Raw genomic sequence first — 139,538 nt, forward strand, 5'->3', positions numbered from 1 at the left:
TGCTCTCATCTTATCTACGAACATAGACAGGGCTCTAACTCCTCTAGCTCCACAATGAAATAGGGTGCAGGCCAGGCAGCAGGCTGTTAGCCAGCCTGCCAGCTTAGTGGAGTCTGCCACTAGCACAGTCAGTGTAGTCAGCTCAGCTTTCCCCATTGAGACCGTGTCTGTGCCTCAATCTAGGTTGGACAAAATTAAAGATGGCGGTGTTCGCTTTAGCAATCTCACTAGTATAAAGACCTCCTCCATTCCTGCCATTATTGAAAGAGATTGTGATACCTCACATCTCAAAATTGGGTTACTTAATGTTAGATCCCTCACTTCCAAGGCAGTTATAGTCAATGAACTAATCACTGATCATAATCTTGATGTGATTGGCCTGACTGAAACATGGCTTAAGCCTGATGAATTTACTGTGTTAAATGAGGCCTCACCCCCTGGTTACACTAGTGACCATACCCCCCGTGCATCCGGCAAAGGCGGAGGTGTTGCTAACATTTATGATAGCAAATTTCAATTTACAAAAAAAAAACAATGACGTTTTCGTCTTTTGAGCTTCTGGTCATGAAATCTATGCAGCCTACTCAATCACTTTTTATAGTTACTGTGTTCACTGAATTCCTATCGGATCTTGTAGTCATAGCAGATAATATTCTAATTTTTGGTGACTTTAACATTCACATGGAAAAGTCCACAGACCCACTCCAAAAGGCTTTCGGAGCCATCATCGACTCAGTGGGTTTTGTCCAACATGTCTCTGGACCTACTCACTGCCACAGTCATACTCTGGACCTAGTTTTGTCCCATGGAATAAATGTTGTGAATCTGCTCAGACCCCAACCAAGGAGCATTAAAAGTCGTGCTATAAATTCTCAGACAACCCAAAGATTCCTTGATGCCCTTCCAGACTCCCTCTGCCTACCCAAGGACGTCGGAGGACAAAAATCAGTTAACCACCTAACCGAGGAACTCAATTTAACCTTGCGCAATACCTTAGATGCAGTTGCACCCCTAAAAACTAAAAACATCTGTCATAAGAAACTAGCTCCCTGGTATACAGAAAATACACGAGCTCTGAAGCAAGCTTCCAGAAAATTGGAACGGAAATGGAGCCACACCAAACTGGAAGTCTTCCGACTAGCTTGGAAAGACAGTACCGTGCAGTATCGAAGAGCCCTCACTGCTGCTCGATCATCCTATTTTTCCAAGTTAATTGAGGAAAATAAGAACAATCCGAAATTTCTTTTTGATACTGTCGCAAAGCTAACTAAAAAGCAGCATTCGCAAATGGAGGATGGCTTTCACTTCAGCAGTAATAAATTTATGAACTTCTTTGAGGAAAAGATCATGATCATTATTACTCCAGTGCTAGCCTCCCTACACTGGCTTCCTGTTAAGGCAAGGGCTGATTTCAAGGTTTTACTGCTAACCTACAAAGCATTACATGGGCTTGCTCCTACCTATCTTTCCGATTAGGTCCTGCCGTTCATACCTACACGTACGCTACGGTCACAAGACGCAGGCCTCCTAATTGTCCCTAGAATTTCTAAGCAAACGGCTGGAGGTAGGGCTTTCTCCTATAGAGCTCCATTTTTATGGAATGGTCTGCCTACCCATGTGAGAGACACAGACTCAGTCTCAACCTTTAACCTCTACGGGCTAGGGGGCAGCATTGAAAATTTTGGAAAAAATATGTGCCCATTTTTAACTGCCTCCTACACCAACTCAGAAGCTAGAATATGCATATTATTGTTCAGGTTTGGATAGAAAATACTGAAACTGTTTGAATGGTGTCTGTGAGTATAACAGAACTTCTATGGCAGGCAAAAACCTGAGAAGGTTTCATGCAGGAAGTGGCCTGTCTGACAAGGAGTCGTTCTTCTTGTCTCTGTTTATTGAAGAGTGGGGATCTTAGCTGTAACGTGACAATTCCTAGGGCTCCAATAGGCTCTCAGAACCCGGGAAAAACCTGAACGATGACGAGGCAGCCTCAGGCTGAAACACAGAATCCCCTTTTCCAAGTGTCGCATCAGAGGACAATAGAATTAGGCGCGTACGCGATTCGACCCCGTGTAGTATTTTCCTTCGGCTGTTTAGCTCATTGCAGATTCCCGGTCAGAATATTATCGCTTTTCTACGAGATAAATTGCATAAAAATTGATTTTAAACAGCGGTTGACATGCTTCGAAGTACGGTAATGGAATATTTAGAATTTTTTTGTCACGTTCTGCGCCATGCGCACGACCATGATTTAGCATTCTGATAGTGTCTAGAACGCACGAACAAAACGCCGCTGTTTGGATATAACGATGGATTATTTGGGACCAAACCTACATTTGTTATTGAAGTAGAAGTCCTGGGAGTGCATTCTGACGAAGAACAGGAAAGGTAAGACCATTTTTCTTATAGGAAATGTGATTTTGGTGAAGGCTAAACTGGGTGGGTGTCTAAATAGCTAGCCCGTGATGGCTGGGCTATGTACTTAGAATAATGAAAAATGTGCTTCATCCGAAAAGCTATTTTAAAATCGGACATATCGAGTGCATATAGGAGTAATGTATCTATAATTCTTAAAATAATTGTTATGCTTTTTGTGAACGTTTATCGTGAGTAATTTAGCAAATTGTTAGTAAATTCCCCGGAAGTTTGCGGGGGGTATGCTTTTTCTGAACGTCACATGCTAATGTAAAAAGCTGGATTTTGATATAAATATGAACTTGATTGAACAGACATGCATGTATTGTATAACATAATGTCCTAGGTGTGTCATCTGATGAAGATCATAAAAGGTTAGTGCTGCATTTAGCTGTGGTTTGGGTTTTTGTGACATTATATGCTAGCTTGAAAAATGGGTGTCTGATTATTTCTGGCTGGGCACTCTCCTGACAATCTAATGTTTTGCTTTCGTTGTAAAGCCTTTTTGAAATCGGACAGTGTGGTTAGATTAACGAGAGTCTTGTCTTTAAATAGCTGTAAAATAGTCATATGTTTGAGAAATTGAAGTAATAGTATTTCAAACGTTTTAAAAATCGCGCCACTGGATTCAACTGGCTGTTACGTAGGTGGGACGAATTCGTCCCGCCGGTCCCATAGAGGTTAAGTCTTTACTGAAGACTTATCTCTTCAGTAGGTCCTATGATTAAGTATAGTCTGGCCCAGGAGTGTGAAGGTGAACGGAAAGGCTGGAGCAACGAACCACCCTTGCTGTCTCTGCCTTGCCGGTTCCCCTCTCTCCACTGGGATTCTCTGCCTCTAACCCTATTACAGGGGCTGAGTCACTGGCTTACTGGTGTTCTTCCATGCCGTCCACGGGAAGGGTGCGTCACTTGAGTGGGTTGAGTCACTGACGTGGTCTTCCTGTCTGGGTTGGCGCCCCCCCCCCTTTGGGTTGTGCCGTGGCGGAGATCTTTGTGGGCTATACTCGGCCTTGTCTTAGGACGGTAAGTTGGTGGTTGGAGACATCCCTCTAGTGGTGTGGGGGCTGTGCTTTGGCAAAGTGGGTGGAGTTATATCCTGCCTGTTTGGCCCTGTCCGGGGATATCATCGGATGGGGCCACAGTGTCTTCTGATCCCTCCTGTCTCAGCCTCCAGTATTTATGCTGCAGTAGTTTATGTGTCGGGGGGCTAGGGTCAGTCTGTTACATCTGGAGTATTTCTCTTGTCTTATCCGGTGTCCTGTGTGAATTTAAATATGCTCTCTCTAATTCTCTCTTTCTCTCTTTCTTTCTTTCTTTCTCTCGGAGGACCTGAGCCCTAGGACCATGCCTCAGGACTACCTGGCATGATGACTCCTTGCTGTCCCCAGTCCACCTGGCCATGCTGCTGCTCCAGTTTCAACTGTTCTGCCTGCGGCTATGGAACCCTGACCTGTTCACCGTACGTGCTTGTTGCACCCTCGACAACTACTATGATTATTATTATTTGATCATGCTGGTCATTTATGAACATTTTAAGATCTTGACCATGTCCTGTTATAATATCAACCCGGCACAGCCAGAAGAGGACTGGCCACCCCTCATAGCCTGGTTCCTCTCTAGGTTTCTTCCTAGGTTTTTGGCCTTTCTAGGGAGTTTTTCCTAGGGAGTTTTTCCTAGCCACCATGCTTCTTTCACATGCATTGCTTGCTGTTTGGGGTTTTAGGCTGGGTTTCTGTACAGCACTTTGAGATATCAGCTGATGTACGAAGGGCTATATAAATAAATTTGATTTGATAACAATTAGTGAAAAAATATCAGATTTGGGCTGCCTGTGTAAACGCAGCCATAGTCATTTATCTGGCTTCGATACCTGGCTTTGATACCTCAATGAGGCCTTCAGTAAGAGGCAATCCCCCACCTCCCTCCTCATCGTCGATACAACTGCACCATAGAACTCCTACCCGGCTCCACCCTTCCCCTGGGCCGTCTGTACTCCCTCTCGACCCCTGAAGCAGCAGTCATGGACAATTACATCTGTTCGTCTTTGTTTACCTCGACGACATCCTGATCTTCTCTAAGACCCTTCCGGAACACATTCTGCACGTCCACCAAGTCCTGAGACGCCTCCTGCATTGTCACCTATACATCAAGATAGAGTAGTGTGAGTTCCATGTGTCTCAAGTTTCTTTCCTTGGCCACATTATCTCTACCGCCGGCATCCAAATGGACCCTGTAAAGGCGGGGGCGGTCACCAACTGGCCCCGTCCCACCTCACTCAAGTCCAGCGAAGCCTAGGGTTTGCTAATTTTTACAGGAGTTTTATATGCAACTTTAGTGCGATGGCAGTGCCTCTCACAGCCCTAACCGGTAAGTCCCAGAACAATTTTTGCTGGACCCCAAGGCAGACAGGGAATTCAGGGAGCTCAAGGGACATTTCACCTCCGGACCCATCCTCATCCATCCTGATCCTACCCGTGCCTTCGTGGTAGAGGTGGTTGCCTCGGACACCAGAGCAGGGGCGGTCCTTTCACAGCGGAACGAGGGGGACAAGAAACTGCACCCATGTGCCTTTCTCTCCAAGCGGTTGGACAGACCATAAGAACTTGGTCTCCATTCAAGATGCCAAGAGATTGAATGCTCGCCAGGCTAGGTGGGCTCTGTTCTTTAACAGGTTCAACTTCACACTAGCCTATTGCCCAGGATCCAGGATCCAAGAATCAGAAAGCAGACGCCCTGTCTCGCCAACACGATGTCTCTAACGAGGAGAGGGACTCCGAGCCCATCATCCCCAGCTCCTGCATTGTGGGTCCCGTGATTGGGGAGTATTGAGACCACGGTCCAATAAGCCCAGACCCGAGAACCTGACCCCGGTGGGGTCCCACTAACAGACTTTATGGTCCGCAATCAGCCCATTCCTGAGTACTACAATTTGGGACACTCCTCTAAATTAACTGGGCATCCAGGGGTTAATTGGACACTGGAGTTCCTGATGTGGAAATGTTTGTGGCCCAACATGATTGAGGATGTGAGATCCTTCATTATGGCCTGCTCCACCTGTGCCCAAAGCAAGTCCTCACGACAGTGACCGGCTGGGTTGCTCCAACCTCTGCCAATCCCCAGCCGGCCCTGGTACCACCTGTCCATAGACTTTGTCACAGGGTTACCCCCATCCCAAGGGCTTACCACTATCCTGGTGGTCATCGATCGGTTTTCCAAGGCAGCCCATTTCATCGCCTTAGCCAAGTTGCGTGATTACCATGTCTTTCGACTGCACAGACTTCCCCAGGACATTGTCTCGGGTCGTGGGCCCCAGTTTGTCGCACGGTATTGGAAAGCCTTCTGCTCCCAGTTGGGGGCGTCGGTGAGTCTCTCCTCGGGGTTCCACCCACAGTCGATTGGGAAAATGGAGCGGGCCAACCAGGAGCTGGAGAAGTTCCTTGTCTGGGCAGAGTATGCTCACAACACACTGTCGAACTCTTCCACTGGACTGACGCCGTTCAAGTGTCAGTTCGAGTTCCCCCCCCACTTCCTGAACAAGAGGCCGTAGCGGGGGTGCCATCAGCCGAGGCGTTCATTCGACAATGTCGCCGATCTTGGATCAGAGTGCGATCCTCCTTGCTCCACTCCTTTGCCCGACACCAACACCATGCAAACCGGCACCGAAGGCCTCTTCAGTTCCTCCGACTGTGTCAATGGGTGTGGCTGTCCACCCGTGATCTACATAGGACCATTCAAGATTCTGAGTCGCATCAACCCGGTCACCTATCGTCTCCAGCTTCCCAGGTCTATGAGGGTCTGTTCATCATTCCATGTCTCCCGTCTCAAGCTGGTAAGGACCAGTCCCTTCTCTCCCCCCACACCTGCCCCCCACCCCCTTGACTTGTTGATGGTCACCTGGCCTACACTGTCCGGCGTCTGTTGGAGGCTCGTTGGGTGTGAGGCACCCAGCAGTACCTGGTGGACTGGGAGGGCTACGGCCCCAAGGAGTGGGCATGGGTGCCAACTACGTGGTGGTCGCCCTAGCTCCGCAGCTTGAACCGCTCCTAGAAGGGGGGGTACTGTCATGGTTCTACCTGTCACCAGATGGCGGCAGAGACCGTCCTAGAGACACTAACGACACTCAGGTGTGTCCTATTTACTTGTTAGATTTCCCTGTTAAAAGAGGTGTGTTTTCAGTTCTCTTTTGCAGATGCTTGAATAGTTTACCGTGTGCATTCGTTTCCTGAGTGAGTTTTCGAGACTTAGTGTTTGTTGTTTTTGAAGTGTACTGTGATCCTGCGACTACCGTTTCTCAGTAAAGTATTATGTTTATCCTTAACCACTGATTCCTTGTCTGGTCTTTTCTCTGCACCTGGGTCCAACCTCACTACATCACAATACTCAGCTGGCCCCTCCCCGGATTTTGTGTTAAACGCTCTACAACAAGCTTTCTCTGCCCTTAACCTCATCTGAACACCTCCAAAACAAAGGTCAAGTGGTTCGGTAAGAAGAATGCCCCTCTCCCCACCGGTGTGATTACTACCTCTGAGGATTTAGACCTTGAGGTAGTCACCACATACAAGTACTTGGGAGTATGGCTTGACGGTACACTGTCCTTCACTCAGCACATATCCAAGGTGCAGGCTAAGGTTAAATCTAGACTTGGTTTCCTCTATCGTAATCGCTCCTCTTTCACCCCGGCTACCAAACTAACCCTGATTCAGATGACCATTCTACCCATGCTACATTACGGAGACGTAATAGATCAGCAGGTAAGGGTGCTCTCGAACAGCTAGATGTTCTTTACCATTCGGCCATCAGATTTACCACCAGTGGTCCTTGTAAGACACATCACTGCACTCTATACTCCTCTGTAAACTGGTCATCTCTGTACGCCCACTGGTTGATGCTTATTTATAAAACCCTCTTAGGCCTCACTCCCCCCTATCTGAGATACCTACTGCAGGACTCATCTTCCACATACAACACCCGTTCTGATAGTCACATTCTGTTAAAGTTCCCCAAAACACACACATCCCTGGGCCGCTACTCTTTTCAGTTCTCTGCAGCCAGCGACTGGAACGAGCTGCAAAAAAACACTCAAACTGGACAGTTTTATTGCCATATCTTCATTCAATGACTCAATCATGGACACTCTTACTGACACTTGTGGCTGCTTCATGTGATGTATTGTTGTCTCTACCTTGCCCTTTGTGCTGTTGTCTGTGCACAATAATGTTTGTACCATGTTTTGTGTTGCTATCATTTTGTGCTGCTGCCATGTTGTGTTGCTACCGTGTTGTTGTCATGTGTTGCTGCCATGTGTTTGTCTTAGGTCTCTCTTTATGTAGTGTTGTGGTGTCTCTCTTGTCATGATGTGTGTTTTGTCCCATATTTTGTTTTTCAATCCCAGCCCAGTCCCCTCAGGAGACCTTTTTCCTTTTGGTAGGCCATCATTGTAAATAAGAATTTGTTCTTAACTGACTTGCCTAGTTAAGGAAAATAAATAAAACAATGTGGTGGCCTTGAGATAGAAGCTGTTTTTAAGTCTCTCGGTCTCAGCTTTGGTGCACCTGTACTAACCTTGCCTTCTGGATGGTAGCAGAGTGAACAGGTCGTGGCTCGGGTGGTTGATGTCCTTGATGATCTTTTTGGCCTTGCTTTGACATTGGGTGCTGTAAGTGTCCTGGAAGGCAGGCAGTGTGCCCCCGTTGATGCGTTGGGCAGACCACACCACCCTCTGGAGAACCCTGTGGTTGTAGACGGTGCAGTTGCTGTCTGCAACCACAGGCTCTCAATGGTGCATCTGTAAAAGTTTGTGAGGGTCTTAGGGGCCAAGCCGGATTTTGACACCGGGGTCTTGGCACCGGGTACAGGTCTTGGCACCGGGTACTATAATGGACGGGCCACTCATCGTTGGTAAAAGATCGGAACTCCCAAAGTTGCTACTGATTTGGCTGACAACCATGAATATCTAAGATGTAAACAATGTTAAATTTCAACAGTCAGGAGACTACTGATATCACTCACTCAGCAGTGCGATTCCTTATTAAAATCACCAAGGACATGAAAATTATATTGCAATAGCGTCTAATTTCGTCAATATCGTCATCTCTCTCATGATTATGGTGGACACATTTAATTCCCAGGTTGTACAGTATTTTCTCTCAATGGTCTTCCACGGCTGCGTTTAGACAGGCAACCCAATTCTTTTTTTTGTTACTAATTGGTCTTTTGACCAGTTAGATCAGGCCTGAAAAACATCTGGTGTCAAAAAATCTGATGTGATTGGTCAAAAGACCAATTAGTGGACAAAAAATATCTGAATTGGGCTGCTTGTGTAAACAAGGCCCACGGGCAAGGATTACACAAGAAAGTAGGCCTATAGTTTGAGTGTGTCAAGCCCCCGCCCATAAACTACACTACTCCTGCCCCCTCCAGTTACAACAGCCTATGGATACAGTGGCATATGAATACAGTACCAAATGTGGTGTAGAGACTCTATAGGACGAGTTCAGTTCAGTTCTACTCCAGGTGGTAATTGTAAGGTTGCCCCAACAGTAAGTTTAAAGAACATTTGTGGCAAAACCTAAATGGGATTCTCACGGGAAACCTGAGGTTACTGGTCAACCTCTAACCTCAAGGCTGCCCTCCGCCATAAAATGTCATCTTATTGCCTTGTTCATTGACTGATGCATAGCTAATGAAAACAACAGGTAGGCCTATTGTGTTTGTGTAATGAAATGTAATGTAAAATTGCAAAGTAAGGGATCATTTTGTTTCAATATTTTGTTTCCTGGTTATAGACCTATTGTCATACAGAGTAACAACATTGCAAATATGGTCAGATTCACTGTCTGACAAGACTGGATAAAGGGAACATAGTACACATACAGTATTTTTATTCTAAAATGGATTTTAAAAAATCCTCAGCAATCTACAGACAATACCCCATAATGACAAAGCAAAAACAGGTTTAGAGATTTGACCAAATTTATTACAAATAGAAAACAGAAATACCTTATTTACATAAGTATTCAGACCCTTTGCTATGAGACTCGAAATTGATCGTCCTTGAGATGTTTCTACAACTTGATTGTAGAACAAACACTCAATCAATTAAATTGATTGTACATGATTTGGATGGGCACACAACTGTCTATAAAAGGTCCCACAGTTGACAGTGCATGTCACAGAAAAACCATGAGGTCAAAGGAATTGTCTGTAGAGCTCCGAGACAGGATTGTGTCGAGGCACAGATCTGGAGAAGGGTACCAAAAAAATTATGCAGCATTGAAGGTCCCCAAGAACACAGTGGCCTCCATAATTCTTAAATGGAAGAAGTTAGGAACCACCAAGACTCTTTCTAGAGCTGGCCACCCGGCCAAACTGAACAAGGAGAAGGGCCTTGGTCAAGGAGGTGAACAAGAACCCAAAGGTCACTCTTACAGAGCTCTAGAGTTCCTCTGTGGAGATGGGAGAACTTTCCAGAAGGACATCCTGCTCTGCAGCACTCCATCTAATCAGGCCTTTATGGTAGAGTGGCCAGACAGAAGCCACTCCTCAGTAAAAGGCACGACAGCCCGCCTTGAGTTTGCCAAAAGCATCCTAAAGACTCTCAGACCATGAGAAACAACATTCTCTGGTCTGATGAAACCAAGATTGAACCTTTTGGCCTGAATGCCAAGCGTGACATCTGGAGGAAACCTGGCACCATCCCTAGGGTGAAGCTTGGTGGTGGCAGCATCATGCTGTGGGGATGTTTTTAGCGGCAGGGACTGGGAGACTCGTCAGGATCGAGGCAAAAATGAACAGAGCAAAGTACAGAGCGATCCTTGATGAAAACCTGCTCCAGAGTGCTCAGGACCTAAGACTGGAGGGAAGGTTCACCTTCCAACAGGACAACGACACTAAGCACACAGCGAAGACAACCCAGGCTGTGTACTAAGCCTGTAACGTAACAAAATGTGGAAAAGGTCAAGGGGTCTGAATACTTTCCGAAAGCACTGTAAAATCCCTATAGATTACAAAGACAGCAAAAACAAATTTCATTCATGCATGGAAAAGGTTTTGGGCTATAATATGCATATATAACAAAAAAAAAATCACAATTTTCAAATTAGCCTACTAACCCAAGTTTTCTTATCAAAATATTAGGCTAACGATGACACAAAGAAAATACAGCCAAAATTGACAAATGTAGGCTGTGCCACAAATATTCAATAGAAATAGTTATGCTGTATAGTAGTCTTATTGAAAAGACATAATATCCTCACTCAATTAAACAGCTTCTCAAACTGTCAATGAATGTAATTCTGCAGGAATTGGTTTTTGAATAATGTGGGTAACCTATGATGGGCCAACAACATTAAAGTATAGGCCTATTTTACAGAACATTTTGTAAAAAAGTACAATAGAATGCCTGACAAATATTACACAGTAAGAAATTCTTTACATTGACCTCTTATCTTTCTATGACCGGGATCCGATCGTGTTTTATCGATAATGCTCCATTTAAAGGTAATTTCCGATTGAGCTGACATACTGTATATGCAGTGTTTACTGTGAACGCAGAAATATAGCCATTAATTGGTGCATTTCCGCAAAGCATGATGGGATTGAATCCCGGCCTAAGCTGTAAAAGTTGCAAACACACTTTTTGTGTTTTCGGCTGGAACTGAACATTTAGTTGCTTTCTTGAGTGGGTTGGTAGCATAAGGGCGCCTTCAAACCAGACAAACGGATGCATAAAAAATGTATTAGCAATCCAGAACATTATCATCAAGTATCCTCCCTGGTCAGAAAAAAGGCATGGTTCCGTTCCAGTCGATGGCAGCTCCCTCCCATTTGGTCCTAACGGCCATCTCTAAAGAGGGAAACCTCTTCTCTGGGTCTCCCTGGGTGTCCTTGATCCCTACCTCCCAGTGGTGGGAGTGAGTGTCTGTAACAAGAGAGGTGTTAATTAACAGTAAAACATGAGTGCTGAATCCCAAACCAACCCCTAGCCCCTAACCTCTAGGCACTTGTGTAGATCTGAGAGGATTGAATAAGTGTAAGCAGGGAATAATTCTGGGCCCTATGCCCATTGTTATTTGTGAGATGACACTCAAGCCATCATTTAGCTTTGATAAGCAAAAGTGTAATCACTTAGACCTATAGATTATTAAGATGCAATAAAATTCACATTATACATTATATTATACTCAATATTGAGACTGAGGGGTTAATGTATGTGAATATATCAAATGATAGTCAGAGATACAGGTACATGTAGTCCATCCTACCGATGGTCAGCAGGGCTGTGCTTTGTTGCGATGGCTGGCCATTGTAGAAGTACATGTGGAACAGGTGCTCCATCTTCCAGTCAGAGAGCAGGGAGCGGTTGGGACTGAAGAGGACGCTGTAGGTGCCATTGATACTGCACACCCAAATTGGCAACTTTGGTGTTTTCAGCATGCTTCCAACCTAGAGGGCGCCATAGGGCACAGATGAGAGATCTACACCTGGACCCATATTTACAAAGCGTCTCAGAGTAGGAGTGCTAATCTAGGATCAGGTCCCCCATGTTCATGTAGTCTTAAGCTTTGTGTAAATTGGGGAGACTTGGTCTAAAAGGCAAACTTGATCCTTGATCAGCACTCCTACTTTGAGAAGCTTTATGGATATCGGCCTAGAGCAGTGCATCTCATCCTTTTTTGGTACAAGGGACCAGCAAGCTATGATCCTGCCTCTTTGGAGGACTGCAGATCAAAATGAACACTGTAGAACTGACAAAATCAGTGTCAACTAAGCATCTGGGGTTCCGATTAGCAACATCCTAAGGACCGGTGCCGGGCCACGGACCAGGGATAGAGAAACACTGATCTAGGAGATCTATTGAGTAATTTCTAGTAGCTCAGCCTCAGCCCTTAAACGACTAATGAAAGATCAAAGGACGGGCTAAGAAAGTATGGACAGTTTAGTGCCTGTGGGACCACCATGTTAACTTTGGAAGAGTGATGCTGATCAACAGATCAAAGATTGACAGGCAGGCAGACAGACGAACAGATAGACTGTAGAGCTGTAGATGCAGTGTCAGCAGCAGGTTAGTGTCTCATGACAAAATTAATAATTAGCTGGCGAGTGCGCACGAGATTCGGTTCTGGGTGCTGAGATTAGCAGCAGTTATAAAAAGACAGGAAGGCACTGTTACTGTACCATGGGCAGCTTTGTACGTTCCAGCAGCTCGCGGCTCCAGTGCAGGTAGCCTACGGCGCTGCGAGCCAGGACCCCGTGTAGAGGCTTCTCCAGAGGGCTGCCGTCGTCACCACACTGCAGAGTTCCATTGAATACATTGGGACTGGCTCGGCCAGTTAGCAGGAGATTCATCAGTGCCTGGTGAATACATAGGGACACAGCAGACGCATGATGCTTGTGTGATGGCTAAGCCATATTCCAATACAAAGCAAAAGCAATTTACTGTATATAAAGATATAATGGAATCCGTTTTTGCACAATAACACATTTATGCCAGGAGGTCTATCTTGAGGGAGGGCATAAAGTAGGCTCTTTTAAACTGCTGTGCTGTCTGCTGCTATCAACTGTTGATAAAGCAAGGTGTTGCTGCTATAGCAACTGTTGATAAAGCAAGGTGTTGTTTGTACATGAAGCCCACAAGCAAGAGTATGGCCCACAAAGAAACACTCTTCACACTTACCTGACGACAGACAAAGTTGCCAAGGCTCAAATGGAGCAAGTGAGAGGTGGTACAGTCAAGATCCTCCCTCAACCTTTCAAACAAGATGCCTTGATTTAGTTAGTCTTTTCTCTCCAAAAATGAGATTAATTGAAAATGTCAAGATTATTCAATTATATTGTTGTCAGGGTGGTGTGTAACACTATAAAGTCTTTCTTACATGGAACATACTGTATTAACTAACTGTCTTTACATTTCCTGAATTATTCACAAGCCACGATGCACCTATCATTAAATGGTTGGTGCATTGTGGCTGTCGCTAAGGAGTCGCAAGTGTCAAACGCACGTTAGTTTGCAATTTCGTCATGTAAAAACTGCCACTCTAGCATTTTTCACCCCTTACACCAGGCTCGGCAATTTACCTGTAACATCAGGGCCCAGATTCACAACACCTTCTTAAGAATACTTTTTTTTTTTTAACTCTATACTTAAGAAGAAACTTGGAAATATTTGAGGTGTGACCTTAAAAATGTGCGCCAATCTGCCAATTTCAGTCAGCACAACTAGGGATATTTAAGGTCGACCAAAAGCTGGTCTTAGTGGTAACGCAATAAGGATAAAGGCATTGATTTTGCCAGAGGAGGCGCACACAGTAGCCTTATGTACCTCACCAATATTTGATAAAAATATCACAAGCAGCAAAACAGTTTGCATTTACCTTTTTTTATTTATATTGGACATTCATTTTTGTCCAGCTTCTGTGAAAAGTTTGGAGTCATTATGTGTGATACCCATTGCATGAAAGGTGTCAGTGACCCTCCATAGACTAAGTTGTCTTAATATTATATGCCCACGGGGAGACAATATGGTGCCTGTAACTGCATTTAGACATAGCCTATTTAAAAAGTTGTTTCATTTTATTAGTGAATGATTCTGTGTTTTTAGGTCTTATTAATAGTGAATTTAATCTTGCTTATTGAAGTTGGGCATGTCCATGGCTCAGACATAATGCATTTTACAGTAGGCCTATATCAGTGCAAACAGAGGCAACACGCCTAAAGGGGGCAAAGGAGCACGTGCCCCCTCAGGTTTGTCCTGTTAAAATATATATACACACACACACACACACACACACACACACACACACACACACACACACACACACACACACACACACACACACACACACACACACACACACACACACACACACAACTGGTCAAAAGCTTTAGAACAGCTACTCATTCAAGAGTTTCTTTATTTTTACTATTTTCAACATTGTAGAATAATAGTGAAGACATCAAAATAATGAAATAACACATATGGAATAATGTAGTAACCCAAAAAAGTGTTAAACAAATCAAAATATATTTTATATTTGAGATTCTTCAAATAGTTAACCTTTGCCTTGATAACAGCTTTGCACACTCTTGGCATTTTCTCAACCAGCTTCATCTGGAATGCTTTTCCAACAGTCTTGAAGGAGTTCCCACATATGCCCATATGCACTTGCTTTTCCTTAACTCTGTGGTCCGACTCATCCCAAACTATCTCCCAAACAAATCCCACTAAGCCCAAACCAGATGGGATGGCGTATCGCTGCAGAATGCTGTGGTGGCCATGCTGGTTAAGTGTGCCTTGTAACGGTTTTGACTTGAGGTTATTGTTTGCAGAGGTGCCAGGTAGGTTGTGCCAACCAGAGAAAATATTGATTTCTCATTTTGGTTTGGGAGGGAATGAGTCCCATCTGGTCCGTCAAGTCTACACCAATACAAAGGACTCATGTAAAAGTCAGGATGGACATACACTTTTCATAAACCCTTAAAACATTGGAAATAACTTCAAAACAACTGTATTCTTTTGCATGGGTTGTATTAGCAACATAAATGATCACACACACACATAATAATATAACAAATAATGAGCTCTAGTTCCTCCAGAAAAGTCCTGTACCTTGGGCCTAAAAGAGTCCAGCCCGGAACTCAAGTGACCTTAGTCACGCAATGTTTGTCCGTTCATAAAAGTATAGCGTAAACCCAGTCTCAATCATACAATCAAAATATCAAAATCTTTTACCACACAACCATAAAGAGTATCAAATCTCAATACGCCTTCAACTACAACTGACCACATAAATCATCATGGTATACATCACACTAAAACAAATGAAATACCGTATGCAAAAAGGTTGTAGTCAGTCGGTCAGCCAGACAATCCAATTCGCCAACAGAGGAGAAAGGCCATGAAGAACCAGCGGAGACCAACTGAGATGTGTAGTCCAAAGGAAGCAATGAGTGGATCCAATCCTGGTTAAACTTGAGACAAGGCTACAAAGCACACTTAAATACAACAAACCAAACGGAGTGAAGACGCTTCGGAAGTGAGGGTTGAACACATCCTCATTCTCACCACCATCACAAAACCCACTTTTGCGCAGCTGATGCTGGCTATTTAATTGGGAATAAAAGGGGAAGCGCCCTATTGGAAGGAGAAGCACTGAGACGGTTCAGACAAATTCAGGGCCGTCACAGCATTGAATTCTAAATAAATCATAGTGTCACCAGAAAAGCACCCCCACACCATAACACCTCCTCCTCCATGCTTTACAGTGCCAAATACACATGCAGAGATGAACCGTTCACCCAAACGGCGTCTCACGAAGATCTGGCCATTGGAACCAAAAATCTTCAATTTGGATCCAGACCAAAGGACAAATTTCCACCAGTCTAATGTCCATTGCTCGTGTTTCTTGGCCCAGCAAGACTCTTCTTCTTATTGATGTCCTTTAGTAGTGGTTTCTTTTCAGCAATTCGATCATGAAGGCCTGATTCACACAGTCTCCTCTGAACAGTTGATGTTGATATGTGTCTGTTACTTGAACTCTGTGAAGCATTTATTTGGGCTGCAATTTCTGAGGCTGGTAACTCTAATGAACTTATCCTCTGCAGCAGAGGTAACTCTGGGTCTTCCATTCCTGTGGCGGTCCTCATGAGAGCCAGTTTCATCATAGCACTTGATGGTTTTTGCTACTGCACTTGAAGAAACTTTCAAAGTTCTTGAGATGTTCCGCATTGATTGACCTTCATGTCCTAAAGAAATGGACTGTCATTTCTCTTTGCTTATTTGATCTGTTCTTGCCATAATATAGACTTGGTCTGTTACCAAATAGGGATATCTTCTGTATACACCCCTACCTTGTCACAACACAACTGATTGGCTCAAACACATTAAGAAAGAAAGAAATTCCACAAATTAACTTTTAAGAAGGCCCACCTGTTAATTAAAATGAATTCCACGTAACTACCTCATGAAGCTGTTTGATAGAATGCCAAGAGTGTGCAAAGCTGTCATGAAGGCAAAGGGTGGCTATTTGAAGAATCTCAAATATAAAATATTTGATTTGTTAAAATAAAATGGCTTACTACATGATTCTATATGTGTTATTTCATAGTTTTGATGTCTTTACTATTATTCTACAATGTAGAAAATAGTAAAAATAAAGAAAAACCCTTGAATGAGTAGCTGTTCTAAAACGTTTGATCGGTAGTGTGTATATACACACACACACACACACACACACACACACACACACACACACACACACACACACACACACACACACACACACACACACACACACACTACATTTGTTGTTGTTGTTTCTCTCTAATACTTCTAGCCACCTAGCAATTTTATGAAGTTGGCTTTAGTTAGCCCAGATAGGTTCCTATTCTCCCAACCTCCTCCAAGAAGCTATTTCAGGCTATCAATCAAGTAAGTTAGACAGACTAGCTACTCTATCTTATATCAAATAACATGTTATTGGTCAATGCTAGTGTAGCGAAATGCTTGTGCTTCTAGTTCCGACAATGCAGTAATATCTAACAAGTAATCCAACAAATTCACAACAACTACCTTATACACACACAAATGTAAGGGATGACTAAGAATATGTACATATAAATATATGGATGAGTGATGGCCGTGCGGCATAGGCAAGATGCAGTAGATGGTATAGAACAGTATATACATATGAGATGAGTATTGTAGGATATGTAAACATTATTAAAGTGACGTTATTTAAGGTGGCTTGTGATACCTTTATTAAGTCAGTTTATTAAAGTGGCCAGAGATTTGAGTCTATATGTTGACAGCAGCCTCTCTGTGTTAGTGATGGCTGTTTTAACAGTCTGATGGCCTTGAGATAGAAGCTGTTTTTCAGTCTCTTGGTCCCAGCATTGATGCAACTGTACTGACTTCGCCTTCTGGATGGTAGCAGGGTGAACAGGCCGTGGCTCGGGTGGTTGTTGTCCTTGATGATCTTTTTGTCCTTCCTGTGACATCAAGTGCTGTAGTTGTCCTGGAGGGCAGGTAGTTTTCCCCCGGTGATGCGTTGTGCAGACCGCAATACCCTCTGGAAAGCCTTGTGGTTGAGGGCGGTGCAGTTGCCGTACCAGGCGGTGATACAGCCCAACAGGATGCTCTCAATTGTGCATCTGTGAAAGTTTGTGATTGTTTTATGTGACAAGCCAAATTGGTGTTGCGCCTTCTTCACCATGCTGTCTGTGTGGGTGGACCATTTCAGTTTGTCCGTGATGTGTATGCCGAGGAACTTTAAACTTTCCACCTTCTCCACTACTGTCCCATCAATGTGGATGGGGGGGTGCTCCCTCTGCTGTTTCCTGAAGTCCACGATCATCTCCTTTGTTTGGTTGACGTTGAGTGAGAGGTTATTTTCCTGACACTACACCTCGAGGGCCCTCACCTCCTCCCTGTAGGTTTTCTCGTTGTTGTTGGTAATCAAGCCTACCACTGTAGTGTTGTCTACAAACTTGATGATTGAGTTTGAAGAGTGCATGGCCACGCAGTTATGGGTGAACAGGGAGTACAGGAGAGGGCTGAGAACCCACCCTTGTGGGGCCCTAGTGTTGAGGATCAGCGGGGTGGAGATTTGGTTTCCTACCTTCACCACCTGGGGGCGGCTCGTTAGAAAGTCCAGGACTCAATTGCACAGGGCGGGGTGGAGACCCAGGGTCTCGAGGTTAATGACGAGTTTGGAGGGTACTATAGTATTAAATGCTGAGCTGTAGTCAATGAACAGTATTCTTACATAGGTTTTCCTCTTGTCCAGATGGGATAAGGCAGTGTGCTGTGTGATGGCGATTGCATCATCAGTGGACCTATTGGGGCGGTAAGAAAATTGGAGTGGGTCTAGAGTATCAGGTAGGGTGGAGGTGATATGCTCCTTGACTAGTCTCTCAAAGCACTTCATGATGACAGAAGTGAGTGCAACGGGATAGTCATTTAGTTCAGTTACCTTAGCTTTCTTGGGAACAGAAACAATGGTGGCCATCTTGAAGCATGTGTGGACAGCAGACTGGGATAGGGATTGATTGAATATGTCCGTAAACACACCAGCCAGCTGGTCTGCGCATGCTCTGAGGACACGGCTAGGGATACCGTCTGGGCCGGCAGCCCTGCGAGGGTTAACACGTTTAAATGTTTTACTCACGTTGGCCACGGAGAAGGAGAGCCCACAGGCTTTGGTAGCGGGCCGTGTCAGTGGCACTGAATTGTCCTCAAAGCGAGCAAAGAAGTTGTTTAATCGATGTCCGCGACGGGGCTGGTTTTCTTTTTGTAATCCGTGATTAACTGTAGACCCTGCCACATACGTCTCATGTTTGAGGCATTGAATTGCGACTCTACTTTGTCTCTATACTGATGCTTTGCTTGTTTGATTGCCTTGTAGAGGGAATAGCTGCACTGTTTGTATTCAGTCAGGTTTCCAGTCGCCTTGCCATGATTAAAAGCGATGGTTCGCGCTTTCAGTTTTGCGCATATGCTGCCATCAATCCATGGTTTCTGGTTAGGAAACGTTTTAATAGTCGCAGTGGGTACGACATCTCCGATGCACTTGCTAATAAACTCGCTCACCGAGTCAGCATATACATCAATGTTGTTGTCTGAGGCTATCCGGAACATATCCCAGTCCACGTGATCGAAGAAATCCTGAAGCATGGAATCGGTTGGTCAGACCAGCGTTGGACAGACCTGAGCACGGGCGTTCCCTATTTTAGTTTCTGTCTATAGGCTGGGAGCAATAAAATGGAGTCATGGTCCGATTTGCCGAAGGCAGGGTGGGGGAGAGCTTTGTATGCATCGAGGAAGTTAGAATAGCAATGATCCAGAATGCTAGCAGCCTGTGTTGCGCATTCCATATGCTGATATAATTTAGGAAGTCTCGTTCTCAGGTTAGCTTTGTTAAAATTCCCGGCTACAATAAATGCAGCCTCAGGATGTATGGTTTCCAGTTTACATAGAGTCCAGTGAAGTTATTTCAGGGCCGACGAGGTATCTGCCTTGGGGGGATATACACGGCTGTGACTATAATCGAAGAGAATTCTCTTGGAAGATAATGCGGTCAGCATTTGATTGTAAGGAATTCTAGGTCAGGTGAACAAAAGGACTTAGGTTCCTGTATGTTGTTGTGATTACACCATGAGTCGTTAATCATAAGGCATACACCCCCGCCCTTCTTCTTACCAGAGAGATGTTTGTTTCTGTCTGCGCGATGCATGAAGAACCCGGGTGGCTGTACTGACTGACAACATATCCCGAGTGAACCATGTTTCACAGAGAATGTTGCAATCTCTGATGTCTCTCTGGGAGGCAACTCGTGCCCTAATGTCGTCCACCTTGTTATCTAGAGATTGGACATTGGCGAGTAATATGCTCGGGAGCGGTGGATGGTGTGCTCGCCTTCTGAGTCTGACCAGTAGGCATCTCCGTCTGCCTCTCCTGCGGCGACCGCGTTGTTTTGGGTCGGCCTCTGGGATACGATCCCATGTCCAGGGTGGAGGTCTGAACAAAGGATCCGCTTCGGGAAAGACGTACTCATGGTTGTAATGTTGGTAAGTTGTCATCGCTTTTATATCCAATAGTTCTTCCCGGCTGTATGTAATAACACTTGAGATTTCCTGGGCTAACAATGTAAGAAATAATACATAAAAAACAAATAACTGCATTGTTTCCTAAGGACCTGAAGCTGGGCGACCATCTCTGTCGGCGCCAAGCGCGTAACGTCTTTGTTTCCTCTGTGCGAAACAAAAAAGCTGGCAAGGTTAGTACGCTTTAGAAAAGCAAGAAATTACTAAATGTACTAAATGTCCTTTCAATCTTTTACCCAGACTTTAGCAGAGATGCGGAGAACCATATTTATTTCATTTAGAAAAACAAGCCAGCTCAAGAGGTATGCTTAGATATGCAGAGAAATATACAGATTGTTTTACATAGAATTAAGCATAATTATTATAGCTCTAGATTGCAGGAAAAGTGGTTTCAGGTGTTTGAAAAATGCTAAATTCTCTAATTTCCACCTGCCCAGCCATCATCACGTACTTTTTCCCCCCTCAGATTTTTGCCCATGAGTGGGAATGCTATGTTTAACAGTATATTTCCATCATGAAGCCATGCAATTATTTAGAATAATGTGGACCACAAACATGTTCAACATATTTAGCAAATATGGGACAGGCCTACATTTTGTTATTTCGAATTGGAGTTGATGACACCGCAATACTTGCCTAGTTAAATAAAGGTTAAATGAAATAAAAAATAAAAAAATACATAAAAGACCATAAATACACAACTTGAAGCAACCACATATTTAGCCATGGAGCATGTTCTGATTAGTCAGTGAGGGATCAAGCCTCGACACACCTACAACTTTTTCCTCCATCAAAACCGAGCACTTTCTTGTTACTGCCAGCTACTGCACCCATAATTCAGGTTGTGAAAAGAGCAACAAAAAAATCTGATACACCCCCAAACCTATAACGCTACTGCCAGCACTAAGATTTACCATTGCGTTAGGTTTCTTAAAATAGAGCCAAGAGTGTAATACACTCTTTGGGTTTGAAATGTTAAACTTGCCAATATTGGGTACATTCCAATGGGTTTTGGTTATAAAATGCTATAGTTAGTGGTTGGCAGTGCTTGCCCCGGACAGGAGCTCACCGGTACTGAATATCGGCACCTCAAATGTTTTACTGCTTGAGCTCCTGCACATCTTATAAAATATTAGCACAACATTATTGTGGAGCTCCTGCACCTAAATATAAACAGTACCGGCAACCAAAATGGCTACCAGCACCTATTTCAGCCCTTGTCAAGCACTGGTGGCTAGGTAAACAAATCCAAAGCGTGGATTGCGGTCTCTCCTAGTCCATTAATTGCTTTCAGGGTGAAGAAACAAATGAGTCATTTTGTAATGTGGGTGAACTATCCTTTTAAGGAGCTCCGGTGTATTGGACTGGTGGTTGTATACCTGGTGATGGTCCTTGAAAAGATTAAGCTGTAGAGAAACAAGATGACTCCATGACTCCCCTCATCTTCAAACTGCAGGCAGGAGAGGGGAAAAAGAAACATGACACTACACAGTCACCATCCAAAACAGGTTATTTTTGGATTTTGTACCTGGGCAGCCAGTACTAGGAAGTGTTACCCACATATTAGCTAAAAATACTTGTTTACTCACACACTGGATGTGCTCATAGACAAATTTCTTGACATCCTCTTTCTTGTTGAAACTAAAAAGCTGTAGCTGGAAATAAAGAATGAAAAACAAATTCTCAGTACACAGGATGGATGTCACTACACACTAGAGACATTTGCCAACTATTGTCCAGCAGAAGGTTAAGTGATGGTAAAAACTAGAACAGTCATGATATATGAATAAAGGCGTTCCTATGTTCCTAGATGACCACAGGCTATTTCAGGTCTGGACCCCTAATCACAAAGAGTCTCAGAGTAGAATCGATTTAGGATCGGTTTTGCCATTTAAATCATGATGAATAAGAGGGAGGACCTGATCTTATAATCAGCACTTCTACTCTGAGACGCTTTGGCATGCAACTTATGACAATGGAGGCCATACTCTCTCAGTGAAGTTGTCCAGTTTGTAGTCCAGGTGGGGGGTGAAACAGTAGTCTGATGTCACTAAGGAGATGGTGGCACTCCTTTCCTCACCAGCTGCCCACAGAATGTCAGTCAGAGCGACGGCCAGAGCCCTCTCCTGCTCCTTTTCACCCACCTCACTCAGACTGGGAAGGAGCAGAGACGGAGGGAGAGAGCACAGTCAATGCCATGTCTCTTCACTTTTTCCCCCTTTGTCCTAATAATCTGTCCTTTCTCCCCAAGTGTACACTCCTTCACTCCTCCTTACACATTTACAGTTGAAGTCGGAAGTTGACATACACTTAGGTTGGAGTCATTAAAACACATTTTTCAACCACTTCACAAGTTTCTTGTTAACAAAATATAGTTTTGGAAAGTCGGTTAGGACATCTACTTTGTGCATGACACAAGTAATTTTTCCAACAATTGTTTACAGACAGATTATTTCACTTATTCACTGTATCCCAATTCAAGTGGGTCAGAAGTTTACATACACTGAGTTGACAGTGCCTTTAAACAGCTTGGAACATTCCAGAAAATTATGTCATGGCTTTAGAAGCTTCTGATAGGCTAATTGACATCATTTGAGTCAATTGGAGGTGTACCTGTGGATGTAGTTCAAGGCCTACCTTCAAACTCAGTGCCTCTTTGCTTCACATCATGGGAAGATCAAAAGAAATCAGCCAAGACCTCAGAAAAGAAATTATAGACCTCCACAAGTCTGGTTCATTCTTGGGAGCCAAATGCCTGAAGGTACCACGTTCATCTGTACAAACAATAGTACGCAAGTATAAACACCAGTCGTTATACGGCTCAGGAAGGAGACGCGTTTTGTCTCCTAGAGATGAAGGTACATTGCTGCGAAACATGCAAATCAATGCCAGAACAACAGCAAAGGACCTTGTGAAGATGCTCAAGGAAACAGGTACAGAAGTATCTATATCCACAGTAAAACGAGTCCTATAATCAACATAACCTGAAAGGCCACTCAGCCAGGAAGAAGCCTGCTCCAAAACCGCCATAAAAAAATCCAGACTACGGTTTGCAACTGCACATGGGGACAAAGATTGTACTTTTTGCAGAAATGTCCTCTGGTCTGATGAAACAAAAATAGAACTGTTTGGCCATAATGACCATCGTTATGTTTGGAGGAAAAAGGGGGAGGCTTGCAAGCCGAAGAATACCATCCCAACTGTGAAGCACGGGGGTGGCAGCATCATGTTGTGGGGGTGCTTTGCTGCAGGAGGGACTGGTGCACTTCACAAAATAGATGGCATTATGTGGAAGGAAAATTGTGGATATATTGAAGCAACATCTCAAGACATCAGTCAGGAAGTTAAAGCTTGGTCACAAATGGGTCTTCCAAATGGACAATGACCCCAAGCATACTTCCAAAGTTGTGGCAAAATGGCTTTAGGACAACAAAGCCAAGGTATTGGAGTGGCCATCGCAAAGCCCTAACCTCAATCCTATAGAAAATTTGTGGGCAGAACTGAAAAGGCGTGTGTGAGCAAGGAGGCCTAGAAACCTGACTTAGTTACACCAGCTCTGTCAGGAGGAATGGGCCAAAATTCACCCAACTTATTGTGGGAAGCTTGTGGAAGGCTACCCGAAACGTTTGACCGAAGTTAAACAATTTAAAGGCAATGCTACCAAATACTAATTGAGTGTATGTAAACTTCAGACCCACTGGGAATGTGATGAAAGAAATAAAAGCTGAAATAAATCATTCTCTCTACTATTATTCTGACATTTCATATTCTTAAAATAAAGTGGTGATCCTAACTAACCTAAAACAGGGAATTTTTACTTGGATAAAATTTCAGGAATTGTGAAAAACTGAGTTTAAGTGTATTTGGCCAAGGTGTATGTAAACTTCCGACTTCAACTGTAAATGCATTGTATTGGTGCAAGACAAGTTTCATCCATATTTCTTATATCAGTCCTTTCCTTTTAAGGGAAGAAGGGAAGAGAACAAGTGCACGCTACGGTAAAAATGACTATTGAGACGCAGGGCTAAGACTATGGCCTCCGACCCATCCGTGTCCAAGGAGCAGGCATAGTGTGAAAATTAATTTTACTATTTCTAGTCGGGTGACGTTCGATTGGGTTTAATTTGACTTAATTTAGTCAAATTTGAGCCCTTTTCTCACCTTTGCAGTCTGCAACAGTCTGAGTTGGTCTGGCGGGTGAAGAGCAAGTATTTGATAATGTTCGCTTGGACCACCATTTGAATGGCACGGGATCCTCCCTAAAGAAAAAATATGCTGTTTCATTAAAGCTACTGTTGAACAAAATGTCTTGAGTTTGGCCTTAAGGAAAAATAAATGAATCATGACTTTAGGAACTTTCCCTACAACGAGTTCCCTGTGTGAGGAAGATCCGTTACAGTATCGCTAATTGACCTTCCGAGTCATGGTTTATTTCTCGTTCCTAACCTTGTACAGGCAGCCATTTAACGTTAAGTCACCTTTAACACTAAACATTAAACCACCTTATTATGTGAGACCAGACACCTTGACACATCCTGAGATAATGGTGACACTGATCTATAATTAAGTCTAACAACAACAGGCTAATGGTGTAACCGTGATGATTTCACACCCAGAAAACAGCTTAGCAGTCTATCTCAGTTAATTGGTTTGGGCTAGACTCTAGTCTAGAGGGTCTCGACATCCGACTCACTGAAATTGGACAAAGACGTTACATACCACATTACCCAATGAGTCTGTTTTAAAAGGTGGAACCTAATCCTACTACAGTTAAGCAAGAGATAGGGGTAGGGGTACATTTGATTAATGAAGACATGTACGTGTAGCAGCATGGGTCTTAGGACCGAGGAGTCACAAGGAGGGGGACGGCATTATTTCAGAACTACAGATAAGACCCTGGTCTCCGATTGCAACTGTTATATAACGGTCTGATCCTTTAAGCTTGTAGGAATATCACCTGTCGATCCTCTATCTGAGATAACAACTGTGTCATCATCGCATTTATTTGACAGGTATAACTATCTCTTAAATTAGACTCAGATCGGGCAAAAATACAGGGCGTGCCATTGCAGTTAGTTAATCACCTTAATGAGGCCCTTATGAAACCATCTACAATGCTGCCTACGGCTCTGTAATTCTTTAAATAACCGCATTTGATTCTTCTGGGTATATGTAAAAATAGGTAACAATTCTACATTGTTAGAATGATAGTAAACAACATACAGTGCTGCCATTTCATTCATACCTTTTCTAAGTTTGTTAGCTGGTTATTTAGCAGCCTCCAGAATCTCCTGGCTAGCATTATTACTGGCATTAAATGCCAGTATTTACACTATGATGACTATAAAAATATATATAATTAGCATATTGTGTTTTTAAAAAACCACTTGGTTCTGTAGGGGCTAGTTTTACTAGTCTATTCAAGTCAATTATCCTTCAATGATCAAAAGTCCACACTGCTACTCTTGACCAAAGTCTCTCCACCCTGTTTCAAAGTTCCCATCCTCAACACTGATTGTAGCCCAATAAATCGGTCCTTTCTTCTGAAGTGTGCACTTCTTCGCTTCATAGTGAATGAGTGCACACTTCAGGAAGAAGGGGAGATTATTGAGACACACACACTGTTTGTTTACTCACTCTTTCTGCCTCCAGGGCATAGGACAGGTTGGAGTAGGGCTCCCTGAATTTGAAGAAGGACTTCTTCCACTCATAGTTGAAGACGTAAAAAGTATTGCCGAACAAAATCTTCCTTAGGTTCTGAAAGACAAAAAAACATATCCTCTACCAGAGCTCGACATCTATTTTATATCTGAATATTTCTAATCAAAACTCTACCTTTGTAATTCAACTCTAGGTAAATGTCTACTTATTTAGAGAGGCAACAGTCAAAGGACAGTTTGGCAAATGTCAGATGGGCTGGCCCATCTTTCGCCCAGTGGGCCTGTCTCAACTGGGGGTTTTGTGCAAAATGATCATTATTTGGCAAATAATGGGTTAGGGTCAAGGAAGAAAATAGGCCAATGTGGTGGCTTTGAGGACAAAAAAATGGGCCCATTAGAAATGCCAGGCCTTTTTCTAGTCCCTGTCCATCCATGCAAGATTCACATTGGTTTTGACTAGAGCTGTTATGGTGACCGTATTACCACCACACTGGCGGTCACGAGTCATGACCACAGTCAAATTCCATATGACCGTTTAGTCATGGTAACAAGGCTTCTCCAAGCTCTGATGCTGCTGATGGTCATTAGTAGCCTAAAAAAAGTTGATTGACACTCTGATAGAGCTCCATAGTTCCTCTGTGGAGAGGGGAGAACCTTCCAGAAGGACAACCATCTCTGCAGCACTCTGCCAATCAGGCCTTTATGGTAGAGGGGCCAGACGGAAGCCACTCCTCAGTAAAAGGCACATGAATGCCACGCGTCCGGCCTAGAGGAAACCTGGCACCATCCCTACAGTGAAACATGGTGGTGGCAGCATCATGCTGTGGGGATGTTTTTCAGCGGCAGGGACTGGGAGACTCGTCAGGATCGAGGGAAAGATGAACGGAGCAAAGTACAGAGAGATCCTTGATGAAAACCTGCTCCAGAGTGCTCAGGACCTTAGACTGAGGCAAAGGTTCACCATATGCACACAGCCAAGACAATGCAGGAGTGGCTTCGGGACAAGTCTCTGAATGTCCTTGAGTGGCCCAGCCGGACTTGAACACGATCTAATGTCTCTTGACAGACCTGAAAATAGCTGTGCAGCTACGCTCCCCATCCAACCTGACGGAGCTTGAGAGTATCTGCAGAAGAATGGGAGAAACTCCCCAAATACAGGTGTGTCACGCTTCATATCCAAGAAGGCTGTAATTGCTGCCAATAGTGCTTCAATAAAGTACTGAATAAAGGGTCTGAATACTTAAAAAAAGATATACATTTGCTAAAATTTCTAAAAACCTGTTTTTGCTTTGTAATTATGGGGTATTGATGACGGGAAAAAAATGTAATATATTTTTTAATAAGGCTGTAACTTAACAAAATGTGGAAAAAGTCAAGGGGTCTGAATACTTTTTTCCCCTTGCCCCTGTTCCGAGACTCATGCATGATAATGGTCCATTGAAAACTAATATCACACATACAGCATATTATTTAGTAGGCTATAGTCTGATCGGTGACAATATTAGCCTATGACTTGTGAGTTATGTGTTATCACTTGCGAATGAGTCCCAGCTTGTGCAGTAAAGCAAGAAACAGTGTATGCCTTTTCTTACGACTTTTCCAATCATAGTCACACACCTCATGTTGCCTAGCTCATAGGCCTATGTGTTTTGATAAGGTTTGTATCACAACTAATGTGGCCAAATAACAGCTGAACTGGCATATGTAGGCGGCGTGTGAGTTTCAAGTTTGGGGAAGAAAATGTCACTATAAAAATGCACCTTTATAATAAAGCATTTGCAGTCTCTTTTGAGAACAGAATTTTCCCACTAATTGATTGCATTTTGGGACGTTTACACTTATAGCCTACTGCCATGTGTGCATTGCTGTGCTTATAATATGAAGAAATAGACTAACAGTTTATCAGCATTTTAAGCTAAACGTTCTGATCTGTTGCATCAGCCTCATTGCTTTTTGATGCGAGTGGTTGTATTCATTTGGGATCTATCGCATCCCACAACTGTCCCAGAGTATGTTTGGAATATTTATTTATCGCACAGAGGGACAAGTTAAGCAATAGAATAGGTCAACCTTTGTATTATAAGGTATAGTAGTCTAGTGCTTTTGCTGTTTGTTAGGTCTACTCATCTTGTTGGCTGACAAAATGTAAATGTGGACAGTGCTTCTAACATCTTCAATATGTGCCTTGGAATTTGATAAGAGGGACGCTCACAGTTGCGTCCCTGATTGTCTTCACTTGTAGCCTACTTTGGAGGTGAGATGGCTGTGGGAAGGACCCGATCACGTGACCGGTATTGGCTAATAAGAATTGAAATATCTGAGAGCGCCATGTGAGTGAGAGATGCTTCAGAGCAGGCTGCTGGGAGAAGGGAATTCAAATGATTATATTCAGCCCAAGGGCACAATGGCCACTTTGGCTGTAAAAGGCATGGGCATTTGTTTTGACACACAAGGGGGATGCCGCTGGTAAATTTGAGGCCTGGTGAGAATATTATCAAGTGCTTGTCAGATTGTGAATGAGAAACTGATGAAGTGTGTGCAGCCTGCACAAGAAACAAAGCAGAGCTTTTGCCTTTCATGCTACTTTTTTCAAATCATCATTAGAATTGCATCATGCAGACATGAATGCATTAGAATGTATTAAAAATCAAAACATATAAGCCCAACGTTTGAATCACAACTAAAGTTGCATAAATAACTCTAAATTAAGCATATAGGAGGACGTGTTTCTTTGTTAACTACTCAACATCGAATATAGCCCAACGGAAATCATTTGGAGAAAGTATCCTTTCTTTTTTATTCAGCTATGTTCAATTGTATTATTCATACTATAAAATAATGCCACAAAATTGCTAAATTAACTAGTGTAGCTCACAGCCACATGGCATAGCCAGATCAGGCCCTAACATAAGGACAACTCAGAGTATGCTATTCTGATCTTCTGAAATAGACAACATTTTCTTCATATCATAATGTTTCTTTAGCCCTGTCTAAAATAAATAATGGGTTTATTGTGATGGTGTAGTCTATATTACATGGATTTATTAGACTTTCTAAAATGTAGATGTTTCAAAGGTCTACATCAGTGGCTTGTAGGATATGCGTGGAAACCAGGAGATGCTAAACGCGTTTATGTTAATTAATGGTTAATTACCGTGAGACCGGAAGTTATTTGCTTGACAATTACCAGCTGACAAAATGTAATGACCTCCACAGTCCTAGTTTTGACAGATGTCAACAGAGACTGTACAGAAAACAACTACTCAAAAACAGTTTCCAGATCATTTGGCTGTAGTAAAAGACCTTGTTAACTTGTTTTCAGATGACCACACTTGCTAACTCAATCCATTGCTTAAGAGGACCATGAATAAATAAGGTCTCTGTGTTGCTGCTCTTTTGTCACTGGCACACACACACACACACACACACACACACACACACACACACACACACACACACACACACACACACACACACACACACACACACACACACTGAAACACACAAACACAGCAATTGGAAGCAGCAGGTGTCAAGTGACCAGCTCATGTTGCTAGTGCAGACTCACCCCAGCTAACTCGGGTGTGATAGGGAGCCCTCCTAGGCTTGGAGAGACAGTCAGTGCCCGGGGGATAGAGTAGGGCACTGTCAATAGGTTGGCGTTTCCATGAGGCGGCTGTGCCATGGACGGTGGCCTGCCTGTGCCATCCTCGCTTTCCTCCTCAAGCTTAGTCCTCTCCAGAGGCTTCTGCAGAGAGACGTGACAGAGACCATCAGAAAGATCCCACCTTATCGTTCACAATGTCCCACATATTCCAACAACACACAATTCCTCTTCTTTGAGAAAGCCCCACATTCTTTAAAAGAGGTTCAGGCTAGGTTTCAATCCGCAGCACCCTATAACAGACTTTTAAAGGTAAATAACGATTGAGCTGACATGCACAGCCTTTACCGTGACTGCGATCTCTGGGAAAATCTGGGAAAATACCTTTCAAAAGGTACATTATCAGCAGTCTAGTTTGCTGCTCTATAACACGAATTGAATCTTGACATTAATCCAATCAACAAGAACCTGCAATATGATAAGGTTACATGAATGAGATGATGGTAAACATATGGTTGAACTCTCTGCCGCTATGTGTCTCTCTGTCTCCATCTCTCAGCCCTCATGGCTGTTTTGTTTTCCATTCAGTTTGGACACGGTGGCACATATACAGTGCCTTCAGTAAGTATTCACAACCCTTTACTTTTCCCACATTTTTCCACACTGAATTTAAAAGAGATTAAATTTAGATTTTTCACTGGCCTACATACAAAACCCCATAGTGTGAAAGTGGAATTATGTTTTTTGAAATATTTACAAATACAAAATGCCTTTAGTCAATAGGTATTCAACCCCTTTGTTATGGCAAGCCTAAATAAATTGAAGAATAAAAATGTGCTTAACAAGTCACATAATAAGTTGCATGGACTCATTCTGTGTGCAAAAATAGTGTTTAACATGATTTTTGAATGACTACCGCATCTCTGTACCCCACACATACAATTATCTGTAAGGTTCCTCAGTCAAGCAGTGAATTTCAAACACAGATTCAACCACAAAGACCAGAGAGGTTTTCCAATGCCTCACAAAGAAGGGCACCTATTGTAGATGGGTAAAATAAATAAAAAAACAGACATTGAATATCCCTATGAGCATGGTGAAGTTATGAATTACATTTTGGATGGTGTATCAATACACCCAGTCACTACAAAGATACAGGCGTCTTTCCCCCCTTAGTTGCCAGAGAGGAAGGAAACCACTCAGGGATTTCACAATGATGCCAAAGGTGTCTTTAAAACAGTTAGAGTTTAATGGCTGTGATGGAAAACTGAGGCTGGATCAACAACATTGTAGTTTTACTCCACAACACTAACCTAATTGACAGAGTGAATAGAAGGAAGCCTGTACAGCATTCCAAAACATGCATTATTTTTGCTATAAGGCACTAAAGTAATACTGCAAAGAATTTGGCATGGCAATCAACTTTTCATCCTGAATACAACGTGTTATATTTGGGGCAAATACATACCATTACTGAGTACCACTCTCCATATGTTATGGGTATGCTTGTAATCGTTAAGGACTGCTTAGTTTTTCAGGATAAAAAAGAAACAGAATGGAACTCAACACAGGAAAAATCCTAGAAGAAAACCTGACTCAGTCTGCTTTCCACCAGACACTGGAAGATGAATTCACCTTTCAGCAGGACAATAACCTAAAACACAAGGCCAAATCTACATCGGAGTTGCTTACCAAGAAGACAGTGAATGTTCCTGAGTGGCCGAGTTACAGTTTTGACTTAAATCTACTTGAAAATCTATGGCAAAACCTGTAAATGATTGTCTAGCAATGATCAACAACCAATTTGACAGAGCTAGTGTCTCGTAAACTCCCTCTCCGGCCTCTAGGTCATCAGGCTGCTGATTATCCCGCACACCTGTCACCATCGTCTCATGCACCTGCGCCTCATGACACTCACCTAGACTCCATCCACTCCTTGATTATCTTCCCTATATCTGTCACTCCCCTTGGTTCTTTCCTCAGGTGTCATTGACTCTGTTTTCATGTCGTTGCGTTGTTTGTGTTACTTGTTTATTGTTTCGTTTATTGAAACACTCACTCCCTGAACTTGCTTCCTGACTCCCAGCGCACTCGTTACAGCTAAATAATAATGGCCAAATGTTGGTGTGAAAAGCTTTTAGACTTACTAAAAAAGACTCACAGCTGTAATTGCTGCCAAAGGTGCTTCTACAAAGTATTGACTCAGGGGTGTGAATTAGATTTTTCTGTATTTCTTTTTCAGTACATTTACACAAATGTCTAAACATGTTTTCACTTTGTCGTTATGGGTTATTGTGTGTAGATGGGTGAGATTTAAAAAAATAATACATTTGAATTCAGGCTGTAACACAAAAAAATATGGAATAAGTTAAGGGGTGGGAATACTTTCTGAAGGCACTGAACGACCCAGTCCTATAGCCTATTGTTGTTTTGCCATGTGACTGGATGGGGCCATACACATACTCTCTAGGAGTCTATACACACTCTCTACATGTAGTCGTCAAAAGGTATGCTGAGAGAGGAATGGAAGCAGAGAAAGAGAAGGACAGACATAGAGACAAATATGTTGTGGAAAGGTTATGCTGGCTCCGGAGGGGACCAGCACAGCGATAGTGGAGGACAGGATTAGGGTCAATTTAATTTAAATTCTGTCAATTCACATCCTGAATTGACTTTATTGGCAATTTGCGTTCTGAACTGAAACTAATTGGCCCCAACACTGCCGGAGGTATCTGTCATCACTCACATCCTGGTTCCTCTTTACCTCCTCTTGAAGGATCTCGATGTAGCCAAGTCTGGAGGGTTGCAGATCCCGGATGGTCTGTAGGAGCTCCTGGTAGTCTGTCATCACGCCACGGGGCCTCGACACCCTTAACCCTAACTACAGCACGACGATACCTATACTATACACACTCTCCACATGAAGTCGCCAAGAGGTGTGGTAGACAGGGAGATATATAGGGGATATTCAAAGAGGGAAAGAGAGAGGCAGAGAGCGAAGGATACAGAGAGAGATAGAGTAAGCCTTGCTGGGTGAGCAGTAAACTTATATGCCCCACCCAGTTCTCTCTCTTTCTCTTCTCTCTCTCCTCTCTCCGCCCCTGGTCTTTCCGAGGCAGATCAGGTTCAGTGACGAAAAGCCCCCCCCCACCCCACCCCTCCACACACACTGCACCACGTTGTCTGATTGGATAGGAGTGACATGCGGTTATCTGAGAAGAGCATCTGCATAGGATCAGCTATCACACTGAAAATGTAAGCTTTAGCCTAACTGACTTATGCAAGAAGTGCAGGTGAGATGGGAGATGCAGGTGTGGAAGTGCTTATGGTCACAATACATGGTTATGGATTCACAAAGAGAATGTCATAAAAATAAGAACCTCTTATAAATAGATTTATATTTATATCTACTGAGTGGACAAAACATTAAGAACACCTTCCTACTATTGAGTTGCACACTCCCCCCCCCCTTTTGCCCTAAGATCAGCCTCAATTCGTTGGGTCATGAACTCTACAAGGTGTTGAAAGCACTCCACAGGGATGCTGGCCAACGTTGACTCCAGTGCTTCCCACAGTTGTGTCAAGTTGGCTGTATGTCCTTTGGGTGGTGGACCACTCTTGATACACACGAGAAACTGCCTTGAGCATGAAAAACACAGCAGTGTTAACCTGTCTGGGCTAGGGGGCAGTATTTTCACGGCCGGATAAAAAACGTACCCGATTTAAACTGGTTACTACTCTTGCCCAGAAACGAGAATATGCATATTATTAGTAGATTTGGATAGAAAACACTCTGAAGATTCTAAAACTGTTTGAATGGTGTCTGTGAGTATAACAAAACTCATATGGCAGGCACAAACCTGAGAAAATTCCAAGCAGGAAGTGGCCTGTCTGAGAATTTGTAGTTCTTCTTTTGATTCTCTATCGAAACTACAGTATCTCCGGGGTTACGTAGCACTTTCTAAGGCTTCCATTGGCTCTCTAAAGCCTTCAGAAAGCATATTGAGGCATCTCCTGTCTCTGGGCAGAGTATAGTAGCTCAGTTTCTCAGTGGTCTGCTTGGTGACAAAGAGATTGGATATGCGCGTCCACGAGACCACGCTGTTTTTTCTTTTCCTCTTTGAATGAAAACACTATTGTCCGGTTGGAATATTATCGCTATTTTACGAGAAAAATACCATAAAAATGTATTTTAAACAGTGTTTGACATGCTTCTAAGTACGGTAATGGAACATTTTGAATTTTTTTGTCTCAAAATGCACTCGCACGTTACCCTTTGGATAGTGACCTGAACGCACAAACAAAACGGAGGTATTTGGACATAACTATGGATTATTTGGAACAAAAACAACATTTCTTGTGGAAGTAGCAGTCCTGGGAGTGCATTCTGACGAAGATCAGCAAAGGTAATACAATTTTTCTAATACTAATTCTGAGTTTAGTGTGCCCCGAAGTTGGCGGGTGTCAAAATAGCTAGCCGTGATGGCTGAGCTATGTACTCAGAATATTGCAAAATGTGCTTTCGCCGAAAAGCTACTTTAAAATCTGACATAGCGATTGCATAAAGGAGTTCTGTATCTATAATTCTTAAAATAATTGTATGTATTTTGTCAACGTTTATGATGAGTAATTTAGTAAATTCACCGGAAGTGTTCGGTGGGGATACATTTTCTGAACATCACACGCCAATGTAAAAATCTGTTTTTATATAAATATGAACTTGATTGAACAAAACATGCATGTATTGTATAACATAATGTTCTAGGAGTGTCATCTGATGAAGATCATCAAAGGTTAGTGCTTCATTTAGCTGTGTTTTGGGTTTCTGTGACATATATGCTTGCTTGGAAAATGGCTGTGTGATTATTTTGGGCTATGTACTCTCATTCTCCTAACATAATCTAATGTTTTGCTTTCGCTGTAAAGCCTTTTTGAAATCGGACAATGTGGTTAGATTAATGAGAGTCTTATCTTTAAAATGGTGTAAAATAGTCGTATGTTTGAAAAATTGAAATTATTGCATTTTTGAGGTATTTCTATTTTGCGCCACGCTGTTCCACTGGTTGTTGAATAGAGTGGGACGGTGACGTCCCACCTAGCCCATAGAGGTTAAAGTTCTTGACGCAAACCAATGCGCCTGGCACCTACTACCATACCCTGTTCAAAGGCACTTAAATATTTTGTCTTGCCCATACAACCTCTGAAGGGCACACATACACAATTCATGTCTCAACTGTCTCAAGGCTTAAAAACCCCTGTTTAACCTGCTCTTCCCCTTCATCTACACTGACATCAATAAGGGGTCATAGCTTTCACCTGTACCTGGTCAGTCTGTCATGGAAAGAGCAGGTGTTCTTAATGTTTTGTACACTCAGTGTATATCTAAAACATTTTAAAAAAAATGTATGTATTTCAATGTATTCAACAAAATCACATTTCTATTCATTGCATTGGTGAGCAATGAATCCATGCAGAGGCATTTTATGGGAATGAAATCCAGATTCAAGAATGACCCAAAGTTTATTTTGGCATTTTCAAGTTATTAAATGTAAAAGAAAACATACAACTTACTTTAATGATACAATCTTGTAATTCCAACCTGTAAATAAATATGATCTGATAAGTTTAAAGTAATGTGCATGGTCTTGCTTGAATATATCTTTATGCACTAGAAGTGTTAAGGCTATAAAACAGCATAGACTTCTCATAATTACTGCACAGGCCTATGGAATGACCCAAAGAAAACAATAATTTGAAAGCTGAAATTGACTTCTCCAACTTACCCACGGGAGTTGAAGATGTTTCTCCATTTGTCCAGCTCTGATATTTGTCTGAGGATGTCATCTAGCTCGGCGTTGCGGTTCACAATGTCGGGATCCTCTTCCATCTGCAGTGAGGGCCATAATAAAGCAACCAGCTGTGAACCCTGACGACTAGAACTACTGCCCTTGACATCTAGCCCCATGATGTCTTGGAGGGAAATATTTAGGAGAATGCTGGCTCTGTTCCAGGGCATTAGTGTGCGTTCCTCTATACTGACGGGACCAGAATGCCAGCAGCGAGAAAGGTGTGCAAAGGCCAATTGACCGTGCTCCATCTTGACCCCCCATGGCTTCTGTTATCCTGTCAGTAGCAGTGACGTCATTAGGCCTGAGCTTCTAGGACTTCAGCCTCTGTTCGTACCCCAAAAAATTATGATTTTTATTTCCGTCTGATGAGTTTCCATCACTTGCGCTATGCAGTATTACACATTAATGACAAAAATAAATAATACAACATACTGCGCTAGGCAGTAGCAGACATTGCAAGAAGCCCCTGGAGTGACGTGGTGCCTGCTGTGATTGGTCGAGCATATAGCACAGAGCAAATATGGATATTTTATTTTACTAAGCAAGTCAGTTAAGAACAAATTCTTATTTTCAATGACAGCCTAGGAACAGTGGGTTAACTGCCTTGTTCAGGGGCAGAACAACATATTTGTACCCTGTCAGCTCAGGGAATTGATCTTGCAACCTTTCAGTTACTAGTCCAATGCTCTAACCACTAGGCTACACTGCCGCCCCATATTTGGAACATCTTCCGAAAGCAGTGGCAAAAAAAGGCGAGCAAGTTGAGGCAGCAGTGAATGAGGTGGAGAGGGCGTAACAGCCAGAAAGTCAAAGTGCAGCAGAAGCAGTAGAGTTAGCCAGAGGCTTGTGCAGGGTTGGTGGGAGCTAACTAGTAGTCTACCTCAACATAAAGGTTGGCTAATAAGCTAGCATTAGCGCTCAGCATCCTTAAGCTTTTGGGTGTCACTCAGAGTTATTTAACAGTATATTCAGTGAATGGGCAAGCTAAGGATGTTGATATAAGTCATGATATTAGGAAAGTGTTTATTTCCAGCCACTGTATTTGATTGGTTTCATTTCTGTAGCTAGCTTGACTGGCTAGCCACATCGGTAGCTACTGGCTGGCTAGCTAGCTGAGACCGAAGAGATGATAGAACTTTTTTCTGACTGAAGCACATATCTTCTGACAGTGACACAGAGGCCCCCTGTTGACTCAAGCTGAACTTCAACATAATATTTAAAGGGTAGGTAGCATAAACGTAACCCCATGTAACATATGGATTTGCATTAGTATACGCTTCAAAAGTCCCAATGCAAAGTTACACATCACTTTTCTATTTTTTTAGTTATTACATCAAACCGATTAGAATTCTGAAGAATGCCGAAGTCACGTCGGAAAATGTTTTTCCGGGGTGTGATGTAAAATGGTGGACCCTGCAATCCAGATTATTGCCTATAACATAAACTCCAACATAAATAACTTAAAATGTAACATTTCAAATTAAAACAAATAATTTGCACTCAGGACAACTGGTTTCAATTACATTTTCAGCAGATTTACAAGCAAATACTTTATGAATTTGTTACAAATCAACTTGCAAGGTTGCTAGCCAACTAGCCTGCTAACGTTGGCCCTACTAGCCTACTAACGTTAGCCTTACCAGCCTGCTAACATTACATTAACACTGAATAAGTCATCCAGTTGCAATCAACACATACAGTTCAAGTCGGAGGTTTACATACACCTAAGCCAAATACATTTAAATTCAGTTTTTCACAATTCCTGACATTTAATCCCAGTACATGTGAAATGTCGGAATAATAGTAGAGAGAATGATTTATTACAGCTTTTATGTCTTTCATCACATTCCCAGTGGGTCAGAAGTTTCCATACACTCAATTAGTATTTGGTAGCATTGCCTTTAAATTGTTTAACTTCGGTCAAACATTTCAGGAAGCCTTCTACAAGCTTCCCACAATAAGTTGGGTGAATTTTGGCCCATTACTCCTGACAGCGCTGGTGTAACTGAGTCAGGTTTGTAGGCCTCCTTGCTCGCACAAGCTTTTTCAGTTCTGCCCACAAATTTACTATGGGATTGAGGTCAGGGCTTTGTGATGGCCAATACATTGACTTTGTTGTCCTTAAACCATTTTGCCACAACTATGGAAGTATGCTTGGGGTCATTGTCCATTTGGAAGACCCATTGGCGACCAAGCTTTAACTTCCTGACTGATGTCTTGAGTTGCTGCTTCAATATATCCACATAATTTTCCTCCTCATGATGCCATCTATTTTATGAAATGCACCAGTCCCTCCTGCAGCAAAGCACCCCCACAACATGATGCTGCCACCCCCGTGTTTCACTGTTAAGATGGTGTTCTTCGGCTTGCAAGCATCCCCCTTTTTCCTCCAAACATATTGGTGGTCATTAAGGCCAAACAGTTCTATTTTTGTTTCATCAGACCAGAGGACATTTTCCCAAAAAGTCAGATCTTTGTCCCCATGTACAGTTGCAAATCGCAGTCTGGCTTTTTTATGGCGGTTTTGGAGCAGTGGCTTCTTCCTGGCTGAGTGGCCTTTCAGGCCTTTCAGGTTACGTCGATATAGGACTCTTTTGTACCTGTTTCCTCCAGCATCTTCACCAGTTTTGCTGTTGTTCCGGGATTGATTTGCACTTTTCGCACCAAAGAACGTTCATTTCCAGGAGACAGAACGTGTCTCCTTCCTGAGCAGTATTACGGCTGTGTGGTCCCATGGTGTTTATACTTGCGTACTATTGTTTATACAGATGAACGTGGTAGCTTCAGGCATTTGGAAATTGCTCCCAAGGATGAACCAGACTTATGGAGGTCTACAATTTTTTGGCTGATTTCTTTTGATTTTCCCATGATGTCAAGCAAAGAGACACTGACTTTGAAGGTAGGCCTTGAACTACATCCACAGGTACACCTCCAATTGACTCAAATTATGTAAATTAGCCTATCAGAAGATTCTAAAGCCATGACATCATTTTATGGAATTTTCCAAGCTTTTTAAAGGCACAGTCAACTTAGTGTATGTAAACTTCTGACCCACTGGAATTGTGATACAGTGAATTATAAGTGAAATAATCTGTCTGTAAAAAATTGTTGGAAAAATGACTTGTGTCATGCACAAAGTAGATGTCCTAACCGACTTGCCAAAGCTACAGTTTGTTAACAAGAAATTTGTGGAGTGGTTGAAAAACAAGTTTTAATGACTCCAACCTAACTGTTTGTAAACTTCCGACTTCAACTGTAGCTTACAGCTACATTAAGGTAAACAACATTTTGGAAATAGATAACAGAACGACTTCTAACCAAATATCAGAAATGTTAGCTATAGTGACTTCGGAAAGTGTTCAGACCCCTTGACTTTTTTGGAATGAGAGAAACTCCCCAAATAGAGGTGTGCCAAGCTTGTAGCGTCATACCCAAGAAGACTTGAGGCTGTAATAGCTTGCAAAGGTGCTTCAACAAAGTACTGTGTAAAGGGTCTGAATATTTATGACAATATGATATATCTTTAATAAATGTGCAATAATTTCAAAAAAATAGTTTTTGCTTTGTCATTATGAGGTATTGTGTGCAGATTGATGAGGGGGAAAAAGCAATTTTAGAGGCTGTAATGTAACAAAATGTGACCCGATTCTTGAACTAGGCGTATGTCGCAAGACCCGACTTCACAGGAGAGCCATTTGAACGTAAAAAATATTTTTTTTTACAAAATGTGTTTTTTTGGCAGAAATGCCTTCTCGAACATGTGAACTTTCATGTGCCTTAATAACAAACATGTATGCCATCTGTAAATACGAATAAAATTGTAAAATTACAAGCCTTGTTGGTTAAGCCACAGAAAAAGTAGCAACCTTCCCAGTAGCCATGATTGACTGAGATAATGAGTGGGCTGGACATGCCGAGAGAGGAGTTCGGATATGTCTGCCATATTGAACGTTTCTGTCTATTTGAGCTCGTCAGTCTGTGTCGGTAATCATGTCTAATGCAGCTTTTTAAATATGTATTGTGTAGTGGAGCTGCATAAGTGTTGCTCTCCACTTTCTGGAGGATCATGTTTTGAAATCAGTGGAATTAGAGTATGATAGCTAAAGCGACGGAGAAAACACCTGTCCCTTACATCTTCAAACTAAGGGCAACCGTGGTATGGCATTCCTGACAGGTTAGATGCATGATGATGCATGCATGATGATGTATACAGGTAAGATAGTCTAGCGTCATCTAGCTACATTTTCAGATATTACACATTTCTAATTTTGACAGAAAGTGGTTTAATTTCAAGCTAAAGTGTAATGTTAGCTAGCCAGCTAATGTTAGCTGGCTGGCTCCCTAGCGGACGTTATTATTTGTTTCCCTGAGCCGTTTGCTTTTCTAGTTAGAGCCTAATGTTAGCTAGCTAACATTGAACTTGGTTGGTTAGCTCCCAGCACTGTGGCATTGTTGGCACTTTGTTAATTGTTGCTTAACTAGCTAACGTTAACTGGATGGGTCGTTAGCTAATGTTACGTGAGGTGTGTACAACACCCGTTGAATATGGCCGGTGTCAGTAAACGTCTGCAAAAAAGTGTACTAATTGTTGCCAGCAGAGCTGGTTAGGCTGTTTTCGTGTTATCCAGAGGTAAACAAATCATCGGCCAGAGCGCCAAGTGTGCTCTCCGAGAGCGAAACCAGATTGGTGGGACTAAAGTTTAAGAGGGTGTGAATTACGCTGAATGGGTGTAGACAAAGAAGAGGCCTTCACTAGATACCAAAACATTCAAAGGCGATTTACTTTCCCATTGTTCCTCAAATGCAGTGTATGATATACCATGATATACCATTTTGTAGCTCTGAGTCTCTACTTCTTGCTACATAAGACCGAATCCAGGTGGTGAGTCACAAATGTGGAAAAAGTCAAGGGGTCTGAATACACTGTATATGCAGTAGAGGTCTTTAACGGGTCCACCCGAACCCGATTACCGAAATTCTGTAGTTGACCCTCGGATCTGGGTCAGGTCTGATTTGATTGTCACGGGTATGTGTAATAACATTGTAAACCCGACTGCAGCAGGAGAGAGGGAGAGGGAGAGAGAACATTGTCTATTTTTTTTTATTTAACCTTTATTTAACCAGGAATTATTAAACCATGCTTTTGTCACTTCTAGATTAGCCTACTGCAATGCTCTACTTTCCGGCTACCCGGATAAAGCACTAAATAAACTTCAGTTAGTGCTAAACACGGCTGCTAGAATCTTGACTAGAACCAAAACATTTGATCATATTACTGTTAAGGCTAGGGCTGATTTCAAGGTTGCTAACCTACAAAGCATTAAATGGGCTTGCACCTATCTATCTATTGGTCCTGCCGTACATACCTACACATATGCTATGGTCACAAGATGCAGGCCTCCTTATTGTCCCTAGAATTTCTAAGCAAACAGCTGGAGGCAGGGCTTTCTCCTATAGAGCTCCATTTTTATGTAATAGCCTGCCTATCCATGTCAGAGACGCAGACTCGGTCTTGACCTTTAAGTCTTTATTGAAGACCCATCTCTTTAGTAGGTCCTATGATTGAGTGTAGTCTTGCCCATGGGTGTGAAGGTGAACGGAAAGGCACTGGAGCGACGAACCACCCTTGCTGTCTCTCCCTGGCCGGTTCCCCTCTTTCCACTGGGATTCTCTACCTCTAACCCTATTACGGGGGCTGAGTCACTGGCTTACTGGTGCGCTTCTATGCCGTCCCTAGGAGGGGTGCGTGACTTGAGTGGGTTGAGTCTCTGACGTGATCTTCCTGTCCGGGTAGGCACCCCCTCGGATTCGTACCGTTGGGGAAATCTTTGTGGGCTATACTCGGCCTTGTCTCAGGGTAGTAAATTAGTGGTTGAAGATATCTCTCCAGTGGTGTGGGGGCTGTGCTTTGGCAAAGTGGGTGGGGTTGTATCCTGCCTGGTTGGCCCTGTCCGGGGGTATAGTTGGATGGGGCCACAGTGTCTCCCGACCCCTCCTGTCTCAACCTCCAGTAATTATACTGCAATAGTTTATGTGTTGGGGGGCTAGGGTCAGTGTGTGATATCTGGAGTATTTCTCCTGTCTTATCCACTGTCCTGTGTGAATTTAAGTAGGCTCCCTCTAATTCTCTATCTCTTTCTCTCATTCTCTTTCTCTTCTCTCGGAGGACCTGAGCCCTAGGACCATGCCTCAGGACTACCTGGCCTGATGACTTCTTGCTGTCTGAGTCTATGGAACCCTGACCTGTTCACCGGACGTGCTACCTTGTTCCGGACCTGCTGTTTTCGACTCTCTCGCTGTACTGCACCTGCTGTCTCGAACTCTGAATGATAGAGAAAAAAAGCCAACTGACATTTACTCCTGAGGTGCTGAGCTGTTGCAACGTTTGAACATCTTGACCATGTACTGTTATAATCTCCCCCCGGCACAGCCAGAAGAGGACTGGCCACCCCTCAGAGCCTGGTTCCTCTCTAGGTTTCTTCCTAAATCAAATCAAATCAAATTTAATTTGTCACATACACATGGTTAGCACATGTTAATGCGAGTGTAGTGAAATGCTTGTGCTTCTAGTTCCGACCATGCAGTAATATCTAAGAAATAATCTAACCTAACAATTTCACAACAACTACCTTATACACACAAGTGTAAAGGAATGAATAAGAATATGTACATAAAAATATATGAATGAGTGATGGCCGAACGGCATAGGCAAGATGCAGTAGATGGTATAGAATACCGTATATACATATGAGATGAGTAATGTAGGGTATGTAAACATTATATAAAGTGGCATTGTTTAAAGTGGCTAGTGATACATTTATTACATCAATTTTTCCGTTATTAAAGTGGCTAGAGTTGAGTCAGTATGTTGGCAGCAGCCACTCAATGTTAGTGATGGCTGTTTAACAGTCTGATGGCCTTGAGATAGAAGCTGTTTTTCAGTCTCTCGGTCCCCACTTTGATCCACCTGTACTGACCTCGCCTTCTGGATGATAGCGGGGTGAACAGGCAGTGGCTCGGGTGGTTGTTGTCCTTGATGATCTTTTTGGCCTTCCTGTGACATCGGGTGGTGTAGGCGTCCTGGAGGGCATGTAGTTTGCCCCCGGTGATGCGTTGTGAAGACCTCACTACCCTCTGGAGAGCCTTACGGTTGCTGCTGCGCCTTCTTCCCCACGCTGTCTGTGTCGGTGGACCATTTCAGTTTGTCCGTGATGTGTACGCCGAGGAACTTAAAACTTTCCACGCTCTCCACTACTGTCCCGTCGATGCGGATAGGGGGCTGCTCCCTCTGCTGTTTCCTGAAGTCCACGATCATCTCCTTTGTTTTGTTGACATTGAGTGTGAGGTTATTTTCCTGACACCACACTCCGAGGGCCCTCACCTCCTCCCTGTAGGCCGTCTCGTTGTTGTTGGTAATCAAGCCTACCACTGTAGTGTTGTTTGCAAACTTGATGATTGAGTTGGAGGTGTGCATGGCCACGCAGTCATGGGTGAACAGGGAGTACAGGAGAGGGTTGAGAACGCACCCTTGTGGGGCCCCAGTGTTGAGGATCAGCGGGGTGGAGATGTTGTTACCTACCCTCACCACCTGGGGGCGGCCCGTCAGGAAGTCCAGGACCCAGTTGCACAGGGCGGGGTCGAGACCCAGGGTCTCGAGCTTAATGACGAGTTTGGAGGGTACTATTGTGTTAAATGCTGAGCTGTAGTCGATGAACAGCATTCTTACATAGGTATTCCTCTTGTCCAGATGGGTTAGGGCAGTGTGCAGTGTGATTGTGATTGCGTAGTCTGTGGACCTATTGGGGCGGTAAGCAAATTGGAGTGGGTCTAGGGTAGGGTGGAGGTGATATGGTCCTTGACTAGTCTCTCAATGCACTTCATGATGACGGAAGTGAGTGCTAAGGGGGGTAGTCCCTAGGTTCCTGCCTTTCTAGGGAATTGTTCCTAGCCACCGTGGTTCTACATCTTCATTGCTTGCTGTTTGGTGTTTTAGGCTAGGTTTCTGTATAGCACTTTGTGACATCAGCTGATGTAAAAAGGGCTTTATAAATACATTTCATTGATTGATTGATAAATTGAAATGAGAAGTATAGGCTACAAAGACCAAGAGCCAACAGGTAGGCTGCTACTTAATACTTTGAAGGGAGTTGTTGTTGTAATTGTGTAGGATGGGGGAAAGCTCACCCTAGCCTCAATTAGCCAACCCAACTAGCTATGTACTATGTAATCAGATTGGGTCATAAATAACCTAGCTTTGTTAGCTAGAAGTTAGTAACTAGTGCAAGTTGGCTTGGTTGATCTCCCTCCTTCTTGCGCCGCTCAGCCGCATACACATGTCCCGTGTGGCTCAGTTGGTAGAGCATGGTGTTTGCAACGCCAGGGTTGTGGGTTCGATTCCCACGGGGGGAAAACATTTATGAAATGTAGGCATTCACTCATGTATGTAAGTTGCTCTGGATAAGAGCGTCTGCTAAAAAATAATTTATATATTTTTTTAAATACACACAAGGCATGGTGCCTACTGCTAGCTCCTTTGTTCCTCTCTCCCTCGGTGCATGCATTAACAGCTTCAGTTAATAACGTAGCTAAAATATTTCTTTTCTGCTGCTTCCCTCACTTGGATCGGATCAGACTGTGTCTGAACCTGACCGGGTCTATACAGGGCCAGGTCTGATTGTCCTCAGGTCTACATATTCTAAAAATGTATTTATTTGGGTAGGGTCCTGGGAGGAAATCGGAACGGACCTGAGAAGACCTCTAATATGCAGCTATATTAGCCAGCCAGCTAATTTGAGCTATATAGCCAACTAACGTTGGGAGCTATTAGCCTAGCCAACCTTGCCAACCAGCACGGCGATGGTTGGCATGCTAGAGCCCTAATACTGGAGACCAGTTTGAACACAACATAACTAAAAGATAACCACAGATCAAAAGAGCAGAAACTTACAGATTAATGGCTCGGTTACCATCAGTGTAAGTGTCAGGGAAAATTGAATAGCTATAGTGAGAAAACTCCATAATAGATAGATTCCAGATGTCAGTCAGCTAGCGTGCTAGCATTAAGCTAAGGTGTAAAAGTAACAAAACTCCCGTAGCCTACATCACAGAGAACATGCAGAGAAATTGACAAAACAAAAAAGAAAACAGACGAGGTACCACCCTTTTGTTTTGAGCCCACGGCAAGAAGGCAACAGAGCCTGCAGTGCTAATGGGTTCCAATTAGATAACACAGCCATGAAGTCCATGAAGAGCATGACGTGTGGCTAACGTTAGGCAGTTTGAGCTAGCTACCGAGCTAGCATACAAACTCGATAGCACAGAGCAGGTCCGGCATATGACCTTGAAAAATAGTGCATTAGGGGTAGTTCCGAAGACATCCAGAAATAAGTGAATAAATATGTTAAAAAAACAAAACAAACAGTAACTATGTTTGTAGTTATAGGTAACCAGATCGTGATATTTCTAAATCTTTGCCAACACATTGTGTTGTTTTTTTGTTGAGTAAAAACTCATGCTTCCTACCCTTTAACCCTTTTTTAAAATGAGCAATGTAGAACTGACAAAACAAAATGAATCATAGAGGTCTTATAACCTATTCCATTCTAAAGGTAAAAATGCGTGGCTAATGTCTGTTATTTCCATATCGGTTATGTAACTATTCGTTAAAAAAACAACCCATTATTGAATTGGTGAAATTACTTCATTGAGATTTTACTTTATTACTCTTTTTATTCACATAGCTACTTACTTTTCTCTTGTTCTTGCATTGTCGAGAGGTTAACCTGCAAGTAAGCATTTCATTGCACTGTGTACTCCATGAATATCATGTATACATTGGGATGGAAATGTTATACATGTGCTTTTCTTATAACTGATTTCAGTGTTCTATTCATGTGCTGTTCTAATAACCAAGTTCTGTGTTTTTGCAAGGGACTGATTGAACAAATCCTTGGCAGTACACCCAGACCTTGTTTTGAGAACGAAAGACATCTCAGTTTCAAGGTCTCAGCTTAGAGAGAAGAAGCCTTGTGAGTTATTGGTCTGTCACATGTTATGAACCAGTATTGGTTGGTTACATGAATAAAACAAAATGGTAATGAAGAATGAATTATACTAAATCATGCAAAAACAACTTGTCTGTGTATAGCCTTATATAAGACAACTGCTGGGACTGCCCCAGTAGAGCTTCTGATTGACATCTGTACTATGGTGTATTGCGTTGGTTGGAACCTCTCCAGTGCGCTGATAATAAAGGATGATTAATTTAAGATTGACTTAGAGCGTCCATGTGTAAGAATTTCCACAACAATTTGGCGTCAATGAACAGGATCAGTGAATCCACCTGTGGAGCATCCTAGTGAAGGTCTGCATGGGAGACACCGGTGCTGCATTCCTTAGTGGGAAAGCGTAAGGGAAATCTGACCAAAGACTACTTGAACCCGCCCAGACTTTTACTGAGAGCTGCCTGGGGGAAGATATCTGATCTGCGAACTTCTCAGGGACATGTCTTCTGAATTTCAGTAAGTCAATTTAAATGACAAAAAAAAATGAAAGCGAGTAACACATAAAAAGGTACCCATAGTCTTATAGAGAGAAGACTATTCACTAGTTTTAAGAGAAGACTAGAGCGAGGGCATAATGATACCATGGAAAGCCCCACTGACAGCTGTCTGTAGGCATTTAGAAGAAATGTCTATGTGGTCTGCAGTATTTTTTCATACGGGGTGTTATGTATATGTATAGCAAGTAGCGACAAGAGAATCGTTGAGGATGCACATAGGGTAATAAGGAGATAACCGAGAGTGTTTGGGAATAGTACTAAGTGAATGTGGTTGTGAAAGTTGTGTGAATATGGAGAGGATATGAACTGAGTGTCACGATTGCTAGGAGTGGTGGTAGGAGTCAGGCGCAGAGAGCAGAGGTAAGAAAAATGAGTTTTATATTTCTCTGGTTTGACAACGGTCGACACCAACACAACAGGCGTGAGAACTAAGTGCCCAACCCATACACAACGGGTCCACAGTTCGGAAAGAAAATAACTCAAGCAGATCGCCAGCACATCCAAAAAAAGCACACTGATGAAAATAATCCTGCACAAACCTGGGCGGGCTAAACAGGCTTAAATAACCACAAATCAAGATACACAAATAAGGAACAGGTGCAAACAATAAGACATACCAACCAAAAAGGAAAAAGGGATCAGCGGCGGCTAGTAGGCCGGCGACGACGACCGCCGAGCGCCGCCCGAGCAGGCAGGGGAGCCACCGTTTTTTGTCTGTTCTGTGTGAGCTGATTTTTCCAGTTCTATGTGAGCTGATCTATAACGTTATCTACCTTATCTACAGTAGAGGATAACATGTCTCAAAAATCTCATTTCAGATAACATGTCTCAGAGGATGTCCCGATTAGTAACAAGATAACATGTCTCTGAGGGTAACATTACTCATTTTTTTGTGATTACATGAGGATAACATGTTTCATCGGTGGAGTTTGATGTATAACGTTATTATGTATGTGGAGTTATGAAAGAAGTGAGTACTATTCAAAAAATATGGTGTTAAATAGATCAACTAGTCTAGATATCTAAATACCAGTATGAATAGAACACTAGTGTATGAGAGAACTTTGTTAAGGTCATGTAGGAGTATTGTGTGCTTGACTAATTTACTGAACAGGAGATTAGCTCCAGCGTGAAAGCTGTGTTTCGATTTTCTTTTCTCCAAATGCTTTAAATATTGGTAATGGAAATAATAAGAGTAGGAGGGACGATCCAAACTGGGAACCAAGGGGGCTGCATAAAATAATGGCCAATACATTTAGTAAGGGGGTACTGAACCAAACAGAAGATTGGACAAAATGGACAGATGGAGATTTCCCAGCTGACGTGACACTGAGCACTACTAAACTGGAGTCTGTGAGAAGCCAACTTGAGAGAAAAGAGAGACATAACAATAAAGTGAAAGTGAAGTGGGACAATTTCAGAAAATGGGAGAGAAGCAGAAAATGCAAAACATAAAGCTGTAAGAGGACTGAAGGTAAAACAAGTGGAACAACCAGAGAAGAAAGAGGAGGATGAAGAGAAGAAGAAGCCGGCCCTTCTCCTAAGGAAACCCTTTCAAGGGGCCCCCCTGGTATCCACCACTGCCGAATCCTCCACCAGCGGACTGAGTTTGTGGTCTCCCACACCTTCAGAACCCATTTGTGGGTGGCCAGGTGCCCAGTGGAGGAGCAGGAGGTTTAGCAGCTGTCGGAAGAGCTGGAGAGGGTGCTGGAATGTAAGATAGAAGGCTACCAGCAAAAACAACAGGAATGGAAGAGAGAGAGAGTGAAGAAGTAAGCACTAGAGGACCTCAGAAGAGAATTGTAGAAATGTAAGAGACAAAAAGAGAAGAGGGAATGTAGAAATACAAAATGCAAATTAAGAAGCGCAAGCAGCAGGAAGAATGTCAGTAAAGAAGAAAGTAGCCAATCCGAAAAAGATGAAACGAGCAGCAGTGAGGACAGCAACGAGGGAAAAAAACAGAAAAGTTACGAGAAAGAAGAAAAAGCCTCCCCCGGGAATATATGCGATAATATGCTACCCCAACCCCAATGATGGTGGTGGCATGTTGGAACTGGAGAGACTGTGGGATGTTGATGAAATTAAAGCGATAGTGGGTGATGTCACTGACCCAGCTGATGCTGTAAAGTTTGAAGAAGAGGTAAAAACAATCATCTCCATGTACAATCCAACCACCATAGAAATTGAAGAAATACTCTGCTGCTGTTAAAATGTAAATGAGGGGACTATAAACGTATGTGGGATTGCGATGTATTAGTGGCTGATCTTGGTGACTAGCTGGATGCAGTGTTTACAGCTATAAAGGCTGCTTTCCCTAAACACACAGACTGGCAGAAAATCCATTCTACCAAACAGGTAACTGATGAAAAATTGAGTGACTGCATGGAAAGAGTAGAGACAGTCTTCCTCCAACACTCAGGCCTGACGCCTGACCAAGACAAATACAGCAACCTATTGTGCCAGGCTGTGGTGACAGCATGGAGACAAGATTTGAAGACCGCTGTAACGACAACTTGTATCACATGGGAAACAAAACCACTGTCTGATGTAAAGCCATACATACTATTTAATAAAAATAAAAATTCACCGTTATTTAACCAGATAGGCTAGTTGAGAACAAGTTCTCATTTGCAACTGCGACCTGGCCAAGATAAAGCAAAGCAGTTCGACACATACAACAACACAGAGGTACACATGGAATAAACAAACATACAATCAATAATACAGTACAAAAATCTATATACAGTGTGTGCAAATGAGGTAGGATAAGAGAGGTAAGGCAATAAATAGGCCATGGTGGTAAAGTAATTACAATATAGTAATTAAACACGGGAATGGTAGGATGTGCAGAAGATGAATGTGCAAGTTGAGATACTGGGGTGCAAAGGAGCAAGATAAATAAATAAATAAATAAATAAATACAGTATGGGGATGAGGTAGATTGGATGGGCTATTTACAGATGAGCTATGTACAGGTGCAGTGATCTGTGAGCTGCTCTGGCAGCTGGTGCTTAAAGCTAGTGAGGGAGGTAAGAGTCTCCAGGTTCAGTGATTTTGGCAGTTCGTTCCAGTCATTGGCAGCAGAGAACTGGAAGGAGAGGCGGCCAAAGGAAGAATTGGCTTTGGGGGTGACCAGTGATATAAACCTGCTGGAGCGCGTGCTACGGGTGGTGCTGCTATGGTGACCAGTGAGCTGAGATAAGGCGGGGCTTTACCTAGCAGAGACTTGTAGATGACCTGAAGCCAGTGGGTTTGGCGACGAGTATGAAGCGAGGGCCAGCCAACGAGATCATACAGGTCGCAGTGGTGGGTAGTATATGGGGCTTTGGTGACAAAACGGATGGCACTGTGATAGACTACATCCAGTTTGTTGAGTAGAGTGTTGGAGGCTATTTTGTAAATGACATCGCCAAAGTCGAGGATCGGTAGGATGGTCAGTTTTACGAGGGTATGTTTGGCAGCATGAGTGAAGGATGCTTTGTTTGCGAAATAGGATGCCAATTCTAGATTTAATTTTGGATTGGAGATGTTTAATGTGAGTCTGGAAGGAGAGTTTACAGTCTAACCAGACACCTAGGTATTTGTAGTTGTCCACATATTCTAAGTCAGAACCGTCCCGAGTAGTGATGCTGGACGGGCGGGCAGGTGCGGGCAGCGATCGGTTGAAGAGCATGCATTTAGTTTTACTTGCATTTAAGAGCAGTTGGAGGCCACGGAAGGAGAGTTGTATGGCATTAAAGCTCATCTGGAGGTTAGTTAACACAGTGTCCAACGAAGGGCCAGAGGTATACAGAATGGTGTCGTCTGCATAGAGGTGGATCAAAGAATCACTAGCAGCGAGAGCGACATCATTGATGTATACAGAGAAGAGAGTTGGCTCGTGAATTGAACCCTGTGGCACCCCCATAGAGACTGCCAGATGTCCGGACAACAGGCCCTCCGATTTGACATACTAAACTCTATCGGAGAAGTAGTTGGTGAACCAAGCGAGGCAATCATTTGAGAAACCAAGGCTGTTGAGTCTGCCAGTAAGAATGTTGTGATTGACAGAGTCGAAAGCCGTAGCCAGGTCGATGAATACGGCTGCACAGTAATGTCTCTTATCGATGGCAGTTATGATATCGTATAGGACCTTGAGCATGGCTGAGGTGCACCCATGACCAGCTCTGAAACCAGATTTCATAGCGGAGAAGGTACGGTGAGATTCTAAATGCTCGGTAATCTGTTTGTTAACTTGGCTTTCAAAGACCTTAGAAAGGCAGGACAGAATAGATATAGGTCTGTAGCAGTAAGGGTCTAGAGTGTCTCCCCCTTTGAAAAGGGGGATGACCGCGGCAGCTTTCCAATCTATGGGAATCTCAGACGATACGAAAGAGAGGTTGAACAGGCTAGTAATAGGGGTTGCAATAATTTCGGCAGACAATTTTAGAAAGAGAGGGTCCAGATTGTCTAGCCCGGCAGATTTGTAGGGGTCCAGATTTTGCAGCTCTTTCAGAACAACTAAAGGACGGAAAGACACTGAAGAAGGCACAGCTGATGTACTACTCTGGAAGAGGAAGAGAACATCAATGAAATTGTGGTAACTGTGGATACTGAAGAGGCAGAGGCAGAGGAAGAGGTAGAGGCCGAGGGGCCCCTGCTGGAGCTGACGCAAAGACAGACTGGAGCTGTGGGAAGTTAGGGCATTTCTCAAGCGATTGTCCTGAAGGAGGAGAAAAACAAAACGATTGGCCTTCCCCATCTGTTGGCGTACAGGTAGACAACCCATTTGGAAGAGGAGGAGGGCGAGGGTGCTACCAAACATAGGATGAGGTGGAAACAGAAGAAACTAATGAAGAAAACAATGAAGAAGAAGCAGAAGAAACCTGTCAAATGTTAAAATTGACCACCTTGTCAACCCAAAACTCCCTCATTGACATTTTAGGTAATAACCATATAATTGAATTTTTGGTGGACACTGGGGCTACGGTTTCAGTGTTGAAAATGTCTGCCCTATCTGTTCTCCCCTCAAAGAAAACAATGCGCACAGTTGGAGCATCTGGAATTCCCTCTGAAGAATGTTTGACCTTTCCCTTAGATGTGGTGGAAATGGAAACACTAATTCCTATATTCATCTGCCTGACCGGTAAATGTATAAGTAAGAGATTTGATGTGTAAAATGAATTTATCTGTTGCATGTACTGAAGAAAGATTGTCATTTGGATCGAGAGAAAATGGAATCTCCCTCTGCCTAATGAACTGTTACTATGCTTGGCATTTGAATGATCAACATGTCGAGGGACAGCTGAGAGAGCAATCCCTCTATTCCCCATTGCATGCTAACTGGGAAGTTTCTGAACATTGTACTGCTGCTGTTCCCTCATTTGAAAGAGACCCTGAATACCAACAGAGATGGTTAAACCAAAAAGTTGAGATAACCATGCATTTGATATACAGAGGAGAAGACTTTGTAGCAGCTGGAGTGTTGTTGACAGATACTAAGAGAAGTCTGTATGAAGTCCCTGGCTCTGTACACCATTGTAGCTTATCAAAAGCTCCTGGAAAGCAATGGAAAGATGTGGGTGTTAACGAAACTGCACCAGTTGTGGTCGTTCCAAAAAGCACCCACAGACCTTACAAAGCTCAGTACCCTCTTAGCAAAGAAGCTGAAAAGGGTATTATTCCAATTGAGTTAGTTGAAAGAGGCGCTTTGATTCCCTGTCTGAATTCACCCTGTAACACACCAATTTTACCTATTGGGAAACCAGCTGGTGATTATCGTGTTGTGCAAAACCTTAGAATAGTAAACGATGCTGTACATGCTAGAGCACCCCTGGTGCCTAACACTGTTACCATTTTATCCCAGGTGACTCCAGGTAGTTGTTGTTTTTCACTGATTGATTTGGCAAATTATTTTTTCAGTATCCCTGTGGCTGAAGAGTCACAGGAGTGATTCTTGTTTGCGTTTCTTGCGTTGACTTGGACAGTAATGCCCCAGGGTTATGTTGAATCACCGTTGATCTTTGCCCAAGAAATGGCTTGGAAGCTAGAGGGTTTTGTTGCCCCTGTTGGAAGCATTTTGGTTCAATATGTTGATGATTTGTTGGTTTGCTCACAGTCAGAGGAGAGATGTCACAAGGACACTCGAGCATTGCTGATTGTCTTAGCAGAAAATGGTCATAAAGTTTCCCAAAGTAAAATGCAGTTATGCTGGACCTTATTTAGGTCATGACATTACTTCTGAAGGTCGCACCCTCTGCAAAGATAGATTAGAGACAATTAAAGTTTTGCCTAAACCTGTTACTAAGCAGCACATGATGTCTTTGTTGGGTGTGGCTCGTTACTGCCGTCCTTGGTTGAAAGACTATGCAGAGATAAATACAATCCTGTTATGTTTGAACTATGGGAGAAAGATGGAGGCGAGTGAAATTGTGGTCTGGACGGATGAGACTGAGACGGCATTGGTAAAATTGAAACACACTCTGATGTCCACCCCTTGCCTGGGCCTGCCAGACCATACAAAACCTTTTCATCTGTTTGTTTCTGAGACGGGTGGGTTTATGTCAGCAGTTTTGACACAGTATGATGGTGTGGGATATAGACCTTTTGGTTATTATTCTAGACGATTCAAGGGAAGGGTTTCCTGTTTGAGATCGGTAGCGGCTGCTACTGAGTCTGTTTTGGCATGTTCTGATATTGTGGCTATGACTCCCCTAACCATCCATGTGCCTCATGCTGTGCACGCAATTATTACACAGGCAAGAATGGCTCATTTGACACCTGCGAGACTGCTAGACTATCAGAACATTCTGTTGACAATGTCCCATGTTACTCTGAAGCAATGCACAATTCTTAACCCTGCAAATCTTCTCCCCACTGCAGAGGCCAGTGAAGACCATGATTGTGACTTAAAAGCAGTTTGCTTGGCTAAAGCCTCCACTACTCCCCTCAGGTAAGACACCTTACCAGCCTGTCCAATATGAAAGTAAATACAGAATGTCTTGTGGGGCTAAAAAAGGAAACAGAAACGGTAGACTTCTCTGTCACTACCCCCCTCTTACTGAATTAACGAACCAGTCACAGGAGTTTTGCACCTGCAGAACTTAATGAAATATTATTGTTAAACATGATCTATGGGAGTACCCCTGTATGATGAAGTGTCATTGCATTCAAAGCATTTGTGAATGCAACAAGAAAAATAACAAGATGTGCCTCGTCCCTTACCACATATGGAATATTTTGTAACCCAATAAAACAAGTAAATACTATTGTGCTAAATTATATAACTAAAAATATTTATTTTGAAAACCATCAAGTCAGATAGTGTGAAATCTTTGAAAGATGACCAGGACATGTACAGTGTTATATTTCCACTTGAAAGGTTGAAGTGTTTAAGTTCAACAATTTTCTTGAGGAGTTGCAACCAGTTTTATTTGTCATACCTAGTTGAATTACCATAATAAAAATATCACTAGGCTACACTCCAAAATCTAAGTTTGTCTGATGTTTTCAGACCTCAAAAGTGGTCTTCTGTTGAGATAAGTTGACGTCCCAGGTAATCTGTTTTGTAACTCCAGTCACGTCCCACAATCCAAAGTTAATGGATTAGATAAGCACCACATACTTTTTAATGCGCATCTTTCCATTCATTTCGTGTTCAGGGGAAATGGGAATATAGCTGGTATGTGGATTCATCTTGACATTAGACTACTTTAATTATTGAATCTGTTGTTTAATGCAGAATATCTCAAAATCTGAGTAAGTAAAAATCAACCATGAAAACCTGACACCCATTTTTCATTAGATACCAAGTCAGAAAAATAATATTCACTTTATGCAGCTCAATTTTAAAGTGCAATGAAGTCAATGCAATGATTAGGCTCTATTAAGATGCAATTTAGCGTTCATGAATTAAACATGAAAAACTTGCACCCAATTGAATACAGAATAAGAAAAACTTACCTCGAGTCTCAGTGCTACTATGTAGACTTAAAACAGCTAGGTGAGGAAGGCTCTAGGACAGACTATTTGGGCTGCTTTTGTAGAAGCTTGTTGCTGGGGAAGAGTCAAGTTGAATGAAGCCTTTGAAGGTTTTCTGTCAGAAGGCCAATGTAACCTGGCAGTTTTTATAGGCACCTGTTGCATATTCATGACCACGTAACCACAGCCCCCATAGAAGACAACTTTGAATGGTGTTTGAATCTTGTTTGGACACTATTGCACTGTTTGGCACTGATGGGAGTGGCTTCTCTTTGAATGTGCTCATGTATGTCAATGATGTTTAATGTGCTTCAATGCAACATTTTTGTGCTGTATTGTATTACGCACAGAAAACAACCCTTTGCTTTCACTGTAGCTGTTGTCGTACAAATTTACTGTCCTATTTGTTAAATTCCATTTTCAGTTTTAACTTAAGATTTGGTCTGTCTACTGATGTACTTTATAGTGTATGTAGATATTGCCACATTGTGGAATTAAGGGAAGTAAATAAGACATTTGTAATTTTCTGAAACTCAACTGATTTAGAATAATCTGGAACCTTATAGTGCTGATAAAATGTACTTACAAATTTGATTATTTTTTGAATATTCAGTGCCTTAGAAAGATGCTAAATAGTTTAATACAATGAATTGATCAATCAATCAAAAATAGCTAGAATTCAAGGAACATTTACACAGATACTGCAGGTGGACATTCATACAATTGACAGAGAATACATATACCTTGGACTTACACCAATAACAGCATATAAATCTACAACAAATCTAAATAGCTCTACACATTTCATAAAATAAATGTTGTATTAGGAATGATCATCGTTAAAATCATAAAAATTGGCACATCACATGATTCTGAATACATCATCTGATCAAACAATGAAGCAACATCTAAATCTGAGTAAGTAAAAACCAATATGAAGCACAAGGGATAAAGAAACGGCTCTGTTTACTTTATACAGCTGTGGTCTTTCAATACATTTCGGGGGCAAAATTGAAAGGCTACGATATCCATAATACACATGGTACCCATTCTGGTCAATCAATCGTGACACACTGTTGAATGGTCCACCTTCATTGATAAAGCTTTGGACTGCCAAGGGAGGGACTGCCAATGCACGTAAAAACATGATGGAGTGGAACCAACCAAGTCTCTGCTTTTCAACAGCCGAGTGAAATCCTGGCCTTTAATTGGCCCACCACCTAACGAAATACAACCAATTAACAACGGAAAGAAAAACAAGACCCCACTCACTCAAAGTTTCAAAACAGCTTCCCTAACAGAGATGGCCAGGGACACGTCTCCAGTTGTCGTCTGAAGGGCTGACAGCTTGTCACTGGAAGGGGAAAAGAAGCGGTTTAGGAGGGTCACATTTGCTTGGACCTTTCAACAGCACATGGGCACATAAAAGCTATGGCCCCAAGTCTCCCATTGAGACACGGTAATAGCCTAGGCTCAGTGTCACTATAGTGGGGGGGCCCGGCAAGCGGCCACACAAACAAACAAAAGCCCTGGTCAGTACATGAGATCTGATGCCCCGGTGTTCACGTCCGACTCTTTAGCCTCCTGGAAGGGGAACTGGATGCCAGCCACACGGATCAGCAGGATGTTAAGGCCATGGACGAGAAAGGTAAGGAAGATGAGCCAGAAGGAGTGGTCAAATTGCTCTGTATGCGTCTTGTACACAAACGTGCCCTCATTGAAGTTGGCGATGTGGTCGGATAGCCGGTGGAGCTTCACCTCGGAGGCAAACAGAATCATCACCAGGCAGCTGCAGAAGCCTATTCAGACAGATGGGCAGACCCACAGACAGACAGGCACACACACACACACACATACACACAACAATATTACACTATTACAGTTGACAATACTGGGAGTTAAAATAAGAAGTAAAAGGCAGCCAAATGATCAGTTACTGTAAACACGTTCATATAAGGCAGAATGCTACTTCCCGCCCACGACACATTAAAAGGAAATATGTGAACGCTACAGTAGTTGCAATCCCAAACAGGTTACCAAAACAATTAAGCTTTGGTTATTCACTGCTGCGAGAGATTAATTATCATGTGACATGTTTACATCATCGTAAATATAGGTTCACTGATCAGATGAATCCAAACTCGCATTCTAGTGTATAAAAATGTTTGTTTAGTTTTGCCCCTGAAACCTGGTAAGCAGTTATAGATAACTGAGAAATAACTCCTTTAACTCTGGTGCTGTGTTTCTTAATTGGTGCCATTATTTGGATGGGAGGTCAAGTAGCCCACTGTCCTGATTAAATGGTAGGTTACCGGATACTGGTTTTAAAGCTGAAAAAGGCAATAGGAAAGTGGACCATTTTCTCAATGACGTACAGCCAACCACTCATGGCTTGACTGTTGCGTTTGAACGTCTCTGATATGCATTTCTAACTAATGTTGAAGTGTTGAAGGACAACTTTGTTGGACCCCAATCATGTTTTCTATAGCAGTGGTTCTCAACCTTTTTTGGTTACTTTACCACAAATTACATTTTGCTCTGTCCAGAGTACCCTTTTCATGTGCATTTTACCAGTAAGCGTATGGTCTCATGAGTCTTCTCAAGTACCCCCTGTGGATAGGCCAAGTACCCCCAAGGGGTACGGCTGTCCCGTGTAGCTTAGTTGGTAGAGCATGGTGCTTGCAATGCCAGGGTTGTGAGTTTAATTCCCACGGGGGACCAGTATGAAAATGTATGCACTCAATACTATAAGTGGCTCTGGATAAGAGTGTCTGCTAAATGACTAAAATGTCAAAATGTACAAGTACCCCTGGTTGAGAACCACTGCTCTATTGCCCCGTTCATACCTGGGGCTAACATGCATCCTGATCTTGTCCACATTCTGATTGGGCCCACATTTTCAGAAATGAGTCTACACACTGTATCCACATCATGACCAGAATTCCTGATCCCTTCCTGTATGCAAATGATTTGACAGCTTTTCTTTGAAAATAATATTTATTTATTTAATGACACAATGGTGCCACCTGTCAATGATTTGAGGGCGGGAGAATGATTATTTCAATTATTTCAATGTCCAGATCCGGCTACACATATGCGTGCCTGACTACATCCGGAGGTGGTCAGGAAGATCCGATCACAATCAGATCGCAATGCATCTTTTAATTGTCTACACCTGTCTGAAAATGTGAGCACAATCAGAATGTGGACAAGATCGGAACAAAGGACACATGTTAGAACCAATAAACGTGGCTCCTGTGTAGCCTACTGCGAGCTATTTATATCTGAAGATGGAATGCACGTGTGTAAGAGAGCTGTTTGCCTACATCTACCTGTGATGTGAGTGGTGTGTTAGATGTTGTGCTTATGTTGCAGAGTATGGGGTCTTGTGCTTAACCAATGTTCATAGTAGGCAGCTGGTTCAAAGCTTAGAAGGGGATTCGGCTACCACACGAAGGATAGGACAGCACTCTAGAAAGAAAAGGTTAAGATGTTTTAAAAAAAAATGAAATTATGACTTTTTTGTGCTTACAGCAGACGAAGTTCCAGAGGTAGAGTCCCAGGGGTCCGTGCAGAGTCTCATAGGGACTACCAAAGGCATTGTACATAAAGAAGCCTGTGGCCACAGAGGAGAAGAAGATGAGCACTACGCAGAAGAAGATCACAGTGACGTGAAGACTGGCTGGGATGACGTCCACCAAGTTCGGAAAAACTACAAGGAGAGGGACAATATAGAGAGGTGTGGGAATGTTCTATAATTATTATACAGTAAATAGTATTTTTTCCCCCACAACTTTCACATGATGAAACGCATGCATGCGTTTCTGTATTCTATTTGTTTAACGTGCAAGGCAGATGGAACAAACAGTCAGAGAACAAATTGTTTTTTGTTCATCTAAAAAGGCCTCACCATGGTTAGTAAGCCAGCCGGTCAAGCGAAAAGATAATGTGTGTGTGCGTGTGCCAAATCTCATTAGTGAAAAATTGCTGATGATGCATTGCTGATGATTCACTCCATTGTGCTTGTGTAGGATTTTTTACTGCATTTACTGCTATTTAGTGCTACTTGCTGAGTTATAAGAGATGCCCTCTTATGAATAGCCAATTAACCTAGTTGAAGGCAGTTGGGTTTCCCCTGTAAGGCTAGCCTTCATAATTTTGATAACAGGTTTTTCTTTACTCCATTTACATTTCTCTTGCTTTGTTTGATTTGAGTTTGTTGTTAACACTAAATAACAATGGTCTTCTGGCATTTAAAAAATTGTCAACTTCATATTCATCATATGTGAAAACGGCAGATTTCTATGAAGACCAGATAAAATGAAAACATTTCTGTATGTCATAATTTAAGCTTACCAGTAGTTTTGACATCACTTTTACATCACCTGTTGTAACCTTTATCATGTGATTTTAACCAACTATGAGTTGGCAAAGGTTAGTAAAGCAATGTCAAAAATGTTTCCGGATAATGCGCCATTTTCACATGCATTGATGTTGGGGTAGTGCTGTAGATGAATATGAAGTTTTAAAAATATTCCTTTAAGGTATTTCTACCCCCTGCGAGGGTAGGCTATTTGCACATTTACACGTGGCCATGTCTCCATGACCCACATTTGTGTACAGGCTTACTGTATGTGTAGCCTAGTCTAGTCTCAGACGTGAATGTTCAATACATTTTTACAGCAGCCTTATGCATCTCCGCAGCCTGTAAAACCATTATCATAAAACAGGTTGTTTGAATCCAGGATTCTGATTGGTTGATAGCAGGGAGTTATAGCACCACAATCCTGTATTCCCCTGGTAATGCCTGTTAACAGTTCCATTAGATAGTTCCATGCCACTAGGCTAACATTTGTGACCCGATTCAAGATCTAGTATTTTTCTCCTATTTTTCTCTAGTGGGATAACAAGCTTATCAAATGTCAAAGAAGCATAACTTTCCCATGTTTCACCCAACTGTAGTGTATGATATAGCATTTTGAAGTCTGTACTTTTATAAATGTTTGGTTTGCAACAGTTGGGATTTGTCTAAACCTTGCCATCTGCCTCTCCGACCTTGGAACAATGTTTCAGTTTTTTGGCGATTTACACTGTGCCATGCATATAAATGTGAAGAGACTGACAGCTTCTCTGAGCCAGGTGAATTCATTTATCAGGATCATTATAAATGGATATATCTAAAGAAATGTCAATAGAAACAAAGGTAAAACAAATGAAAGTGCACATAGTTTGCTGTCATTTCAGTTGCTTGATGTGATTGTGCATTGTGTGTTAGCTTTAGTTGGTTAGCTAGCAAAGGAGATGTAGCTAGCCTGCATAGCTACATGCCAATAGGTCATTATATAGAAAATGTCACAGTAAAGTGCAGAGCATTCGATTAGCCTGCTGCTGGGGGGAAAAGAGACCCCCAGCTCCGCTAAAACCATAGACAACTGCGTTCCATTTAAGGGATTGTTGAACTGTTAAAGAAAAACTGCACCCAAAAACAATCTTTTAGTATTTGTTTCATTAGTCCATTGTTGACATAGTCCCAAAATGTTTTGCTTGTCAGCAATCAAGTTTAACACTGCCGTGGTATATTGGCCATATACCACAAACCCCCGAGGTGCCTTATTGCTAAGATACTGAACAAAAATGAACACAACATGCATCAATTTCAAAACTTTTACTGAGTTACAGTTCATATAAGGAAATCAGTCAATTGAAAAAAATGAATTAGGCCCTAATCTGTGGATTTTACAATTGGGAATACAGATGCATCTATTGGTCACAAATACCTTTAAAAAAAGTTTGGGGCGTGGATCAGAAAAACAGTTAGTATCTGGTGTGACCACCATTTGCCTTGGAGTGCAACACATCTTCTCATAAAGTTGATCACGCTTTTGATTGTGGACTGTTGAATGTTGTCCCTCTTCAATGGTTGTGCAAACTTGCTGGATATTGGCGGGAACATGCTGTCGTACACGTCGATCCAGAGCATCCCAAACAGGCCCAATGGGTGACATGTCTGGTGAGTATGCAGGTCATACAAGAACAGACATTTTCAGCTTCCAGGAATTGTCTACAGATCCTTGCGACATGGGGCCGTGCATTATCATGCTGAAACATGAGATGATGGCGGCGGATGAATGGCGCGACAATGGGCCTCAGGATCTCGTCACGGTATCTCTGTGCATTCAAATTGCCATCGATAAAATGCAAATGTTTTCATTGTCCGTAGTTTATGCCTGCCCATACCATAATCCCACCACCACGGGGCACTCTGTTCATAACGTTGACATCAGCAAACCGCTCGCCCACATGACGTCATACACAGTCTGCGGTTGTGAGGCCGGTTGGACGTACTGTCAAATTCTCTAAAATGACATTGGAGGTGGCTTACGGTAGAGAAATGAACAATCAATTCTCTGTCAACAGTTCTGGTGGGCATTCCTGCAGTCAGCATGCCAATTGCATGCTCTCCCTCAAAACTTGAGACATCTGTGGCATTGTGTTATGGATTATCTTGGCAATTGAGAACAGCTCAATGACAGGGATGAAAAACAAATTTGTGCGCAAAATTTGTGTATGGAAAATTTCTGGGATCTTTTATTTCAGGTCATGAAACATGGGACCAACACTTTACATGTTGCGTTTATATTTTTATTCAGTGTATAAACTGGTTACCAAGGTAATTAGAGCAATACAAATAAATGTTTTGTCTTACCCGTGGTATACAGTCTGATATACCACGGCGGTCAGCCAATCAGCATTCATGGCTCGAACCACACAGTTTATAATGAGTCTTCTGGGGCAACAAGTAATGACAGAAGAGAAGCGGCATGTATCTAATTATAGACAAGTTGACAAACAAATAGCCTACCAAAATGTTAGAAATAAACAGAAACATATCTAAACTAGGCTTTAAAACAATCCTGAACCCCCAGTCAAAAAATCTGTTCCGCCATCTCTGCCTCAGGATCAGAGTTGCATTTTTAAATTAAGACATATATTAACATTGCTTCTCGCGTAATGTGTTCGTCATTATGTGAGTTAACAGTTTATTGCAACTTATGCAATGCGGTTGCTATATGTGTGATTAAAATTGGTGCGGCGACTTTGATTAGCTAGGGTTCATAGATTTGATGTTAATATTACCAGAGATTTTATAGAATATTTTTTTCCTTATTTTCAGATTCAGGAAGTACAAGGCAGGACAGCAGACACCAGATACTGTGGCAGCATTTGCACAGAAAATTCATCATACAAATTCTTGCGCTCTTTCTTCAGAGTTACCACTCACAGTAAAACCCAAATAGAGACTGCAGGCGGTACACTGGGCGGCATAGCGCAGAGAAAATAGCTAGCTATAGATTTGATGAAAACACAGATGAATATCGTATCACAAACAAAGTATTCTATTATCACAGATAACGCATCAAATATGAAATGTGCATTCAAAGTAAAGCTGCCACAGCAGGAGGAGCACAGTTAAGACTGTGATGCCAGTGAAGACGGGAACCTGGACGATGAACACCTATGGGAGGATGTATCATGGGATGAGGAGAACATCAACCTCCTGAGATCCAGACAGCGACTCTCCCGTTTTGCTCATTTATTGCTGCTATTGATACATGATGGGATGAAATAAGTCAAGGTCATTTCATTAGCCATTGCCAAGACAACAAGGTTCATTCAGTACACTGCTACATAGTAGAACTCCATTTAAAGACAGGTTTGAGGCTGTGTTTGGCATGGGAAAATCTATTCCAGCAGCAAAAGCTACTCGCTGGAATAGCATGTTCAAGCAACTGCATGCCCTCATAGCTCTTGACCACAAGGCCCTCACAGAAATGTACAGCGTGGACTTGAGAATGAGGTTTTTAACACTTGTGAATAGAACCAGCTGAAAAAGTTGATTGCAGTCCTTGCACCGTTCTCAAAGGTAACGGAACTTACAGAAGCAGAGAAGTCTGTCACCATCAATCAATATGGTGGTTCCAACTGTCTTGGATATGAACACTCACCTGCTCCAGATGAATCAAATCTATCAAATTGTATTGGTCCCACACATATTTAGCAGATGTTATTGCAGGTGTAGCGAAATGCTTGTGTTCCTAGTTCCAACAGTGCAGTAATATCTAACAATTCACAACAATACAAACAAATCTAAAAGCGAAATAACGGAATTAAGAAATCTATAAATATTAGTACGAGCAATGTCGGATTGGCATTGACTAAAATACAGTAAAATAGAATACTATAAAATAGAATAAACTCAGCAAAAAGAAAGTCCTCTCACTGTCAACTGCATTTATTTTCAGCAAACTTAGCATGTGTAAATATATGTATGAACATAACAAGATTCAACAACTGAGACATAAACTGAACAAGTTCCACAGATGTGACTAACAGAAATGGAATAATGTATCCATGAACAATTGGGGGGTCAAAATCAAAAGTAACAGTCAGTATCTGGTGTGGCTACCAGCTGCATTAAATACTGCAGTGCAGCTCCTCCTCATGGACTGCACCAGATTTCCCAGTACTTTCTGTGAGATGTTACCCCACTCTTCCACCAAGGCACCTGCAAGTTCCCAGACATTTCTAGGGGGAATGGCCCTAGCCCTCACCCTCCGATCCAACAGGTCCAAGACGTGCTCAATGGGATTGAGATCTGGGCTCTTTGCTGGCCATGGCAGAACACTGACATTCCTGTCTTGCAGGAAATCACGCACAGAACGAGCAGTATGGCTGGTGGCATTGTCATGCTTGAGGGTCATGTCAGGATGAGCCTGCAGGAAGGGTACCACATAAGGGAGGAGGATGTCTTCCCTGTAATGCACAGCGTTGAGATTGCCTGCAATGACAACAAGCTCAGTCCGATTATGCTGTGACACACCACCCCAGACCATGATGGACCCTCCACCTCCAAATAGATCCCGCTCCAGAGTACAGGCCTCGGTGTAACGCTCAATCCTTCGACGATAAACTTGAATCCGACCATCACCCCTGGTGAGACAAAATTGCGACTCGCCAGTGAAGAACACTTTTTGCCAGTCCTGTCTGGTCCAGCGGCGGTGGGTTTGTGCCCATAGGCGATGTTGTTGCCGGTGATGTCTGGTGAGGACCTGCCTTACAACAAGCCTACAAGCCCTCAGTACAGTCTCTCTCAGCCTATTGCGGACAGTCTGAGCACTGATGGAGGGATTGTGTGTTCCTGGTGTAACTTGAGCAGTTGTTGTTGCCATCCTGTACCTGTCGCGCAGGTGTGATGTTCGGATGTACCGATCCTGTGCAGGTGTTGTTACACGTGGTCTGCCACTGCAAGGACGATTAGCTGCCCGTCCTGTCTCCCTGTAGTGCTGTCTTAGGCGTCTCACAGCACGGACATTGCAATTTATTGCCCTGGCCACATCTGCAGTCCTTATGCCTCCTTGCAGCATGCCTAAGGCACATTCACGCAGATGAGCAGGGACCCTGGGCATCTTTCTTTTGGTCTTTTTCAGAGTCCGTAGAAAGGCCTCTTTAGTGTCCTAGGTTTTCGTAACTGTGACCTTAATTGCCTACTGCCTGTAAGCTGTTAGTGTCTTAACAACCGTTCCACAGGTGCATGTAAATTAATTTGTGGTTCATTGAACAAGCATGGGAAACAGTGTTTAAACCCTTTACAATGAAGATCTGTGAAGGTATTTGTATTTTTACGAATTATCAGGGTCCTGAAAAAGGGACGTTTCTTTTTTTGCTGAGATTACAATCCATCAGGATTTACAAACCCTATTTTTATAGCATTTATTTCCATCAATAATTAGTTGAATTATTGCACCTGAATTTCACCCTGAAAATATGACTGTTATATTTTTCCTTAAAGCTTTTAAGCAAATAACATATTGTGGTAATTGTATTTAATTTCATTGGCTACATTTTTTAAAATTGAACCTTTATTTAAACTAGGCAAGTCAGTTAAGAACAAATTCCTATTTACAATGACGGCCTCCTGCAGGGACGGGGGCTCGGATTAAAATTAGGATGTAGGCATATCCTTTCCAGCTAAAAATACGATTGGAATCTGTGCTTCATGAGCAGCAATCAATCTCTGCCTGCAGGCAGCCTGCTCCAGCGCATTGGTCAAAATTCCATATGGCAGTTGGAACAGACACAGCTGGAAAACATAGACAGTTTCTGTAAATTTACACCATTTTTTATTTTATATTTGACTGCTAAATTGTAGTCCCTGTTCTCCTGCATTCTTGTTTTACTTTTGTAAGTACAGTGGCAGTTTGTTTGGGAGAAGAATTTCAAGGAAAAATTTGCTAGCTATTTAACATTAGCTCTCTGGCTAATCCTCCATGGACATGGTAAGTTAAAATGTTTACCTTTTGTAGGTGTTGGTTCTAGCTAGTCAACATTTTGATATTGGTTTAGCTAATGATAGTAAATGTGTGTGTGTTCTGTGTGTGAGATGATGATCACAATAACTTGAAAACATTGTCATGTCAACATTGTCACGCTAGCTATGTGTGTGTGTTTGGTGACCTGTGTGAGAGATATGACGTTGATTAATCACAATAACTTACAGAAAATATTGGTACATATAGGAAACATTGTGTGCATGCCTGTGTGTGAGTTAGTAAACTATCCTAATTCTTGAAACGTGTACTGCCATTTTGAATGTGAAGATTTTCTTGATTCATCAGAGTTCCTTGTATTTTCTATTGGACAATACAATACATTTTGCCTATCCCTGCTCCCCCTCAACACTCATTCTAAAGTTACACCTCTCAACTGCCCTTTTCAATTCTTGATTCAAATTTTTTGCAGGAATCTTCTAGCTTGGATGGAGGAAGGAACAAAGAGAATGAGTATTGAAGTAATCCATTCGGCTGAGTAAGAAATGTAAATAGCCTATGTTTTGCTGTCTATCTCTCTCCACCTGTCTGCCTAACTGCCAGATTGCTGAGGGGCAACATAGTCAATGTACTTGCTAGTCTAAGTCTAAGTGGAGACTTTAGGTAATGGTTAATCATGATTCATCTGTCTTTACAGTTCCTGAAACATGTCAATGACCTGATGCCTGACCTCTACAGGAGTGCAAAACCGCGACTCACCAGTGAAGAGCACTTTTTGCCAGTCCTGTCTGGTCCAGCGACGGTGGGTTTGTGCCCATAGGCAACGATGTTGCCGGTGATGTCTGGTGAGGACCTGCCTTACAACAGGCCTACAAGCCTCTCTCTCAGTCCAGCCTCTCTCAGCCTATTGCGGACAGTCTGAGCACTGATGGAGGGATTGTGCGTTCCTGGTGTAACTTGGGCAGTTGTTGTTGCCATCCTGTACCTGTTCCGCAGGTGTGATGTTCGGATGTACCGATCCTGTGCAGGTGTTGTTACACGTGGTCTGCCATTGCGAGGACGATCAGCTGTCCTTCCTGTCTCCTGTCCTGAACAGAATTACAGCGCTCACTCGGCTTCCACTCGCTCTGGAAGATGCTTATTTGAAGATAGGTTAGCCAGCCGTGTCGATGGTTCTCAGTGGTGATGAGAGTTGTAGTATATGTTGTTTTGAAGAGTAGTAGAATGGTCCCACTTAAATTCGCTTTTCTAGATGCTTTTCTTAGGACAGCTAATCAGCCGTACCAGTGATTGTCCGGGAGGTCATTTTATTCTCTACCTCGTGCTGAGATTTCAGAGTTCGAACCACTTTGGATGTGAGCCGCAGCTAAAATGTCTCTCTGGTCTGATATGTACATTTTGAACCCCTAATTTTATACAGATATTCAATAGGGGCGGTTTGTGAGGCTCTGACTTCACTCAAGGGGGCGGTGACTACTCACTTGTTATAGAAACAATTTCCTCAGTTTCTAAGATCACATCCCTCTCTTAACAAAAACACTAATCATTTTTCATACACAACTGTAACGCCCTGGCCATAGAGAGGGGTTTTTGTTCTTTATTTTGGTTAGGCCAGGGTGTTACATTGGGTGGGCGTTCTACGTTCCTTTTTCTATTTCTTTGTTTTGGGCCGTGTGTGGCTCCCAATCAGGCACAGCTGAAGTTCGTTGTTGCTGATTGGGAGTCACACATAAGGAGCATGTTTTTCCTTTGGGTTTTGTGGGTAATTGTTTCTGTTAGTGTTTTGCACCTGACAGGACTGTTTGGCTGTCGGTTTTCTTGTTTTGTTTGTGTAGTGTTCTTTCTTTATTAAATATTCAATGATGAACACTAACTCCGCTGCACCTTGGTCTACACTCTCTCACGACAGCCGTTACAACAACATAGAGAATGGAGACTTCATACCTGTGGTGTATATACACTTTTCAAGTTACAGTATTTTCTTTAACATTTTTAATGCATCACAAAATAACCGAAATGACATCAATTTCTTTAGATCGTCTGAACATTCCCCACGTTCTGTTAGAAATATTGTTCCAGTATTCACTTTAGAACATGTTAAGAGTTTCGGCGGGAAAATGTATGTGAACAAAGGCACATTCCTGTGTGAATTTGGAGAGGGAGATAGCTGAAAGTTCTAATCCATGATTTACAACTGTCAACCCCCCCACCAGCTCCCCTCTGTGCGGGGGAGAGGGGGTCTGGCCGAAGTCAAATGATATTTAATAAAACAAAACTTGTTGTGAACTCTACAATGTTTCCACTCCGAGAATGAAAACGGTAAAAATAATGTAGACCTAATTAATACATGCATTAACATAAATGAATGCAACCAAATGTAACCAAATTTACTACTGGTGACATACTGTATGTAATGGGGAATTGATACAAAAATCTAAGGACAAACAATTAACACAATAAAACTATGAATGTGCAAGAATTTGGCAGGAGGCAGCTCAGTGCATTCTGGAAAACTGAGCACATTCTGGAGACGCCGATATCTTCACCACACATCCCTTCTTCTCGCAACACTTCAAATTGTACTCAAGACACATTATCTTCACACGTATTTTAGATGCATTGCTTTTTCACTGACAGCCGCAAATTGCGGGCTTCCCAACTAGTCATATAGGCCTACATGCTTGTGATTTGAAACAATCCACAGCTTTGAAAGAAACTAAATGGTCCTCTGTCTTGCTTGTCTTGTATTACTTTATTCATTTCTGTATAGACAGGAGTAATTATAACATTTTGGCAAATTTATTTCAATTTACTTTAGGCTGCAGTGACTACGGAATCTTGTCCTATGCTTAGGTTACTACCCAGTGTGCAAACTCTGGTTGAAAATGTATTTTTATGACGTCTTAGTCTGGTTGAAAAAAGGAAAAATTTTTAAAAACATATTTTTACTGACCAGAATATGACATTTTCTGACCACCATACAACCAGTTGGTCATAACTGTGACTTCTATCTGACCAGCTGGTCATTATTCTGACCACTATATTATGTGCTATATTATGTAGTTATGTAGTTAAGACCTCGTCATAACATGATACTAGTTAAAGAATTTTGTAGGCTGTCATTGTAAATAAGAATTTGTTCTTAAATGACTTGCCTAGTTAAATAAAAGAATAATGACTACTTGACTACAGTTTATTACCTACACTCTTAGAAAAAAGGGTCCCAAAAGGGGTCTTCGACAGTCCCCATAGGAAAAGCCTTTTTGGTTCAACGTATAACCATTTTGGTTTCCATGTAGAATCTTCTGTGGAACGGGTCCTACCTGAAACAAAAACGGTTCTACTTGAAACCAAAAAGTGTTCTTCAAAGGGTTCTCCTATGGAAACTGACGAATAACCCTTTTAGGTTCCAGATAGCCCCCTTAGAAAAAAAGTGCTGTAAATAGTATTGCAGAGGATAAAGTTGGATATTGAAAACATTGCTCGTTACATTTCTGATTGTTTCCATAGTCACCAATTAAAGTTAGTCTGTAACATATTCTTACATTTAAAATAGATCAAGCAATGTAAAAAAACCAATCTACATAAATGTTTCATGCATCTAAACACAGTAATTGTTTCATAATTCAACCACAGACATTACATGAATAGAAAGACTGGGACACAGACTATACAAAGGCCCATTGTTTTATTTGATTAATAATTCATTAGAGTGGTGTGATGGGGTAAATCCTCATCAAGTACCTCTGAGCGCAGAAAGAGATCTGGAGCGTAGTGACCCTCATGAAGAGTCGTTTGATGGGTCAGATCTGCAGTGAAGAGAATCAGCGCATTACCAATTTGAGATTTTAAAAGCAAACTAGAAAAGGAAATTAATTGAAGAACATTTGTGGACTCAGCTAGCTAAAATTATTTCCATGGTACTAGTTGAATCATTTTGTGGCAGTTATAGCCAAGAGATGTCTGCAAAAGAGAAGCTTCCTGATATACAAACTTTGCGTTGTCCTCCACCACAGCGGTCAGGGGCATATTTTAGGACTTTCGAGAGGGCTCACAACACGTCAACCTCCTGAGTTTTCTGGCATAAAAATAGAAGAAAATAAATTAACGATTGGCATATTACATTTTTTAAATAACCTTTATTTAACTAGGCAAGTCAGTTAAGAACAAATTCTTATTTACACTGACGGCCTACCGGGGAACAGTGGGTTAACTGCCTTGTTCAGGGGCAGAACGACAGATTTTTACCTTGTCAGCTCAGGGATTCAATCTAGCAACCTTTCGGTTACTGGCCCAATGCTCTAACCACTAGGCTACCTGCCGCCCCATATAATGTGGGCCTGCAGGACACGACAGAACAGTAATGCAAAGTAAAATATCTTCAACAGCCAGAATCTACTAAAAGTGGTAGCAAAGGCATGTTTGCTCTTCTGTCCCTTCATATTGGTCATCAATCTGAAACCTTTTATGAAAGAGGATTAACTCATCTCTAAATAACAAAGTTTTGTTTAATCCTAATACACGTTGTAATATTCAAACAACTATTTATAAACACACTGCTCCATAATCCTGAGGACATTGTCCCGGACAGAATTTGCCCCAATTGAGGACAGCTTGCAGTCTTAAAAAATGAAAGCTAAATGCAACAATTTAAGTATGAGCAAAGAGGCAATATTATCTTGTTCAAAGGTTCTGTCTGTCTTATCACTCCTGCAACAAACATTGTTAGAAATGGGTGTAATACGCAAATCACTTCCTCTTCTCTGCAACTGCACACGTGTGTGAGTTTGAGTGAGTGACAGGGAGAATGAGCAAGAGAGAAATGGAAGAAACTGTACATGACTCACCAACTTTACATGACTCTGAATCAGGACAAGGGTTTCGCACTTGAAAAAAAAGGCCAGTTAAAATAGGATTTGATTTGCTTTACCAACTTATATTAGAAGCGGTTCTATTTTAATTGGATCGAATTACACTACACTCAGAATTTTTCCCCCCAAGGGGTTCTTCTGCTGTCCCCATGTAGAAAGGGTTCTACATGGAACCCAAAATACTTCTACCTGGAACCAAAGGGTTCTATCTGGAACCAGAAAGAGTTTTCATATGGGGAAAGACAATTAACCTTTTTAGGTTCTAGATATCTTTTTTTCTAAGAGTGTAAGATCAGGCAATAATGGGCAGCTGAATACGACCCTGCCTCACATTGGAAGCGGCGCAGGTCCTAGTCCAGGCACTTGTCATCTCCCGTCTGGATTACTGCAACTCGCTGTTGGCTGGGCTCCCTGCCTATGCCATTAAACCCCTACAACTCATCCAGAACGCCGCAGCCCGTCTGGTGTTCAACCTTCCCAAGTTCTCTCACGTCACCCCGCTCCTCCGCTCTCTCCACTGGCTTCCAGTTGAAGCTCGCATCCGCTACAAGTCCATGGTGCTTGCCTACGGAGCTGTGAGGGGAACGGCACCTCCGTACCTTCAGGCTCTGATCAGGCCCTACACCCAAACAAGGGCACTGCGTTCATCCACCTCTGGCCTGCTCGCCTCCCTACCTCTGAGGAAGCACAGTTCCCGCTCAGCCCAGTCAAAACTGTTCGCTGCTCTGGCACCCCAATGGTGGAACAAGCTCCCTCACGACGCCAGGACAGCGGAGTCAATCACCACCTTCCAGAGACACCTGAAACCCCACCTCTTTAAGGAATACCTGGGATAGGATAAAGTAATCCTTCTACCCCCCCCCCCTAAAAGATTTAGATGCACTATTGTAAAGTGGTTGTTCCACTGGATATCATAAGGTGAATGCACCAATTTGTAAGTCGCTCTGGATAAGAGCGTCTGCTAAATGACTTAAATGTAAATGTAATGTCTCTTGGGGAATCCAGTCTCAGTGAGGCCTGATGCAATGAAAAAAGATAATGACCATCAGCATAGCTAGTACAAACCTAGCTCTTACAAAGCTGGTTAGTAGGAATCAATACACACTGAATGTCAGAGTATCAAACCGAAAAAGAAAATAAATAACATTTTGCACACAACTTACTGTCATGGATTTATGGAAGAGTGGTTCTGCTCTCTCCTTTCCCTGGGATGTGGCAGAATAGGTCACTGGTAACCGAGTGTGTGGCCAAACACTCCTGTAGAGGCCATGCATCAGGTCATTGACATGTTTCAGGAACTGTAAAGACAGATGAATCATGATTAACCATTACCTAAAGTCTCCACAAAGTTAGACTTAGACTAGCAAGTACATTGACTATGTTGCCTCTCAGCAATCTGGCAGTTAGGCTTTCTCTCTCCACCTGTCTGCCTATGTTTTGCTGTCTATTTACATTTCTTACTCAGCAGAATGGATTACTTCTATACTCATTCCCTTTGTTCCTTCCTCCATCCAAGCTAGAAGATTCCTGCAAAAAATGAGAATCAAGAATTGAAAAAGGAAGTTGAGAGGTGTAACTTTAGAATGAGTGTTGAGGGGGAGCAGGGATAGGCAAAATGTATTGTATTGTCCAATAGAAAATACAAGGAACTCTGATGAATCAAGAAAATCTTCACATTCATATTGGCGGTACACGTTTCAAGAATTAGGATAGATTACTAACTCACACAGGCATGCACACAATGTTTCCTATATGTACCAATATTTTCTGTAAGTTATGACGATGATTATAATCACAATATCTCTCACACAGGTCACCGAACACACACACATAGCTAGCATGACAATGTTGACATGACAATGTTTTCAAGTTATTGTGATCATCATCATCTCACACACAGAACACACACAGAACACACACACATTTACTGTCATTAACTAAACCAATATCAAAATGTTGACTAGCTAGAACCAACACCTACAAAGGTAAACATTTTAACTTACCATGTCCATGGAGGATTAGCCAGAGAGCTAATGTTAAATAGCTAGCAAGTTTTTCCTTGAAATTCTTCTCCCCAACAAACTGCCGCTTTACTTACAAAAGTAAAACAAGAATGCAGGAGAACAGGGACTACCATTTAGCAGTCAAATATAAAATAAAAAATTGTGTAAATTTACAGAAACTGTCTGTTTTCCAGCTGTGTCTGTTCCAACTGCCATATGGAATTTTGACCAATGCGCTGGAGCAGGCTGCCTGCACGCAGAGATTGATTGCTGCACATGAAGCACAGATTCCAATCGAAGTTTTAGCTGGAAAGGATATGCCTACCTCCTAATTTTAATCCCAGCCCCCGTCCCCGCAGGAGGCCGTCATTGTAAACAGGAATTTGTTCATAACTGACTTGTCTAGTTAAATAAAGGTTCAATTTAAAAAAATGTAGCCAATGAAATTAAATACAATTACCAGACACATTATGTTATTTGCTTGAAAGCTTTAAGGAAAAATATAACAGTCAAATTTTCAGGGTGAAATTCAGGTGCAATAATTCAACTAATTATTGATGGAAATAAATGCAATAAAAATAGGGTTTGGAAATCCTGATGGATTGTAAACTCAGCAAAAAAAGAAACGTCCCTTTTTCAGGACCCTGTCTTTCAAAGATAATTCGTAAAAATACAAATAACTTCACAGATCTTCATTGTAAAGGGTTTAAACACTGTTTCCCCTTGTCACGCCCTGACCTTAGAGATCCTTATTATTCTCTATGTTTGGTTAGGTCAGGGGGGTGACTCGGGTGGGAAAGTCTATGTTTTCTATTTCTTTGTTTTTGGCCGAGTGTGGTTCCCAATCAGAGGCAGCTGTCTATAGTTGTCTCTGATTGGGGGTCATATATAAGTTGTCATTTTCCTTTTGGGTTTTGTGGGATACTGTTTTCTGTTTAGTGTCCGTGCCTTACAGAACTGTGCGCTTTCGTTTTTGCCTTTTGTTTGAGTGTTTTGGGAATGAAAGAATCATGAACACTTTCCACGCTGCGCTTTGGTCTACTCTTCCCACCACCAACGAGAGCCGTTACACCCATGCTTGTTCAATGAACCATAAACAATTAATGAACATGCACCTGTGGAATGGTCGTTAAGACACTAACAGCTTACAGACGGTAGGCAATTAAGGTCACAGTTACGAAAACTTAGGACACTAAAGAAGCCTTTCTACTGACTCTGAAAAACACCAAATGAAAGATGCCCAGGGTCCCTGCTCATCTGTGTGAACGTGCCTTAGTTATGCTGCAAGGAGGCATGAGGACTGCAGATGTGGCCAGGGTAATAAATTCCAATGTCCGTACTGCGAGACGCCTAAGACAGCGTTACAGGGAGACAGGACTGACAAATGATCGTCCTCGCAGTGGCAGACCACGTGTAACAACACCTGCACAGAATCGGTACATCCGAACATCACACCTGCGCGACAGGTACAGGATGGCAACAACAACTGCCCAAGTTACACCAGGAACACACAATCCCTCCATCAGTGCTCAGACTGTCCGCAATAGGCTGAGAGAGACTGGACTGAGGGCTGGTAGGCCTGTTGTAAGGCAGGTCCTCACCAGACATCACTGGCAACAATGTCGACTATGGCACAAACCCATCGTCGCTGGACCAGACAGGACTGGCAAAACGTGCTCTTCACTGGCGAGTCGCGGTTTTGTCTCAACAGGGGTGATGGTCAGATTCAAGTTTATCGTCGAAGGAAATAGCGTTACACCGAGGCCTGTACTCTGGAGCGGGATCGATTTGGAGGTGGAGGGTCCGTCATGGTCTGGGGCTGAGACCTAAAATACCACAATGGCTGCCTTCACCAGGGATGTCCTATACTGACACAGCGAGTTCTCTATGTAGTACACTGCTACTGGCCAATTAGTATATCTGCAAGTATGTTAAGCTGGGAAATGACTGACAACACAGCTCTTAGCTCCCTCTGTAGATGCCTACTGGACAACTTATTTGTATTGCTTTTAAATCTTTTTAATAAATTTCTATCTTATTAACACTTTGTTCTAGCAAGCTATTTGTGTAGGTAGCTATCAAGTAAACACAATCGGACTGAGCTTGTCGTCATTGCAGGGAATCTCAACGCTGTGCATTACAGGGAAGACATCCTCCTCCCTCATGTGGTATCCTTCCTGCAGGTTCATCCTGACATGACCCTCCAGCATGACAATGCGACCAGCCATACTGCTCGTTCTGTGCGTGATTTCCTGCATGACAGGAATGTCAGTGTTCTGCCATGGCCAGCAAAGAGCCCGGATCGCAATCCAATTGAGCACGTCTGGGACCTGTTGGATCGGAGGGTGAGGGCTAGGACCATTCCCCCCAGAAATGTCCGGGAACTCGCAGGTGCCTTGGTGGAAGAGTGGGGTAACATCTCACAGCAAGAACTGGCAAATCTGGTGCAGTTACTGACTGTTACTTTTGATTATGACCCCCCCCCTTGGTTCAGGGACACAATTTCTGTTAGTCACATGTCTGTGGAACTTGTTCAGTTTTTGTCTCAGTTGTTGAATCTTGTTATGTTCATCCAAATATTTACACATGTTAAGTTTGCTGAAAATAAATGCAGTTGACAGTGAGAGGACTTTTTTGCTGAGTTTAGTAGGATAGTGGTGGTTGCATCACTGCCTGGTATGGCAACTGCTCGGCCTCTGACCGCAAGGCACTACAGAGGGTAGTGCGTACGGCCCAATAAATCACTGCGGCCAAGCTTCCTGCCATCCAGGAACTCTATACATGGCGGTGTCAGAGGAAGGCCCTAAAAATTGTCAAAGACTCCAGCCACCCTAGTCATAGACTGTTCTCTCTTCTACCGCACGGCAAGCAGTCCTGGAATGCCAAATCTAGGTCCAAGAGGCTTCTAAACAGCTTCTACCCCCAAGCCATAAGACTCCTGAACAGCTAATCAAATGGCTACCCAGACTATTTGCATTGCCCCCCCTCTCTCTTTTACGCTGCTGCTACTCTCTGTTTATTAACCATGCATTGTCACTTTAATAACTTTACCTACATGTACATATTACCTCAATTACCTCAACTAACTGGAGCCCCCACACATTGACCCCCTGCATATAGCCTCACTATTGTTATTTTACTGCTGATCTTTAATTATTTGTTACTTTTATTTTTTACTTAGCAGGTATTTTTCTTAAAACTGCATTGTTAAAGGCTTGTAAGTAAGGTCTGTAAGGTCTACACCTGTTGTATTCGCCACATGTGACAAATACAATTTGATTTGAAATAAAAGACTATGGTGGAAAATTGCAAGATGATGTTATAATACTTTTATTGCATCCAATGGTTATTTTATGCAACAGAATAAGGGGTTGTTAGAATGCAAATCTGTGTGTGTAACACTGACAGGAGATTTATGCTGTCTTTTGTGTGATAAAACCTAAAGAGACCGGATTCCAGAGCATGAGTTAATGTTTCTGTTCTATATGGTACAAGGGAGAGATGACCCCAGGGCCAGACCCTGGTCTGTACAATGAAAGATAAGTGTTGACACAGCAGATACTGTCTTTCATACAAATCTTAACCTTGTGACCCATTCTAAATATCTGTTGTTCGTCATGTAGGTTGAAAGGGGTGTATCTTGGCTATAAAAAGACCTTTGTACTTTTTGTCTCGGGCTCTCAACGAATCATCTGTGCGTGAATCATCGGCCAGCCATCATTATCGTAGAGTACTCAATCGATTTACTTTATATGTGTTGTATTGACGTGCTCCCTTATTAATAAGTGATTAGATTTAGTTTAATTATAACTGACTTGTGTGATAAGTTTGTCTCTCCTCATTTGATAGTAAAGAAATTAACCACCATAAGACATAGGTGGCCTACATGTTATTTATTAAATTCTGAAAACAAATTTAGTTAGTCATAATAGAACATGAAAATAGCATTTCAGTGGAACAGAAGAACATGTGCAGCACAATAAAACGGTGCAATTAGTTAACACAAACAAACGATTACCATTTGAAGCCACACAGCAAGCCACCAGATATTCTTCATTTAAAAAACATTATTTAATTGTACTGCAGTGTCACTGCATTTTAACAGCAGTGCATTTTTGTAAGGGTATCCTGTATTATTGTGCATGTTTATCTTACATGCTGGTAGCCTAGAACAAATGTTATGGAAGTGAATGTGCACTTTTCAATTGGGTGGACTGCAACTATGAAAAACATAGCCTGTAGTAAAAGGAAAAGCATTTATAACATCGGAGATTCTCTAAATTAGGGACGATCTCTGATAACTATAGGATTCATAAATTTGAGCTTTTAATGACCTAGCAAATCCGATGACTTGGAGGTGAAATATATCACATTTCTTAGTTTTTTTAAAATAGGTATTTCATCACTTGACGAATTAAAACCTCAAATGGCCCTATTCCTGAAAAAGTCAATCGGACCGGATAAACTGAAGTAGACTCAGCCGAGTACCTTTAGCCGGAGCCCAGAGTAATATGATTCTGCCAGACTCGGGAAGAGCTCAGCCCGCATGAAGCCCCCTAAGACCGAGTCCCCTGGTACTCAAATGGAATGGGTCTGAGTCAAGTGTGTTGACTGCACAGGAGGCTATTGAGAGTAGAAGGGATCATAATGGCCAGAACAGAGCAAATGGAATGGCATCAAACACCTGGAAACCATGTGCTTGATACCATTCCACTAATTCTGCTCCAATCATTAACACGAGCCCATTCTCCCCAATTAAGGTGCCACTAACCTCCTGTGGTTGACTGGATACAGTATGCCACGAGACCCTAACCCGCTTTGGTGTGTTCTGCCAGCTGTTTGCCAAATGTGCTAAACTGAATCATGAAAACCCTGCTGAAAAAGAACATTACTCAAATTGTTATAATTGCAATGGTTTTTATATACAATGGGTGCATTGCCCACAAAGACTATGCACATGTTTATATAGATTCGTTTCTATTAATTGAGTAGCATTTAGATATGTTTTTTGGTTGAACTCCACACCAGTTATCAACCAAAATAAGACGTATTTTGCATTATGTCAAAAAGACATCATATAGAAGATGTATTAATCTGGTCATATAATGTCCAGACCAGATTTCAACCAGTAAATTACGTCTTTATCACGTCGTATGCCCACTGGGTAATCACATTATGTATTGTATTTTATTGTTAGCCTGCAAATACTTTATTATAAAAGGTGATTTTTTCCCCCAACAACCAATAATTAGGCTATATATTGTGCCAATGATACTAAGATAATTTATGCTGAACATTCCATTTAATTTATTAAAATAGATCCTTACGTCACAGGGATAGGACTTAAAACAAGGGTGTAGGCTATCTATAGTCATTTGAATTATTAATGTAGTGGGTGACTGCTCGTCTCATTGTTATTAACTTTTCATAATAGATGCGCAAATGAGAATGCCGTTTCTACCCAGCAGTTATCTTTAAATACACCGGTTTTCACAAACTTTTCATGCAATTCACAGGGTCTTCTACTCACATGAAAATCTGAAGGGTCTTCCACCAAGTCCACATTGCTTCACTCTCTGTCCGTGAAAGAGACCATAGTTAACCCTACCGACAAATTTATCCAGCTCTTGTCCTGTGGCATTTACAAGTTGCGCCCCGGTTGTACACAGCACAGTCCCCTGGACCCAAAACTGCGTCCCCATCGCGGCCGCAATAATGAGGACGCATCCGAAACTCAACACTCCGGCAACAGAGAATATAATTTTCTTTTGACAACTTGGCATGGTTGAGTCTGAAGTGTGGAAAAATAATTAGTCTGACCAGTCCATGGTGTTCAATTCATCTCCAGTTGGTAGCCAACTCACAAATAATCCAAAACCAAGTTGCTAATTATCTGTGTTAGGCTATTATGACAGTGTCATTGAAATAGCTAAATGTGTATACCGTAGTGATGCTGTTCTAAAATGGACGTTGCATATTCAATTACATTGATCGTCTTTCCCCCTTGCTCATTATCTCCAAGTAACCAAGGCTTTACATTTGGGAGAGTGCTTCTCGCTATCGTCGCAATCTTCGAGAAGTTTCTAGCACAATGACTTCTCAAAACCCGCCCACAAGGCCTGAAAACTTTCCCACACATTGCTTTTTCGCAGCAAGATGAGTTTCCAATTTTTCCATAACGTCAGAGGGAATGAAGAATATATATCGACTTAATCTGTATATGTAGGAGCGCTGTTTGTACAAGATTCGTTTAACTGGGGGAGGTCGGGTAATGTAATTATGTCCACGAGCACAAAAAAACGCATCTGTAATTTTAATCCAGGCCGATTCTGCCATGACAGTAATTGTTACATGTTTACGACAATTCAACCCAGAGGCGCAATTTTGGTTTTAGAAGTGGGGGGGACATAATAAATAAATAAAGAAGACGGGTATAGACGTTTTTCTAAATATATACAAAAAAATACCTTATTTACATATTCAGACCCTTTGCTTTGAGACTCAAAATTGAGCTCAGGTGCATCCTGTTTCCATTGATCATCCTTGAGATGTTTCTAAAACTTGATTGAAGTCCACCTGTGGTAAATTCAATTGCACACTGGCAAGAGTGTGCAAAGCTGTCATCAAGGAAAAGGGTGGCTACTTTGAAGAATCTCAAATGTAAAATATATTTTGATTTATCACTTTTTGGGTTACTACATGATTCCATATGTGTTGTTTCGTAGTTTGTTGTCTTCTCTATTTTTCTACAATATAGTAAAAAATAAAGAAAAACCCTGGAATTCGTATGTGTGTCCAGACTTTTGATTGCTACTGTATATATTTTATCCAGTCAGATAAACACTTCAAACAGCCTACCCGACTGCTCGGAGGCCTCCGCATGGTCCTAAAGCACACCCTTGCCTATTTTTGTATCACATTCCAATGATAAAACTGAGGGGGACAAAAATGCTATTTCAGAATGTGGGGGGAGATATGTCCCCCCGTCCCCAATGAAAGTTGCGCCCCTGCCCAGAATAACCTACTGTTGGCAAATCCAAAGTTCTCTAATAATACTAGTCCTGTGTGAATCAACATCCCTGTGTTTTGTGAGAAATGGCTCAGTTTGACAGTTATTGCTCATGGTGAAATAAAATCTACAGTGAAATAAAACAATAACTAACGGAAACAGCAGAAGACAAGGCATATTGACATTAGAGAGAGGCATGTGTAGCCGAGTGATCATAGGGTCCAATGAGCAGCAATAGGTGAGTCAGGGAGCCGTTCGGTAGGCGTTACTATGCTAGGCGAGCGGAAAGCACGGCGTTCAGAATGCTAGTGGGCCGGGGATATCAGATGGCCCTTCGGCAACATCGCAACGGAAAAGTCTGTTGAAACCACATCGGACGATTACGTCGGCAGACCAGTCGTGATGGATCGGTGGGGCTCCGTGTCGGCAATAAAGGGTCCAAGCCAATTGGCAAAAGAGGTATTGTAGCCCACAAATTAGTTAGCAGGTATACCTCTTCGGCTAGCCGGGAGATGGGCCTTGCTCGAGGTTAGCTCAAGGCTAACTGGTGCTTGCTTCGGGACAGAGGCGTTAGCCAGCAGTAGCAACTGGGTTGCAGCTAGCTAGCTGCGATGATCTGGTGTAATGGTCCAGAGTTTGCGCCAGGAATCCAGTGATGTGGTGGAGAAAAGCAGTCCGATATGCTCTGGGTTGATATCGTGCTGACTGGCAGTTATTGACCGAGCTAAAGCTGGCTGGTGTCCGTGCTAAATGTGAAGACCGCTAGCCGTGGCTAACAGTGACTAGTAGCTAGTTAGCTGGCTAGTTCCTGATGGAGGTTCCAGTTATAACGTATAAAAATAGCAGATTTGTACCACATTGGGTGAGGCGGGTTGCAGGAAAGTATATTTAGATCATAGTTGGAAAGTGAGATAAAAAATATATATGAAAAAAACGACGAAACCGACTATTTACATGGGACAAGACAAACACATGTCTGACTGCTACGCCATCTTGGATTAGTCAGTAGACTTGATTCACGATGATGACTGCTAGCTAAGATTGTGAAAGTAAGATGTTGACATGATCAGTCCAATCAAAGCTACTGTACAAATAACGTGATTGACATTTCTGTGGCCAATGACCTTGAGCCTTCTTGGAAGGGTACTTGTAATATAACTCTGGTAGGACCCAAATCGCAGACATTTTGGATGTCTACCCTTACATAAGGACTGAAGCTAGGCGATTGCGCAATGTCCCCATGAGTGACAGAATACTGAGCCAATCATGGTGCAATGCTCCTATTTTCTGGTGGCCCGCCCCACCACCACAGAAAGCACTGAGCTTGGCTGAAACACCTGCATTTTGGAGCTGCCTCACTCAAGAAAACAAAAAAGAGACCATGGTTGTATGTGGCTTTATTAACTCAGTTATATATCTTTTTTTTTTTACATTGTTTGCAAACTGATATGTGACACGTATTAATGCCAAAATAACATGCAAGCCCCCCCCACCAAAAAAATATACTGCTCGAAAAAATAAAGGAAACACTTAAACAACACAATGTAACTCCAAGTCAATCACACTTCTGTGAAATCAAACTGTCCACTTAGGAAGCAACACTGATTGACAATACATTTCACATGCTGTTGTGCAAATGGAATAGACAACAGGTGGAAATTATAGGCAATAAGCAAGACACTCCCAATAAAGGAGTGGTTCTGCAGGTGGAGACCACAGACCACTTCTCAGTTCCTATGCTTCCTGGCTGATGTTTTGGTCACTTTTGAATGCTGGCGGTGCTTTCACTCTAGTGGTAGCATGAGACGGAGTCTACAACCCACACAAGTGGCTCAGGTAGTGCAGCTCATCCAGGAGGGCACATCAATGCGAGCTGTGGCAAGAAGGTTTGCTGTGTCTGTCAGCGTAGTGTCCAGAGCATGGAGGCGCTACCAGGAGACAGGCCAGTACATCAGGAGATGTGGAGGAGGCCGTAGGAGGGCAACAATCCAGCAGCAGGACCGCTACCTCCGCCTTTGTGCAAGGAGGAGCAGGAGGAGCACTGCCAGAGCCCTGCAAAATGACCTCCAGCAGACCACAAATGTGCATGTGTCTGCTCAAACGGTCAGAAACAGACTCCATGAGGGTGGTATGAGGGCCCGACGTCCACAGGTGGGGGTTGTGCTTACAGCCCAACACTGTGCAGGATGTTTGGCATTTGCCAGAGAACACCAAGATTGGCAAATTCGCCACTGGCACACTGTGCTCTTCACAGATGAAAGCAGGTTCACACTGAGCACGTGACAGACGTGACAGAGTCTGGAGATGCCGTGGAGAACGTTCTGCTGCCTGCAACATCCTCCAGCATGACCGGTTTGGTGGTGGGTCAGTCATGGTGTGGGGTGGCATTTCTTTGGGGGGCCGCACAGCCCTCCATGTGCTCGCCAGAGGTAGCCTGACTGCCATTAGGTACCGAGATGAGATCCTCAGACCCCTTGTGAGACCATATGCTGGTGCGGTTGGCCCTGGGTTCCTCCTAATGCAAGACAATGCTAGACCTCATGTGGCTGGAGTGTGTCAGCAGTTCCTGCAAGAGGAAGGCATTGATGCTATGGACTGGCCCGCCCATTCCCCAGACCTGAATCCAATTGAGCACATCTGGGACATCATGTCTCGCTCCATCCACCAATGCCACGTTGCACCACAGACTGTCCAGGAGTTGGCGGATGCTTTAGTCCAGGTCTGGGAGGAGATCCTTCAGGAGACCATCCGCCACCTCATCAGGAGCATACCCAGGCGTTGTCGGGAGGTCATACAGGCATGTGGAGGCCACACACACTACTGAGCCTCATTTTGACTTGTTTTAAGGACATTACATCAAAGTTGGATCAGCCTGTAGTGTGGTTTTCCACTTTAATTTTGAGTGTGACTCCAAATCCAGACCTCCATGGGTTGATAAATTGGATTTCCATTGATTATTTTTGTGTGATTTTGTAAAGAAAAAAGTATTTAATTAGGGCTAGGGGGCAGTATTTACACGGCCGGATAAAAAACGTACCCGATTTAATCTGGTTACTACTCCTGCCCAGTAACTAGAATATGCATATAATTATTGGCTTTGGATAGGAAACACCCTAAAGTTTCTAAAACTGTTTGAATGGTGTCTGTGAGTATAACAGAACTCATATGGCAGGCAAAATCCTAAGAAGGTTTCATGCAGGAAGTGGCCTGTTGACAAGGAGTCGTTCTTCTTGTCTCTGTTTATTGAAGAGTGGGGATCTTAGCTGTAACGTGACACTTCCTACGGCTTCCATAGGCTCTCAGAGCCCGGGAAAAAGCTGAACGATGACGAGGCAGCCCCAGGCTGAAACACATAATCACCTTTGCCAAGTGGCCGATAAGAGGACAAAGGAATTAGGCGCGTGCCCGCGTCGACCCCGTGCTGTATTTTCTTTCGGCTGTTTACCTAATTGCAGATTCCCGGTCGGAATATTGTCGCTTTTTTACGAGAAAAATGGCATAAAAATTGATTTTAAACAGCGGTTGACATGCTTCGAAGTACGGTAATGAAATATTTAGAAATCTTTTGTCACGAAATGCGCCGTGCGCGTGACCCTTATTTACCATTGGGATAGTGTCTTGAACGCACTAACAAAACGTCGCTGTTGGAACATAAGTATGGATTATTTTGGACCAAACCTACATTTGTTATTGAAGTAGAAGTCCTGGGAGTGCATTCTGACAAAGAACAGGAAAGGTAATCAAACTTTTCTAATAGTAAATCTGAGTTTGGTGAAGGCTAAACTTGGTGGGTGTCTAAATAGCTAGCCCTGTGATGCCGGGCTATCTACTTAGAATATTGCAAAATGTGCTTTCACCGAAAAGCTATTTTAAAATCGGACATATCGAGTGCATAGAGGAATTCTGTATCTATAATTCTTAAAATTATTGTTATGCTTTTTGTTAACGTTTATCGAGAGTAATTTAATAAATTGTTAGTAAATTCATCTGAAGTTTGCGGGGGGTATGCTAGTTCTGAACGTCACATGCTAATGTAAAAAGCTGGGTTTTGATATAAATATGAACTTGATTGAACAAAACATGCATGTATTGTATAACATAATGTCCTAGGTGTGTCATCTGATGAAGATCATCAAAGGTTAGTGCTGCATTTAGCTGTCTTCTGGGTTTTTGTGACATTATATGCTAGCTTGAAAAATGGGTGTCTGATTATTTCTGGCTGGGTACTCTGCTGACATAATCTAATGTTTTGCTTTCGTTGTAAAGCCTTTTTGAAATCGGACAGTGTGGTTAGATTAACGAGAGTCTTGTCTTTAAATAGCTGTAAAATAGTCATGTGTTTGAGAAATTGAAGTAATAGCATTTCTAAGGTATTTGAAAATCGCGCCACAGGATTCAACTGGCTGTTACGTAGGTGGGACGATTTGGTGCCACCTGCCCTAGAGAGGTTAATAAGATTATTTATTTCATTCCGATCTAGGATGTGTTGTTTAAGTGTTCCCTTTATTTTTTTGAGCAGTGTATATATATTATTATTTTTTTGTATCTATTTTTTTTGTTGCTAAAAATGTGGATCTCAAAACGGGTGGGGCTCTGCCTGCCCTTAGTATCTCTATTCCACTGCTCCTGCCATCTCTGCACTACCACTGTCCATATCAGGCTTTTTCAATCTGGCTTGCTCATTGACACTACAACATCAACAACCCCACTATTAAGTGCTTGTTTAGCCAGTACATCAACTGCCTCATTCCCCTCCACACCTAAATGGGCTGGGACCCAGATAAAGCTTGTCTGTATACCCATCTGTCTAACCCTGCAATGGGACTGCAGACTAAACACTGCACTTGAATCAGAGCAAATAACTACAATGCCTGGCTTGACTTCCTCCACCCACTGCAAGGCTAACAGTATGGCCATCCGCTCCGACGTATATACAGCAAGATGATCCGTAAAACATTTCTTGACTGCCACCCCACATTCCTGCACTGCAAATGCTGACCCAGTATGTCCTGTCCTTGGATCTTTTGAACCATCTGTGCAAATGGCCACAGAATCCTGATATACAGTATCCAGATGTCTATTAAACAAATCAGATGGATCAACACCCTCCCTATCTTTCCATAATCTCCCCAACACTGCTAGACTACTGGAGGCGAGAGCAGCCATGGTGGATTCACAGGAATAGCTACCGTTGGACTAAACTCCCTTCCATACAGTCCCATCGCCCTCATCTGGGTATTACTCACCCACCTAAAGCTCGTGTTCTGTCCTCGCTCATATTCCCAGCATGCCTGTAAAATCCCTTTCACAGGATGAGACACCCCATGTCACTGTAGGTTAACCCAATAATTAATTGCCAGTTCTACTCCTCCAGGCTATCTCAGGTTACAAACACCAACTCATTCTATGGAATACAGTCACGCTCACACAGATGATAGAGTACTCATCAAAGCTATTCGAAGAATAAAGAGTATTATAACATAATACTGCCATAGTCTATTACAGATCGGATCAATGCAACCAACATACATGGCCCTCGATGAGGAACGCCCAGCTCCACACTCATTCCCCATAAGACAGTTTATCCTATTTAGCACCTTACACTTCCCCACCACTCTCTCAATGTGTTTTGCCCAGGTCAGCCTAATGTCAAGTACACCACGAGGAACCTGAGGGCCCCCACCCTCTCCAAGTTTCTCCCATATAATTTAAATCGTACATCATCTCCCACCTTCCTCCTGGTAAAGAACACTGTCAGAGTTTTCTCTACAGAGAACCTGAATCCCCACATTAATGCCTACCGTTCTACCACATCAATTGCTTCCTGTACTTTCCTGACTACAGTATGTATGGCACATTTCTTCCCCTCTTCCATGACCCCTTCATCTGCAAGTAACGACCTCCCAATATCCGTCCGTACCTGAGAGTAAACCTCATTGATCATGATTGAGAACAACCGAGGACTAATCACGCTGCGGTGTACCGTTATCCACTAGGTAGCTGCCTGACAGAGACTTCCCCACCCTCACCTGGATAGACCTTCCAAACAGGAAGTCCTTTATCCAGTTGTACGTTGCTCCTGGGTCCATAGTTCCCCTCCCCTTCCTGAACCCACTCTGATTTTATTTATTATTTATACATTTTTTATTTAACCTTTATTTAACTAGGCAAGTCAGTTAACAAATTCTTATTTACAATGACGGCCTTCCCCGGCCAAACCCAGATGACGCTGGGCCAATTGTGCAATCTTACATGCATGTGATGTTAAAGCTATTGGCCAATAGCTTGCTGGCCTCTTTGGGTCGTTCTCTGGCTTCCAGATTGGTACCACTACTGCCTTCTTCCAGTTGCCTGGTAGTTTCCCTTCCTCCCACACTCTGTTGTACAACACCAGTACCTTATCCAGTGCCTCATTACTAAGATGGGCCAACATAACATAGCACACCTCATCTTTCTCAGGTTAAGTTAACCCAGCCTTACCTATTACCCTCTTCATCTCTCCCATGGTAAATGGTGCATTCAACGCGTAATTTACATCCTCCCTCCTATCCAGCACTCCAGGGTTCTCCCTCCTCGTTCTCTCTCTGCCCCTCTGACAAATTTGCAGAGCTATGCACTTGGACAAACGCTTTGGCCATCATCTCTGCCTTCTCCTCATCTGTTACTACCATATCCTCCCCACTCGTCAACACTGGATAGTCCCACTCCCTTCTGACCCCACTCATCCTCTTAATCATCCCCCAAACCTCTCACACAGGTGTCGCCCTTCCAATGGTGTCACAGAACCAACGCCAACATGACCTCTTAGTTCTCCTCACCAGGGCCTGGGCGTGCATACTGAATCAGATGTTGGAAGTTATACATCCTTTTCAGTACTCTAAATATCCTGTTCCTACTCACCATTGCCCCACACTCCTGAGGTATAGCCTCAGTAGCTGCCCCCACTAAAGCTGTTCTCACCCAGTTATTCATAGTATCCACATACCTTCTTATATCCACTGAGCCATCACCTGCTCACTCATCAGCTCCTGAAACTGGTTCCACTTCGCCCTTCCAAACACCAACCTGCCTACTCCATCCACTGACACCTCCTCCCTCCGGCCTACTGTGCATACAGTAAGGATAAGGATCACTCCCTACTTTCGACTCCTCCCATACCTCCCACACACAGATTCCTGCCGTTGCACTAGATACCAGAGTGAGGTCCAACGTAGACTCTTTCCCTGTGGCTACATCAATACTGGTCTTTCATTTAAATCAGATTTTACATCACTTGGCTATTTCCATCTATTCGTTTCCCTCCCCAGAGTGTGTTGTGGGCATTAAAATCCCCACACCACATTACCTTACTTCTATCCTGGCCCTCCACCCTCTCCAGCACTTCCAGGTCCAATATCTGACCAGGATTATAGTAGTTCACTAGCACCCCTCTCAGCCACATCTCCACCACCACATGTTCCTGTTCAATACCTTTGCCTAGCATCTTGTAAGGCAGTCCTTGCTTTATGAAGGTGGCACCCCCCCCTCCCCCTCCCCCTATATCTCTGTCCATTACGAACCACTACATAACCTTTATGATAAACTCTGAAGTCGGCTTAGCTGGCTTAGCTGGCATATCCACAACGAACTGCTGGAACTACTGCCCATTAGCCAACAAGCTTCGAGCATTCCATGCCATTGTAGTATTACTACCATAACTAACATCCAGTAATACATTGAGGTAATCTCAAACCTCTTCCCATGTCATATCTCCGCCCACCTGCCCTGTTATCCCCGGTCTAGATGCGCCTACCCATCTCTCCATTGAACATTTGCTTGACTCTGAGAGATTTAAAATTATAAACTTGGATTAGCTAAAACAATGTGCCATTGGAACACAGGAGTGATGGTTGCTGACAATGGGCCTCTGTATGCCTATGTAAATATTCCATTAAAAATCTGCCGTTTCCAGCTACAATAGTCATTTACAACATTAACAATGTCTACACTGTATTTCTGATCAATTTGATGTTATTTTAATGGACAAAAATGTGCTTTTCTTTCAAAAACAAGGACATTTCTAAGTGTCCCTAAACTTTTGAACGATAGTGTATATACTAGGCGTGTCAGAGTAAGGCCCAAGAAAATGTCAAAGACTCCAGTCACCCAAGTCATAGACTGTTCTCTCTGCTACCACACGGCAAGCGGTATCGGAGCGCCAAGTCAAGGGTAAGAATGCTGAACAATTAATCAAATGGCCACCTGGTCCATTTGCATTGATACACCCCCCCTTGTTTTTGCACTGCTGCTACTCGCTGTTTATTATCTATGCATAGTCACTTTAACCTGTTGGGGTTAGGGGGCAGTATTTGCACGGCCGGATAAAAAACGTACCCGATTTAAACTGGTTACTACTCTTGCCCAGAAATGAGAATATGCATATACTTAGTAGATTTGGATAGAAAACACTCTAATGTTTCTAAAACTGTTTGAATGGTGTCTGTGAGTATAACAGAACTCATATGGCAGGCCAAAACCTGAGAAGATTCCATACAGGAAGTGCCCTGTCTGACAAATTGTTGTCCTTCTGGTGCATCTCTATCGAAAATACAGCATCTGTGCTGTAACGTGACACTTTCTAAGGCTCCCATTGGCTCTCTAAAGCCGCCAGAAAGTGGAATGGGGTGTCTGCTGTCTCTGGGCAAAGTACAACAGCTCTGTTTGTGAGTGGTCAGCCTGGGGATAGTGAGACTGAGATGCGCATTCATGAGAATTCTCAATTTTTTTCTTTCAGCCTTTGAATGAATACAACGTTGCCCGGTTGGAATATTATCGCTATTTTAGGAGAAAAATAGCATAAAAATTGATTTTAAACAGCGTTTGACATGCTTCTAAGTACGGTAATGGAATATTTTGACATTTTTTGTCACGAAATGCGCTCGCGCGTCACCCTTCGGATAGTGACCTGAACGCACGAACAAAACGGAGCTATTTGAATATAACTATGGATTACTTGGAACCAAAACAACATTTGTTGTTGAAGTAGAAGTCCTGGGAGTGCATTCTGATGAAGAACAGCAAAGGTAATCCAATTTTTGTAATAGTAATTCTGAGTTTAGTGAGTCCCAAACTTGGTGGGTGTCAAAATAGCTAGCCGTGATGGCCGAGCTATGTACTCAGAATATTGCAAAATGTGCTTTCGCCGGAAAGCTATTTTAAAATCTGACACCGCGATTGCATAAAGGAGTTCTGTATCTATAATTCTTAAAATAATTGTTATGTATTTTGTGAACGTTTATTATGAGTAATTTAGTAAATTCGGTGGGTATGCTAGTTCTGAACCTCACATGCTAATGTAAAAAGCTGTTTTTTTATATAAATCTGAACTTGATTGAACAAAACATGCATGTGTTGTATAACATAATGTCCTATTAGTGTCATCTGATGAAGATCATCAAAGGTTAGTGATGCATTTAGCTGTGGTTTTGGTTTTTGTGACATATATGCTTGCTTTGAAAATGGCTGTGTGATTATTTTTGGCAGGGTACTCTCCTGACATAATCTAATGTTTTTCTTTCGCTGTAAAGCCTTTTTAAAATCGGACAATGTGGTTAGATTAACGAGAGTCTTGTCTTTAAAATGGTGTAAAATAGTCATATGTTTGAGAAATTGAAGTTATAGCATTTTTGAGGTATTTATTTGTATTTCGCACCACGCGATTCCACTGGCTGTTGACTAGGGTGGGACGCTTGCCCAGGTAAGTTAACCCTATCTACATGTACAGTCATGGCCAAAAGTTTTGAGAATGACACAAATATTAATTTTCACAAAGTCTGCTACTTCAGTGTCTTTAGATATTTTTGTCAGATGTTACTATGGAATACTGAAGTATAATTACAAGCGTTTCATAAGTGTCAAAGGCTTTTATTGACAATTGCATGAAGTTGTTGCAAAGAGTCAATATTTGCAGTGCTGACCCTTCTTTTTCAAGACCTCTGCAATCCACCCTGGCATGCTGTCAATTAACTTCTGGGCCACATCCTGACTGATGGCAGCCCATTCTTGCATAATCAATGCTTGGGGTTTGTCAGAATTTGTGGGTTTTTGTTTGTCCACCCGCCTCTTGAGGATTGACCACAAGTTCTCAATGGGATTAAGGTCTGGGGAGTTTCCTGGCCATGGACCCAAAATATCAATGTTTTGTTCCCCGAGCCACTTAGTTATCACTTTTGCCTTATGGCAAGGTGCTCCATCATGCTGGAAAAGGCATTGTTCGTCACCAAACTGTTCCTGGATGGTAGGGAGAAGTTGCTCTCGGAGGATGTGTTGGTCCCATTCTTTATTCATGACTGTGTTCTTAGGCAAAATTGTGAGTGAGCCCACTCCCTTGGCTGAGAAGCAACCCCACACATGAATGGTCTCAGGATGTTTTACTGTTGGCGTGACACAAGACTGATGGTAGCGCTCACCTTGTCTTCTCCGGACAAGCTTTTTCCGGATGCCCCAAACAATCGGAAAGGGGATTCATCAGAGAAAATGACTTTACCCCAGTCCTCAGCAGTCCAATCCCTGTACCTTTTGCAGAATATCAGTCTGTCCCTGATGTTTTTCCTGGAGAGAAGTGGCTTCTTTGCTGCCCTTGTTGACACCAGGCCATCCTCCAAAAGTCTTCGCCTCACTGTGCGTGAAGATGCACTCACACCTGCCTGCTGCCATTCCTGAGCAAGCTGGTGGTGCCCCAATCCTGCAGCTGAATCAAATTTAGGAGACGGTCCTGGAGCTTGATGGACTTTCTTGAGCGCCCTGAAGCCTTCTTCACAACAATTGAACCGCTCTCCTTGAAGTTCTTGATGATCCGATAAATGGTTGATTGAGGTGCAATCTTACTGGTAGCAATATCCTTGCCTGTGAAGCTCTTTTTGTGCAAAGCAATGATGACGGCACGTGTTTCCTTGCAGGTAACCATGATTGACAGAGGAAGAGCAATGATTCCAAGCACCACCCTCCTTTTGAAGCTTCCAGTCTGTTATTCGAACTCAATCAGCATGACAGAGTGATCTCCAGCCTTGTCCTCGTCAACACTCACACCTGTGTTAACGAGAGAATCACTGACATGATGTCAGCTGGTCCTTTTGTGGCAGGGCTGAAATGCAGTAGAAATGTTTTTGGGGGGATTCAGTTCATTTGCATGGCAAAGAGGGACTTTGCAATTAATTCCAATTCATCTGATCACTCTTCATAACATTCTGGAGTATATGCAAATTGCCATCATACAAACTGAGGCAGCAGACTTTGTGAAAATTAATATTTGTGTCATTCTGCAAACTTTTGGCCACAACTTTACAAATTACCTTGACTAACATGTAACCCCGCACATTGACTCAGTATCAGTAGTCCCTATATATATATTGCCTTGTTATTGTTTTTAGTCCCGTGTGGCTCAGTTGGTAGAGCATGGTGTTTGCAACACAAGTGTTGTGGGTTCGATTCCCACGGGGGACCAGTATGGAAGAAAAAAAAATGTATGATATGTATGCATTCACTACTGTAAGATGCTCTGGATAAGAGCGTCTGCTAAATGACTAAAATGTAAATGTCAAATCTATGGTATTGTTGTTGACAAAAGCACAGTATTAATCGTGTGTTCAATCAAATCATGGCTACATGTACAGCCAGACAAAACACCAGGGTTAGTGTCTGTGCACTTTGTGTCTTATGTATTTGTAGCCAAGGTCCAATAAATGATACACATTAGAAATGAGTACCTGTCATAATTTCCATGTGTGATCAAAAGCACAGATTAGGGAGCAGAAATGACACTTCTCTATTGAGCACATCTTATTTCTGTGCATCAGTTCCTGTAGCACATAGCAGACCGACGAAACCCACCACAGAATTTCATGTCCTCAAAATGTAAAACCTTCAAAGCATAACATAATAGACTTGATATATAGCTAAAAGCTTTTTGTTTGTGTGTGGTGTGAAGGCTTTTACAAGAGGAAGTCCAACATACAGAAAGCCAAAATAATATTGAAGCAAATAGTAACACCTAAATACAAAATATGCAATTAAAGTGCATCCTCTTTTAAAGCGTTAGATTATATCTCAGTTTCTAATGCTAAATAGACCTGTCAAATAGGACATTTCAACCAAAAATAGGACTTGTTTCAATCTACTGTACAAATGGTGAGCTACTGTCAAGGAAACGTATTCCTTAGGTAGAGTGAGATAAAAAATGAAAAAATGGTTAGACTGTTTTTCAAACTACAAAATGGTGAGATTCAGAATGGTAATATTTTATGGCTTCTTTCTACCGGTCACTGACTCTCTAGGATGTGTAGTCTGGGTGTATACGCTAAAGAAGTTGAACATGAAACTCATAGTGTTCACCACTTCCTGTAATGTCATTTTGAACAGACAGTGACTTCGTGTGTCTCAGCTGAAAACCAACAAACAGACACAACGAAAGAGTGACATTTAAAGTAAGGTGCAAATTATATATTTTTTTAAACAAGGTTCCAGAAGGAGGACAGTCCAAGTGTCCTAAATGACACTGGCCCGTCTCGACATACTTAACTACGTCCTTGTCTGGGTGCATGGCAGGGTGGTCAGGTTCCCCTGGCTAATTATCCTAGCTCTTGGCGGTGGGGCTGTACTGTCTGGCTGTGCCATTGTCGTACTATAAAGTCTTTGCATGCCCAGCTGGGCCCTAAAGAACTTACAGAAGATGAAGTCGATGAGTTGGTCCAGGCAGGCGTTGAGGACTGACAGCAGCACGGTCACCTTCTTCAGGTAGGCCTTGCTGGCATATCCACAACAAACTGCTTGAACTCCTGCCCATTAGCCAACGAGCTTTGATCGTTCCATTGTAGTATTACTACCATAACTAAGATCCAGTAATACAAAACTCCAGCTTCGGCTGGTTGAGGTAATCTCAAAACTCTTCCCATGTCAATCCTGTCATACTCAGATGTTTCCCAGCCACTTTCACTATTAGCTGAATCCTCTCTGTTTTAGACTACTTTAGCAGTGCTTTGATAGCTCCTGCTGTAAACTTCACCAGCATTCTCTTATCTATGTACAATTGAAGTCAGAAGTTTACATACACTTAGGTTGGAGTCATTAAAACTCATTTTTCAACCACTCCACAAATTTCTTGTTAACAAACTATAGTTTTGGCAAGTCGGTTAGGACATCTACTTTGTGCATGACACAAGTAATTTTTCCAACAATTGTTTACAGACAGATTATTTCACCTATAATTCACTGTATCACAATTCCAGTGGGTCAGAAGTTTACATACACTAAGTTGACTCAGTTACCTGACTCAGTTACACCAGCTCTGTCAGGAGGAATGGGCCAAAATTCACCCAACTTGTTGTAGGAAGCTTGTGGAAGTCTACCCAAAATGTTTGACCCAAGTTAAACAATTTAAATGCAATGCTATCAAATACTAATTGAGTGTACGTAAACTTCTGACCCACCCTGAATGTGATGAAAGAAATAAAAACTGAAATAAATAATTCTCTCTGCTATTCTTCTGACATTTCACATTCTTAAAATAAAGTGGTGATCCTAACTGACCTAAGACAGGGAATTTTTACTGGGATTAATTGTCAGGAATTGTGAAAAACTGAGTTTAAATGTATTTGGCTAAGGTGTATGTACAGTTAACTTTCAACTTCAACTGTATACGATATCTCTGCCCACCTGCCCACCTGTCCCTGGTCTAGATGCTCCAACCCATCTCTTCCTTGAACCTGTATCTCCCTGGACCTGGACCTCACCATATGACACCCTTCTCTCCCCTCTCACTTGTTGCACCTCCAATGCCTGCTTCATTGCCTCACACCCACCATACACCACACTATGAGCACCCCCACAGCTGCAGCACTTTGGTTGTACACTATTGACTCAGTTCCCATACTCATGCTCCCCTCCGCACCTGGCACACCTCTTTCTCTCTTTACAGGCTGTTGCCCAAACCTCTGACAGTTAGAACATCTTAAAGGCTTGGGTACAGAAGCCCTCACATAATAACTCATATCCAGTGGTTACTTTATTTGGAAGTATCCTGTCTGTGAAATGTAACAGAATAGACGGGCTATCTACAGTCACTTCATTCCTTGTTGCTTGCCATCTTTGAACATTCACTGAAACGCTTCCTCTCAAATTGTCACTTACCTCTTTAGTGCTAACACTCACAGGCACTCCTGTTATCACCCCAATGCTTGATCAGTCCAGCTGCTCAACACTACCTTACAGTTCCCTATTTGCTTCACTCTGAGCTTTTTGCCTCCGCCCCATGTCTTTACAGAACACAAACAAGCTCCCATCTCTTAACCCCTTTGTATTGACAACTTCCCCAATCAACTCTTTTATCACAGCCGTCAACCTTATCGGACTCATTGCCCCAACTCCCCCTTTCTCCCTAAACTTCAGAATCACTTTATGCTCCTCCTGACCTCCATGATCCCCTCGCAACTTTTCTTGCCCTTCCTCCTCGGCACTTTCTACTGAACTGCCTCTGACATTGGAAACTCTGTTGCTTTCCTCAATCATCCTTTTCTTCATATCCTCCATAGACCTCTTGCTCCCCTTCAAACCCCTACTCCCTTTCTCTCCAGCTTTGTTTTTATTTTTCCTTCTTTCCCCTTTATTTGTACCGCTATGCACGTACTTGCTTTGCTTTCTTCTCAGTCACTGTCGCCTACCACCCCTGACCCAGTTACAGCACAGCTGTGCTGAACTGCCATCACACCGAGTAAAGTTTGATTGTTTGCCCATTCCCCTTCAATCGAATTGCAGTTTCTCTCTGCTACCACCCCTGCCAATCCTTCACCAGACATGTTCTCATGTGTTCTTCAAGCAGAGTCATGAATGTCAAGTTGATTGCGCTTTATTTTTTGATTGATGGAAGTTAATTTGACCACATGACACACTGCACAAAAGCAGGGCCAGGTTACTTAACCAATAGTGTGCAACTGCAGCCTGCAAATCGGAGCGTTCCTGAAAGGCTCCATTACTGCATCTGCTGCAATGCCCCCCTTGAGCATCCAATTGGTTCCTGCATGAACGCCTCCCGTCAAGCACGACATCTTCATGCTTGTAACACTTTTGAATGTGGGTCAAAAGGGAAATAAAAGTATTAACCAGTTGACTGTCATTCGCTCCCACCTGCCAAACACCTGTCCCCACCTTTGTTAACAGAACTGCGGGAAAACAGGTGGCGAAGGACACTGTCTACTGGAGGCTGGGGCGACACCATATGCTAGCTAACTAGTTAGCAACACTTTGTGCTAGCTTTTATTTAGTTAGTACACGGTGTCGCCCACACCTCCCGTCTGCTGCATACCGGAGAAAACTATGCCCGACAGGCGGGGGCGAAGGACACTGTCTACCGGTCGCCCCCGCCTCCTGCTAGCACAGCAGGCGAGAGGCTAGAGAGACATTGTGTGGTAGTTAACTAGCTAGCTTGCTAGTCAGGGACACCGTGTGCTAGCAAAATATGAACAAAAGCATGAGATGAGCTATAAAACTGGGGAGGATCCTGCCCCATAACAAACAAGTGTAGAATTGCAGGAAATTAGCTTTAAAACTGAACATTTTTCTCTAAATCTAATGACAAAATGTGTAGAATACCATTATAAAACTGCACATTTTCCTCTGCACTATGTCAAAAGATGTTGAAATGCAGGAATTTAGTGAAAAAATAAGCAATCATCTGTTACTTTTATTCAGTGTGATCATGCAACAATGAAATGTAAAACAATGCAATCATAACATCACAACATCATAGGACTGCATAAAACACCCAACAGCGAAGAATCATTTTTGTCTAGGCCTATAAGCTACTCTATTGGATAGTTGTTTGTAAAACGTTGCAGCCAAATTTTTCATGCCCGTGGTCATTCTCTCTTTCGCTCTCTCTGTTTCTTTCTCTTTGTCAACCCCTCTCTCTCTCCTACTCTTTGGCAGTTATTGGCTGCAGCTTCAAGTCTTCAGCTGCAGGGTCAGGTGTTGGGTTGGTGTTCGAATCCCGCCTGCTCCTCCTACTCCTGAACACCTCCCTGACCCTCTGTCTGAATCCCTTGGAGAAGTAGTAGTAGAGCACGGGGTCCAGGCAGAGGTGCAGCACCACCAGCAGTAATGTGGACTCCTTGGCCAGGAAGAGGTGCCTCTTGGTCTGGCAGTCTGGAGTGATGACCTCAGTCTGGGTTAGCGTATAGGGCGTCCGTACCACGTGGTACGGCACGAAGCACACCACGTACGCTGCCGTCACCGCCGTAACATTGACGGTGGCACGGCGAGCATGGCGCCACTGTTCAGGGTCATTCCTGCTCGCCAGCAGCCTCTTTAGCACCAGACCGTTGGAGACGAGGACGGCCGTGGACGCGTTGAGGAACAGGATGGTACAGAGGAAGACTGCAAGGCCGTGCCAGTGGAGTCCCACCTCCTGCTTCAGCTTGGAGCAGCTCAGGAACTCCCTCTCTTGGATGTCCTGGATGGGCAGGGCCATGTTGGGCACCATGATGAGGAGCACAAGTAGCCACACCACCACTGACATCAGCCTGGCGAAGCCCACTTCCTGTATACGGAACAGTCTGGAGCTCTGGCTGGTCAATCAATCAATACATCAATCAATCACTGTTTAAGGTGCCTCTCATTCTAGCAAAACATTTGACCAAAAAAAGCTAATAATCTTACACAATAATTAACAATAGTACAACATTAAAATAAGTTCAAAAGACCATAATAATACCTGATCTGCATGTAGCAGTCAACGCTGACGAAGGTGAGGAAGAAGATGGACGCATATATGCTGATGTAGACTACCACGGCGCTCACCTGGCAGTGGAAGACCATGAGGCCCCAGGGCGCCACACCCAGGTCTTTGGCCACCTTGAAGGGCAGGGCCAGGGTGAGCAGGAGGTCAGCGGTCAGGAGATTGACCAGGTAGACATTGATGCTCTTCTTGGCGTTGTAGCTGTGTACGAACACCCACAGAGCCACCAGGTTGGCAGCCATGCTGGTGAGAAAGACCAGGATGTAGAGCACGCTAAAAGGCTCCATCTGGTCATTGACGACGCACTGAGGGAGGGTGTCATCGGTGGAGTTTGTGGGAAGCGTCATCATCAATTGGGGAGTAGATAGTCTAACACAACATGCACCTTTTGACTGACAAAAGAAAAATCCCCATGTGGTTAGGCCATTCAAATTAGATCAGTTTAGAAAACTGAGGCGAGCCAGCAAAACATTAAAAAGTGTACTGCAGCGATCTTAGTAACACCTATCAACCTTGTTTAAAAAAATGAGAAGCTTACTTTAAATGTCACTCTTCCGTTGTGTCTGTTTGTTGGTTTTCAGCTGAGTCACCGACGTCACCGTCTGTTCAAAATCAGACATTACAGGAAGTGGTGAACACTATGAGTTTCATGTTCAACTTCTTTAGCGTATACACCCAGACTACACATCCTAGAGAGTCAGTGACCGGTAGAAGGAAGCCCAAAAATGATTTCCATTCAGAATCTCACCAATTTATAGTTTGAAAAACAGTCTAACCATTTTTTTATTTTTTATCCCACTATACCCAAAGAATACGTTTGCTTGACAGTATCTCACCAGTTGTCCAGTAGATTGAAACAATCCTATTTTTGGTTGAAATGTCCTATTTGACACGCCTATTTAGCATTAGAAACTGAGATATAATCTAACGCTTTAAAAGAGGATGCACTTTAATTGCATATTTAATTTTTAGGTTTATTATTTGCTACAATATTATTTTGGCATTCTGTATGTTGGACTTCCTCTTGTAAAAGCCTTCCTCATACCACACAAAAACAAAAAGATTTTAGCTATATTATGTTATGCTTTGAAGGTTTTACATTTTGAGGACATGAAATTCTGTGGTGCACAGAAATAAGATGTGCTCAATAGGGAAGTGCTTTTTCTGTTCCCTAATCTGTGCTTTAGATCACACATGGAAATTAGGACAGTTACTCATTTCTAATGTCTATCATTTATTGAAGCTTGCTACAAATACATACGAGACAAAGTGCACATACACTAACTCTTGTGTTTTATCTGGCTGTACATGTTACCATGATTTGATACTGTACTTTTGTCAACAACAATACTAGAGACATTTATTAAGAGTGTGTGTGCAGGTAGGTTGAATAGAGAGTTTGGGGACAGAAACAAGGCCAAACAGTATATTTCTCTGTCTAAATCACTAAGGTAAACCCCAGGTTACATATAATCAGTCAGATCAAGCTGTCGTCTGAGTTTATCATTAAAGGAAAATTTAAGTCTGGGGTCTAGGCTCTCACCAGGGCAAAATAGCGGTACAAGGCAAATAGGCAAATGTATGTTCTATTCTAGACCAAAGGCTGCCCATAGGTAACCCATTTCATATTCTGTATTGAGTAGAGACATCAAATTAGCAAATTTCAGCCTCCAAAAGAAGTATTGACATTCTAGGCATTTCATATTTTTTTCCCCAATACAAAGTTCTAATCATTTATAGGTATGCTGAAGAGCTGCTTTAAAAATATATACAGTAGATAGAAAATGTACCAGAGGAGGGCAGTGCGGTGTGTCCTAAATGACACTGGCCCGTCTCGACATGCTGAACGACGTCCTTGTCTGGGTGCGTGACAGGGTGGTCAGGTTCCCCTGGCTAATTCTCCCATCTCCTGGCGGTGGGGCTGTACTGTCTGGCTGTGCCATTGTCGTACTAAAACGCCTCTGCATGCCCAGCTGGGCCCTGAAGGACTTACAGAAGATGAAGTAGATGAGTGGGTCCAGGCAGGCATTGAGGACTGACAGCAGCACGGTCAGCTCCTTCATGTAGTAGAAGGCCTGATGCCAGTAACACCTGCGCAAGAAGGGCCGGAGGAAGGTGTAGGGCAGGCGTACCAGGTGGTACGGCACGAAGCACACGCAGAACACAGCGACCAGAACTAGCATGTTTCTCTTGGAGCGGCTGAGGTTCCTTCCGGATCCACAGGAAGGATGTTTCTGCTGGTTCAGCTGCGCCTGCCGCAGCCTGAGGATGGTGCCCCAGTAGAAGAAGAGGAGGGAAAACAGAACGAAGAGGAAGATGGCGGCCGAGAAACTGTGGATGATCTTGTTGAGCAGTAGAAGCTGGGTGCTGTGGAGGGCATCGCAGCCTATGTTCCCGGGGATGAGATCTGCACCCCAAGTGGTGAGGAGGGATACGGTCAGGTACGCAGATGATGGGGCCAGAAGGGTGACCCAGGTTGCCATGGAGATGTAGTGGGCGGCGCGCACCGTTTGCAGGGCGTGGGTCTCCAGAGGACGGACGATCTTCAGGTACCTGTAGGCAGTAGGATGGCTTAGCAGGGGTGAGAGGAATTGAGAACTGACTCATTACTGAGTCTTACTGATGTTGTATTCATGAACATGGCTGCCAACCTGAATGGTGTCAGTGAAATGTGCACCTTTTGAATGTGAAATCTGCCAAAAAAATATGATACATTGGAAGGGTAGCTAGCACTGATGACACTTACGCAGCATCACAAGAAGACTATTCAACTTGATTCACATATCCAAATCAAACAAGATTGCTGTAGTTGTGTCACTGGACGTGGTAAAGGCATTTGATGGGGTCAGCTGGCCTTTTCTATTTACAGTCCAAGAAAATTAAATGGATAAAGATTATATATACACAACACCTACAGTATCTGTTGTAAACAATGGGGAAATGTCTCAACCATTTATGCTGACTAGCAGGGGCATTTCCATGAATTTTTTCCACTGCTATTTCCATCTTTATAGAACCTCTCGCCTGTGCTATCAGACATAACAACCAAATCCATGGCATACAGGCTGACAGACATGGACACTTCACTTATCAATAAATACCTGTTGGCTGCGATGTAGTCCATGAAGAGGATGCTGGCATACATGTTGAGGTAGAAGGCCGTGGCTCCAAAGTTGCAGTAGACGTGGCGCATGAGGGTCGAGTTGTGGGTGGCGTAGTTGGCAATGCGGAGCGGCAGACACAGGCTGAGGAAGAAGTCTGCCGCAGCCAGGTTCTGCAGATATACTGTCATGTTGGATTGGCGGCGCTGGGCTCGGCAGAAGTAGACCCGCACCGTGAAGCCGTTGAGAACCAGGCCCACCAGGAAGATCAGGGAGTAGGTTACGGTTAAGAATGGGTGGGCGGAGACCTCCATCAAGCTGCAAGAGGCCGACCCGGAACCATTCCCCACAGTGTAGTTCATGGTCTGTACAGAGGATGTGTTGAAATAGCTGTCCATTCCTCCCACTCCTTTCACTGTGTATGCAGCCTGGCTATTCATTTGTATACAGGTTTATACACAGAGAGCAGAGTAAAGAGGAGTGATTTGTTGTTAGCTTTTCTCTCTAATATTTGTTGTTTGAAATAATGTTGATCTGCAGCACACGGTGTTCTCTCATCAAACAATACTGACTGTGCTTGCTTTAAGTTTAAAACAACACAATTTCTTTATTGAGAACTAACTCCTCCAACAATATCCCCCAAAAATCTCTAAAGTGCCTTGATCGTAACACCAAATGAGCACCTTTTGAGTAGTGTAACTTTGTGTAATATATCATTTTTTAAACTTAATTTTAACATTCTGTCATAAAGAGCACATGTTCAACTTAATAAAAAATATATTTTCCCTTCTTGAGGTTAAATTAAAAATGTAATGTTGTAAGTGCCTATTAAGTGTCAAATAAAGTAACAGGGTTGACCGTAACAGGGTTGACGATTTCATCTTAAATCAGCCATAAATCCCTTGTGACAGGGGGAATAGAAGCTTGTTGTGTGCCACAGGGAGGGGCAATTGAATTCAAGCTTCACAAAAAAAATTGAATCGTTAAAACATTTCTAGCCCGTCTATCTATAGGTAACAGGGTTGACATGTTATGCTCGACGTGCTGTTTTCCACCACAAAATGTCCAAAAAGAGTAGAACCAGCTTTTTATTAAAAAAAAAGGAATAGTTGCACCATATTAAAACGGGAGGCCAGTTCACGTAACAAGGTTGACCTTAAATTGAGGGACAGGCATTTTAAGATGATTTATTTTACGTGATTAGTGATTCATCTAATCACATGAATTAAATAATAATCTTCAGAATTACTTTGTCAAAGCAGTAACACAACTAGGACTTTACAATAATGGTGAAAACTTGGGAAAAGTCTGGTGTTAAGTGGTTAAAAATCTTCCTAGAAGTCACAGAGGGTGCACAGAGGGGCATCTCAAAGTGATACATTTTGGCACTTTAGCAAGTCATTATTCATATAAAAAATATATATATTTATTGAATTTTCCATGTGGTCTATGTTTAAATTAATTAAAATATCAAAGAGACACAAATGTCTCTCTATTCGTGGAACAACCCTCCTATCTATCTGTTATATAGATCCTCGAATATCAACTTTCTTCTGCCTCACTTCCTTACAGCATCTTTGTCAATCTACAACTATTAATTAATGATATTGGTTAAGCTTTGTAGTAGTCATCAATAAATCATTATAAATGCTTATAAGTAATAGTATACATTTGAATAAAAGTAATAGTATACATTTGAAAATACAAATTTATGAATAGAATGTAAACTATAAGTCGTTTATTCATGCTTATGCATGAAAGTAGTACTTGCATGATATGTAAAATACGTTGGTGCATTAACTGACAGGGAAATAGATATCTGCATCGCTCCACTATTGCTCTCTTAAGCTGTTACTTTAAAAAAAATCTTTCACTAATTTGTTGCAGGATTATTAAGTTATCACTATGTAATAGAGAATGTTGTTATGGATATATCCCTTACCCTTTTTTCTGTTCCAATGACACAGTATGTCAGCTGGACCGCCTGGTTAGATCAAAGTATGTTCTCTATATTCTCTACAACTTCCTTTTTTCATAAGGAAGAACCTCACTGTATTTGTATGAGGTAGTGGGAATGCGTATGAATGTGTGTGTGTGTGTGTGTCTGTGTGTGTGTTTGTGATAGACAGAGAGCGAGAGTGAGAATGCCTGAATGCACGTGTGAGCATACGTACATGTGTGTGAGCGTGCATGTGTTCTAGAGACAGAGGAAGAGGGCGCATGGAAATATTTTGTCTAGTCAAGAAACAGTGATGTAGTGATAGCTAAATAGGTCATCACTCAATACTATAAATGCAGGTCTGCATTTGGAAGTCAAATCAAGAGGTCGCTTGACAAATATGATTTACCTTTTTGCCCCGTGGCAGTTCTCCTCATTGAATTGAGTTCATTCTGATGGTGTAATAAGGTAATCTGGAGCGTTCACAGAAACATCACTTCTTGAATTCCCTAATTGTCTGTGTTCCAAACAAGTAAAAGACACACCCTCAGCCCTCAAATTAAGTGGACAGTTCTGAAGACGTATCATGACGTATGATGAATTGACACTTGCAGGGCAATGGGTGAGGGAGGAATAAATTCCTTGCCCGGAAATTTGCCACTCGTTCGTCCCACGGTTGTGTTTTCAGTCATCATGGAACCACCCATAGCTGCTGTGTGTGTTTTATATGCGCTACAGTCAATTATGATTGTATTTCATATATTGGCTAGAAGACAATGCATCCGCAGGCATCGAGTACTAGCCATTCGACAATATATGGTAAATCAGAAATTATAATGTCAGGGAAAGTTGTATGCGCTAGCTAACGTTTCCAAAAGCTAACCAAACAAAAACATCCTTACTTTTACGATACTTGTATGTGCCGCCATATGCATTAGTAGCATAACTTATTTACATTCGGTTTTACTTACACTTGTATGTTGACTTCTCCATATTGATGTTGGTTTTAAGTTTTGTCTGACTTTTCTTAGCGGATGTACGTACAATCATCGCAAATTGAGGCCCCGGAGTGAACAGAATTGAACACTAGATCACAAACGAGGGCTGAGGGGCTTACGTTGCCAACTTCCCTTGCTTGGCTAATTGTTTGGACCGACGGCAAAGACGGCCGCTGGGATTCCCCCAAGGGCATAAGGCGAGGGTAAGTGGAGGAGGGTGTGTCTTTTACGTGTTTGAAACGCAGCCCTTGTCTGTGGAATTTGATACAAACAAACAAACAAGCTGTAGCGCTGCCTGGAGTTGTCCTCCATTCACACACATCCAACAAATACATATAATTCAGTAAGAACCACATAAATACCCCAGTGATATATCAAGCTAGCAGGTTATATGTTTTTATTTCCCCTTATACAGCAACTTAAAGGTGAATGGGAAAATGAGTGAACGTGAGGAGGATGATTGTTTCATTCTATTTTCGCCCGAAAATGCAAGACCGTTCGTATGTTGATGTAGTGAGCCTTGCTGATTGTATTGTCCAATCACAGAGCAGATACAAGCCACGTGATCCGCCAGCGAACACATGACGGCAGCTGACAGCAGATCACGTGACTTGCATCTGCTCTGTGACTGGACGACACATGCTGTATTTTATTCAACGTTAACCAGCATGTTGTTGAAATGTGTATGCTAAGAATGACTGGCCATGACAGTTCCGGAACCACAACCATGAAATGAGGGGCGTCAGAGCCTATGGAGGAGTTGGTGGCTGCCTGGTACTCTGGAATGCTGTTGTTCAGGCCTCTAGTTTCCTGAAACATCCTCTCTTCTAGACATTCCTCCAGCCATGCAAATGTAGCTCTATCTATTACAACCACAGAGGAGATTTGTTTGTGTGTGTGTACACTGCCCCCATGTGGGGATTAAACCATTTTTCAATTTTCTTAACTTACATTTTTTGCTGCAAAATATCCATATACATGTGTGTGTGTGTGTGTGTGTGTGTGTGTATGTGTGTGTGTGTGTGTATGTGTATATATATATATATATATATATATACTGAAAATAGCAGACATTCAAGATACAGTACTGTTCTCTGGTTTGAGTGACAAAACAATATACTGTATCATGATATGATATAGTGCATTCGGAAAGTATACAGACATCTTGACTTTTTCCAAATTTTGTTATGTTAGTCTTATTCTAAAATGTATTACACACAATACCCCATATTGAAAAAGCATTTTTTTGTACATTTATTAAAAAGAAAAAACAAAGCAATTACATTTACATAAGTATTCAGACCCTTCACTCAGTACTTTGTTGAAGCACCTTTGGCAGTGATTACAGCCCCGAGTCTTCTTGGGTATGACGATGCAAGCTTGCAACACCTGTATTTGGAATCTCTCTGTACTTTGCTCCGTTCATCTTTCCTTTGATCCTGACTAGTCTCCCAGTCCCTGCCGATGGAAAAACATCCCCACAGCAATATGCTGACACCACCATGCTTCACCGTAGGGATGGTATTGGCCAGGTGGTGAGCGGTGCCTGGTTTCCTCCAGATGTGATGCTTGGCATTCAGGCCAAATAATTTAATCTTGGTTTCATCAGACCAGAGAATCTTGTTTCTCATGGTCTGAGAGTCCTTTTAGGTTCCTTTTGGCAAACTCCAAGTGGGCTGAGGAGTAGCATCTGTCTGGCCACTCTACCATACAGGCCTGATTGGTGGAGTGCTGCAGAGATGGTTGTCCTCCTGGAAGGTTCTCCTTTCTCCACAGAGGAGCTCTAGAGCTCTGTCAGGGTGGCCATCGGTATTTGGTATTTTATTAAGATCCCCATTAGCTGTTGCAAAAGCAGCAGCTACTCTTTCTGGGGTCCACACACACACAAAAAAAATGACATAATACAGAACATCAATAGACAAACATCAAACTTGACAGTATATTAACTATAGGCTATCTAACTACCCAACGTTTATTGGCTTGATTATTCCCGTCATTCTTAGCTTAGCTAAATGGTATAGTCATGCGTTCTCAATGGACATTCGGGTGTTTTTGTAAATTCGCTGTGGCTATCTACACCAATTTCAGAGCACTCTCGTCTGAGTACCAGAGCGCAGAATAATGAATTTACAAGCGCTCAACACCCGTTGAATATGGCCGGTGTCAGTAAACGTTGGTAAAAAAGCGTAATTAAATTGTTTCCAGCAGCACAGTTACAGTCAGCAACGCTCTGGATAACATGAAAACTGCCTAACCAGCTCTGCTAGGGTGACTAAAATGGTCAGAGTGGTCTCATTTGTGTCTGGAAGTAGCTAGCAAGCTAGCCAACGTTAGCTTGGCTGTTTGACTGCCGTTGTAAGGCCAGAACGCTCAAATCAACCCTACAACGTGAGAGTGAAACGGTCTGAATTTACAAACTGACAATCTGACAACATTCTGAATTATGAGCGTCACGTTGAACAGCTCCATATTTTCCGTTCCATCCTAACAGAAACCCAGAGGTTTTTTTGTTTTTCATGAAATAGAAACAGCATAACATTAATCAAATTAATTAATCAAGTACCAGTCAAAAGTTTGGACACACCTACTCATTCCAGGATTTGTCTTTATATTTACTATTCTCTACATTGTAGAATAATAGTGAAGACATCACAACTATGATATAACACATATGGAATCAGTTAAGAACAAGTTCTTATTTACAAGGACAGCCACTCATTCCTCCCCGTCTGGGAATTGAACCCTGGTCTCCCGCGTGTCCTCCCCATCTCTGGTAATGCCAATATGGAAGACATATCAAATGCTTCTCAAAGATGCCCTCTGGTGGTCAAACTAGCACTAACTTGCAGTAACAGAAAAAATGGCTGGCAATTAAATGATGTGCCGCAGTATGGCGCAACTTTTAAAGGAGTAACCACTGTACATGTCTAAACAAGACTCCACTTCAGCCGGATTACATGAGCCATCAAATTAGCAAAGTGTGTCTGGGGTTGATTACGGCCATCTATTATATTTCATGAACATGTGTACACGTCTAGACAATAGTGACCCATCCACTTAGCTAGATGTGGCTGGGGGGGTTATAGCATTTCCTTCACATGACCCATCAATTTAGATAAGTGTGTTGGGTAAGCATAATCTAATAATGATAAAATATTTATAAAATGTTTTTATCTGGACACTTTGTGTTTTTGATATTGCTACTATGCAAATCAAATCAAATGTTATTGGTCACATACACATGGTTAACAGATGTTATTGCGAATGTAGCGAAATGCTTGCGCTTCTAGTTCCGACAGTGCCGCAATATCAAACATGTAATTGAACAATTCCACAACTACCTAATACACACAAATCTAAGTAAAAGAATGGAATAACAATATATATATATACTGTACATATAAATATATGTATGACAGAGCGGCATAGGCAAGATACAATAGATGGTATAAAATACAGTACATACATATGAGATGAGTAATACAAGATATGTAAACATTATTCAAGTGGCATTACTAAAGTGACTGGTGATCCATTTATTAAAGTGTGCAATGATTTCAAGTCTGTATGTAGGCAACAGCCTCTCTGTGTTAGTGATGACTGTTTAACAGTCTGATGGCCTTGAGATAGAAGCTGTTTTTCAGTCTCTCGGTCCCAGCTTTGATACACCTGTGCTAACTTCGCCTTCTGGATGATAGCGGGGTGAACAGGCAGTGGCTCGGGTGGTTGTTGTCCTTGATGATCTTTTTGGCCTTCCTGTGACCGGGTGCTGTAGGTGTCCTGGAGGGCAGGTAGTTTGCACCCAGTGATGCGTTGTGCAGACCGCACCACCCTCTGGAGAGCCTTGCGGTTGTGGGCTGTGCAGTTGCCATACCAGGCGGCGATGCAGCCCGACAGGATTCTCTCAATTGTGCATCTGTAAAAGTTTGTGAGGGTTTTAGATGACAAGCCACATTTCTTCAGCCTCCTGAGGTTGAAGAGGCACTGTTGTGCCTTCTACACCACACTGTCTGTGTGGGTGGACCATTTCAGTTTGTCCGTGATGTGTACGCCACCTTCTCCACTGCTGTCTTGTTGATGTGGAAAGGGGGGTGCTCCCTCTGCTGTTTGCTGAAGTCCACAATCATCTCCTTTGTTTTGTTGATGTTGAGTGAGAGGTTGTTTTGCTGACACCACACTCCGAGTGCCCTCAACTCTTGTAGGCTGTCTCGTCGTTGTTGGTAATCAAGCCTACTACTGGGATGCCGTCTGTAAAGTTGATGATTGAGTTGGAGGCGTGCATGGCCACGCAGTCGTGGGTGAACAGAGAGTACAGGAGGGGGCTGAGCACGCACCCTTGTGGGGCCCAAGTGTTGAGGATCCGCGAAGTGGAGATGTTGTTTCCTAACTTCACCACCTGGGGGCGGCTTGTCAGGAAGTCCAGGACCGAATTGCACAGGGCGGGGTTGAGACCCAGGGCCTCTAGCTTAATGATGAGCTTGAAGGTTACTATGGTGTTGAATGCTGAGCTATAGTCAATGAACAGCATTCTTACATAGGTATTCCTCTTGTCCGGATGTGATAGGGCAGTGTGCAGTGTTATGGACCTATTGGGGTGGTAAGCAAATTGAAGTGGGTAAGGTGGAGGTGATATGATCCTTGACTAGTCTCTCAAAGCACTTCATGATGACAGAAGTGAGTGCTACGGGGCGATAGTCATTAAATTCAGTTACCTTTGCCTTCTTGGGTACAGGAATAATGGTGGCCATCTTGAAGCATGTGGGGACAGCAGACTCGGATAGGGAGAGATTGAATATGTCCGTAAACACACCAGCCAGCTGGTCTGTGCTTGCTCTGAGGACGTGGCTAGGGATGCAGTCTGAACCGGCAGCCTTGCGAGGGTTAACACGTTTAAATGTCTTACGTCGGCCACGGAGAAGGAGAGCCCACAGTCCTTGGTAGCGGGCCGCGTCGGTGGCACTGTATAATCCTCAAAGCGAGCAAAGAAGGTGTTTAGTTTCTCTGGAAGCAAGACGTCTGTGTCCGTGATGTGCAAGTAACCACTTCACTCTACCATTTACACCTTCTGTATCCTGTGCATGTGACAAATAAACATAGATTTTATTTGATATAGCGTGTGTTTACCACATGGCCTCAAATGTAAATCTTTAAAGTGATGGGTGGGGCTAAGGCTTAAGAATGTGTGAATGATACTGAATGGGTGTAGACAAGAGCTCTCCAGTAGATGTACCAAAATATTCAAGAGCCATTTTATCAAAAGTTCATCAACTTCCAAAGCAGAATTACTTTCCCATGTTCCCCAACTGTAGTGTATGATATACCATTTTCTAGCTCTGAGTATCTACTTTTCTCCAATGTAACAAACACCCTTTTAAATTTTGCTTCATAAGACCGAATAGAGACGGACGGTCACATATGGCAGAGGTTGAAAAGCTATAACACTGGAATCTATTGTGAACCGAGCCGACAGATTTTTTAGACTTTACCTTTTGCCAAAGTTTTAAAAAATTGCGTTGTTTAGGAGTGCAAAGACAAATTGAGGTATTGCACACGCACACTTCAAAGAGTAGGCTTTCCCTTACGGAAATATGCAAATGTAGTTAGAACGCACCAATAGAATCTCGCTAGCATGATAGGGCACCGACTAGCGGTTCCACGTGGCTGTGGTTGTAATAGATAGGGCTACATTTGCATGGCTCTATCTATTACAACCACAGGGGGGATGTGTGCGTGTGCTTGAGCACAATGCCCCCATGTGGGGATTAAACAATTTCCATGGTTTTTGCCCTAGCACTGCACAGCTGATTCATATAACTAACACATCATTAAGCTTTGATTATTTGAGTCAGCTGTATAGTGCTAGGGTAACAAACAAAATGGGGGGGGGGGGGGGGGGCAGGTCTGAGTTAAGGAAACTCTGATCTATGTATCATCTTTAAAACCAGCACCAGAATAAGATTTCAATTATCAACTTTTACTCAGACGCTGTATTAAATGAAACCTCAACAACATTGACATGATTAAAGCAAAAAAATATTTTTATTAAATCAAACCTCAAAACAACATTGACATTATTTAAAGCAACAAAAAATGTCTTAACCCATGTCTTGTTCTATGGCATCAGTAGCAATGAAACGTAAGCATTTTTAATACTGTAAAGGTGTTTTCTACAAACAAATGTCTGTTGTTATAATTTCTATTGCAGTCCAGGCATATCTTCAGCGGAGTTCATTACAAAAGGGTCAGTCGAACTCCCTGCAAATATATAAACACATACTGTATCTAGTATTAGAATTCTTGCCCTTTGCTGGTTTACTATTTTTCCACATATGCTTCTTCTTTCAACTCACCTGTTCTCGCTCCTTTCCTCTTCTCATCACATATTACTAACAGTCTGTTCTGTGGTAAGGGAACATCTCTTTGGCCCTCTCCTGCCTCTGGGCAGTTTCTTCAGTAGTGACTCGCGGAACTTAGTGCACATCAAGAAGTAGATGACGGGGTCCAGGCACACGTTGAGTGCTGACAGGAAGAGGGTGACCTCCTTCGCCTGGAACAGCATATAACGGCTGTGCCAGCTGAAGCCGGAGCCGGGTAACTGGCTTTGGGTGTAGGTCACGCGGCAGATGTGGTAGGGCACGAAACAAATGAAGAACACGGCCAGGAGGCTGAAGATACTGCAGTTGGACTTGCTGTACACCCCGCTGTCGTCCTGGCGAACGCGACGGTACGACTTGTAGAAGTGGTGGGCAATGGAAGAGTAGCAGAAGGCTAGAACCAGTACGGTGGCCCAGAACAGGGCCACACCGAAATACGAGGACACCTTGTGCCACTGCTGACCCAGGGGGGTCTTTAGCTGCACACAGTGTCTGGAGCTCTCCTCGTCCGCAGGCTTGCTGGTCAGCACGACATTGGGGAGTACGGAAAGCAGCAGCAGGCTCCACGTCAGCAGGGCCAGGACCCGGGTGAACCCCACTCGCTGCAGGAGGTGTGTGCAGGAAGACGAGTGACCTACGACCTTGACGTAGCGCTCCAGGCTAATGAGGCCCATTAAGATGATGCCCACGTACATGGAGGAGTAGAAGAGCACGGCGCTGTAGCGGCACACGGCCACGCGGACCTGCCAGCCGCCCAGGCCGAGCTCGCTGGCCACGCGCAAGGGGAAGGTGAGCAGCATCAGCAGGTCGGCCACTACCATGTTTTTCAAGTAGACCACCATGCCTGAGTCGCTGGGCACCCGGAAAAATATCCAGGCAGCCAAGCTGTTGAGAGCCAAGCCCACGCCGCCGATCAGCACGTAGAGAATTGGGAGCACCTGGTGGGGAGAAGCAGAATGAGAATCTGGCTGGAGAATACGAATAGAGAGGTGGTTGATGCATAAAAATAGGATAACGCAAACACATTTGTTGAAGAACCGTATGCTATGTCTCAGCATCAGTGTAAGTGTACTGCACCTATACAAGTGTACTGCACCTATACACCCTTAGAAAAAACGGGTTTCAAAAGGGTTATTCAGCTGTCCCCGGAGAACCCTTTTTGGTTCCAGGTAGAACACTTTTGGGTTTCATGTACAGTGCCTTGCGAAAGTATTCACCCCCTTAGCATTTTTCATATTGTGTTGCCTTACAACCTGGAATTCAAATAGTTTTTTGGGTGGGTTTGTATCATTTGATTTACACAACATGCCTACCACTTTGAAGATGCTAAATATTTTTTATTGTGAAACAAACAAGCAATAATACCCCCCCAAGTCAATATTTTGTAGAGCCACCTTTTGCAGCAATTACAGCTGCAAGTGTCTTGGGATATGTCTCTATAAGCTTGGCACATCTAGCCACTGGGATTTTTGCCCATTCAAGGTAAAACTGCTCCAGCTCCTTCAAGTTGGATGGGTTCCGCTGGTGTACAGCAATCTTTAAGTCATACCACAGATTCTCATTTGATTGAGGTCTGGGCTTTGACTAGGCCATTCCAAGACATTTAAATGTTTCCCCTTAAACCACTTGAATGTTGCTTTAGCAGTATGCTTAGGGTCATTGTCCTGCTGGAAGGTGAACCTCCGTCCCGGTCTCAAACCTCTGGAAGACTGAAACAGGTTTCCCTCAAGAATTTCCCTTTATTTAGTGCCATCCATCATTTTTTCAATTCTGACCAGTTTCCCAGTCCCTACTGATGAAAAACATCCCCACAGCATGATGCTGCCACCACCATGCTTCACTGTGGGGATGGTGTTCTCGGGGTGATGAGAGGTGTTGGGTTTGTGCCAGACAAAGCATTTTCCTTTTTGGCAAAAAAGCTCAATTTTAGTCTCATCTGACAAGAGTACTTTCTTCCAATATGTTTGGGGGGTCTCCCACATGCCTTTTGGCGAACACCAAACATGGTTGCTTATTTTTTTCTTTAAGCAATGGCTTTTTTATGGCCACTCTTCCGTAAAACCCAGCTCTGTGGAGTGTACGGCTTAAAGTGGTCCTATGGACGGATACTCACATCTCCTCTGTGGAGCTCTGCAGCTCCTTCAGGGTCATCTTTGGTCTCTTTGTTGCCTCTATGATTAATGCCCTCCTTGCCTGGTCTGTGAGTTTTGGTGAGCGGCAGGTTTGTTGTGGTGCCGTATTCTTTCAAAAAAAATGTCTTCCCCCATTTACTTCTCCACAACTTTGTCCCTGACCTGTTTGGTGGTGCCCCTTGCTTAGTGGTGTTGCAGTCTCTGGGGCCTTTCAGAACAGGTGTACATATACTGACATCATGTGACAGATCATGTGACACTTAGATTGCACACAGGTGGACTTTATTTAACTAATTATATAACTTCTAAAGGTAATTGGTTGCACCAGATCTTATTTAGGGGCTTCATAGCAAAGGGGGTGAATACATATGCACACACCTCTTTTCCGTTTTATTTTTTTATTTCACTTCACCAATTTGGACTATTTTGTGTATGTCCATTACATGAAATCCAAATAAAAATCAATTTAAATTACAGGTTGTAATGCAACAAAATAGGAAAAAGGCCAAGGGGGTGAGTACTTTTGCAAGGCACTGTATAGCATAGAACCAAAAAGGGTTCTACTCAGAAGCAAAAATGGTTCTTTATAGTGTTCTCCTATGGGGACAACCAAATAACCATTTTAGGTTCTGGATGGGTTCTCTAAGAGTGTATGGATGCCTATACAGTACAAACATTTTAGTGTACATGTAGCTATCAGTCATTCATATCGTTTTCTTGCACATAACGTTCGCTTTTTAAACCTATAACTGTTTTCTTTGAGCCAGAGCCTCATCGCAGATATGAGAAAAGGAAACAAAAAGAGATCAGACATCAGTTCAACTTCTAGTTTTGATTTACATTGGTTGTGTTTTCAACTAACGTGAATTCAAAATGAAATCAATAAGACGGCACCATTTAGGTTAAAAGTTTGGTGAAAAAAAAAATACGAAATGCCCTTACGTTGATGACTTTTTAAAAAATCTAATCAGTTTTCTACATTGATTCAACTTAAACACATAGATTGTTGGGGTTTAAATTATGTGGAAACAATGTTAATTCAATCAGTTTTTACCTAGTGGGAGGTAATCAACCACATACCTCTATCCTGCCACCCCACATTTCACAACATTGAACGTTTTCTTTGGCCTTACATTCGATTAAGGCATCCACCTAGCTGACAAATTTGTGCCATGACGATTAGCAAAGCCCACTTGTCAGTATAGACTGACATGTAAGCCAAGATCCTTTTGACTTGGGGTGGATAGGACAGGTGGTGGGTAACAGCCTATAATGTCTTATAATGAGTCTTATAATATGCTATGTTTCTGTGTTTCAACTTTTCATCTATTATAACTGGTATTATTGTCAGTATTTAGTCAGGATCATTATGAGATTATTATGAGAGAGCATATAGGCTGAGGGTATTATAAAATATTTTCATTTTCAATATCTAAATAATTTCATTGCATTCTTGTGTGGCATAAACATAAAAGCACAGGTGCCTTATGTTACGACATCATCAGCGCTGTACCTGGTGAGTGAACACACTGCCGAAGTCTGTTGTCTGATTGGACGGGCCAGTGATCCAGTTGGCGGCCATGCCTGAGAGAGACAGTGTTTATTTCAACATACATACAGTCTCGTAAAATGCTGTCACTAGAATTTGGTTACAGATGTGCCTCTTTAGTGCAGAGAAAGTCAATAGCTGTAAATATGGATTACTGGTGGTCAAAGAAAACCAAATCAAGGTAGAACATTTTTACATTCTGTAGCATTTGTACAACTTCACCCAAGTATGAACTTATAAACTGCTGTGTTTGTTTTTTAAAATACATAAAACTTAAAACAATAGGCTTAGTAAGAATGATTCAGCCAAGTTATTCAGCACAAACAGAAGCCTCTTTTACACCTTGCATCAATATGTGTTTCATGATCTGAACAATATGATCCAATCCATAGAGATCCTATTAAATTACTGAAGGGGCTATGTCATAAACCCTCAAAGTTCCAGAATGTGGTGAAAATGGCAGCTGTATTGGTCAGGGACAAATCCAAACCAGTCTAATTGGAGTTAATGGCAGTAGAGGCATAAAATAGTAATATAATTACAAATACAGTTCATATGGGTTTTATACACATTTTATGTATAAATAGCCTCTAAAATGTATGTATACAGGCCATAAATGTCTACATTTTTGTTTTCTTGGGAAGCTGTGAGTGCTATTATATGATACAATAACAGTATTTGTTGCATTTACAACTTGTCTAAGTCCTATCATCAACTGATTTCAGCCAGTGTATGGCTGTGGATTGAATGCATTGTTTGAATGGAATGATGGCAAATTGGCAGTTAATTTGAATAATCCCTCTAAAGTTGTCTGGCTAGCTAGCTAGCTAACAAACATGCAGTGCAGATAAATGATTTAAAGGGATTCATTTCCACTATCTTATCACAGTACTGGCAAACCATGGTTGATCAACTCCCTGACCAAAATGTCTATCCTTTATCCCATCATAAGAAGGTTCATGTCCATTCTACTATTCTAATTCATAATTCTATGGTCCGATCACTATCTGATCAAGGTTTGTCATGTCACACATTGTATTAAAATTTTTGTCTTATCCGTTCAATGTGTCCGCATTGTGACCAGATTGGCTGATGTCTCCCTGTATGAAAATTATTTAACTGATTTTCTTTAAAAATAATAGGAATTTATTTATTTTAAGAAAATGACTGATGCCATAAGTCAATAGTGCTACCGGTCAATGATTTTAGATGCCGGTATAATGATGATTTAAATGGTTTGACCATCCAGATGTGTTTACACTTGATTCATATCCAGATACAATGCGTGCTTGACTAGCTCCGGAGGTGGTTAGGAAAATGTGATGAAAATCAGATCACAATGTGTATTTTAATCGTCTACACCTGTCTAAAAATGTGGGCACAAGCAGAATGAAGACAAGATCAGGACAAAGGGGGCATGTTAGTACCAGGTATAAATGGGTAAAACTCTGAAACAAAGATAAAACATTCTGCACCGTGTCCGTGTGTAATGTTAACATACAAGGGAACAATTAACACATTCCTTTTTGCATTTAGCTATGTAACAATTAGCACCTGCATACCTGTCATATGTACAGAAAAGTTATGTGGAGTAGTACACAGACATATCTCCACAAACCATCATCTATAGTAGTTTCTTCTATACAAATAGAAAAGCAGTTCCTATATATTTAAGTAGTCTGATACAGACTAACCTTCAACAAGCAGGACAGATATTCTCTGAGGGGAAAAGTGGTGGTCTCTGACTCCTGGCTGTGTGATGAGAGGACACAGCTCCTGTCCTGTTGGATGGTAGAGTATCTCTGTCTGCGGATCTCTCTTACTGCTGACAACACAGGATGCTACTCAGACCTTGCACTGATGTTTCAACAACGGCCTTGTGTTCTCCAGTCTCAAGGGTTGCCTTTTGTCGGACAAATATACACAATAAGTTTTCCCTGTGATGCTCAGGCTTTATTGTCCCCCGTCTTACTCTCTCTCTTTCTCTCTGCATGTGTCCTCCTCCCACACGGTTCCTTCATGAGAATCGGAGGAAATCAGCGGGGGGCGGTGTCTAGGGTAGGGCATTGCATGAAATGGGAAGTGGGGTGTCCTCGCTATCCCTCCAAATTTGAGGATGTGGTTTCTGGTGTTCCTGGATCTGTGATTTCTGTATGATTTGGTTCCCATTTTTACATTTGAGTCAGTGAAGTTTAGTGGGGAAATTCAATAACATACCACAGTCACTGCAATAAGACCTTTCTTTGGAATATCAGCAGAATCACTACCAGTGAGTGCAACAAACACAAAATGTTTCTCTTCACATTCACCGCCCGACACTTCACCCACTAAGGAGAATGCTGAGCTAGTCAAGTGAACAAGTGATATGAATGTGAGTCAAGTCTCACCAGGGCTGGCGCCAGAACGAATTAGTTGGACAGGCATTTGATTTCCACTTTTAATGTATGTATGAGTATGTATGATGTATGAGTGTTATATTAAACACCAAAAGTGGCGTGTGAGTTTCAAGTTTGGGTTAGCTTCCTACCCAGCAAACTTTCGTTAAAAAGACATTGAAAAAGGGCCTTCCGGGTGCCGCAGTGCTCTAAGACACCGCATCGCAGTGCTAGCTGTGCCACTAGATTCTGGATTCGATTCCAGGCTCTGTCGCAGCCGGGAGATCCATAGGGCGGCGCACAATTGGCCCAGCGTCATCCGGGTTAGGGGAGGGTTTGGCCAGCAGGGATGTACTTGTCACGGTCACCCGGTGAACAGTGTTTCCTTCGACACATTGGTGCTGCTGGCTTCCAGGTTAAGTGGCCATTGTGTCAAGAAGCAGTGCGGCTTGGTTGGGTTGTTTCGGAGGACGCACGGCTCTCGACCTTCGCCTCTCCCGAGTCCGTACGGGAGTTGCAGCGATGAGACAAGACTAACTACCAATTGGATACCATGAAATTGGGGAGAAAAAAGGGGTAAAAAAAATATTATAAGACATTGAAAAGACGACTTTGAGTCGTTGAAAAGACACCTATAAAAAGACATCCTACGGCCTGTTTTGGTTGAAAGTGAAAGTTGAAAAGATGTATTTTTCAGGTCGTTGTTTTAACGACTTTCAAATGTCATAATTTCAATGTACTTGTAGCCTATACACATGGACGCAGTAACCAAAAAAATGGTTTGTATTTTTTTTTTAATTAACAATCACACTACTCGTTACATTAGTCCAGTATTTGCGCAAAACATTAAAAGAATACTATCTAGTACAGTGATAAGACAAAATACAGTTAAGTTCAAATTAATATAATTAATTATATACACTGAATAATTATCCATCAAAAGTATAGATCTATTTCGCTGCGTTAGGAATGGTCCTGTGTGGTGGTGACGTGGAAACCACCACACCTTGCTCTACCAGGAGCATGTTTGAGGTGGTCTGCCGCAGCTCTCCGAACATCATGGTCAGTGGCCTTGCTGTTCCATTTCTTGACTGCAGCTGTAACACCAAAATAAACACAGTAAGTTATAGAAGAGACTAATGGATATTGAGCATCTTACAGGTTCCCCACAGCACTTAAATCAGCATTCAGGGCTCAAACCACCAGTTTATCACTAAGCAATGGTGGCTATTTTGTGTTGTGCAGTAATAATGATAATGTATAACATTTATTCCGAATAATTTAGAAGTGGATAAATGTGTTTGCTTTTCCGTGTCTATCAAAGACAAAACGCAATTTAAAAGATAAGTTTGGTTAAAGTTGTCCTTCTGTGGGGCTGACAAATGATTAGGGCTGGGCTCAAACTCGCACGCAGTGTAGAAAAGACAAGGGCCTGTTTGTATGGCGCAATTCGTCTCTTTCACTCCTCCCTAATAGACTATTATAATCACATTCATTGGTAAACTCTGAACACTGTAGCCTAATATATTTGTCAGTATGCGGAGATCGCAAAAAAAAATTATACTTGAAATGGGGGGGGATGTTTAGCCGACTGGTTGCTCAGGAGACCAAGGCAATGTCAGACATTTGACTTGAGCTCATAGAAAGAGGAAGGAGCCAGCGCTGCTTGCATGTGCCAAACAAGCTAGGCTAATATATCATTTTTACTGATTAATTGGTACAGTGTAAACACAAAATAAATTACAGGCGTACCAGAGAGTTGATCTGTACTAATGAAAAAATTATAAAGCCTTTTATTATTATCTAGGCCATTTGTAAACTGTAGGCTAATTATTCAAGAGAATGCTTGACTGCATTTAAATGCAGGACTAGTAGGCTGTGTGATGAAATTAAGTAATAATAAGGCCTAATTGATAACAGTCCAGAAAGCTAAACAAAACCAGCATAATGACATACTAGAGTCTGCTCTAATGAAGAAAAAAAATGGTAAAGCATTTATTAGGGCTACAGCATAGCAAAATAAAAAAACTGAATTCAAGAAAATGCCACGCTGGGCAATAGGTTAAAAGGCTATTAAGGTCACATGATCACCTCATTCAAAATTGCCAAGCTCCTAAAACCATTCTTCTCAAAAAGGGACCACACAAATTACCACCATGCAAATGAATAATTGGTTTAGAAGACAAAATAATAATCTAGCCTATTAAAACAGACAGAGCAGGTCATTTTGATTGCACAACCTTAGTGACCCTTTAAGCAATGGGAAGGTGTAGTAAAGGCTTTTATGCACAACGCAACTCAGCGTGCCTGGATACAGACTGTTAACCAGGTATTGTGTGGTTACAGTACCACAAAACCTGAAGGACTTCGCTTTTATGGCTTTTATGACACTCACAGCCATGATAAAAGTGGACCGATTAATTGGAATGGCCAATTAATTACGGCCGATTTCAAGTTTTCATAACAATCGGAAATCGGTATTTTTTTTTTTACACCTTTATTTAACTAAGCAAGTCAGTTAAGAACACATTCTTATTTTCAATGACGGCCTAGGAACGGTAGGTTAACTGCCTTGTTCAGGGGCAGAATGACAGATTTTTACCTTGTCAGCTTGGGGATTCAATCTTGCAACCTTACGGTTAACTAGTCCAACGCTCTAACCACCTGCTTTACATTGCACTCCACGAGGAGCCTGCCTGTTACGCGAATGCAGTAAGAAGCCAAGGTAAGTTGCAAGCTAGCATTAAACTTATCTTATAAAAAACAATCAATCATAATCACTAGTTAAACTAGTAATATCATCAACCATGTGTAGTTATCTAGCCTGTCCTGCGTTGCATATAATCGCTTAGGTACACGTTGCTCCAACGTGTACCTAACCATAAACCTCAATGCCTTTCTTAAAATCAATAGACAAGTATATATTTTTAAACCTGCATATTTAGTTAATATTGCCTGCTAACATGAATTTCTTTTAACTAGGGAAAATGTGTCACTTCTCTTGCAACAGAGTCAGGGTATATGCAGCAGTTTGGGCCGCCTGGCTCGTTGCGAACTGTGAAGACTTTCTTCCTAACAAAGACAGACGATTTTGCCAAACGGGGGATGATTTAACATTTTAGTCATTTAGCAGACGCTCTTATCCAGAGCGACTTACAGTAGTGAATACATTTCCCCCCCCCATACTGGTCCACCGTGGGAATCGAACCCACAACCCTGGCGTTGCAAACACCATGCTCTACCAACTGAGCCACACGGGACCAAAAGCGCATTTGCGAAAAAAGCTCAATCGTTGCACGAATGTACCTAACCATAAACATCAATGCCTTTCTTAAAATCAATACACAGAAGTATATATTTTTTAAACCTGCATATTTAGCTAAAAGAAATCCAGGTTAGCAGGCAAAATTAACCAGGTGAAATTGTGTCACTTCTCTTGCGTTCATTGCACACAGTCAGGGTATATGCAACAGTTTGGGCCGCATGGCTCGTTGCGAACTAATTTGCCAGAATTTTACGTAATTATGACATAACATTGAAGGTTGTGCAATGTAACAGGAAAATTTCGATTTATGGATGCCACCCGTTAGATAAAATACAGAACGGTTCCGTATTTCACTGAACGAATAAACGTGATAGTTTCCGGATTCGACCATATTAATGACCTAAGGCTCGTATTTCTGTGTGTTATTATATTATAATTAAGTCTATGATTTGATAGAGCAGTCTGACTGAGCGATGGTAGGCACCAGCAGGCTCGTAGCATTCTTTCAAACAGCACTTTCGTTTTGCCAGCAGCTCTTCGCAATGCTTCAAGCATTGCGCTGTTTATGACTTCAAGCCTATCAACTCCCGAGATTAGGCTGGTGTAACCCATGTGGAATGGCTAGCTAGTTAGCGGGGTGCGCGCTAATCGCGTTTCAAACGTCACTCGCTCTGAGACTTGGAGTAGTTGTTCCCCTTCCTCTACATGGGTAACGCTGCTTCGAGGGTGGCTGTTGTCGATGTGTTTCTTTTTCGAGCCCAGGTAGGAGCGAGGAGAGGGACGGAAGCTATACTGTTACACTGGCAATACTAAAGTGCCTATAAGAACATCCAATAGTCAAAGGTATATGAAATACAAATCCTTTAGAGAGAAATAGTCCTATAATAACTACAACCTAAAACTTCTTACCTGGGAATATTGAAGACTCATGTTAAAAGGAACCACCAGCTTTCATATGTTCTCATGGTCTAAGCAAGGAACTTAGACTTTAGCTTTCTTACATGGCACATATTGCACTTCTACTTTCTTCTCCAACACTTTGTTTTTGCATTAATTAAACATGTTTCATTATTTATTTGAGGCTAAATTGATTTTATTGATGTATTATATTAAGTTAAAATAAGTGTTCATTCAGTATTGTTGTAATTGTCATTATTACAAAAATATATATATATAAATAAATAAAATCGGCCGAATAATCGGTACCGGCTTTTTTTTTTGGCCCTCCAATAATTGGTATCGGTATCGGCGTTGAAAAATCATAATCGGTCGACCTCTAGTCATCATAACATATGGGCTCTCATGTATTATTGCTTAAATATACCATGGCTGTTCGCCAAATCACCTTTCAGGGCTCAAACCACCCAGTTATTAATACAAAATATACTACAGAATAATGACATGTTTGTAGGTACCGTTGACAACAGAGTACACAGTTGTGTTTCCTAATCCTCGCTTTGCGTGATGGCCATTGAAGTTGAACAAGGACATCAGGCCATTGGTAAAGAGCCTGAAAGTCAAGCACACATAGGATGTACTTTGTGAATTGAACACTTTCAAACTGCTGAGGAGATAAGGCTGGATTTACTGTCTTCATTGCAGACAGTTTCTATCACTAAAGATACCTTTAAAATTACTTTCTTATTGGATCCATTCTGAAGATATGACATACCTGTCCATGACCTTGTTGGCACGGTCCTTTGTGTCCTTAACACCAATTTTGCTTTACCTTGCAATCTGTGTCAAGAGACTGTTTGAAACACCAGAAGTTATGCAGTAACCACTGTCTCAATATGACTACTTAAAAAAAAAAAATTCTACAGGCATCGCTTTAGGTAGTGTGAAAAATGCTGACTAAATCTACAAAATAAATTTCACCATCAGATTCTGTATATCCACACCTTGGAGCTGCTTCTCTAGTTGCTTAAAGTCTTGCCCTGTCTCCATCCTCTTGACATGGAACTCAGAGTCTTGGGGCTCTGCTCTCCCAACACGTTTCACCTCCTCCAATATCTCCAATTTAGTTAGGACACACTTCTGAAATTCTGAAAGGAGAACATTTTGTTGACACTGGAATTATGGGGTTGTCACACGCAAGAGGATCCTGCCAGACAAGATTGTGATTGCAAATAAAAGTGAAATTTTACTTGCAATAATACATATAGTTCAACGTTTCAATAATGTTCTGTATTCTAATGGATTCAGTGTTTAACTTTAACTCAAGTTTCAATTTTGTAGTACATTTTGAGGCATTCCACAAAATAGGTGCCTTTTGAATTAGTGGATAATTTATACATAAAATATCAGAGAGAATCAAAAGGCACACATTTCGTGGAACAATCCACTTACTGGCATTATTCATGGGAAACAACTCTGGTCTAGCGGAGGGAATGGGAGGGTGAGAGCTGCGATGATCTTGGCTCTGTTGGGACTGGCAAGTAGAAGCCCTGGATGAATCTGCAAAATTCAAAGCCAACTCAGTGTCAACCCAGAGGTAAACAGCAAAAAGAAATAGTACCTGATTTTTGTAAACCTAGACACTACAATAAATATTTTAAGGATAGTTTTAATCTTCAGTTATCAAGACTGAACATGTGTATAATTTCTGCTCATTGTAAGGAAACTAGCACTGATGAGTGAACGTGTCCCCGTTGTGTGCATGTTGTCTGTGTGTGCTCTTTAGTTACTACATAACCGCTCTCACCTTGTCTGGTATATTAACAGGATGCTGCTCTGGAGGTGGGACTGGCTAGTAGAAGGCCTGGATGATTCTGCAACATTCAAAACCAATGAATAAACCTTCCTAAAGGGCTTGACCGGTTAGCTGATTAAGATTTCTGGACTTGTCTGGCAAGCTGTACTTGACCCACCGTGTATGAAGTGAGATGGGGAAGGAGAGCATCTAGAACGGCCAGGTGAATCCCTGGATTGCCCTGAAACACAAATAACCCAATTTGGGTGTGATCAGGACAACTTAAAAGCAAGGATTTGGATAGGAAAAGGTATATGTACCGTATAAATAATGATCCTAACAGGCAGAGATGCCTGATACAATAATGAAAATCCCATCTATGCTACCCTGTGAAAAGTTTGACATTTCCCACTGACTCTTCAGTTTATCTTACCCGGTCTAGGCATGTCCTCATTAAATTCATGCTGGGCTGGAGTAGAGGGAGAACAAGACCAGCTTCTCTGCCTTTTTTGAGACTGCCAGGGGAACTTCTGGATAGTCCTGCAACAAACATTTAAGCACATGACACATACAGTAAATCATGCATGCAATGTTATTAGATGCACATCAAAACCCATCATTTATACATAAAATATCAGAGGGAATCAAAAGGCACACATTTCGTGGAACAATCCACTTACTGGCATTATTCATGGGAAACAGCTTTGGTCTTGATCAGTTGTGGATGTATAATTATAATCTTCACACTCATTTTCTGCAAAAAAGTTCATAAAAGTAAATAGTAAACATACTGTAATAATAAATATAGTGAGCAAGTTTGAATTACATTATGACAAATGTAAACTACATTATGACAAATGTAAACTACATTTTGACAGGCTTCTTCGCTAGTTAATTTTGGTCAATGCATTTTGCACTCATTCTCCTGTCTTATTTGTAACATATTAATGCCCTCTCTCCTGTGAGCTAACGTTCTTAGCTAGCTAGATAGTTAAAGTTAGTTAACCTATACTACAGTTAGTTAGCAAACCAACCAGCTTCACGCCTAACTAGCTAGCTAGCGTGTGCAGGTACCCAGAAAGTAACATCGATGTTAGACTCTAGCTAGCTAAAATGTTCCTGTCAAAAAAACAATGACTCCACACCCGTTACCAGAAAACATAACTAACCGTAGTTAGCTAGACCAATACAGTAAGCTAGCTAACAGTTAGTACAACCATCAAATATGTTAGCCCTGCTTTCCTGCCTTGTACTATCTAGCTAGCAACTAAGTTAGCGTTAGCTAGCTAGTTAGTTAGCATGCAAGCATCCAGGCAGAGTTGCTAACGTTAGCCTAGAGAAAATAATAGTTTGCGACATGAACAGAAACTGATAATTAATATAACAACCTTATCAAATTACAAAAGTTTTCAGAAATGTTGACGCTTACAATTATCTGCGTGTCCTTGTGTTACATTCTAGAGGAACAAATGGTGGGTGAACTACTTGCTCGTTCTGCCTCCCAGTTTTGAGGCATGACGGTTATAAATTGTAATACATTCCGTTGTGAAATTGTAAACTAGTGATTTGAAATTAGAGGTAATTTTCAGTCATTCTGTCTATATCAGAACATCTAACCATCTATTCGAGAAAAAAAAAAGATTTTAAATCAATATATTTTATTATATTGTGTATATCAAATAAAAAGTCAAACGTATACTATATGCAATAATTGTATTCGTGTATGTCATGCATTTCAATGAGCACAAGCTGATCTGGCTGACCTTCGGTTATATTTGGACCAAAACGGATGGACTAAATATAGCCCAGTTTTTGGGAAGACAATTTTGCCCAAAATAAAGTCCATGACAGATCTAATATAGACGAAAATTCGCCGTCCGTGAACGTCACGTGCTGAGTGGGTTACAATTTATACTACAATTTCTACCGATCTGCGTACCAGTTATGATTATTTTTATATGCACATTTTTGTGAAACATTTATTTCATTAATAACGTTTTTGTTTTTCTAAATCAGTTAGTCCTAAAAAATTGAATTAAAATGATATAAATTGAAAAGTTAAATTCAACTAATGCGAGAGCACTAGCCTCTGCTCAGTTTGACCCCTCTTAAACGTTCTAAATGGAAAGCGATCTAATAATGATATACCCCTCTCAGGCCGACATCGGCGGGATGTATGTGTGCTATCTGGGTATATGGACACACTGATACACCGTGATCCATTGGCGGCTAAAGAAATGAGCGCATGGAACTCAGAGATAGCCTAGCCTAAAGGCCAGTACAGCATTAGGCCTAGAGCTTCCATCATCAACTAAGTAAAATACATAGGCCTAAATCTGACAAATAAAAACAGTTGAAAATATCTTGATGAAAGAGAAGGATTAGCTAAAAGGGTTAGGGGAAGGGTTACCTAACATGATAGGTAGTTGCAAAGTAGCTAAAAGTAGTAAGTAGTTGCAAAGTTGCTAATTAGCTATAATGCTAAAGTCCATGATGAGATTCGAACACACAACCTTTGGTTTGCATTATATCAAATCAAAGTTTATTTGTCATGTGCGCCGAATAAAACAGGTGTAGAGCTTACAGTGAAATGCTTACTTACAAGTCCTAACCAACAGTGCCATTTTTAAGTAAAAAATAGGTATTAGGTAAACAAAAGATAAGTAAAGAAATAAAAAAAACTGTAAAATGACAGTGAAAATAACAGTAGCGAGGCTATATACAGATGGTACCGGTACAGAGTCAATGTGCGGGGGCACCGGTTAGTCTGGCTAATTGAGATAATATGTACATGTAGATATAGTTAAAGTGACCATTATTGGTTCCACTTTTCTGGGCTCTGTTATTTACTTAACAAATAAGGAATACTCAAAATTTGCACTTATAAATCATAACTATTTTAATCAAAATACAGCTGTAGACAGAAGTCAAAGATCAAACATCAGACATACAACTGATGTCTCTCCTGAGTTCTGCCCCGAACAAAAGAAAGACAGGATCTTATATACCCGAGATCACACCTTATGGTGCGATCTCCTATATCAAACCCTGCATGTGCAGCTAAAAGAACAAGTAACTCTTAACAAGGTTTCTGAGAACCTGTCTCAGCGGTATGCAAATCTACCCTTGTTTCAGAGAATAACAGACGCTGTCTCTCTATCACCCACAGTCCCTTTTCTCACAGACGTGGAGCTGCGGGATTTGGCAGAGAGCTAGACACAGACAGAGGCCTCAATATTCAGCTATACAGTGAGCATAAGTACAATGGCACGTAAGCAAATTAATTACAACATAAATAGTAGTGACCCACAAAATCAACATTAACCCTTCACTATGCATAGATGATAAACAGAGACTAGCAGCAGCGTAAAAGAGGGGTTGGCGGGTGGGGGGGGGGGCATAATGCAAATAGTCTGGGTAGCCATTTGATTACCTATTCAGGAGTCTTAAGGCTTGGGGGTAAAAGCAGTTGAGAAGCGTTTTGGTCCTCGACTTGGCGAGAGAACAGTCTATGACTGGGGTGGCTGGGGTCTGAAAACTTTTAGGGCCTTCCTCTGACACTGCCTGGTGTAGAGGTCCTGGATGGCAGGCAGCTTAGCCCCAGTGATGTACTGGGCCGTACGCACTACCCTCTGTAGTGCCTTGCGGTCGGAGGACGAGCAGTTGCCATACCAGGCAGTGATGCAACCAGTCAGGATGCTCTCGATGTTTGAAGGTGCCAACAAATGTTATAGTCATCATAAGAATGTTTTACTGTTAAATATAAAATATCAGCTCCTCCCTCGACGGGGATCGATCAAGTTCACATTTTTTGGGCTTTGGGCCACCACCCACTGCGCGTGGCCAGACTGGTCTCAAAGGCTTGACGTAACATAGCAAATGCAAATCCCCGGACACTCAAATTTCTATGATATGTTATGTATGGTATGGTTACATAAGATAAAAGGTTACTTAAAGCAAAAATGAAAGGAGGGAGGGCAGTTGGAGGTTGGCTGGTGTGGATGGTAGGTGTATGTTTTATGGACGCCTAACCAATTGTGCTATTATGTGTTTGTTTTTTTCACGTTATTTGTAACTTATTTTGTACATAATGTTTCTGCCACCGTATCTTACGGCAAAAAAGAGCTTTTGGATATCAGGACAGCGATTACTCACCTCGGATTAGACAAAGATTTTTTCTTCAACAAGCAGGACGCACAGGATGTACTTCAGATACCCGACAAGGCCAAAATCCCCATCATTGGCAAGAGAAAGACACGCAGGTATAGAGGACACAGGGCGGGGGGTGCCTTGTAAGGATCCGCCGTTGGCGAGTGGGAAATCAAGAGAGATTTCATCTATATTTTCCGTGGCTGTTTATTTACCACCACAGACAGATGCTGGCACTAAGACTGCACTCAGTCAGCTGTATAAAGGAAATAAGCAAACAGGAAACAGCTCACCGAGAGGCGACACTCCTAGTGGCCGGGGACTTTAATGCAGGGAAACTTAAATCAGTTTTACCTCATTTCTATCAGCATGTTAAATGCGCAACCAGAGGAAAACAATTCTAGATCACCTGTACTCCACACACAGAGACACGTACAAAGCTCTCCCTCGTCCTCCATTTGGCAAATCTGACCATAATTCCATCCTCATTGATTCCTGCTGACATGCAACAATTAAAGCAGGAAGCACCAGTGACTCGGTCTATAAAAATGTGGTCAGATGAAGCAGATGCTAAACTACAGGACTGTTTTGCTAGCACAGATTGGATTATGTTCTGGGATTCTCCCGATGGCATTGAGGAGTACACCACATCAGTCATTGGCTTTAGCAATAAGTGCTTCAAGGACGTCGTCCCCACAGTGACTGTACATACATACCCCAACCAGAAACCATGGACTACAGGCAACATTTGCAATGAGCTAAAGGGCAGAGCTGCCGCTTTCAAGGTGCGGGCCTCTAACCCGGAAGCTTATAAGAAATCCTGCTATGATCTCCGAAGAACCATCAAACAGGCAAAGCGCCAATACAGGACTAAGATTGAATCGTACAACACCGGCTCCGATGCTCCTTGGATGTGGCAGGGCCTGCAAACAATTACAGATTACAAAGGGCAGCACAGCTGAGAGCTGCCCAGTGACACGAGCCTACCAGACGAGCTAAATCACTTCTATGCTCGCTTTGAGGCAAGCAACACTGAGGCATGCATGAGAGCATCAGCTGTTCCAGACGGCTGTGTGATCACGCTCTCTGTAGCCGACGTGAGTAACACCTTTAAACACGTCAACATTCACAAGGCCGCTGGGCCAGACGGATTACCAGGACGTGTGCTCCGGGCATGTGCTGACCAACTGGCATGTGTCTTCACTGACATTTTCAACATGTCCCTGATTGAGTCTGTAATACCAACATGTTTCAAGCAGACCACCATAGTCCCTTTGCCTAAGAACACTAAGGTAAATGACTACAGACCCGTAGCACTCATGTCCGTAGCCATGAAGTGCTTTGAAAGGCTGGTAATGGCTCAAATTAACACCATTATCCCAGAAACCCTCGACCCACTCCAATTTGCATACCTCTCAAACAGATAATGCAATCTCTACTGCACTCCACACTGCCCTTTCCGACCTGGACAAAAGGAACACCTACGTGACAATGCTATTCATTGACTACAGCTCAGCGTTCAACACCATAATGCTCATCACTAAGCTAAGGATCCTGGGACTAAACACCTCCCTCTGCACCTGGATCCTGGACTTCTTGACGGGCTGCCCCCAGGTGGTGAGGGTAGGTAGCAACACATCTGCCATGCTGATCCTTAACACTGGAGCTCCTCAGGGGTGCGTGCTCAGCCCCCTCCTGTACTCCCAATCAGTAGTTTTTTGAAGCACTTTTGGCAGCGATTACAGCCTCAAGTTTTCTTGGGTATGACGCTACAAGCTTGGCACACATGTATTTATGGAGTTTCCCCTATTCTTCTCTGTAGACCCTCTCAAGCTCTGTCAGGTTGGATGGGGAGCGTCGCTGTACAGCTATTTTCAGGTCTCTCCAGAGATGTTCAATCGGGTTCAAGTCCGGGCTCTGGCTGGGCCCCTCAAGGTCATTCAGAGACTTGTCCCAAAGCCCCTCCTGCATTGTCTTGGCTGTGTGCTTGGTGTCGTTGTCCTGTTGGAAGGTTCAGCCTTCGCCCCAGTCTGAGGTCCTGAGCACTCTGGAGCAGGTTTTCATCAAGGATCTTTCTGTACTTTGCTCTGTTCATCCTTCCCTCGATCCTCCCAGTCCCTACCACTGAAAAATATCCCCACAGCATGATGCTGCCACCACCATGCTTCACCGTAGGGATGGTTTCCAGGATCAGGCCAAAGAGTTCAATCTTGGTATCATCAGACCAGAGAATCTTGTTTCTCATGGTCTGAGAGTCCTTTAGGGGCCCTTTGGAAAACTCAAAGTCAGCTGTCATGTGCCTTTTACTGAGGAGTGGCTTCCATCTGGCCACTGTACCATAAAGGCCTGATTGATGGAATGCTGCAGAGATGTTTGTCCATCTGGAAGTCTCTCCTATTTCCACATATTAACTCTGGATCTCTGTCAGAGTGACCATTGGGTTATTGGTCACCTCTCTGATAATGGCCCTTCTCCCCCGATTGCTCAGTTTGGACAGGCGACTAGCTCTTGTAAGAGTCTTCGTGGTTCCAAAATTCTTCCATTTAAGAACGATGGAGGCCACTGTGTTCTTGGAGACCTTCAATGCTGCAGACATTTGTTGGTACCCTTCCCCAGATCTGTGCCTCGACACAATCCTGTCTCGGAGCTCTGCGGACGTTTCCTTCGACCTCATAGCTTGATTTTTGCTCTGAAATGCACTGTCAACTGTGGGACCTTATATAGACAGGTGTGTGCCTTTCCAAATCATGTCCAATCAATTGAATTTACCACAGGTGGACTCCAATCACGTTGTAGAAACATCAAGGACGATCAATGGAAACAGGATGCATCTGAGCTCAATTTCGAGTCTCACAGCAAAGGGTCTGAATACTAATATGTAAATAAGGTATTTCTGTTTTTATTTTTAAGAAATCTGCAAAAAATGTCTTAAACGGTTTTTGCTTTGTCATTATGAGGTATTGTGTGTAGATTGGTGAGGATTTAAAAAAAATGTAATACATTTTTAAAATAAGACTAACATAACTAAATGTTGGAAAAGTCAAGGCGTCTGAATACTTTACAAATGCAGTGTATATATTTATATATTTTTTTGCTAAACAGAGCCCCAACCTGCCCTGAATGACAGGTTGCCACTGGTCTTAACTCATGATGTAAGCCACTCATTTTTCTATGAAGTCTGTTTTTTAACATCCATTGCAAATGATAGTTCCTCAGTATTTGAAAAATCTTTCCAACACTCCTGTCACAGCTGTCGTGGAAGAGAGAATGGGACCAAAATGCAGCGGGTTGCGTGCTCAACATATTTATTATAAAAAATGCGAACACCACGGAAAAACAATAAACAAACTAACGACAGGAACAGAGCAGCAGGCTCAACAAAAGCAGTGCTCTCAAACAACTACCCACAAGTGACAAACAAAACACACACCTATTTATAGGACTCCCAATCAGAGGCAACTAGAAACACCTGCCTCCAATTGAGAGTCCAGCACCCAACCTACACATAGAAAAACTACCCTAGAACATACACATAGAAATACAAACATAGACCAGTGACCAAAAAAAAAAACGTAATACATAAATAAACTAACCTCTGCCACGTCCTGACCAAACTACAATAACAAAATATCCTCTATACTGGTCAGGACGTGACAACTCCAATCACCAAGCCTTGGTGTGAAAGAGCAAAATATCACGATCTGACGATCCTATATATCCAGTGGAAACCTCTTAAAAAAACTGATTTTTGTCCCAAGCTCACTGGTGCAGGAAACTCTGCGGGCCCAGAATAGGCTATTGATACAATGTTGCAAGTTCGCTAGTGACAGCTTCTAGATGGATCAAGTGATCATTTGATACAATGTTGCAATAGCTCAAGTCAAGACAGATAGAAAGGGAAGCAGACAGGCAGAGTAGAGAGATTAATGTTTTTGAAAGAACCAGACTTTTCATCAGGATATTGTCTGTTTTTATTTGTCGGCTTTAGGTCTATTCGTTTTACTTAGTTGATGATGGAAGTTATAGGCTTACTCCTGTATCTCTTAGTTCTATGCGCTCTAGCCATTAATGGATCACAGTGTATCAATGTGTCCATCCATATGGCAGAGGCTAGTGCTCTCACCATAGTTGAATTTTAACTTTTACATTTGTATCATTTTACTTGGTATGATTAACCACGTGACAATGATTTTGAGCAAGGAAAACATTATTATTGAAATGAAACTGTTCCATGGAAATGCGCATATGAAAATACAACTGTCCCGCAGATGGGTAGAAATGGTAAGATAAATTGTAATCTTCCCCAAACTTGAAACTCACTAGCTGCCTATGGTCTTTACTATTACAGCCATTAAAAAATGGTGAATGTGCAAGCACCTGCACACATAGGAGATCCCTTAAAAAAAATCAAAGGCCGTCCAACTGATTCGTTCTGGCGCTGGGTCTGAATGAGAAGAGCGACATAAAAGAGAGAAGAGAAAGAGAAGACCGGAAGGTAGCAGGAGAGAGGGAGGGTGATGCATGAGGAAGAGGACACAAGGCAGACAGAACTAAAGACTGAACAAAATAACAAACAGAAAAAGCTGAAACAATGGAGATACTAGTAGCTAATAATAACACTACTGCAATCTGATGTCTGATGGATTGTGTCTGTTAATATTTCCAATGGTAAAGGTCTTTCCTTGGGACATTGAGAGGAAACACAGTCTAAATTCTTTATGAACTCCCTTTGAAAGGCTCAGAGTAGTTTTTCCATAATTTCAGCCAGTAGTAGCCAGTTGTAGTGCTCATGAGCTAAAACAGGTCACTAAAGTTTGTGTTGTATGTCATATTAGGCTGTGCATGTGCAGCTCTGCATAAAGGTTCACACAATTGGCACTAACTAGCCCCACTGTCATTAAGCGGATAATGTGCCCGACTTCCAGTTTTACCTTGCAACCTCATGATTGCAACACATGATTGCACCTGCCTATGAACATTGTCCATCAAATCATGTTGTTGTAGGCTACTATGGACTGAATGTACATCCCTTGAACATTGTGAGAATTTTGTGCAACTTCCGGCGCACGTTTACAGTGAACACTGAGGCAGTTTTAGTAGCCAATAGGCTATTGAGGCTATTTGAGCATAATGTAGGCCTACCAACCAATGGAGCAAATCCCATAACATTTTCATCGCAGTATGATACGAAGGTAGAATACAACCAATTACAATTCAGTATGTTGACACATATGAATATTACATCCCCCCCTTAAAAATATATAATATTCACTACTGTTCAAAAGTTTGGGGTCACATAGAAATGTCCTTGTTTTTGAAAGAAAAGCAAATTTTTTGTCCATTAAAATAACATAAAATTGATCAGAAATATAATGTAGACATTGTAGCTGGAAACTGATGATTTTTTATGGAACATCTACAGAGGCCCATTATCAGCAACCATCACTCCTGTGTTCCAATGGCACGTTGTGTTAGCTTATCCAAGTTTATCATTTTAAAAGGCTAATTGATCATTAGAAAACCCTTTTGCAATTATGTTAGCACAGCTGAAAATTTTTGTTCTGATTAAAGGAGCAATAAAACTGGCCTTCTTTAGACTAGTTGAGTATCTAGAGCATCTGCATTTGTGGGTTCGATTACAGGCTCAAAATAGCCAGAAACAAAGAACTTTCTTTTGAAACTCGTCAGCCTATTCTTGTTCTGAGAAATGAAGGCTATTCCATGCGAGAAATTGCTAAGAAACTGAAGATCTCATACAACGCTGTGTACTACTACCTTCACAGAACAGTGCAAACTGTCCGTAACTAGAATAGAAAGAGGAGTGGGAGGCCCCGGTGCACAACTGAGCAAGAGGACAAGTACATTAGTGTCTAGTTTGAGAAACAGACACCTCACAAGTCCTCAACTGACAGCTTCATTAAATAGTACCCGCAAAACACCAGTCTCAACGTCAACAGTGAAGAGGCGACTCCAGGATGCTGGCCTTCTAGGCAGAGTTTCTCTGTCCAGTGTCTGTGTTCTTTTGCCCATCTTTTCTTCTTATTGGCCAGTCTGAGATATGGCTTTTTCTTTGCAACTCTGCCTAGAAGGCCAGCATCCCGGAGTCGCCTCTTCACTGTTGATGTTGAGACTGGTATTCAAAAGCGTTTCTTTTGAATACATGCTCTGTAGTTTGACCTCAAGGTAAGTAACCATTTATACTGCATACTGCACCAACTGCATCAACATAAGACTCTGAAACAATGATTCAACATACTGTTAGAACGAAGATTTCTCAGCAACTCAGCTTTTTACTGTAGCAATGACATGTCAACAATTCAAAAAAATACAATACCAAAGCATTTCAATAACACGTTTTTATTCTGGAACTCTTTTAGGGCAGGGATCCGCCTACACCCTTTGACATTTCACAGGTCTAGGACAGCTCTAGGCTTGACCTCTCTTCCTGACCTTGTGTGATATGAAGCTGAACATGCTTCTGTGTCAGTCAACAGTTCTTGTGGTGTTGCAGGTAAGTATGTTGTGTGTGTGTGTTTAATTCATCACGTTCTCTTTCAGGAAAACAGTTCATCTCGTCAGTGTGTTGTTCTTTTGTGTTCAGTAGGTGACGATGATTGCACCGGTACACCGCTCCTTCTGCGGTGCGGACATGATATGAACGTTCAGTGTCAGCTGGCTGGATTGCAACTGCTGGCTTCCATCCATGCTCCTGGATTCTCACTGACTCTCTGTCATTCAGTTGTGACAGTGGTCTAGCTGACCTGTCGTAGTATCGCTTTTGGTGTTGTTGTCTCTGTGCACGTTTTGCATGCATTTCCTTGTAGCTGACGATGCCAGGTTACAGCTGCTGGTTGGTGCTGGGAAGGATTGAGTGAAGTTTGCGGCTCATCAACAGCTGGGCTGGTGATTTGAAGTTGTCAACTGGAGTGTTGCGGTATTCAAGGAGACTGAGGTAGGGGTCTCTCGTCTGCTTTTACTTTGTTCATGAGTGATTTAGCAATCTGCACAGATTTTTCAGCAAGGCCATTACTTTGAGAGTAGGGATTACTTACAATGGTAAGGATACTGGAGTGATAGAATTAGATACAGTATGTGTCCAGGGGTAAGGTGAATAGGTATCAGGATATGATAAACAGAGTAGTAGCAGCGTATATAAAATTGTATGTGTGTGCGCGTGTGTGTAGTCAGTATAAATATGTGTGCAAGTTTTGTGAGTGTGCATAGAGACAGTGCAGAAATACAAAGACAAGGGTAAACTCAGTTTGTGTAACAATTTGGTTAACTATTTAGCAGTTTTATAGCTCGGGGATAGAAAGCTATTCAGGAGCCTGTTGGTGTCAGACTTGATGCACCAGTAGAACTTGCCCTGCGAAAACAGTGAGAACAATCTATGGTTTGGGTGGCTGGAGTCATTAACAATTTTCCGGGCCTTCCTTTCACACCGCCTGATATAGATGTCCTGGATGGCAGGGAGCTCGGCCCCAGTGACGTACTGGGCTGTCCGCACCACCCTCTGTAGTGTCATGTGATCGAGGGCGGTGCGGTTGCCTTACCAAGCAATAATGCAGCCAGTCAAGATGCTCTCAACGGTGCAGCTGTAGAACTTTTTGAGGATTTGATGGCTCATGCCAAACCTTTTCAACCTCCTGAGGGGGAAGAGGCGCTGTTGCGCCTTCTTCATGATAGTGCGGGTGTGTGGACCATTTAAAAAAATATATATTTCACCTTTATTTAACCAGGTAGGCCAGTTGAGAACAAGTTCTCATTTACAACTGCGACCTGGCCAAGATAAAGCAAAGCAGTGCAACAAAAACACAGAGTTACACATAAACAAATGTACAGTCAATAACACAAAATAAAATAAAAATAGAAACATCTGTGTACAGTGTGTGTATATGTAGAAGAGTAGGGAGGTAGGCAATAAATAGGCCCTAGAGGCGAAAATAATTATAATTTAGCATTAATACTGGAGTGATAGATGTGCAGATGATGATGTGCAAGTAGAGATACTGGGGTGCAAAAGAACAAGTAAAAATATGGCGATGAGGTAGTCGGGTGTGCTATTTACAGATTGGCTGTCTACAGGTACAGTGATCGGTAAACTGCTCTGACAGCTGATGCTTAAAGTTAGACAGGTAGATATGACTCCAGCTTCAGAGATTTTTGCAATTCGTTCCAGTCATTGGCAGCATAGAACTGGAAGGAAAGGCGGCCGAAGGAAGAATTGGCTTTGGGGGTGACCAGTGAAATATACCTGCTGGAGCGCGTGCTACGGGTGGGTGTTGCTATGGTGACCAGTGAGCTGAGATAAGGCGGGGCTTTACCTAGCAAAGACTTATAGATGACCTGGAGCCAGTGTGTTTGGCGACGGATATGTAGTGAGGGCCAGGCAACGAGAGCATACAGGACGCAGTGGTGGGTAGTATATGGGGCTTTGGTGATAAAACAGATGGCACTGTGATAGACTGCATTCAGTTAGCTGAGTAGAGTGTTGGGGGCTATTTTGTAAATGACATTGCTGAAGTCAAGGATCGGTAGGATAGTCAGTTTTACGAGGGTATGTTTGGCGGCATGAGTGAAGGAGGCTTTGTTGCGAAATAGGAAGCCAATTCTAGATTTAACTTTGGATTGGAGATGCTTAATGTGAGTCTGCAAGGAGAGTTTACAGTCTAACCAGGCACCTAGGTATTTGTAGTTGTCCACATATTCTAGGTCAGAACCTTCCAGAGTAGTAATGCTAGTCGGGCGGGAGGGTGCAGGCAGCAATTGGTTGAAGAGCATGCACTTAGTTTTACTAGCATTTAAAAGCAGTTGGAGTCCACGGAAGGAATGTTGTATGGCATTGAAGCTCATTTGGAGGTTTGTTAGCACAGTGTCCAAAGAAGAGCCAGATGTATACAGAATGGTGTCGTTTGCGTAGAGGTGGATCAGAGAATCACCAGCAGCAAGAGTGACATCATTGATATATACAGAGATTTGAACCCTGTGGCACCCCCATAGAGACTGCCAGAGGTCCGGACAACAGGCCCTCCAATTTGACACACTGAACTCTAGTAGTAGTTGGTGAAGCAGGCGAGGCAGTCATTTGAGAAGCCAAGGCTATTGAGTCTGCCGATAAGAATGCGGTGATTGGCAGAGTCGAAAGCCTTGGCCAGGTCGATGAAGACGGCTGCACAGTACTGTCTTTTATCGATGGCGGTTATGATATCGTTTAGGACCTTGAGCGTGTCTGAGATGCACCCATGACCAGCTCGGAAACCAGATTGCATAGTGGAGAAGGTACGGTGGGATTCGAAATGGTCGGTGATCTGTTTATTAACTTGGCTTTCGAAGATTTTAGAAAGGCAGTGCAGGATGGATATAACAGTTTGGGTCTAGAGTGTCTCCCCCTTTGAAGAGAGGGATGGCCACGGCAGCTTTCCAATCTTTGGGGATCTCAGACGATATGAAAGACAGGTTGAACAGGCTAGTAATAGGGGTTACAACAATTTCGGCAGATAATTTTAGAAAGAGAGGGTTCAGATTGTCTAACCCAGCTGATTTGTAGGGGTCCAGATTTTGCAGCTCTTTCAGAACATCAGCTATCTGGATTTGGGTGAAGGAGAAATGGGGGAGGCTTGGGCAAGTTGCTGTGGGGGGTGCAGGGGTGTTGACCAGGGTAGGGGTGGCCAGGTGGAAAGCATGGCCAGCCGTAGAAAAATGCTTGTTGAAATTCTCAATTATTGTGGATTTATCGGAGGTGACAGTGTTTCCTAGCCTCAGTGCAGTGGGCAGCTGTGAGGAGGTGCTTTTATTCTCCATGGACTTTACAGTGTCCCAGTTTATGCTGCAGGATGCAAATTTCTATTTGAAAAAGCTAGCCTTTGCTTTCCTGACTGCCTGTGTATATTGGTTCTTAACTTCAATGAAAAGTTTTATACCGCGGGGGCTATTTGATGCTAATGCCGTACGCCACAGGATGTTTTTGTGCTGGTCAAGGGCAGGCAGGTCTGGAGCGAACCACGGGCTGTATCTGGGGCATGCTTATTTAAGATTGTGAGGGAGGCACTTTTAAAGATAGTACAATATATATATATTATACACAAACTATATGTAAACTTTGGACACACTTACTCATTCCAGAGTTTTTCTTTATTTTTACTATTTTCTACATTGTAGAATGATGGTGAAGGCATCAAAACTATGAAATAACACATGGAATCATGTAACCAAAAAAGTGTTAAACAAATCAAAATACTGTATATTTTATATTTGAGATTCTTCAAAGTAGCCACCCTTTGCCTTGATGACAGCTTTGCACACTCTTGGCATTCTCTCAACCAGCTTCATGAGGTAGTCACCTGGAATGCATTTCAATTAACTGGTGTGCCTTGTTAAAAGTTAATCAGTTGTGTTGTGACAAGGTACAGGTGGTATACAGAAGATAGACCTATTTGGTAAAAGACCAAGTCCATATTATGGCAAGAACAGATCAAATAAGCAAAGAGAAATGACAGTCCATCATTACTTTAATACATGAAATTCAGTCAATCTGGAAAAAGTGCAGTCGCAAAAACCATCAAGATCTATAATGAAACAGGATCTCATGAGTACCGCCACAGGAAAGGAAGACCCAGAGTTACCTCTGCTGCAGAGGATACATTCATTAGAGTTACCAGCCTCAAATATTGCAGCCCAAATAAATGCTTCACAGAGTTCAAGTAACAGACAGATCTCCACATCAACTGTTCAGATGAAACTGCGTGAATCAGGCCTTCATGGTGGAATTGCTGCAAAGAAACCACTACTAAAGGACACAAATAAGAAGAAGAAGATGCTTGCTTGGGCCAAGAAACATGAGAAATGGACAGTAGACCGGTGGAAATCTGTCCTTTGGTCTGATGAGTGCAAATTTGAGATTTTTGGTTCCAACTGCCGTGTCTTTGTGAGACGCAAAGTAGGTGAACGGATGATCTTCGCATGTGTAGTTCCCACCGTGAAGCATGGAGGAGGAGGTATGATGGTGTGGGGGTGCTTTGCTGGTGACACTGTCAGTGATTTATTTAGAATTCAAGGCACACTTAACCAGCATGGCTACCACAGCATTCTGCAGCGCTACGCCATCCCATCTGGTTTGCGCTTAGTGGGACTATCATTTCTTTTTCGACAGGAGAATGACCCAAAACACACCTTTAGGCTATGTATGGGCTATTTGAACAAGGATAGCGATGGAGTGCTGCATCAGATGACCTGGCCTCCACAATCACCCGACCTCAACCCGGTTGAGATGGTTTGGGATGAGTTGGACCGCAGAGTGAAGGAAAAGCAGCCATCAAGTGCTCAGCATATGTGGGAACTCCTTAACTGTTGGTAAAGCATTCCAGTTGCAGCTGGTTGAGAGAATGCCAAGAATGTGCAAAGCTGTCATCAAGGCAGTATTTCTTCCGGATGCTGGAGTGAGTAGTCGTGCTGCACCTCGCTCCGCGGGTAATATTACATTTCATTACATTACATTGGAACGATTTAATTAGTGTAATGTTAGCTAGCTACATAGTTGTCTCTGCTGTCTTTGTATCAAGGATAAAGGTGTAGCTCTGAGGAACTAACAAGGTTAGCTAGCCAGCTGTATTCGTTCGTTCACGCCATTTTCGAAACGGCATCAACACCATAACACCACAGCTAGCTAGCCAACTTTACCAATTAGCAGTACTGTAGAAACTATATACATTACAACGGAACGATTTCACTAGCGTAATGTTAGCTAGCTACATAGTTGTCTTTGTATCAAGATAAAGGCGTAGTACAGAGTAACTACCGAGGTTAGCTAGCCAGCTATATTTTCTAACATAGTCAACAACGCGCCCACTGCTAGCTAGCTAACGCTACCAGCTAGCTGTATCATTTTTAGTCAATAAGATTTTTGCAACGTAAGCTTAACTTTCTGAACATTCGAGATGTGTAGTCCACTTGTGTAGCTGGCAGGACTGACTTTGTGTTAGCTAGCCAACGTTTAATTACTTCTGCGTTATGAACTAGACACGGACACGAATGATCCATTGGTAGCTTGTTGTTACCAAGTATTGGTGCTAACCGTGTGTTATAGGATGCTAGCATGCTAGTTAGCTAGTTAGCTACGGCGTCATAGGATACGGTGCACTAGATGGGTTTTCACGGAAGAATACTGTACCAAGTTATCTAGCGGAATAAACTAAGTTTGAGCCTATTCCTGGACACATTGAACCACTGTAGTTTACATCAATTTTAATTTCTAGTGGTAGCTAGAAAAGTTATATTTTAGCGTTTTAGTGTTTCAGTGAATTGTTAGTGAGGGAGGCCCTGCTCTCTCGCTTCCCCAGTTGTTTAGTTAATTTTCATGCCAATCTCCTTTTCATTAGCGTAGCCTCTCCTGTAGCCTATCAACTGTGTCGGTCTATCCCTGTTCTCTCCTCTCTGCACAGGCCATACAAACGCTTCACATCGCGTGGCCGCTGCCACTCTAACCTGGTGGTCCCAGCGCGCACGACCCACGTGGAGTTCCAGGTCTCCGGCAGCCTCTGGAACTGCCGGTCTGCGGCCAACAAGGCAGAGTTCATCTCAGCCTATGCTACCCTCCAGTCCCTCGACTTCTTGGCGCTGACGGAAACATGGATTACCACAGAAAACACTGCTACTGCTCTCTCCTCATCTGATCACGTGTTCTCGCACACCCCTAGAGCATCTGGTCAGCGGGGTGGTGGCACTGGAATCCTCATCTCTCCCAAGTGGACATTCTCTCTTTCTCCCCTGACCCATCTGTCTATCTCCTCCTTTGAATTCCATGCTGTCACAATCACTAGCCCATTCAAGCTTAACATCCTTACCTTTTATCACCCTCCAGGTTCCCTTGGAGAGTTCATCAATTAGCTTGACGCCTTGATAAGCTCCTTTCCTGAGGATGGCTCACCCCTCACAGTTCTGGGTGACTTTAACCTCCCTACGTCTACCTTTGACTCATTTCTCTCTGCCTCCTTCTTTCCACTCCTCTCCTCTTTTGACCTCACCCTCTCACCGTCCCCCCCTACTCATAAGGCAGGCAATACACTTGACCTCATCTTCACTAGATGCTGTTCTTCTACTAATCTCACTGCAACTCCCCTCCAAGTCTCCGATCACTACCTTGTATCCTTTTCCCTCTCGCTCTCCTCCAACACTACTCACTCTGCCCCTACTCAGATGGTATTGCGCCGTCGCAACCTTCGCTCTCTCTCTCTGCTACTCTGTCCTCTTCCATCCTATCATCTCTTCCCTCTGCTCAAGCCTACTCCAACCAATCTCCTGATTCTGCCTCCTCAACCCTCCTCTCCTTCCTTTCTGCATCCTTTGACTCTCTATGTCCCCTATCCTCCCGACCGGCTCGGTCCTCCCCTCCTGCTCCGTGGCTTGACGACTCATTGCGAGCTCACAGAACAGGGCTCCGGGCAGCCGAGCGGAAATGGAGGAAAAGTAGCCTCCCTGCGGACCTGGCATCTTTTCACTCCCTCCTCTCTACATTTTCCTCCTCTGTTTCTGCTGCTAAAGCCACTTTCTACCACTCTAACTTCCAAGCATCTGCCTCTAACCCTAGGAAGCTCTTTGCCACCTTCTCCTCCCTCCTGAATCCTCCTCCCCCTCCCCCCCTCCTCCCTCTCTGCGGATGACTTCGTCAACCATTTTGAAAAGAAGGTCGACGACATCCGATCCTCGTTTGTTAAGTCAAACGACACCGCTGGTCCTGCTCACATTGCCCTACCCTATGCTTTGACCTCTTTCTCCCCTCTCTCTCCAGATGAAATCTTGCGTCTTGTGATGGCCGGCCGCCCAACAACCTGCCCGCTTGACCCTATCCCCTCCTCTCTTCTCCAGACCATTTCCGGAGACCTTCTCCCTTACCTCACCTCGCTCATCAACTCATCCTTGACTGCTGGCTACGTCCCTTCCATCTTCAAGAGAGCGAGAGTTGCACCCCTTCTCAAAAAACCTACACTCGATCCCTCCGATGTCAACAACTACAGACCAGTATCCCTTCTTTCTTTTCTCTCCAAAACTCTTGAACGTGCCGTCCTTGGCCAGCTCTCCTGCTATCTCTCTCAGAATGACCTTCTTGATCCAAATCAGTCAGGTTTCAAGGCTGGTCATTCAACTGAGACTGCTCTTCTCTGTGTCACGGAGGCTCTCCGCACTGCTAAAGCTAACTCTCTCTCCTCTGCTCTCATCCTTCTAGACCTATCTGCTGCCTTTGATACTGTGAACCATCAGATCCTCCTCTCCACCCTCTCCGAGTTGGGTATCTCCGGCGTGGCTCACTCTTGGATTGCGTCCTACCTGACAGGTCGCTCCTACCAGGTGGCGTGGCGAGAATCCGTCTCCGCACCACGTGCTCTCACCACTAGTGTCCCCCAGGGCTCAGTTCTAGGCCCTCTCCTATTCTCGCTATACACCAAGTCACTTGGCTCTGTCATATCCTCACATGGTCTCTCCTATCATTGCTACGCAGACGACACACAATTAATCTTCTCCTTTCCCCCTTCTGATAACCAGGTGGCGAATCGCATCTCTGCATGTCTGGCAGACATATCAGTGTGGATGACGGATCACCACCTCAAGCTGAACCTCGGCAAGACGGAGCTGCTCTTCCTCCCGGGGAAGGACTACCCTTTCCATGATCTCGCCATCACGGTGGACAACTCCATTGTGTCCTCCTCCCAGAGTGCTAAGAGCCTCGGCGTGACCCTGGACAACACCCTGTCATTCTCCGCTAACATCAAGGCGGTGACCCGATCCTGTAGGTTCATGCTATACAACATTCGCAGAGTACGACACTGCCGTACACAGGAAGCGGCGCAGGTCCTAATCCAGGCACTTGTCATCTCCCGTCTGGATTACTGCAACTCCCTGTTGGCGGGGCTCCCTGCCTGTGCCATTAAACTACAACTCATCCAGAACGCCGCAGCCCGTCTGGTGTTCAACCTTCCCAAGTTCTCTCACGTCACCCCGCTCCTCCGCACACTCCACTGGCTTCCAGTTGAAGCTCGCATCTGCTACAAGACCATGGTGCTTGCCTACGGAGCTGTGAGGGGAATGGCACCTCCGTACCTTCAGGCTCTGATCAGGCCCTACACCCAAACAAGGGCACTGCGTTCATCCACCTCTGGCCTGCTGGCCCCCCTACCTCTGCGGAAGGACAGTTCCCGCTCAGCCCAGTCAAAACTGTTCGCTGCTCTGGCACCCCAATGGTGGAACAAGCTCCCTCATGACACCAGGACAGCGGAGACAATCACCACCTTCCGTAGACACCTGAAACCCCACCTCTTTAAGGAATACCTGGGATAGGATAAAGTAATCCTTCTACCCCCCCCCCAAAAAAAATTAAATAAATATAGATGTACTATTTTAAACTGGTTGTTCCACTGGATATCATAAGGTGAATGCACCAATTTGTAAGTCGCTCTGGATAAGAGCGTCTGCTAAATGACGTAAATGTAAAAGGCAAAGGGTGGCTACCTTGACAAATCAAAATATTAAATTTAACACTTTTTTGGTTACTACATGATACCATATGTGTTATTTCATAGTTGTGATGTCTTCACTATTATTCTACAATGTAGAAAATAGTAATAATAAAGAAAAACCCTTGAATGAGTAGATGTCCAAAGTTTTGGCTGGTACTATATGTCTATAAATATGGATGTGGTACACTTCCGGTGAAATGACCTAACGAAGATCCTTGCAGGATCTAAATGCTGTTTGTTTGTTGCTTTCCAGAGAGACATCTGGGATTGTAACATATTCTGTTTCACGGAAACATGTGCTGTCGGAGTCGGTACAGCCACCTGGATTCTCAGTGTGTCACATCGACAGGAATAAACATCTCTCCAGGAAGAAGAATGATTTCATGATTAACGACTTATGGTGTAATTGTAACAACATACAGGACCTCAAGTCCTTTTGTTCACCTGACCTAGAATTCCCCACAATCAAATGCTAACCATATTATCTCCCAAGAGAATTCCCTTCGGTTGTTGTCACAGCCATGTACATCCCCCCCTCAAGCCGATACCACGACGACCCTAAAGGAACTTCACTGGACTTTATGCAAACTGGAAACCACATATCCTGCAGCTGCATTTATTTTAGATCGGGATTTTTCCAAAGCAAATTTGAGAACAAGGCTATCTAAATTCTATCAGCATATTGACTGTAGCACTCACACTGGAAAAACACTGGACATTTGTTACTCTAACTTCCGCGATGCATAGAAGGCCCTCCCCTGTCCTCCTTTCGGCAAATCTGACCACGACTCCATTTTGCTTATCCCTCCGTATAGGTAGAAACTCAAACAA

General features: G+C 42.7%; 4 protein-coding genes, 3 long non-coding RNA genes and 1 other non-coding gene across 22 annotated transcripts; 3 read left to right on the forward strand and 5 right to left on the reverse strand.

Moving 5' to 3' along the window:
• Nucleotides 1-10,231: 10,231 nt before the first annotated feature.
• Nucleotides 10,232-53,979, reverse strand: mindy4b (MINDY family member 4B). Of its 4 annotated transcripts, XM_029714362.1 has the most exons (13): nt 53,634-53,979; nt 35,066-35,169; nt 34,854-34,881; nt 29,247-29,426; nt 25,656-25,775; nt 24,180-24,277; nt 22,007-22,172; nt 21,608-21,673; nt 21,398-21,468; nt 13,093-13,165; nt 12,594-12,770; nt 11,681-11,861; nt 10,232-11,337 (listed from the first exon to the last, which is right to left on the reverse strand). In XM_029714362.1, exons 2-13 carry the CDS (start codon nt 35,167-35,169, stop codon nt 11,195-11,197), a joined length of 1,407 nt encoding a protein of 468 aa, XP_029570222.1. In that variant the 5' UTR covers nt 53,634-53,979; the 3' UTR covers nt 10,232-11,194. The 4 variants fall into 4 exon arrangements, with proteins under 4 accessions (XP_029570222.1, XP_029570223.1, XP_029570225.1 ...); XM_029714363.1 differs by lacking the exon at nt 34,854-34,881; XM_029714365.1 differs by lacking the exons at nt 34,854-34,881; nt 35,066-35,169 and having other exon boundaries at nt 53,634-53,978.
• Nucleotides 43,468-43,540, forward strand: trnaa-ugc (transfer RNA alanine (anticodon UGC)). Its single transcript has one exon. It is a non-coding gene; the product is annotated as a tRNA-Ala (tRNA).
• Nucleotides 53,980-54,248: 269 nt separating the features above from the next.
• On the reverse strand, nt 54,249-77,106 carry clrn1 (clarin 1). The gene is made up of 3 exons (XM_029714378.1): nt 76,384-77,106; nt 57,184-57,363; nt 54,249-55,450 (listed from the first exon to the last, which is right to left on the reverse strand). The coding sequence occupies exons 1-3, from the start codon at nt 76,634-76,636 to the stop codon at nt 55,185-55,187; spliced, it is 699 nt and encodes a 232-aa protein (XP_029570238.1). The 5' UTR covers nt 76,637-77,106; the 3' UTR covers nt 54,249-55,184.
• On the forward strand, nt 63,742-64,785 carry LOC115162886 (uncharacterized). The gene is made up of 3 exons (XR_003869661.1): nt 63,742-63,988; nt 64,452-64,526; nt 64,677-64,785. It is a non-coding gene; the product is annotated as an uncharacterized LOC115162886 (long non-coding RNA).
• Nucleotides 67,649-70,407, reverse strand: LOC115162884 (uncharacterized). The gene is made up of 4 exons (XR_003869659.1): nt 70,303-70,407; nt 70,014-70,148; nt 67,974-68,057; nt 67,649-67,788 (listed from the first exon to the last, which is right to left on the reverse strand). It is a non-coding gene; the product is annotated as an uncharacterized LOC115162884 (long non-coding RNA).
• Nucleotides 77,107-93,554: 16,448 nt separating the features above from the next.
• Nucleotides 93,555-100,740, reverse strand: LOC115162882 (probable G-protein coupled receptor 171). Of its 11 annotated transcripts, none has more exons than XM_029714377.1 (4): nt 100,639-100,740; nt 95,166-95,229; nt 94,604-95,019; nt 93,555-94,445 (listed from the first exon to the last, which is right to left on the reverse strand). In XM_029714377.1, exons 3-4 carry the CDS (start codon nt 94,975-94,977, stop codon nt 93,806-93,808), a joined length of 1,014 nt encoding a protein of 337 aa, XP_029570237.1. In that variant the 5' UTR covers nt 94,978-95,019; nt 95,166-95,229; nt 100,639-100,740; the 3' UTR covers nt 93,555-93,805. The 11 variants fall into 11 exon arrangements, with proteins under 11 accessions (XP_029570237.1, XP_029570235.1, XP_029570236.1 ...); XM_029714375.1 differs by having other exon boundaries at nt 93,555-94,457; XM_029714376.1 differs by lacking the exon at nt 100,639-100,740 and adding an exon at nt 99,671-100,063 and having other exon boundaries at nt 93,555-94,457.
• LOC115162885 (uncharacterized) lies at nt 100,397-101,632 on the forward strand. Its single transcript, XR_003869660.1, has 2 exons — nt 100,397-100,486; nt 100,699-101,632. It is a non-coding gene; the product is annotated as an uncharacterized LOC115162885 (long non-coding RNA).
• A 5,048-nt stretch (nt 101,633-106,680) lies between these two features.
• On the reverse strand, nt 106,681-113,370 carry LOC115162887 (P2Y purinoceptor 14). Of its 2 annotated transcripts, none has more exons than XM_029714381.1 (3): nt 112,415-113,370; nt 110,685-110,755; nt 106,681-107,977 (listed from the first exon to the last, which is right to left on the reverse strand). In XM_029714381.1, the coding sequence occupies exons 2-3, from the start codon at nt 110,751-110,753 to the stop codon at nt 107,042-107,044; spliced, it is 1,005 nt and encodes a 334-aa protein (XP_029570241.1). In that variant the 5' UTR covers nt 110,754-110,755; nt 112,415-113,370; the 3' UTR covers nt 106,681-107,041. The 2 variants fall into 2 exon arrangements, with proteins under 2 accessions (XP_029570241.1, XP_029570240.1); XM_029714380.1 differs by having other exon boundaries at nt 106,681-106,920; nt 107,016-107,977; nt 110,685-113,370.
• Nucleotides 113,371-139,538: the final 26,168 nt, after the last annotated feature.

Source organism: Salmo trutta, chromosome 26, assembly GCF_901001165.1.
Source record: "Salmo trutta chromosome 26, fSalTru1.1, whole genome shotgun sequence".
NCBI classification, from domain to species: domain Eukaryota; kingdom Metazoa; phylum Chordata; class Actinopteri; order Salmoniformes; family Salmonidae; genus Salmo; species Salmo trutta.

Bases quoted from the DNA above. Each gene is read 5' to 3' on its own strand.
- LOC115162887 (XM_029714381.1), bottom strand. From the start codon at position 110,753: ATGGCCGCCAACTGGATCACTGGCCCGTCCAATCAGACAACAGACTTC. The intron at 107,978-110,684 runs GTACAGCGCTGA...TCTCCCCACCAG, and splicing joins GCAGTGTGTTCACTCACCAG to GTGCTCCCAATTCTCTACGT.
- clrn1 (XM_029714378.1), bottom strand. From the start codon at position 76,636: ATGCCAAGTTGTCAAAAGAAAATTATATTCTCTGTTGCCGGAGTGTTG. The intron at 57,364-76,383 runs GTGAGTAGAAGA...CTCTCCTTGTAG, and splicing joins AAGACCCTTCAGATTTTCAT to TTTTTCCGAACTTGGTGGAC. The intron at 55,451-57,183 runs GTAAGCACAAAA...CTGTCTGAATAG, and splicing joins CCTCTGGAACTTCGTCTGCT to GCTTCTGCAGCTGCCTGGTG.
- LOC115162882 (XM_029714367.1), bottom strand. From the start codon at position 98,168: ATGAATAGCCAGGCTGCATACACAGTGAAAGGAGTGGGAGGAATGGAC. The intron at 97,199-97,728 runs GTATTTATTGAT...ACCCCTGCTAAG, and splicing joins GACTACATCGCAGCCAACAG to CCATCCTACTGCCTACAGGT.
- mindy4b (XM_029714362.1), bottom strand. From the start codon at position 35,169: ATGGAAGAGGATCCCGACATTGTGAACCGCAACGCCGAGCTAGATGAC. The intron at 25,776-29,246 runs GTGAGTCTGCAC...TTTGTCTTTCAG, and splicing joins TCACACCCGAGTTAGCTGGG to AACCTAAGGAAGATTTTGTT. The intron at 13,166-21,397 runs GTATACAACCAC...CTTGTTTGAAAG, and splicing joins TTTTCAAGGACCATCACCAG to GTTGAGGGAGGATCTTGACT.